General features: G+C 44.0%; 6 protein-coding genes and 2 non-coding genes across 10 annotated transcripts; 3 read left to right on the top strand and 5 right to left on the bottom strand.

The window, feature by feature from the left end:
* The first annotated feature begins 30158 nt into the window (after window positions 1-30158).
* parp16 (poly (ADP-ribose) polymerase family, member 16) lies at window positions 30159-37728 on the top strand. Of its 2 annotated transcripts, none has more exons than XM_088641035.1 (7): window positions 30159-30249; window positions 31323-31518; window positions 32948-33085; window positions 34057-34263; window positions 34740-34911; window positions 35428-35572; window positions 36533-37728. In XM_088641035.1, exons 2-7 carry the CDS (start codon window positions 31330-31332, stop codon window positions 36675-36677), a joined length of 996 nt encoding a protein of 331 aa, XP_088497161.1. In that variant the 5' UTR covers window positions 30159-30249; window positions 31323-31329; the 3' UTR covers window positions 36678-37728. The 2 variants fall into 2 exon arrangements, with proteins under 2 accessions (XP_088497161.1, XP_088497160.1); XM_088641034.1 differs by having other exon boundaries at window positions 30166-30249; window positions 31186-31518.
* A 4150-nt stretch (window positions 37729-41878) lies between these two features.
* Window positions 41879-41985, top strand: LOC148659113 (U6 spliceosomal RNA). Its single transcript, XR_015940599.1, has one exon. It is a non-coding gene; the product is annotated as a U6 spliceosomal RNA (small nuclear RNA).
* A 2160-nt stretch (window positions 41986-44145) lies between these two features.
* Window positions 44146-48066, bottom strand: LOC148659112 (insulin-like growth factor-binding protein 4). The gene is made up of 4 exons (XM_088641033.1): window positions 47664-48066; window positions 45692-45788; window positions 45203-45398; window positions 44146-44530 (listed from the first exon to the last, which is right to left on the bottom strand). Exons 1-4 carry the CDS (start codon window positions 48010-48012, stop codon window positions 44474-44476), a joined length of 699 nt encoding a protein of 232 aa, XP_088497159.1. The 5' UTR covers window positions 48013-48066; the 3' UTR covers window positions 44146-44473.
* Window positions 48067-67680: 19614 nt separating this feature from the next.
* Window positions 67681-78565, top strand: cilp (cartilage intermediate layer protein, nucleotide pyrophosphohydrolase). Its single transcript, XM_088641024.1, has 10 exons — window positions 67681-67743; window positions 68603-68755; window positions 69780-69939; window positions 71277-71372; window positions 72223-72492; window positions 72775-72963; window positions 73862-74176; window positions 74301-74409; window positions 74959-75116; window positions 75410-78565. Exons 3-10 carry the CDS (start codon window positions 69819-69821, stop codon window positions 77752-77754), a joined length of 3603 nt encoding a protein of 1200 aa, XP_088497150.1. The 5' UTR covers window positions 67681-67743; window positions 68603-68755; window positions 69780-69818; the 3' UTR covers window positions 77755-78565.
* A 552-nt stretch (window positions 78566-79117) lies between these two features.
* Window positions 79118-85507, bottom strand: eif3jb (eukaryotic translation initiation factor 3, subunit Jb). The gene is made up of 8 exons (XM_088641030.1): window positions 85358-85507; window positions 85154-85242; window positions 82746-82809; window positions 82494-82585; window positions 81879-81993; window positions 81207-81365; window positions 80851-80924; window positions 79118-80407 (listed from the first exon to the last, which is right to left on the bottom strand). The coding sequence occupies exons 1-8, from the start codon at window positions 85377-85379 to the stop codon at window positions 80276-80278; spliced, it is 747 nt and encodes a 248-aa protein (XP_088497156.1). The 5' UTR covers window positions 85380-85507; the 3' UTR covers window positions 79118-80275.
* Window positions 83201-83336, bottom strand: LOC148659110 (small nucleolar RNA SNORA57). The gene has a single exon (XR_015940661.1). It is a non-coding gene; the product is annotated as a small nucleolar RNA SNORA57 (small nucleolar RNA).
* A 691-nt stretch (window positions 85508-86198) lies between the features above and the next one.
* Window positions 86199-111390, bottom strand: strc1 (stereocilin 1). The gene is made up of 29 exons (XM_088641012.1): window positions 111209-111390; window positions 108496-108660; window positions 107204-108031; window positions 106771-106795; window positions 104168-106187; window positions 103141-103206; window positions 102887-102997; window positions 102133-102287; window positions 101594-101780; window positions 101221-101336; window positions 100406-100535; window positions 99982-100167; window positions 98979-99017; window positions 98424-98594; window positions 98071-98211; window positions 97147-97208; window positions 96221-96356; window positions 95966-96054; window positions 95635-95770; window positions 94886-95082; window positions 94400-94490; window positions 94122-94308; window positions 93685-93860; window positions 93252-93407; window positions 92612-92754; window positions 91712-91860; window positions 90483-90580; window positions 89932-90082; window positions 86199-88892 (listed from the first exon to the last, which is right to left on the bottom strand). Exons 2-29 carry the CDS (start codon window positions 108650-108652, stop codon window positions 88798-88800), a joined length of 6198 nt encoding a protein of 2065 aa, XP_088497138.1. The 5' UTR covers window positions 108653-108660; window positions 111209-111390; the 3' UTR covers window positions 86199-88797.
* Window positions 111391-111454: 64 nt separating this feature from the next.
* On the bottom strand, window positions 111455-134469 carry ctdspl2b (CTD (carboxy-terminal domain, RNA polymerase II, polypeptide A) small phosphatase like 2b). 2 transcript variants are annotated; one of them, XM_088641026.1, is made up of 13 exons: window positions 134215-134469; window positions 124710-124924; window positions 123874-124012; window positions 119702-119851; window positions 119079-119276; window positions 118495-118585; window positions 117766-117877; window positions 116903-116989; window positions 116352-116414; window positions 115777-115856; window positions 115504-115630; window positions 115282-115377; window positions 111455-114757 (listed from the first exon to the last, which is right to left on the bottom strand). In XM_088641026.1, exons 2-13 carry the CDS (start codon window positions 124899-124901, stop codon window positions 114692-114694), a joined length of 1401 nt encoding a protein of 466 aa, XP_088497152.1. In that variant the 5' UTR covers window positions 124902-124924; window positions 134215-134469; the 3' UTR covers window positions 111455-114691. The 2 variants fall into 2 exon arrangements, with proteins under 2 accessions (XP_088497152.1, XP_088497151.1); XM_088641025.1 differs by having other exon boundaries at window positions 134211-134468.
* Window positions 134470-137780: the final 3311 nt, after the last annotated feature.

Raw genomic sequence — 137780 nt, 5'->3', positions numbered from 1 at the left:
CCTTGAATTGGGACAAATCTCAAAGCAATGATCTCGTTGTGGGTACTGCAGCCTAAGACTCAGCCCTGGCACCAGGTCCTATGTAGGGATCACTTGGCACCACAGATCACCCAGCATGCCTTGCTCAAGCACTACAGACACACAAGTGTGCTTCTGCAGCCAGCCTTTATGCTTGGCTATATTCATAGACCATGTGGCAGGGGAAAAGTTTTGTTCTGAATTTTTATTAAACACAGCACTTCTGTTAACAAGTGGACAGAGGAAGAAATGAAACTGCATGCTGCACTGCACAGTAGATTGTGGGACTTAGCCAAAACAAAATGCCAAAAACAGTCACAGCTGTCCAGTTGCCTAAAAGCCTGAAGCCATCATTGTTGCCACATGGAGTAATAATGGAATCAAAAGCCCTACTTTTTAATGTGCAGTAAAAAGATCAGTTGCAGCAACCTGGTGTTTAAAAAGTGATTTGAAGAAAGCACAAAATTTATTCAGGTCAGATCTGCATTGGTAGTGTAGAACATCTCAATCTGTACATCTTGCTCAGTCCTTATTCTTTCCCCAGTCCTAACTTATAATTCAGGTAAAGGGAAGTTTTCAGAAAAAAAAATCTGTCTGGAAGCACTTTTTTTTCCTGCTCAGTTGTACTCTCCATCTCTGTTACCTGTCTGGGTATTTAAAAACCCTGATGGTCCTATGATTGTTGGTCATGTGAAAATCTAGGCGATTTTTGTAGTTTGTATTGTTTTAGAGCTCATTGTGCAACTATTGATTAAATAAAACAATAGTAATAAAATAGTTGTAGTTATAAAAAAAATCTGGATTTGTGGTGGTAGTTTTTTGTTCCGGTCTGCGTGTGTGATGTGTTGTAACTGGGAAATAAAGACCCTGTTGCGGATCTCTACAGAGTGATGTCCTGCAATGGAGGAAATGAGCTACTTTGGGAATTTCCAACACCCATCAGCAACAGACGGCTGGTGAACTTACTGTATATGGACAATATAAAACATGCAATGAGACTAGCAAGTATATTTACAGCCACACTACAGTACCTACAGAGGGTGCAGAAGTAGTTATCACAACCACTATAAAGAGGATAAAGGAGAATGTGTTAAAATGCTACAGTACATGGTGCCATGGACAATATCTTGCAACTTACATTCCATGTACAGTATGACTACCAGATGGCCTCAGCTCGTTTGAAACTCTTCTTATGTTCTTATGCATGTCCTGGGGTATCACTGATCAGATCAGTTTTAAATCCACTATCCTCCATCTGAAATAGTAATACCAAAGCTAACAGTAGAAGCTGGTGGCAGTAATTAGGTGTTCACTAGCCCAATATAAATAGGATCTGGACAAAGACTAGGTGAAAATAAATGACTATTCTTACTACTGTACATGGTCAGTCATTTTACAGATCAAATTTTGTATTTTAATAGAGGAACTACATTTAGATTCCAAGGTATTTATCACAGATGGTACAAGTCATTATGTTCCTCTCAGAAAATCTGAAGCCAAACAAATTTCAATCTGGCACCAAATCCAAAAGCATTTTTATGGTTTGTCATGTAGGCTTCTATGCTCAGAGACTTTCTACAATCCTTAATTTAGTTTGTCTCAAATAGGCAGCTATAATTCTAGGTATTAAAAAAAATAGCATCCACAAATCAAGGATTTGTTTGTGCATGTTGGGAAAAGAAAACATAATATTCCCGGGCTTTTCTCTGCTTTTTTAACAGCTGGTATTCAGAACTGTGCACACATTTGAGCTGTGCAGCCAAGGTCAGTAAACACGGACCGATGGAGGAAGGCCGCAAGACATTTTAATGACAATATAACTTGGCAGCTTCTGACCAGCGCTTGCGTTTGCTCATTGGACATAACTCATGTCATTAGTGTCTCCTCGGTTTTATAGATGCAGTGTGGGTGTGACAGTGTAAGTTTATAGTGAGATAAAAGGAATGGGGCTTAATCGCAGGCCAGAATCAACAGTGGCCGGCGGGCAGCGATTCACGCTGTAGAGAATGTGCCGAGATGGGGGTTTTACAACAACAATAATCAGAAAAATAGCATTCTCTTAAATCCACCAAGCATGCGAAATAGAGTTTAACACATCTGACGGGCACAAGATGAAACAGGAAATAAAATGTAAAAATGACTGATCGGAGGTTATGAAAAAATTAGTTGAAAGCGCAGACGCGTTTGAATTGGCTTTAATGGCCGGAAATTTTCTCAGCACACGGGCGGCCTCTCTCCTCTTTTTACTTAACGTTTTAATTTGAAACTTTAAATTAAAAAAAAAAAACAGGTTCGGGCTACAGAATTGTCTTTCGTCTGTAATACTCTTCCTCGGAAGAGTGAATGAGTTTAAAATTCACCGAGGGGTCCGCTCGCACAGGTCAGGCAAATAAGCGTTGCTCGGGGAACCAGGCATCAGGTAACAGGTGTTGATTTCCCGTGAGACCGCGGGAAGTTTGGCTTCACCGTGCGTGCAAACTACTTAATATCCTATCAAGTTTTTCTATTTTTTTATTTGCAAATATTTTTTATGTTCTAAAAATACTTTAAAATAAAATTTCTGTGCGCTACCGTAAGAGAATGCGGCAGATATTGGAAAGGTAAAGTCGTTTAATGATTGTTGAAGAATTCTTCTAATTAAAAAAAAAACATGCACTGTGGTTACTCTGCCTTGTTTGGTTTTGAATATGATTTTTACGATATGGCTAAAACATTTTGATTACTAAATGTAAAAATAATTTTAACGCAAAGGGAATTAAGTTTCACTCGCGCTCAAAAGGTTCGACATGCACGTTTAATTTACTTTGGATAGAGAAAGCCCAGCTCCATCGCCTCTTCTGTCGTAATTTATTAGGAGCCTGCTGCCGTATCTGTATGCCAAAAATGTAAACCCTACTTGTAAGTGTTTTAAAATATTTAAATCCACACGATGCTGCGGCCTGCTCCACCAAAATACAACCGAGTTCTCAAGGTGTTTTTTTAAACCCTCTAGGAAAGCTAGGACAGCTGCTGTATTACGCAAGCCGTACCTTAATTGCAGCGATCACTACAGCAGCTCTGAACTGTATGTAGGACGAGCGTATTTCACGCCATAATTTTCAGCTCTTAATAAATGAAAAGGGCGTTTCGCACTCGCCACTAGCAGATTCCAGTCTGCTGCCTTCCATCCATAAACACGGCTTTGGTAAACTACTGTAGTTTGCTAATCTGTATGTGTGACAATCTCTTTTACTTCCTCACTTGCTGAAAAATTCCCTGGTATAGTAGTGAGACAGGAAGAACATGTCAGAGGAGTGAGGATCAAAGACCTCTCCATACTAGTAGTTCCCCATTTTATTTCTCCCAGCGAGAATGATTACCCTGACCTTTCTGTCTGCGTCCTTTCACAGGGATTCCCGGCCTCCTATTCCAGAAGGACATTAAAAGCCAAGATTGCCCTTATATTTGGATCACACCTTCCCCTTTATCACAATGATAGACTTCTTTCTTTGTAGACCTTCCTCATTCATTTCCAGAATTCTGCTTTTCACACTACAAAACTACATGTTTTTTTTTTTACATACTGTACCGTAGAAGAATTCTGCAACCGTCTTTCAACGACTGTACCTTTCCATCATCTCCCGCAGATCCAGTCATCTCTACACTCTTTCTCTCCTGCTCTGCCCTCTGTTCTCCTGTGCTGCCGGCGTCTCTCTCCCTCACACTCGGGGAAAGCTTAACAGCCAAAAACCTTTCTTTTTTCATTTCAGCGTGGAATTAACTTACTTGTTCCTTTTGCAGCCAACACAAGCTGACACCACTGGCCTCTCAGACATCCATAGTTTAGCCTAGGGTAGGTTGCAGATCTTCATTCTTACTGGGCTGTGCTATTATGACCGGATCAATAGGGCTGTTTATCATCATCATCATGGGCTGCTCTCAAGGCATAATAAGGTATGAAATACATGTTAATACTTCGGCAATCTCAAGCCCTCTGCACTCATTGTCTCCGCTGAGAAACCAGAGGCCGGAGGGAAGAGACGCCGTTTGAGCTGTGCAGTTTAGTCCATGGTCTGCCCGTTGTCACGACTGGCACACAAGACCGTTCTTCGGTTGATAGCTTTTCATGTCTGATGGAGGGAATATGTTTAAGCATGGGGAAATCTGTCATGCGCCACGATACTTTGCGTTAACTCTTGAACAGAAACTGGGATGCTGGTTATGTTGGTTCTAACATCTGACCTTTCTCTCTGGTTTTGGGTGCAAATTAACACCCCCTCCACACACGCCCAAGGCCTGTTTTGCACACTGTCTTTGAAGACTGGAGGCCATAAATCTGAGAATAGGGGGGAGACGGTCACCCTGGAGCCCCAGAGAGGCTGGGGCTCACCGTAAAAGCTGTGAAACGCGATCCTGGGTAGGACCACCGCAACGAGTCTATCCACAGGCCTCCCTGCCCCGCCGGTGATAGAGGCTGGGCTGAGCCCGGGCCCCCTGCTCTCTCTGGGCCCACATGTTTGAAACGCAGCAGAAGAGCCCAGCTGGCTTTTGACTTTTTGCTGCACATGCTTTTTAACAGCTCAAAGGAACTGGAGCGAAGAGGTCAGATGTCAAGCAGGCCCACTTTCATGCCGCCTAGTTCTAAAGTTTTACTGCTTCCAGACTTCCCAGCCATGACACGCATCCCAGGTGACTGCAAGCCTCCCGCTCCCTCACGTTTGATAATGGAAACCATCTTCTCAGCCGGAGCTTTGATTTTTTTTCTTTCTTTTTTTGGGGGGGATTATGAAAAGTCCACCTTCGTCACAAATACACAAACACGATTCAATTTGTGCAGCTCGCTGAAGAGTCCCTGTTGAACCCTAAACACTTAGAAAGTGCACAGCCTAATTTAATGTTTTGTGAGGTATTAGCATGCATAAGGGAGGTAATGAATCATAGGCTTTCGGATTATGTTCTTGTTCAACGTGACAGGATTGAATTGCACTCAGCGAATGATTATGGAGAGCTGATGCAGTTAGAATCCATGATTCAACGTGTGGAGCTCTGCAGAAAGCACTGATTTATTCGGTCATTGGCTTGTTTTGTGTGACCGTGATCTTCTTTGAGAAAATGGGAGCTCAGCGGCGGCTTCACAGGAGGGAGAGCAGTGGTGACTCTGGAGCAGACTGGGGATTCTGTGAGTGCCTAGTGAGGTCAGGGTGGGGAGCTGGGGGATCGAGAGACAGAAATCGGGGAGACACATTCCAGGGTGAGGTTCTGAAGGCAGCAATTTGTTAACCAACAGCGAGATTAGAAAGAAATCAGTTGAGCTTTGCGTGCAGGAGAATGTGAATCCCGTGTAACAGTTTGGTCTCTGATGGCTTTCTAGAAACAAGAGTCTTCGAATTGCTGTGGAAGGACTCGGACAGAGAGATCAGTGTTCACAGTCAGAATGGGAGTAAGGGGGGTCAGCTGGCCATGTCAGCCAGTCTTCATGTCTCCTGTTTTGCAGATGTGAAAAGACACTTTCTTCATGAAGTGAGATCTCTGGACATGCATGATGCTCTCTGGGTGATCTCAATGGGTGACCCGGGGGGACCATGTATGTACTGTATGTGCTGTTGGATGTGTGTTTGCATGAAATATAGCATCCTGAACTGCCTGGTGTGCATGGCAGAAGCCTTCTCCTGGGTTTTGTCAGGTTCCCGTCTCTTTACGATCCTTTCCACTTTCTCCCACCTCGTTCTCATCTCTCCTTTCTTTTGTTTTCCCCGCCTCTTTCTTGTATGTCTCTGCTCTCTCTCCGCCACACACCTGAAGAGGCTCCAGAGCTGATGCTTACTTTTAATCTTCGTATTTACTATTCAGCATGGAATTAACCTCTGCTTGTCCCTAGCGGTTCAGTCTTGTCCTGAAGTACCCCTGTGTCTGCTGTTTCTTGTTCCCCTTGGTGCCTGTAACCAGTCGATTAATGGTTTGGACTTTCTTCTAGACTTAGTGCTTGATTATCTTAAAGTGAACTGTTTCCAGCAATTTTAGTACACAAATCTTTAAGCTGTCTCCTCTGAAATTGCTCATTAAAAATGCGCTCTTCTATTTCTGATTAAAAAGCTCTTAATAGGTGATTAAATTGATGATCAACAGATACAGGTAGGGATGACACTGTGTCAAACAACTCCCACATTGCGTGTTTTTCCTTGGCACAGGATTCATACCACTTACAAATCTAACAATGCAAAATAAAAAGAAGACGATAGACCACAATGGTCCTCCTTTAGCTCTTTTCTTTTAATGGCTTGGCTATTCTTTCTTTTGTGCTGCAAGAGGACATTTTAAAATCTTTTTTCATTGTCATTTTGAAGTAAGAAAAGTGTGCATTGATTTCATCATGTATTTGTTTTCTGAATACACTTCACCTTCTTCAGCTGGTATTCAGACAAAAGACACAGATGGTTTTCTGCTCCATTTCTAGCTGTCTTCAAGGTCAAGGAACCACTTCACTGAGACCTGAGCCACAGTGTCCCTGGAAGAGTCCATGGATCTTACACTGTTGAGACTTCTTTTGTCTCGTGAGGCTTTGCACTGAAGGTAATACACATATACACAAAGCATTGTTTAGCATTGTCTTCTTACTTTGAATGCAGTGAACACTGGGAGAATGAATGGACGTAATTTCCTTTGTTGCAGTGTCAACATTAATGAACTCATAGGGGTGCTTAACTCAAGACCATCCGTTAAGATATAGACCTGCATGAGAATTCACTGGCTGCAGTACCTAATACCGAGGCTGAATCCAGAGTTGAAAGAGGTTCTGTGTGAGACTTTATTTGCCTTGGTTTCAATGGGGGTTTTGCAGGTTTAACTTCCCAGGAAGTGATTACAAAGCTGGGAATTCTGTCCCGAGTACTTCAAGAAGTGCATCCCAGTGAGTCTCGTCTGTCTTTCAGTGAATTGTACTTCCATTCTTAATATCATCATCACTCTTATTACGCACGCTGTCATTTGTAAATCGTCTAAGCCATGTTTTGTATCTAGAATTATAGGAGGAGAGGGGGAATCTCAAAGCAAACCTGTCTGCCAGCATATCAGTGCACTTTCCTTACTGAAACCCTCCGGCATTCTGTCATGCCCCCAGCTGGGCACCAAGGAGAGGCCTGGCGATTGGAGGGTTTGGAAGCACAGAGTGAAAAGTTACTGGCAGATCGCCCCTGTCCTAGCGGAGGGCTGCACGCAGAGAGAGCAGAACAAGGGCGCTCCTTGAAGACGTTCGCTCTCATTGACATTGTTCCCGTGCTCCTGTACCCAGCGCTGACGGAGCGGCAGCGCGCGAGAGCGTACAGTAAATCTTCAGCTGGCTGTAGGCCGCGGGAGCTGTTTCACTGTGTGCACAGCGCCATTCTAATGAAAATGATCCATTCTCTTGCTCCCTGGGGAACTTAACTCACTAATCTTTTACGTATTATCCCTGAACATATTAAACACCAAAGAGCAAGCAGGCACACAAACAAAGAAACAATTGTGCAATCTATCTATTTATCTGTCCCCCATGTCTCTCTATGCCAGGGTTATCTGTCTACCCGTCTATGGGTCTAATCTATCCCTTCACCATTCAGTATTCATATTTATATTCAAATTCCGCTACTGTTCAGTTTCATCTTGTTTTGGCTTTAGAGCGAAAACTCCTTTCTTTTGCATTCAAAGACCTCCTCCAGCACCTGGGTTGTGGGTGGGCCGCTGCACGCCAGTTGCTAGGCTGGTGAGGTGTCTTCTCAGGCCCTGGGAAGAGAGTGGCTCGGCTCGCTGTTTACCCAGCTGCCTGTCATCGAGCATGTGGTGGAGAGCCCCCTGACATTGGGGATAAATCACCCTGGAGAGGCGAGAGGCCGAGCCTCCCCGTTTTCCTCCGAGACTCCTGCCACTTCAGAACTTGTTGGGCGGGAAGGCGGGGTGGGGGGTCTGGTCAGTGGTCGGCCGAACTGAAGTGGAGGAGGCATGTATATCAGTTTCAAAAGGAACCGTTTTACTGTCTTGAGCACAACCACTGATCATTCCCTTCTCTCCCCTGTGTCTTCCCCATCTGAGGCAGGGTAATCCCTCACTAAAAACCAGGGGGTGTCAGGGGTCAGAGCAGGACTGGAGCTTTGAAATGTTCCCAGCATGATATAATGTGCTGTTTCTTAAAGCTGTGGCACTCTGTGGCCATTCTGCACACTGCACTTCCTTTGCTTAATGCTTAATTGCTTAATGACCAAAAGATAGGTTGATACTACAATATCTAAGTTTATATTTGTGTCATAAATGTTTTTTTTTACAATATTTCTTCCTTTTTACATTTTGCCTCAAGGCTACTATTTGTTCTAATTATCCCGATCAAATCGGTTATGTTGATCAATTGTTAATTATTCCTGCCTCTGGCCAAAAGAATTCAATGACATCCTGTCTGTTTGTCGGTCTGATTTGTTCTGGTCTGCACTTGTACTGGTACACTGCCGTTGTTTAAATAATCAACCTTTCACCCAAATATTCTGCATGGTTGTGATCACAAGGATGCATGGTTGTGGTCACAAGGTCACAGCCTTGTGCTTGAGGAGTGTAGTTATCTCTGCATTCCTGGCAAAACCCATTACTGGATAGTAGCTGCACCTCTAAGCCAGTAGGAAAAACAAAATGCCAAGAATGTAAAGTGCAAAAAATAGATATTGCTCATACGAGAGAAACTTCAAATGTGCTGTCATTTATAAATGAACAGGACAATACTGTGACCCTAACAGTGTGTTGATTGCTCTGCAGCAATGCCTGCATTCTTATTTAATCCCAGCATGCTCCGCAGAGCTTCCTGCTCTCCGGGCCAGCAAAACAGAGGTACGTCTCAGCATGTGATTCCAAGCGCCTCAGGCTCGTCTCTCCATTATCCTGCCCAAGGTTACAGCCAAGATCCCCCTCCAATGTGCAGTGTTGCTTTGTGGTGGCTTCCCGCCATTAATCCATTACAGGAGTGGTGTCGTGTCATGCATGTTTCGATGTACGTTTTTCAGCCAAGTTCCATTCGGCTCTGAGATGGGATCTAGTTTGTGTGTTTCATTAACCTCATTCACCATAAGCAATCATTATTGTGTCAAATCTCATGGTTCAACCCACGCCATGTTTGTTAGGCTATCAGACTTTTTAATTTGCTGTGAACCAAATAAATAATCAATTTAAATCAATTCAGTGCCCTGAAACCTGTTTCAGTGGTGAGGCCTATTTTTCTTGGGGAACAAGAAAACTGCCCAGCCTTTTTAATCCGTCTCTTTCCATGCAGTGGCACTTGTTCTGTCTCTCTGGAGTGTTCTGGAGCAATTGTCACCCTTGGGCCTCTGCGGACGCCCTAGTGGCTGAGGATTGCTGCCTCCAGTGACAACAAATGCTGCAGCATCCTTCAGTCCCATTAGGGTAACTGTGATGGCAGTCTCACTCTCAATTAATATAACACCAGCAACACGACGCACAGCGTTTTCACGTGATGAGAAACAAAAGCTTTCGACAGGAGCAAGCATGGAGTTTTCTTCAACTCCAAGGTGACATGACATGTAGAGAGGATTCTGCAGGCAGTGTCTCCAACAAGGACCATTGGAGCGAACAAAGGAGTGATGCTGTAATTGTGAACCTTGTTTATTCAGACAGTTTGGGGTATACATTTGGATATTTCTCCTGAACGTTTCTGATCCAGCACAGTTAACAGACAACGTATGTGAGCTTGGACTTGAAGGGGGGAGGGGGAGGAAATGAATCAACGTGGATCAACAATCACTCTTAAGTTTTATTTCAAGCCCAGAAAATTTTCCATGACAGGGAGACCCATCCTACTGCATAATTCAAAATTCTGCTGGGAACAAAGATATCTCACCATGGCTTTGTAAGAGAGGAGTGTAGTTTTCTCTGCATTTCTGAGAAGGATGCTCTTGCTGGATAATAGCTGCAGCTCATTCTGTCCACATCAATGTATGTTCACACATCAATTCATAAGCCTCCAAAAATTTCTTAACCCTTTTGACTTAATTAAACTTGCCATCCCATATGCCTTTTCTGGAACTACAGAAAACATGATGCAACTCACACAGGAATCAGTCAATCCCTGAATCAGAATAGGATCTGCATTTATAGAGGTAAGAAACTTTCATACAATTTCTACTCCTCTTCAAAGCATTGGTGCATGAAAACATCTGTTCTATCAGTAGGACAGAGAAGCTCCAAAAGTGTGAGCTGCAAAAATAATAAAACTCCACAAAAAGCATCATTCCCTCATGCAGGTTCAGAGAGCAAGGATGATATTTAGTCACCAATTAAGTTTCTAAATATCATCCTCGAAAATAACACTAGAAGCAAGTTCTTTGTTTTTTAATGGGTTGCAGAAGGTCCTCCAATGTCCCCCGATCTCACTTCCTTCCTCAGCTGCAAAGCTTGGAAATGGCCTTGCTGACTCTCTGCCAGAGTATTCTGATCTTCCAGGGAGTAAGGTCAGCCTGTACCAGCAAACCTGATCTTGCTGTTCCAATAGGCCACATTCCTCCTTTTTCTCTTGCAGTCAGGGCCAGGGAGTGAGCTTCTTACTGTGAACCATAAATCTCAGGCATGTAATATCCGCGACACCTCCAGTAAACCAAAAACAACATCACCCAAGGCAGAGGCACTCAAACGCTGCTAATAAATAAATTATGCAACTGATTTACAGTTTCACGCTGTTTTCATATCAGTTAATGACTGCACTGAAGGCTCCACCATTCCTTCTGCATATTTAATCCTTCGGTGTGAGAAGAGTGAAGTTACTCGTGACTCGGAGGCAAAGCTTAAAAACAAACCACTGACACGCCCACCTCTGCCCTTTCCTGTAAAATGACTTCGGTGGTGCTTAATCTACATCTTCACAATAACGAAAGTATGTGCAATTAAGAAAAAACAAAATATGGAAGTCTATCTTAGAGCTTTAACACTTATCCCCTCTTCGGGAGATCCCTGTGAGTGCACTACATGGCAGATAATGCAAACGTTTGAAATCTTCTTAGCTTCCTTTATCTGTCCATTTTAATAAACTGAATCAATGCTTTTTGTAGTTTCTCTGGTGGGCCAGTTAGCAAACCGAACCAAAAGTCATATTGCACTTGTATAATTGCTCATGCTGACACAGCTTGCAAATGCATAATCATCAACAACATCTAATGACAGAAGCAATGCAAAACAAAAAGGAATGCATCATTCTAACACCTCCATTGAAACTGCACTCCTGTGCCAGTGCTCATGTTAAAGCGTTCACACTCTCTGCCCCTTACACAAGAGTGCAGGGTTCTGGACACTTTCTTGCACAATACATCACAGCTCTGCAGTGATGGCCAGTGTAAATCTCTGCTCTCTCTGCTCCTCAGGGTGCTGAAAGAGGCGCCCTCTATCTAGTGAATATGGGGGAGACACCCAAACTCTTCTTCTGTCAGGCACAGTAGACTCATTGGAGTACTTCTGTTTCGATGGAAACTAGATTTTAATTTAACCACAGTGAAATAACAAACCAGTGACTCCAGTGCTCAGCGTTGTGATGTTTTGCATCTCTTGCTTAGTGCAAAATTACAAAGTTGCAGGATTCACAGAAAGTGGTAATATTAGAACAGCGTTACAATGAGTGCACTGCAAGGAATTGAAAAAAAAAAGCTTTACATGCAAATGTCATTCATAGAATATATTTTAGCTTTTCACCATAGTTTTCTCAACAACATTAAAAGCAAGCGCAATAAGTACAAGCCCAGAAGCGGTTAATCTAAGTCTAGCGATGAATGTATCGTAGGGATTGAGTCTCGTAGCCCAGTGGACTGTGTCACTATATCAAAAGTAAGATCCCTTTGAGAGGAAACACTGGGGGCCTGATTCCAGATTAACAGAAGGTCTGAAGCTCCACATGCAGCTCGCCGGACAAGCTTTGAGAAATACAAGGGAACTTGTAAACCGTCCAACGTTGTTGTGTATCTTTAGAAAAAGTTACTGAATTTCTCTACAGGGTGGCCCTTGTGTGCACATAATTATAGCCCCTCGGCAGTGAAAGGAAGATTATTCCCTATCGCTGTGTCCTCTGTGTCTCTGGCAACAGAATTCCGGGGCTACAGGTCGGATTCCTTTAATCAGGATAGGGTAGAGACCGCCATCTGCTGCCTAACTGGGGGTAATGCACAACTGCTCTGAACGTGGCAGGAGCTGGATGAGGGGACCCACAGCTCAAATTGTTTGTCGTGTCTGTGTCGTGAGAATATTTAGTTGCTTAGGGACCAAGGCAATGGCCATGGCCAGAGGTCAATGGTCAATCCAGGGTTGCTATCCGTGTTTGGTTTCAGAGCCTAAGGAGTTCTCTGATCACCACTGCTAAATGTGCAGTAAGTGTGGCTCTGCAGCCCCATCGTTCTGCTGACCAGCAGCTGCAACTTGAAACTCACTGGGAGAATCCATTTTGTAGTTAATAATTCAGATTTGTTTCCATCTGCCTCATTGCATTTAGAGGTCAGGGCAGGTATGAGTGGGCGGTTTCACGACCAAGTTCATTATGACTTCCTAACATAGATGGAGTGACCCAGTGAAACGTCTGTCCTGCAGCACATTTCAGCTCCTCTCCTTGGTTTCATATTGCTGCAATTTTTATTTTCCTTCACACGAACTCCAGAGCTCTGTGGACACTCCACATGAAACCCATTTCACAATCACTAAGGTCTGTGGGCAGCTGAACGACAATGTGTTAATGTTGACAAGCCAGAGACAGTCATCTCGGAATCACAAATCCCAGCACTGTACTCCTGTTGCTAGTGTAACGAATGTGCCCCTGCGTATAACAGGGATCTTAGCCGCCCAGGCTGAGGGAGGTCTCCTTTAGCTCAGCTCGCAAGTTCCCTGTTGCATGATGCTGAGACCCGGGTTCGCACCCAGACAGTGAGGGATGAACTGGCAGGACAGGAGTGGCAAGAGTGGAAACCCCAAGAACCGATACACTAGCACAGCTGGCTCAATCCCCACTATCACCATCATTGACCCTGCTTGTGTACAGAGTTGCTACAGGACACTGGAGTCCTCCTGCGCCCAAGAGGAACAACTCTTTAACAGCATCACTATTCCAATGTGAGAAACCTGCCAACCCCTGTTAAAGCGAACATGCATTTCTTCCAAAAGATGTTTTGTCTTCTAATTATTCAAATAAAAAGCAAGCAGACTTGAAGCTGGACACATAGCCTGGGGTGTTGTGAGGACAAAGTGATATTCGATCTGTGATGAGCTGTTAGTGTCGTGAAGCTTAAGCATGCACAGTAAAGAAATGGGTTTTCATTCTCTTAACAACAAATATGAGGGAACAGTAACTGAATTCATTATTCCCTAAATGCATCCACTGGGAAAGCATGTTTCCGACAGCCAATCTGCAATCACATGAATATTTTAGAGCTCAGCTTCTCCCTGGAGCTGCTCTCCTATCTCTGGGGCTTGGATACAATTTTCTGGTCCTCAGCCTTTTGGGCATGTTGAAGAAAATGTCATTATTTAGAGCCCCCTGGATTACTACTGACTTTAGTAAGCCAATTTGTATTGGCAAGCTGTTTTTTTTTACTTCCAAGTTTCATTCCTGTACAATTCACTGATAAGATACCACAGCTCTCCATGTGTTCTGCTAACGACTTTAGATAATATTACAACCAATTATATCTTGCTAATACCCCGAATCAATTGTACCTTAAAAAGGTTGAACTGAAGGACTATTTGACTTTCCCACGGTTAGTTATTCTTCACAGATGCACAGCTACCCCACAAGAGATACATGCTCTGAAATAAAATGCTTCAGCCGCTTGCCACACAAGTGTGCAGGAGAGCAATGCACAGCACGTCAGATAAAAACATACGTCAGCTGCGTTGTTTTTTTTATTGTGTCCTTCTCTGCAGTATTGCTTTTTAATGTGCATCAATAGTGTAATATTCAAGTTAGTTAGCTTATCACTGCAAAACGGAGCTCTGATGTGCTGGCTGGCTGTCACAGATGCTCAGCCGTGTTGTCAATCATTTGGAAGGAGCCGGAGTGAAGAGGCAGCCTGATTAATCACATTTTTTCTAGTCTTCTCCACAGGACGCAAAGCCCGGTCGCAGTCAATTACTCCACGCCGCAGCCAACCTAAGATTAAATAGGCAATTCGGAGCAGACAGAGCTGCCTCTTGTGAGCCTAAAACACACCGCTTCACGCGGGACTCTGCTTCGGGATGTCTGATGTCCACATGTGTGCACGAGAGCCTGAGGTCTGGGGTTTGGGTCAAGGTTGTGGGCTTGGCGCGTGTAGTTTGGCCCCAGTGACGCTGACTGTGTGCTGGATTGATGGCCTTCCATCTGAGGAGACAACTGAATTTCGAAGACGCCCAACAAATTCGATTGCTGCACAGGCTTACCGAATTACGATCCATGGAAACAGGCTGACGTGTTATTCGTTATTCGGTTTTGTCAGCCCTGAATTTGGTTTCCACCACGGGGTCTGGCTGGCTGGAACATTAGATGTTCTGAATTGACAATAGATAGTGGGCCAGAGCAAAGGAGGTGTTAGAACCCAGTGAGGATGTGTTTACACAGTAACTAGTGTTCCCCGTGATGTGTCATCCTATATGAGAGGCAAACGTGGCATTCCTCACCCTCAGCTGGGCTCTTCCCTGCCATGCCTTTTTTAGCTTCAGAAAGAGAGGAATGTCCCTCTCCATGAATGGCATTCTCGGGCTGTACTGTCAGAGTACGCAGTAATTGCTATCGCAGTGTGGACCAGTGCTTTCATGTGACAGGTCGCTGGTCTGATGCACGCTGGAGCTGCAGTCCTCGCAATCAAAGCACAGCTGTCTTCCCCCATTGTCTCAGAAAACCTGGAGCAGTAAGACTGCGAGAATTAATTTGCAAAATGGTTCCTTTGAGGAGTCTGATTTGAATAATGAAAAGATGAATATGGCGGGATGTGCTATAAAAATCATTTTCCATCCCACACAGTTCCTATCACAATGGAAGTCCTGCACATTTATTTAATTATTATAACCATCTACTATAAATTATAGCCTGATAAAGCAGCTATCCTGAATTATTCATTTCTGCATAACTTAAAACGGAGCTCTTGGAGGACAAGAAACAATCAGTACTTTCACTGCCTGATGTGGCAGCTGATACACAAAGCACATCAGGAATATTCAAGAGGCTGCTACTCTCTTAGTTATTCAAAGGCTGAAATTTGCAATTTGTGTCCTCACTAGGAAATTGTCCATTACTTCTTATTAATATTTATTCAGCATAATTTTCCTTTAATCTGTTCAATTATAGGTACGAGCGACCTGGAATAAGCTGGATCTTCATCAGTCCGTCTTGTTTGTTTCTTTAATTAGCCCTCTCAAGATTTCCTGTGTGACCTGCTATAAGAAAAACTCACAGAGGGCTGCAAATTCTGTTTGGTTTTAACAGGGGACATGGAGCTCAGGATATCTAGTGCTACTGGGGATGAGATGGATTTCTTTATGGTTTATAAATATTTACCATCTTCAAAGGAAATGATCTATACCGCAGTTGTTGTTTTTATTTATTAATACAGTAATTCGAGCAGTGTGTAGTTGATAGTGTCTCACATTCTTCAAGGCAGTCCCTCAGGAAGGTCAAGTGCAGTATATTGCTGAAGCAGTGTGTCGTGGCAGTGGTTTAATTTTTTGAGGTTAATGATATCTGACTCTGTAACATTCTGCCACGAAGGCATAATCCTAAACACGCAGAGTTCTCCCCCCCTTTGCATGAATAAACAACGTTTATCAATTCAGCTGTGAGGAAATGAAAGGAAAACAATCATTTGGCGATTAAAAAATAGCCTATTATTAAGGCTTCAGATTCTGGGATTCATTTGTATTAACAGGACAGCATTCTGCATGCTGTTTTACAGTATCTATCTTAACGTCCATTTTAAGTAGTGTACAACACACTACACAACAGTGGGAAAATGTCAATAGTCTTCACGTCTCTAAACTGGAATGAAGACTGAAGGTTCCCAGATGAATGTGCATATCTTCTTACAGGTTTTTGCACTATAGTTCTGTCTGAAGATGGGTAAATATCACACAGTGATTCATCTTAAGGCAAATGCAACTTCACCAAAGATAACTTCACTGTACAGCCTTCCAAGAAATAAAAAAGGTAAAGAATTTCACTTTGTTGTCTTTGTCACAATTTGTGTAACTAGAATTTACTGATAAAATCTAAGGATGCCTGATTTTCTCCACTACTATGTGTTTCACTTGACTGAGTCGTTTTTTGGTCGAGAAAATTGAGGGGAGTTCAGGGAACTGTGATGGGGGTGGCGTCCATTCCTGTAGCATTATATAGACGACAGCGTGTGAGGCTTTTGTATGTTGAGTTCTCAGAGGTTTACTGCATTTAGAAAAGAGCTGTGGTGCAGTGAGCTTCGTCGCGATTCGTGCTTTGACCTCTGACACACACACTTGACCTTTTCAGATATCCTTAGCCCCGACACAAAATTGCACATGGTTCACTCCTCTCCCCACTCGCACTTGAGCTGTAAATGTGCAGCAGGGCAGATGAGAGGGAAAACTGCAGTGATTCCGGAAATCTTAATGAGTTTATCTCAAGCACTAGCGCTGGGCCCCAAGGTCAGGAGCATGAAGGTGAGGTTCAGCCGTTACCCCCAGACAGGCTGGCCAGAACCACCTCATGTCCTTTTCAATCCCATGTCGGTCGCGAAATCGTATTGGTCATGCCACTGGTCTCTAGCTCCACCCTAGGCTGTACTGCAGGCCCCTCTTCTTTCGTGTTTTCTCGAACACCAGAACAGGGAATAGAGGCCTTCTATAGTTATCAAACACCAGCCTGACTGCCTGCCCACAGCTATAGACACACATTAGGAATTGAGGGAATGTACTGTATTTGGCTCTGCTGCAGAAAATAGAATTATATGTAAGGGTAACAATGCCTCTCAGCAGCACTGCAATTCAACTGTCAGGTGTCAGCTGAAAGCAGTTCAAGAAGTCCTAGTGCTCAAGGTTTGTATTTCTTTTTTTAGTGCAGAAAATGAAAAAAAAACAACAACAAAAGACTAATCTGTTTATATTATTGTGGAATACAATATCTTTTCCAGTAGTCGGTTGGGTTCAAAGTTCACCATCTCCTGTTGACATGAATATTCAGTTTTTGGCAAAACGTAAATGACTGTGATTCTTTGATTCTCCTGCCCAACAGTTTTGCTCTTTTATAATGAATTGGGAACAGTGCCAGCCGTCATTATGAGATGCAGCCTGTCAGATGAATGAATCCGGAGTGTGTAAGATAAATATAATTAGATTCAAGGGAAATGCTGTCAGGTCCTTTACCGAGTGTTTGTCTTTTTTGTGGATGCACATTTAACCTGTGAGAGGAGAGCGGGCTTTGTGGCCTATTTAGGAACCAACATTAACAGAGTTATTAGTTTTGGTGACCATTAACCCTGGACCTTGTCACTCTAACATCAGTAATTGCAGTCTTTCTAGAACGCCAGCACTTCCAGTGAGTAGAGGACAGTCAGCAGTCAGTTCCCATTAGTTCCAGAAATCCGATTTCTCCCTTGGAGAGCTCTGCTCTCTTGCCACAGAGCCCTGTATTTAATCACCTGAGTTAACAATGAGCTGTGCCACCGAGCAGCATCAGGTGTATGTGTGCAGGGGGCTATTTCTCCCACCAGTTTTATTTTTAGATTTGTAATGGTGATCTAAGATTAACGTGTGTATCATTCCCGTGAATTCCAGCTCACATTCTGCTATAATACACCAGGGTCAGAGTGTCCTTATGCCAGCAATAAGTCATGAAGGAAGAGGCCATTACTCAGTAAGGACTCTGGGGTAGATAGCTGAGCAATGACATTTTGAATTCTCTTATTTAGTTATTGCAGGTTCAAGAATTTCTTCTAGAGTTCCTGTTAGTCTATGCAGTTAATGGAAGGTGAGGCTCCGAGGTCTCTCAAACGAAGCAGGTATTGTGAGGGCCTGATAAACCTTTAATATTTTAATGGCTGTCGGTTGTTGAAGGCCTTATTCACTGAAGTCTTTTATTTCATGTTCACACAATCTTTGCTTCAGTTTGGCCCATTTTGTAAGTGTGATTTGGCTAATACTGTAATGTGCGGAGAACGGGGAATGGTATCCACTGCTGAGTTTCTCTGGTAGTTAGTTTTTTTTCCTCAGGGAATTCTCACCATCTGGGTCACTCAGAAAGGTGGGGGAGTATACAAAGAATATAAGAAAAGTATACAATAGCATAAAGTTGTGAGCTGTGTGCACCAAAAACACTTTCTGCAATGTCAACCAATGTTTTTCGTATGCTTTTAAACTTCTGCACATTATATCTGTTGTTAAGTTTATTCACTTAAAACAACTGTATGTGAAGATGAACATTGTTTTGGTCCAGATCTGAACAATAGGTCATTTCCCATGTTCTATTTCTGCTGTGTTTTTCTCTGGTACTGCTCTAATCATTTCAAATTGCAGTATTATATCAATTAGGAATCCGGAACAGTGAAATACGCCGAATGAGAAAGAGCAAATATTACCAGTTCAAAGTGAAGGGCACAGTAGGAACAGCAGAAACAGCTCTCCTAATTGGAATGGCAGTGTAATTAATTGATCTTTCTGCTGATCAATAATCGACAGGGGAATAACCTTGTTGTAGAATCAATTGACCTGCATCAGGGACACTAAAGGGAATCGACAGAGCTTATTTTAGCAAGTGAACTTGCTGATTTGCAAAACAGTACTGAAATCAGTCTTCTTTAACAAAAAATAAAACAATCCAGCAAATAAAAATGGTGTGCTGTTGTTTGCTATTAATTGAGCACGTGCTACCAAACAGTGATTCATATTCACTTCAAAGAGAATCAGCTCATTATAAATTAATTTTATACATAATTAGATGCTAATATATTAATGACATTTTTAAGTGGAGATGCTAGAAAATCCCCCTGTATTTACATCCATGATGTATTTTTCATGAAGGAAGAACTGGTTTGGTCAACAGTTAGCTGTAACTTTCTTTCTACTCCGATTCCAATCCTGTGCCACTATATCCTCTGTGAAATCTTCCCTTATTGTTTTTGGTTCACAGGGATCAAGTCCAGCTCTCATTTACGTTAAAGGTTTTTTTTGTGTCTTCTCAAAGGTGCCTTTGTGAAGTCTGAGAAGATTGTTTAATTAAGACAATTAAGCATATACAGTAATTAGCCATCTTAAATGCTCAGTTTGATAGAAACCCCGAAGATTCTGTGGCCCTGGTGCACTGCAGTTGACCACCTTTGTCTTAGATCGTTTTAGTTATTTCAGTGACGCACAAAAAATGATTACCAAGAAGCTTTTCATCTCTGCGCAAGAGTAATGTGTTCCTCCTCAGACACGTCCCACAGATCTACCAAAGGAATAATAGATATTAATAAAATCAATTTAATTAACAAAGAAAGAACAAAGCTTGCTGTTTAAAGAGAGATAAGGATCCATTTTGATTTCAGACACAACTGCAGGACAAATGTTTATTTTGTGTTATTAGAAACCACATGTATGATAGCAGACTACACTTCAAGCAAAACCTTCCCATTTGTCTGTTATTAATGACAATAATTAGAAGTGCAATCAAAGAACGCAACACATTACACCACATTCTGTGATGAGTAAAGCCTTATCTGTGTGTACTGTGTGTGTCTGTGTGTGTGTGTGTGAGTGAGTGAGGGGAAGACTCCACTTTTCCATCACAGCAGAAGCTTCTAAAAGGCGGAATGGGACTGTTACTTCTTCATCTTGCCAAAATAAATGAAAATGAAAAGAATGGATTTGCCCTGTGGGTGAAAGTTGTATTCCAACATCCGGGAGCTACAGTCCACTCTAATGGGTCCCTTCGAGATTGCCAGACCCCGTAGGAGCTCTGCTTGCTCGGCAGCCTATCATGCCTCTTACTGTGTTCTCGGCCTTGGATGGAGGCCGGGAGTCCGCGCGCTGCGCGTGCGGCAGCAGGTGGTGAAGGAGCACAAAAGGATGATGTGTTTAGGCGACGCGAGTCTTTCATCTGTGAACTCTGGACCCAGCACCTTCCTCCCGGACACGGCTGGATATGGCGTGAGGAGGGCCGCAGGCGGGATGGAAACACACGAGGCTTCTTGCACAAGCGCCTGGGTCTTTGAACTCGTGCTCCTCTCTTGTCTCTCCGGGTGTGTGAGTAACAGGCGAGAGGCTGCGAGCTCTCTGCGAGCAGGAAGCTGGGTAGAAGCAATAGATCTGAGCGCTCAGACTCAGCGGACCTCTGTTCCCCCATGTGGCTTTTCAAAGTGCGTGGGTTCATGGAAGACAGTGTTCAGTTCGGACAAGTTCTACTACAGGATATTGTTGGTGTCCAACTTAGGAAGGGCGTAGAGGCTGGGGACGCAGAAGGGCGTAGGGCTGGCGTTAGGGGATAGAGTGAGGTTTTATAGCTGGCAGAAGGAAGTTTTCCTGCTTGAATGGTGAGGTCCCTATTCCAGAGGAGTCCTAGGCCTTCAACGATAGAGGACGTCAGCAGCCAGGCGTGAAGTGAGGAGGAAGATCAAGGTCACAGGTGCAATGTCAAGGACTCTTTGACACACAGCAGGCGCTCTCCAGTCTTCCCAGGAGGTTTTAAAGATGCTGCGGGTTTTCTGCATGCTCAATATTCCAATATTACTTTTGTCACTTCTTCCCGGGATTAAATTAAATAAGCAGCTCGAGCCGCAGCGTATGGATTTCAGTTTTAATCACGTTAAATAAGATTCGGCTGATGCGGCTAATGAAAAAGAAATTGTTTATGTTGAAAAAAACCACAACAGCAAGCAAGCAGAATGCTGCTGAGCATGAGCCGAAGAGCCTGCCTTGTGTGCTGAAGGAAGACTTCGCCCTGCATGGGGAGAGGAAATGTGCCCAGACTCCTGTTTGTTTTCCACAGGCTTGAAAACCATGTGGTGCATGTCTTACATTTTCCAGGGAACAAGAGGCGTGCTATTTATTACCTTCATCAACGGGATAATGCCTGGATAGTGATTGTTGTAAAAAAGCTATTAGCACTGAGCATTGGTGATTATTTAAATGGGATTAGATGTCCAAAACAGGATAATAAAATGCCTGAGGGTTAGGCGACAGGATTGAGAAACAAGATGAATCAAACTCACACACTGTTACCATCTTCAGGCAAGCAATGCAATTAAGCACTCTGATTGTTCCTTGGAACTGTAATGGGCCATGCTTCTACTGTACTTGAGCCCAGCCCCTTCTGTGCTACTTAACGTGCTGATAAACTGAGCCACTTTCATCCGTGAAATATCGCATGGCCGTCAAACAAACAGTGTGTCCCCTGTCTCGGAGACCAGACGAATGTCCTTTGTGAGAAAGGCAGGGCTCTCCTCTCCCCTCACGAGCTGAAAACCTGGGCTGCTCCCCTCCCCTCTCAGACAGGCTTGACCTTTAAACAGACGCGCATTCCCTGTCACACTGGCGACGCTGCGGAAGGGAAGAAGGGCAGACACTTGAAAGCAGGGGCCCACCCGCGACCCGACACAAGCGGCGCCGGGCGGCGAGGGCTGGCGAGTCTCACGGCGGGAGAGAGGCTTGTTGGGAAGAGGGTGCTCTTCCACCTTGCCCTCGCTGTCTGAAGCTCCTGCTCTCCTGCACTTTGAGCCCGAACACTTCGCAGGCGCGGGTAACAATAGGAGACCCTGTTCCTTCTCCTCTCAGTCTTGGGGACCCTCCATAGTGAGCTGAGTTGGGGGGAGGCCCTCGAGAAGGATCGAGTGGGCCTTCCTTTCTGCCTCCTCTGTGCGTCTCCCCCATGAGTGACGTGAGAAGGGATGGAGAACAGTGTGGCCCCCTGAGCAGGCTGCCCAGTCAAATGCAAATGACGGCAGTATGGTTCTGGAGAAGTGGGCCAGGAGAGCATGCTTGCGCAGAGCCCCGGGACTGCGGCTGGAGTAGGAGGCACAGATGAGGCAACGCAAGAGCATTGAAAAATAGCTCAAGTCATGCAGTGGCTTTCATCACCAAGCAAACACAAAGAACAAGCAGAGAAACAAAGGAAAATGAACTGAGAGTTGTCCAACATAGTTCTCATAAAACGGTCATGAGTTGAGTTCCAAAAGAATGATTTAAATGCAGTTATTTTGATTTAAGAATAAGTAAAGGTTTCTTCCACGCTGAGAAGAGCAGAAAAGAAACACAATGTTTCAGCTGTGGAGCCTTCTTCGGGTGTCAGTTATTCTGATTACGTTTTCTCTTAGCTTTAGTTTAGTTTTTTAGATTTTTGTACATTGCCGTTTGTACTAAACCACGCTTTGGGAAAATAAGAGTGTTCACTGTGTATTTTTAGGAAATTTCCACACAGCTTTCTTTGCCATTGTGCCCTGTTGGGCCATCTGGAATCTCTTTCAAACCTGAAAATGCTCTTCTGAGCATCCCCAACTACTACTAAAGCATCATGTTTCCTTTGAAATGGGCAGAGCCTGTGGTGAAAACATACCCAAAATCCTCCCAGTGAAAAGAAAATGGAGAATGCACCGACCCGTGTTGTCTCATGGGATGTAAGCGAGCTGTTTTACACGTTCTTAAGTTTCGCAGATGTATTGATTGGAACAGCCTCTGGATATCCCCGTTCTGTGCGTGTATGAAAAGGGAAGGAGTGCTTCTCAGAGTCTGGCTGCTGACCTTCCGTATCACTGCCAATGTACACAGAGCCAGTGGGACCCCCGGAACACTGATGTAGCCTCAATTAGTGGGGGCCTGCAGGTGAGAGGGATGAAGGCGTCTCAGCTCTTCTACCCAGAGGTCTTTACCATCCCGTTATCTCTGACAAACATGCCGAGCCCTTCTCCAGCGCCGTGCTCTGGGCCGAAGGGGAGGGCACTGCTGAGCTCTGCCCGCAGTCAGAGCCCCATCGACCTGCTCCTCTCTCACGCCTCCCAAGCGCACAGGCCCCCTGCTCGAAGCACACTGGTTAATTATGTGCACATATTGTGTCTGTATGTGCTGTCCTGCTTTGCTGTGCGTCACATCGTCCTTTGGAAAAGATCTGAATCACGCGAGATTTGGAATCACGCGTTTTTTGGAAACAAACACAAATGAGGGCAACATCTACTCTTTGGTTATCATATATAAACACCAAAGCTGCTACCCAGCGAGTCTGAACGACAGAGTAACAAGAGTGTGCACTGTTCCCCGTCATGTTCTTAATTAGTTCGAAAGCTCTTTGAAAGAGGCCTAGAAGGAGCTTACCCTCTTGTACAATTTGAATGTGGAGTTTTTCTTCTAAAGTTTGAATTGTGATGTGGCGGCATTCCCTTTCTGGAGCAACAGAGCGCTCCTCCAGCTACAAGAGCATCACTGCCTTTGACAGGAAGAGTGAGTTAGACAGCACCGGTACAACTCTTTCATACATCTGAGAAAACTGGAAAAGTGGTGCATTTTCAAACAGCTGCACTTCATTAAAATGATCATTTTCATAGCGGGATGTTCCATTTTTGAAAGTGCTATATTTAGCTGTATTCTGTTCTGCATGCAGAAAGTTGATTAGACTGCTCATGCTATGAAGTGACTCCAAAGAGAATATGCAATTATGCTAATAGACCACAGATTTTAGCATTTGGCTTACGTTTGCCCATTTATTTTTTTTAAACGTGCATATTGCTTATCGTAAGAGAAAAGAGATAATTACAATAGTTGATTTTTATCCCCCCCCCAGGTCTGAGTTAGAAGATGGCTAAGGTAAAAATAATGGAGACAATTCTGATGGCTAATTGAATATTAAAGACAATCAGTGAGTCTTCGCTTCCCTGGAAATCTGAATAGAGCAGTTAAGCAGTTACCATGCTGTTAGTCCCCAGAAAAAGGAAAGAAACAAATCTGCAAAATAAGCTTTAATTGGGTAATTAGGCAGCATGGATATCAGCCATTTAGAGCAGGAAATGGAAAGCTTATTGCCCATTATTCCCTGGTTGTATTGTGTGAGGCTATTACATGTGAAGAGAGGCTCTACTGTTCATTGTCACACTGGTCCTGGACCGCTGCCAGTAGATTAGATTAATTACTGAAAGCAGTATTGCACCTGTAAATGCTCTTTAAAATTTATGGGGATATTGGCTACGGTGCACTAAGAAACGTCTGGGGGTCTTTGACAAGCTGGACCAGGTTTTTATTTCTGCAGCTCTGTTGCTCAGCGGTCAGCCTGCGCGCGGGCAGCGGTCCACAATGGGGCGGCCGGGGCTGGCAGACAAAAGCCTCCCCTCTCCGGCCGCCAGCTCCACAGGGCCCGCCCGCCGCCGGCCGCGCTCGGAAAGCACAGGAGCTGCGGACCGTCCTCCCGGCTCTCGGCTCATTTCCTATGCATTGCTGGCGAAGGCTGAAGCCAAGGGTCTCCCTTTGTTTCCTCTTTAGACGCCTCAGAGGCCTCGGGAGACGCCTCTCTTCAAATCTTATTAATCACAGAGATGGGGAGAATGTGCCTGAAAGAATTTCATTGGGCTTGAATGAACGGCTGTCATGTGTAACAAAATGAAAACGTATACGTATATACTGTATATATTTTCAAAGGGCAAATTGTATTTACAGCTACTAGTGTCATTCCTCAGGAATGCCACTGTACAGAAACATGATTGCTAATCTAAGAAAGACTACATTTTAATTCATCTGAGAACAAGGTTTCTAGCTAATGGCACTAAGTGTTGTAGCAGTCATTGGGTGCATACTGTATGTATATATGTATAATTCGGTTATACATTAGTATGTGGACTATATTAGAATATAGTATTACAATGGGAACATTAATCTGAACTGTGTGTGCTATGATATTGCCCAGATTAAATCTAAACTTCAGGCCAATGCTAATTACACATTTCTATCTCAGTGCTGTTTTCCACTGGGGAGACAAGACGAATCCTCTGGCGCACTAAAATCTGCCTTCAGGTCCTGAGTTTGGTATTTGCACCTGTCAACAGGGTTAAAGTTTGGTTATCTCTTTCACCTGAAGCGATCAGGTTTATTGATACTGCTGGAACACTGTCCTGCCTCGTACAGCATTGCTTACAGCTCTGGGATCTTATTACTGTTTCAGATGAAGATAAAAAGATGAACTGTATTTGTCCAGAACCTACATATGAGTCAAATAATATGTGAGACAACATACAACTTATATTTCATTGGTGTAAGACAATGATGTGCACATTTTCTTACACAGTTGGTATCGTCAGTTATTTACTGTATGTATGCGCTGAATGTCGTTGATACGAGAAAATGGCACCGATATTTAAAACACACTCTCACTGAGGTTATAAGCACAAACAAGTATTTTCATTCACAGCAATGTCTACAGCTCTGGTGACCCTCAAATTCTGAAACAGTTTAACGGTTCTGCTCCTTTGATGGGGACATTTATTCAAAAAGGACACATGTTAATCTCTGCCTTTCCCTAGATATAAAATCATAGATACTAGTAATAACCTACAAGACACAGTGTAGATCTCTTTAAAAAAGTAAAATGCATCGATTGCATTTGATCCTGCTTAAAAATGGCAGTCTAAAGCCATCTTATTGTTCATCTGGGCAGGGTTCTGATTAGGATCTGATGCCTCTGTGTTCAGTGTAAAAGCTTCCAGGATCATTCTCAGGAATTGTGAGGCAGTGAGTTCTAATGTTTTGGTCAGGAAAATATTAAAACTGCAGCATCGATGGAAAAGATATGTGGCTTACCTACTTTTTAAAATGTATTTGTCAATTTGTTGAAAACGTAGCACATCTCTTCCACTGTACTGCATGAATTAAAAACAAATAAAAGGTGAGATTTCGAATTCAGCTTTGACTGCTCCGTATCTGAAAGAAGGGCTGGAGCAATGTGTAAATACAACCTTGTTGAGCAGGATCCAAAGATTTGGTTCTGAGAAAAAAAAATAATACTGTAAAACTAAACTTTGTTTTTTTTTTAAAAAAATTAACCGATGGGAGGGACCCAGTAGCAGTCTTTAGGAAGACGCTAAATATTTTCCCGTCATCCAAGGGGTGAAGAACAGGTACAGAGCCTTGGTGTTGGGACTTAGTGTGAACACACTGGAGTATCAGCTGCATGGAAATACAATAGCAACACAGATCATGTAATTTCAGTTTTTGTCCAAAGAGAAACATATACTGTATAAACAGAATAGCAGAGGACCCAGCATGGGGCCTTGCGGAGCACCAAGAAGTAACCAACCCTACGATCTGAACCCTCACAGTGCCTTCTCTCTCTATCAAAACTCAAACACACATTGAAATCTACCTCTACCTCACATGTCAAGAAGCTTCTATCCTTTATTTCATTCTGTTGATGTATGATTTTGCACATCTGATGTTGTTTTGCACATTACCTGTAACCTGTTGTTGTTTTGCACATTGCCTGTTGTCTCTGTCTTTCTTTTCTTATCCATTTGATTTTTTTGTACTGCTTACCGTCTGAAAGCTAGCTAAATACCATTTTGTTATACCATATACCTGTATATAAGTATAATGACAATAAACTTGAACTTGAACATCAGAACTGAAAACAAAAAGAGAGATGTAAAATGTATGTGAAATGCCAAACAAACTCTCAAGCCAGGAAAGCACCTGCATCATCTCCTGTGAGGAGATCATTAGCAAGTGCTACATAATTACCCAAGCCAGACTGGAAGGGTTTGAAAAATGTAGGTGCAGAGAGATTAATATTTAATATTTAGCAGCACATTCTAACATCTTCACAAGAAAATGAAAGTTAGGTACGGACCAAAAGTATTCCAATGTCCTAAACCTAGTTTTGACGGAGCTGTTAAAAGTTTATTGCCTGCTGAAAGGAAGTGAAACACAACACAAACACAACACAAACACAAACAGCATTTATACTGGCTGAATAAAAACTGGCACAAATACCATTAGCACCCACTGCATAGACCTCCCTGCTGGACTGTCCTCTTTTTGGAATGATCAGACATGGTCAACCTACTGTATGTTGTAGAGACATGAGGAGAGAATATTGGTCTGGGTGTTATCAGACTTAAAGAAAAGAGGTGAAGGTTGTTTCATAATGGTGATGGGGGAGGCAATGAGATGGGTTATGTAGGCTTTAGCTGTCTAATTAATAGCGGAAAAACGGGTCTCTAGGATTATTTTGATTGATTTAGACGTGGTAGTGTAAATTCATCTTGTGATAAATGTTAGTATAAGTCTTAAAATGTCCAGCATTTACCTGTTTTTTATTTTTTATTTTCGCGGTTTCGGGGAATCTCGGAGTTGTGTGTTTGTCGTATGATTTTTTATTGCACGCTGATGTGTGGAGGTGGGAGGAAATGACTCCTGCAACTCGTCAACATTGACATAATTGTTTCGGATGCAAGAGACTGGCAGGAAATTTGATATCTGGGAATAATTCCTACTTGGGAAACGGAATATTCGCTGTCAATGTATATTAATTCCACCAGCTGTTTTTGTTTTAGATATGGAACTTGGGTTTCGGCATAGACGGTCCATTCACCCATTTTTCGTCGAAGAGCATTAGAAGACACTGCCCCCCAACGGACAAAGGGGGGAAATGCATGTTATCTGTCATTGCCTCCCCCCACCGGTTCTTTCGTTATTTTTAGCGTTAAAAATAGTGACGCTTCTCGCGCTTCCTTGAATCGCACAGCTGAACTTACTTAAGCGGTATATGTCACCCCGATGAAATGTTAGCCTTCTACAAAACGTCAGGCTCGATTTAGCTGGAAAGTTTACTCGAAAGGTAAAATGACATCGCGACTCGCCTCTTTGCGAGCTCCGTGTCCAGGAGACAGCACTTCAGTGCGAGGCTGCGCTCCCCTCAGCTGCTGCAGACCTCTGTTTCCACTGACGTGCCGCTTTGAAACGGATACAGCTCGGCCATCACCTCCGAGCTGTTTTCAAACAAAATGCTATTTTTCTTCATTATGAGGACGCTGTCGCCTTCTGCAACTGTCAGCTTCCTTCGGCTCCTCAATGCATTAGGAGAGCTGGAGAGAAAACACGCTGTGCGGTAAAGGGATCGATTCCCAACCGGGGAGACTATCTGGGGGGAGTTTGCATGTTCCCTACCTTTTCATACGCGTTTTCTTCCAGTGATGCCGTTTCCTCCCACCTCCAGTGACATATAGATTTGGCCAGACCTGTTGTGTTTTGAGGTCGGTGGCTGCGTCAGCATGCGTAGGCTGCAAAGGAACAAGTTAAAGGTTTATTCCATGCTGAAAAGAGAAGAAAGGAAACACAACGTTTCGGCTGTGGAGCCTTCTTCGGGTGTGAGCACCGGTCGTGCCCTTTCTCTTTGATGCCCTACGAGGGATTGGCTGCAAGAACACCCCGGGCTTCTGGGATAGGTGTCTTCTTACCAGGACAAGTGGGTTACAGATAATGTTATGGTATGTGTCGTCAGGATTAATGGCTTATGCCGTCAGAGGTCAAGTTGTGGTATGTTATACTGGGGATTTGTGTTCTGAAGATACTGTTCATTTAAGTACAGCGGGCATTCCCAGGTTCCAATGTCTTTCTCTCACCAAAACCTTGTATCTTCTTACTCTTGTCTTTCTTTCTCGCTTCACCTCTATTTTTTGCCGTATTAAAATGCGGTCCCAAAATGTATCTAGATATTTTTTTTTATTCAGCAAAATAAGAAGAAAATGAAAATGTTGCACTTCATGGGAATTGCGCAAATCCCGTCTGGCTTCGATAGCTAACGGGTTTATCAGCGCGCCAGAGATAACACATCTGAAGACGACACAGAAGACGCTCACGTCCTTGTCGGATTTGCGGCGCTCTGTTTGAACGCGTGTTGTCGCGGCCTGAAGTGTAAGTAAGGCCAACAGTTGGAGATGAAGGCGAAGAGTAATACATTACAATCGTCAGCGTGTCCCTGCAGGCTACAGACCAATGATAAATAATGTTCTGCATGCATGTGCAGCCGGTTATAAAGACTGCTGCCCTACTGTAATAGTGTTCTGCATGATGACTCATGCTGATGAATGCATCGTAATTCTGGTGTGAATTTGAAAAATGGCTTTGTTCTCCTGGGCTTATCCACCTCCAGAATAATAATAATAATAATAATAATAATAATAATAATAATAATAATAATAATAATAATAATAGCATTTTCTGGACACTCCACTCAAAGCGCTTTACAGGTAATGGGGACTCCCCTCCACCACCACCAATGTGCAGCATCCACCTGGATGATGCGACGGCAGCCATAGTGCACCAGTACTCTCACCACACACCAGCTATCAGAGTGATGATGCCAATTCATTAAAGGGGATTATTAGGACAATTTGGCCATGGCACCAGGGTAACACCTTTACTCATTTAAAGAAATGCCCTATTATTTTTAATGACCACAGAGAGTCAGGACCTCAGTTTTACTGTAGGTCTCATCCAAGGACACACTATCCTATACTATGGTATTAGGACCCACAGACAGAGCCCTCTACTGGTCCCACTAACACCTCTTCTAGCAGCAAACCTGCTGGAGGTCTGCATCTAGGTGCTGGCCAGGGTCACACTTGCTTAGCGTCAGTGGGCTGCCAGTAGGGAGTTACAGTGTGATATAGCTACTGGCAAATTCCCCTGCTTGGTTCCAGTAGAAATGAGCAAATAGTGTCTAATGGTATCACCTCCAAGGGCCATGAGACATTCTGAACTGGAAGATATTGGTCACCAGTAGAATACCAGCTGAACATTTTAACTGGAATTTCTAACAGGGAGATGCAACATGCACTCTTTTGTCTGTAGTAACCAACACTAGTAGTGGTATAATTAGCCATAGTATTCGTACGGAACTGATATTTGGCCATTGCAATGTAAAAAGGCAACAAAACCTGACATGTGAAAAGGGGGCTACAGGACATGCAAATCCTGAGAACAATTGAGGCCTTTTATCGGACTTATGAAAAGTACCCGCGGAATATTTATAATTTATATTTATTTTGCTCGAAATACCGTAAAACACATCAACGCAGCCATTATCTTACAGGCCCAGGAGTTACAGGACTTTTCATCTCTCTAACTCTTCAGTGTGTCTGGGGTGGTGGGGCGATGTGAGCAGGCGATAAGGTTTTGAACCGCCAGGTGGCAGTCTTTTTTTATCTGTCTGTGTCACGTCAAACACAGGCACCTCCTCGGGCAACCGGCTGTGGGTCTTGCTCGCAATGTGTTGTCCCGGATAGGTTGTGGCGTTTTGTTATGCTGCAGGTAGGTGTTAAGAAAGCAGATTTATTTATGGTAGGCTGTTTTGGAAGAAAGCACATAATATAAAATGTTTGGTGTTGTTTCCGTATTTGATTTTTATTTCTGCATGCGGTGATACACTTGCCGGTTAAGATTGAGCGCGTGCGAGAGAAAACAAAATCATCTTTCTCACCCATTTTTAAATAACTTGAGTATTATTTTCGTTGTCGTTCCCAACATACAGTTTAAAACCAATAAAAAAAATAAGGACATACAGTCATTCTTTACGAACTTCTTTTAATCACGGAAGGCGTTGCTTTACAAATTACTTCTAGGTGTAATCGGTAGCTGCAGTACAAAATAACGAGGCCTTGGTAATATATCATTTTCAGTGAGTGAGCTAATTTAACAGCTGTTCTCAGTGGCTTGATTTCTTATTGGGCAGGTCAGGGGCCATGAGCACGCAGTCGCCTTCAAAATGAAATAAGTTACTTTCACTCTGCAGACGCATCGCACTTCATGTGTTCAATAGACCTGTGTATTAATTTACTAGTCATTATTGGCCACCAGTTGATGTATCTCTCACGTTTTAGATATGTATTTATGACTCCATGTGTGCTGTCATTCCTATTTTATACAAATTCGAAAAAAAGGTCAGCCATAGGTCAGGCAGGTATTTCAGGTGTACTGTTATAGGCATATGAGTGCATACACCTAACATACTAGACGCCATGAATAGTACATGTGTAGGATGACAGCACTTTTGATACTCATAAAGGAATAATGTATTTTTAAAGTGTCATCTTTATTTTAGACTTCTTTCCCCTGTTAAGTACAAAATTAAAACCCAGTTACTAGACAGTGGCTTTCCTTTGGGGAAAAGTGCAAGAAAGCAGAAATCCACTGGCGGCTTTTAGCTTTGTCGTCTGTGAGGCGTTCGCAAATGTTGATGCTCTGCAGGTGCAAAGCGTCCACTTAGCCCCGAGCCTAGCTGTGAAGCAGCCAGGGATTTCAAAACGTCCGCGGACCGGGGAGCCCTGCAGTTGACTGTGACGCCCGGCTCTCTGGTGCTTCGTTTTCCGGGGGGGGCCTGGCAGCGTGGGGATGCAGCAGCCCGGCCAGTCTCCCGCTGTCAGAGAGGCGGTCCGAGCGAGCCTGCAGAGCGACCCCGTGGCTGCGGACCTCCGCTGCAGCCTCTTCGTCTCCGCGGCTCAGAGCTACAAGCGCGACTCGGTCCTCAGGCCTTTCCCACCCCGGTACGTCAGCGGAGAGAACAAAGACTTCGACGCGCTGGTGAGTGAAGGCCGCGGGTTGTTCAGGATCGTTCTTGTAACACCATAGCCAGGTTCTTCAAACGGCCGAACTAGGCAGACGTAATGGCCCGTTTTCATCTGTGCATGACTCGCATGGACATGGTATGACTATACTGTGTTATAGTTCTCGAAAAGAGTAGGGGTATACCCCGGCGTCTTGGCCAAATTTCCCATCAGCCTTTATCAATCATGGCCTCCTAACAATCCCCCTCTATGAATTGGCTACATTACTCTGCTCTCCTCCCCACTGATAGCTGATGTGTGGTGAGCGTTCTGGCGCACTATGGCTGCCGTCGCATCATCCAGGTGGATGCTGCACATTGGTGGTGGTGGAGGGGAGTCCCCATTACCTGTAAAGCGCTTTGAGCGGAGTGTCCAGAAAAGCACTATATAAGTGTAAGCAATTATTATTATTATTACTTCTGTAGTCCAGCGTTTGGCTTAATAAGTTTAATGTGACTGGGAACTTTAAGGCTTTTATACCTCATTGTAAGCTGGTGGGAACTAAAACATCAAAACCTGATCTTTTTTGTTGTTGTTGTTGTTGACAGCATACTGTTTGGAAAGGGCTTTAGTAAATTCTACTCTGAATTTGCTCTCTTTTCATATTTTATAATCTCTTGCACTAATTTAGTACTCTAGATAATTTTTTTGCCCTCCTTCTTAATGTTGTAGCCAGTGGCTATATCGCCCTGCAACTGACTACTGGCAACCCACTGAAGCTCAGCAGCCGTGAGCCTGGTCAGTACCTGGATGGGAGACCTCCTGGGAAAAACTAAGGTTGCTGCTGGAAGAGGTGTTAGTGGGGCCAGTAGGGGGCGCTCACCCCGCGGTCTGTGAGGGTCCTAATGCCCCCGAATAGTGACAGAGACACTATACTGTAAAAGGCGACGTCCTTCAGATGAGATATAAAACGAAGATTCCTGACTCTGTGGTCATTAAAAATCCCAGACCATTTCACAGAAATACCCCATTGTCCTGGACAAATTTCCCCCTGCCATTTACTAATTAGAGCCTCTTAATAATCCCCACCTATGACGTGGCTTCATCGCTCTGTTCTCCTCCCCACTGTGGCTGCCGGCGCATCATCCAGGTGGGGCTGCACACTGGTGGTGGTGGAGGGGAGTCCAGCGCTTCGTGTTGAGTGTCCAGAAAAGCACTGTGTAAGGGTTATTAGTTATAATGAGAAAACCTGCAATAACCTTAGTAAAAGCTTTGGTTGACGGGCTTTGAAAAACATTTTTTGCAAGTCATGTTCCCGCACTTCTGTCTCTTTCCTTGGACATTTTGTGGCACACCGGTGAATTGGACTGTGCCCCTGTACTGTATGTGACTGCCTGTAACGGTAGACATGACAGTCAACAGCCAGTCTGACAGCACGGCGATATACTCCTGTCGTTGTCCCACAGCTGGCAGACGTGAGTTCCATCCCGAGTGTCAGAGACGTGGCGCGTCTGGGACCAGGGGAAGGCGAGGCCCAGCTTGGCCTGGTCCACTGGGTTTTATCCTCCAAGAACTTCACTGTGAAGACGCTGCAGAGGGAAGAGGTAGGTTTGCTCCTCGTTTTCGCTAAAACAAACATCAAGCGTAAACTGTATTAAACCGCTGTTCAGGAAAAAAAACGGTTATTTTACAAAAACTGTACTCGAAAACGTCTCCATAATGGCACACCACTAATCTGGAAATTCAGAGTTGATGATTGCAAAGTGACCCATGCGTTTGAGACATACACTACACAAATCTCATCAGTGACTCATAAGCTTCAGGAGAATACATATGAATGATCTTGGATATTTTATGTAGAGTCCTCACCAAGACAGTGGGCAAGCTAACAGGATACTTGGGATATAGAATATAAAATTGAAATCAAGGTAAAAATTATGCTCATATTTTATCATGCTGTAGTAAGACCTTGTTCTATGATTAGATTAGATTGTTGATCTATGTTGTTCACTCCACCAGAAGAATGCTGGAACATTACGATTAATATAGATTTGTCACCTACAGGCAGGTTAAAGGAATGATATTTCTTCAGTGCAGACCAGTTTATGTGATATGTGAGCTTCTAAGGAATGTATATAGGGACTGTTTTACATTTGCTAGCAAAACAAGGGCACAGGGTCATAACCAAAAGTAAAAGGGGAATGCCTTCAAGATAGAAAATAGAAAGCCATTCTTTGCACTGAGGGATCTGGCTGTCGAGAACAAACTTCGCCGACACATGGAGGCCAGAACTCAGGGCTCCATCAGGAAAGTGGCTGAATGAAAGTTTAGATTCAACAGCAAAGATGCGCGGAATAGGCTCTTCACATGCTCTGTCTTTCCAGTGTTCTACTGTTTATCTTCAAGGTCCTTTTTTTTTTTAGTTTGGCTGCTAAATGCATAATCCTGTCGAGGGTGAGCATAAAGAATCACTTGACCTTGGGCACCTCTGAAGGATAAATGTTCTTTTCGTCCGTCGAGTCTTGCTTCACTGTTCTCTTTCTCTCTGCGGCTCTCCCTGCTGCGGTACCCCCAGTTCGTGAGAATCCAGGAACTGGCGGAGCCCGAAGGACGGTGCGTTCCTGCCCCAGACTTCCTGTTTGAGCTGCAGTATTGTGACCAAGTGAACGCCAGGTTCCAGGAGACCAGAGGAGACCGGGACCTCATCTACGCGTTTCACGGGAGCCGCCTGGAAAATTTCCACTCGATCCTCCACAACGGTTTACACTGTCACCTGAACAAGGCGCGTGTTGAATTTCTTCGCTTCATTCGTTTGGGCAAAGGATTTTAAACTTTTTGATGTTTTGTGATATGGAGTCCATAATGCATTGTTAGTGAGTTTTATTTCTGTGATAGTCACACAGGGTATTCAGTTAACTGTTGAGCAATATTCAGGGATGTCAGTTTCCACTTCTAGGATTGCTCCTGTGAATGCTAGGATTACCCAGCCTCTTGAACGTTTCTCTGCTTATGTTTGCTGTTCATTTTCAGCTGCAGTTTTTTGAGATTTTCAAGGCTACAGTTTCATACTGTCAGAGATGTACATTTAGTTCGGCAGCCTCCGACAGGCTCTCTCGTACTCTCATGCCTTAGGTTTAGACAAAAGTCTCAACCACTATACACAAGAAGGAGCTGGGTGGGGGTGAACAGTGCTGAAAGGTACAGCCTGCCTGTGTGAACTTCAGGGATATTAATGGGACCGATGGTTGCCCTTTGCAGACCTCGCTGTTTGGTGAAGGCACTTACCTCACCAGTGACCTCAGCTTGGCCCTGCTCTACAGCCCCCATGGCAACGGCTGGCACGAGAGTCTTTTGGGACCCGTGCTGAGCTGCATCGCCGTGTGTGAGATCATCGACCACCCCGATGTCAAGTGTCAGGTGAAGAAGAAAGGTAAAGTGAGGTCTCGGTCTCTCCCTAGAGAGGCTTTGTGGAGCAGGGGCCTTAGTACCATGTGCCGTTCAGCGTGCTGCCTTTTCTTCCATGTCATGTTCCTTCTGCTCACTTTGTTGCCAGCAGACATTTTTCCCCGATGTGAGTTGTGAATGCAGGTTGTGAGTGGTATCAAATTTGTGATTGTTTTGGTTCAGCGTTGTGCAATATGTTCGTTTCTTTGGGCCATTTTCAAGCGGAGCCATGGCGTTACAGTGCCATCTGGTGGCGAATGAAAACCCCCACGCTCCGAAGGATTTTCACAATTTCTCATTTTTTCTTCAGATGCCATGTTAAGTTTCAAATAAATAAGGTGTCTTTAATGAGAATGTGGAGGGAACAGTCGTGTGGTGTCTTGCGTGAAGGGAGGCTGTGATCTCTGTAGTTTGCTGTAGTGCTTGAACAGGTGTCCGCATTGATTAGCACAGAAGGGGGAGTTTCCAGCCCCGAGACTGAGACTGCCTGTGGTTTTGTCAGACTCGGAGAGAATTGACAGGCGTCGGGCCCGGGTGAGGAACAGCGAGGGCGGAGATGTGCCTCAGAAGTATTTTGTGGTGACCAATAACCAGCTGTTGAGGGTGAAGTACCTGCTGGTCTACTCGGAGAAACAGCACCGGAGGAGGTGAGTGTCTGTACTGGACACTGCGGGCAGTGCTTACCAAAGGACAGGTTTTAGACTGAGCATGTCCTGATTCATTTCTGTGCATACTCGTCCCTCCTTGAGTTATCACAGTAATCATATATCCCTTATTGAGTCTTATTGCAGTGAGTCACTATTTTCTGGCCCGTTAGCTCTTTGCAACAGTAATTTCACTTTAATTTGCTTATTAAGTAGATCTCCAACCCCAAGCCTCGATCCAAGTTATTTTATAGGTCACCATAAATCGCCTGGTATCTGAAGAAAGAACGCTAAGCATTTGTTCGGTTTAGAAAGCAACGTTTCAATGAAGCAACTGCTAATCCTTGAGGCATGAAGGATATTCTGATTTTTGTTTGTTGATTTTTGATCCCCTCATTACTTAATTGAACGGTTCAATTGATCATAGTTAAATTGTTGTGGGCCTTTAGAAACTGATGATTTAAAGGCCACCTGTAATGCCAGCTGGACTGGAGCTCTCCAGAATAGGGGCTGGTGATCTCTGGTTTCAACAGAATGCTTAGTAGTATGCGTTTGCTAAGCATTCTGAAGAAGAGCTGTTTTAAAGTAAGAAAGTAGCAAAACAAGACAGGTGATACCTAGCCACACCGTAAAAAGTCTGTGCCAAGGATTGTTCCTAGTATAGTCACTGTCCCGCTAACAGTATGTCTGGTGATGCACATGTGCAGAGCCCTTCCATGTTGACATAAATATCACTGGCATTGAAATACATAAAGAGCTGCAGCAGGACACCAGGTTTGAAGTGTCCTGCTGCAGTGAGTAGATACAAGTACATTGGTCTTGTGCATCATGTGAAGGCTTGATGCAGAAAGTTGTTAATTATTCCCATGGGCAGCTGTGGGAAAATATTTTTGTGTGGGGTGGGGGATTCTCATTCTAACATGCCAAGGCTTTGTTTAACTCTGTGTTTTTGTATGATTCCAGGCACACAAGGCAAGTATCATGGCTGGCCAGGCACCACTTTGCTATCACGATGTGTCTGTATTTGTTGTTGCTGATAGTCATCGGCGTGTTTAATTCACCAGCATTCCAGTCTTTTTGGAACAGACTTTTCAACGAAAGAAAATGAGAAGTACTTTCGTATATCAGCAACTCTTATGAGTGCCTTAATACATCGTAACCAAGACAATCTTGTTGGGAGCTGTAGTACCATAGTCTGCTTCATAAGCCTTGTTCCACATGCTGTTTTGTTATTATTGTTTGCACAACAAATAGTTTTTTTTTTAATGTTCTGCTTTCTCCCTCACGATGAGAGAGTTGTTTTTTTTCCTTGCTGCTAGACAGATGTCCTGTAATTTGTTTTTATTTTAGTTCTGTTTTTGGATTGTACCTTTCTCAGTTCAAGCCTTAAAACAAGTAATTTACTAAATGGGTCAGAATATCACAGGCAACAACACTTGGCATGCTTTTAAACAGGCAAAAGTAAAGTTTTTGCATAGTTGTTGCTTGCATATAGTGGTCCCCAAAGCGTCTAAAGATGGTCCTCCAGCATCACAATAGATGTACTGTATAACTAGGATTCTATATCAGGAAGTCTCTTTTACTGCGGGAAGACCGGTTGCAGTCGATGTGGGTCCATATTGCACTATCACTGGCGGAGAGCTGTGGGGTGCCAGTCTAGAAAATGCTGGGTTTTCATGACACGGGACGTGTACATTGTATTTGTAATCATAGCATTCCAAAACTTGCCAAAGTGTATCCTGGTAGTTAGAACAAACAAGGCTTTGGTGATGTATTTGGTGAGTTTTTGTTCAGTTTGCACTGTGATGGTTTCTGTTTCCTGGCTCCAGAAGAATGTGCTTGGTGTTCAAAGCCATGCTGCACATGAAGCCTTACTGCATTTCCTGTTGTCATGTTCTCTAGTTTTGCCTTATGTATAGTCAGAGGATGAGATGAATACAACATAATTACTTCTGAATGTGGGACTTTTAACATGGGTTTTTAAATCTAAAAACCTGTTATGATCTGTACTTGATTTGTGTTTTTTATACTTTAGAAAATGCATAGTACAAGCAGCCATGTTTTCTTTACTATTTAAAGAAGTTTTTTTTGGGGGGGAGCATTATGTTTGGATAATGTGTTATTCCCTGTCATACTTTCGATAAAGAAAATATTTGTTACCAGTGTGATATTTTTGTGTTTTTTACATTACAGTTCTAGGCCTTAAAACCATATTTGATTTTTCTGCATTTGATACTTAAACGTGGTCATAAAAAATATATTTTCTCGTCATACTGTTATTTCTGATGGCACATTAATTTCTTTTGAGATCTGGGTAAAAAACACTTTGTTTGAACAAGCTTTATTCCAAGAGCAGGGAACGCAAAGCTGTATTTTTCACAATGCAGAGATTGCGCACAAAATAATGCAGCCTGGATCCTCAATTTTTAAAATTAATTTCAGGAGCCAGTTCGGCAGGATGATTTTACTTTTACATGTGAAATACGTTATGTATCCCTTTATTGTGCAAAAATAAAGGATACGGCTTGTATGTCTTCATGAAGTCTTTCCAAGTATCTGAAACTCCATCCATCCATCCGTTTTCTAAACGCTTATTCCAATTCAGGTCACACACAGACACATGCACACTCACACCAGGTCCAGTTTTCCCGGAAGCCAGTTTACCTTCCAGAATGTCTCTGCACTCTAGGAGGAAAACCCTGGAGAAAACCCACATGGATACAGGGAGAACATACAAATACCACAAATTCAGCATCCCGGGTCCACAGTTAAACCCAGGGCCCCGACACTGCCACACCTGAAATGGACAGGAGCCCATCCAGAGTGTATCCTCCCTTAGGCTGGTTGCTTGTCGGGGGAGACTGGGCCACCTACGACCCTGCTTTGGATGAAGCGGTTAGAAAATGGGTGGATGTAAGTTCTTCAGCAGAGCTATACAATGAAGGCAGGAAAAAAGTGCATAGAAGTGCAGGATCCTGGAAATACAGGGCGTAGATAATTTATAATCATATTTTAAAATAGGAACAAGTCAAGGTTTATTCCATGCAGAAAACAAACAACATTTCGGCTGTGGAGCCTTCTTCAATGGGTGTCACAGGTTCTTTTGCAGCCTGTGCATGCTGATGCAGCTCCATTCTTTAACTATATTTTAAAATATATAATCATAAACCCGTTTGTCATGTTCCTCTTTTTGCTCTGTAGCTTCAGTGCTATGGGGCTGTGTATTTGTGACACATAGGGGTAAAAATAATTGTTTTCCTATAAAGATTGCTTAGTGATATTTGAGCCTTTCTTATGATAGAATTCCATCAATGCAGGAGAGCAAGACTGCCATGAATGGGCTAAAACATACTATTGACCTGAACGTGGAGGAAGCCAGCAACAAGGATTCACAGCTCTAGTCTGGAGATCCTTCTACCTCTGCTTTTAAGGCCCTCATTGAGCTCACCTTTGGCTTAGCTGGACCAATTCAATAGCCATTGACTTAAAGAGACCTAGAAAGCTTGCACCCATGGTTGTGAATAATGCATTAGGAAAACTTGTTCAAAAGGTCCAGTTTTTCCAAAAGATGTGCTGAACAGCAGACTCGAGAACAATCTCGTACATGGGAAATGAAACAAGTTGTACAGGTGTTGAAGCTCAGAGGGTAAGGTTTTAAATAGCAGTCGTGCCATTTCCTTCTTAAAGAAAGCCTATATTATCCACTCAAAAAATCAGCATTTTACTTCCATTTCTGTTTATGTTGGCATCTAGTATTCTGTAGTTGTGAGGCTTTGTTGGAACCTGGTAGAATAGTTCTGATGTCTTTTGACAGCGTTTATTTTCATTGAAAATGTTATTAGACAACTGTTACAATACAACTGCTACGAAAAAGCCAGCATCATTTTCTGGGTAAAGGGGTTATTTGCTGTTTTATATGCATGTCCTTGTTACTTCTAGTGTTTGTGCAAAAAAATCTCTGATGATAGTATGTTCTTCTCAGCGAATGGAGAAATGGTTTTGGAACAATAAGGGCTTCTGTACACCTTTTATTACCTGGTTCAGTTTCGTATAACGTTTACTAAATCTTTGTGAGAGGGTGGCCATTTGACTGGCTATAAATGACATTTTACAATGGGACTCTATAAAATAAAGAATCTCTCACAGCATTTCCATCTTGGTGGATATGAAACGATGCTTTGTTATTCTGCTGGATGGCCTTGCTCCTCATAGGTTTTTTTGAACATAGGCCAAAAGTAATTCACAGCTAATTATTACTGATGTGCGGCACACTTAATATTGCGACACAGCTTATTTTAATAACTGAGGCACAGAAATGGGAGTCTGTTCTTGTAAGATAAGTGGATGATCATAAAAAGCTGTGGTCGTCTTGGTTGTACAAACATCGCAATCTGGGCGACTTGTGTTATATATTATTGTATGTTATATGCGAGTCTTTGCATTCAGTGCGTTTCTGTGAGGTTTGTGTTTCAGGTCAAAAATGTTATTGATTTAATTTGTGCACTCTCAGGGATTTGGTGTTTATGGCTGGTGACAGACCTGGGACTGTGGTTATCTGATTCCTTTAATCATTAAGAATCACTATGGCTTATTGTAATTACAACAAAGGATTCTTTGTAGTAGTCTGTTGTAGCGTGTCTTGTGTCTGTTACTCTTTCGATTCTGTCCCACAGGGTTATTAGGTGTTGAAAGACACTAAAGGTTTTCGCTGCTGTCATTTGTTGAAATGAGCAGTGCTGCATGGTGTGGTGAAATTGGAGTAAAGCAGGACTCTACCATACTGGGGTCTATATGAGTATATATACTCTATGGTGAGTGGACTGACTTTCTAATCAGTAAGAGCTCTTGCCTCACCCATGGTTCAGTGAAAATGGCAGACTTAGTCTTTCTTTGTGTCAGCCACAGCTGTCCTCCCACTCCAGATGTTTTCTTCACGTTAGAGTCCGGTTCCGTTTCTACCATGTGCTGTTAAAATGCCTGAAATCCGGGGTGCTCTAAATCTCATCCAGCGTCTCCCATGGAACCCTCTGTGTGCTGGTCTGTGCTGCTTTGTGAAATGTAAAATGGGGATCTTGTAAAGAACATGCATGAGACTTGGGAAGCATGGGAACAGGCACAGTCCCCCGTAGGAAGGTTTTCCAAACAGCCACAGAAAGTCTTTAGTTCTCAGATGGGTGTTATTAAAATCCAGTTTGATACCTCTGAGCATTTTCAAGATCAAACTATGAAAGCACTGTTTTTTTTTAAATTCTGTTTCCCACAACAGTGTCTCCAAAGCTTTGTTTTTATATTTAGATGTGTGCATACGAGAATATTGCACTCTGACGTACAAGGTTGATTAGATCCCATATGCATGGAAAATTCTCAACAAGCAGCGGTTGACACATATGGTTTCTCTAATCCCTGAAATAAGTGTTAATAACTATTGCATTATGGTAATAACTGTCAAGAAACATTTCTTATTCTGAAATGGGTGTCTGAATGATTTTCCCGTATAATAATATTAACCCAATTACAGTAAAGTATAGGGTTAATATTAACCCCATGACAGTACACAGTGGTAAATGTTTTTTTCACACACATTTTGCTTGTGAGAAATAAGTCTTAGTAGAGCAGGGAAGCCACTGTTTCAGGCTCTGCTGATGTATTTTTATTGAAACGAAGCAGGAATAGAGATGATTTAGTTAAATGTCGGCCGTCACACACATTAGTGGGTATTGATTTCTAACCTGCAAGGGCAAGTTGTCTGTGCCACAGAATGAGAATGTGTAGTATGAACAGTTGCTAGATGCATTTTGAAACATGGGGAAATAAACACATAGCAGTCTCTTTATTGATCATGACATGATCTGAAACAGAATGGAAGAATAGGTTTTGATCTGAAACAGAAAGTATTACATTACTAATTAAGGGAAGATCATTCTGTCAACTGAAGCAGGATAGTATGTAGTTAATATTAACTGGAATGAATCTATCTTTCATTCATTTATAAAAAGCACAGTTGCCTGAACTCTATAAGGCAGCCATACTTTACTCTGGTGATAATTGATAGGTACTGTAATGAAGATACTTTCTTAAATGTTACTTTAGTGTTCACCGATTAGCAGAAGAGTTTATTTATACAGACATTAATATGAAGATCTCAGCAACGCATTCAGTTAGAGGTACAGTAAACATTCATTCTGTAACTCTATTCACGTATAAACATTTCGCTGTGGTCTGTCTAAATCTTGTTTGTGCTGCAAAAGAAGAAAGAGTAATTGTCTGTTGTTTGCAGATTCACTAATCGTTCTTGCTTAGGCAGCACATGTGCTTGCTTAGGCAGCACATATACTAAAATTGGAACGATACATAGAAGATTAGCATGGCCCCTGCGCAAGGATGACACGCAAATTCGTGAATTGTTCCATATTTTGGGCGAAGCGGTGGCTCTGTGGCTAAGGATCTGCGTCTGTGACTGGAAGGTTGCCGGTTCAAATCCCGCGGCCGGCAGAGGAATCCTACTCCGTTGGGCCCCTGAGCAAGGCCCTTAACCCTAACTGCTCCAGGGGCGCCGTACAATGGCAGACCCTGCGCTCTGACCCCAAGCTTCTCTCCCTTTCTGTGTGTCTGTGTCTCCTTGGAGAAAAGCTGGGGTATGCGAAAAGACGAATTCCTAATGCAAGAAATTGTATAGGGCTAATAAAGAAACATTATACACATTATTATACATTATAAAGAAAAGTTTCTTTTATTCCTCTGCTCTTCATTAGGGATCATAAGGTTAAAGCTGCCCATGCTTTCAGAAGGAGAACCACCCAGTAGCTTAAATTATGAAGCCACTGTCTTGGAAAATAGGGCGCACAGTGGTGTAGTGGTCAGCATTCCTGCTTTACAGCACAGGGGCCCCGGGTTCCGGTCCTGGGGTGCTATCTGTGTGGAGTTTGTATGTCCTCCCTGTGTTCGCGGGTGCTGTAGTTTCCTCCCGCAGTCCAGACACATACTTGTAGGATAATTGGCTTCTGGAAAATATAGCCCTGGTGCAAGTGTGTGTGCGCCCTGCAATGCACTGGCGTCCCCTCCAGGGGGTACCCCGCCTTACACCTATTGCTTGCCAGTATAGGCTCTGGTCCCCCGCGACCCTAAATTGGATGGAGCAGTTAGAAAATGGATGGATGTCTCGGAAAGCAATAATAAAGGCTGATCATCTCTTATCATGACAGTTCTCTTTGTCCCGGGGGACTGAGTTCTGCAGCAGAAAGGGGCTGTTTACAATATAACACTTCAGACTCACTCCACAGATGCCACAAGGCTCTGGTTTACACGAAGGCCACGGAAATAAATTGTGTCTTTACACAGGGGAAGATGTCCTAAGATGAATGGTGTGTTATGAATGGCACCACTTAAAAATCTGGAAACAATTCTGCACATTGGTTTTATTACACTGTGTCATGTCTGAGGAAGACAGTGACATAGTGTTGATGTTTTTCCACCCATAGACTCCTTGGTCACATTGCATGTAGCTCCAGACCTGTCTGTGCCTCCAGGAATGTGGAATCATGTGGAATGTTTCTTTCTGTTCCTGTTCTGAAGAAGATAAAGCCTGGAATCATTGTTGAGGCAAAGAAAATCTGTTGCAGTGAAAAAGATGCAGGTGTTCCAGATGGTATCTCCTGCAGGATCTCTCTTTAGCCAGAAAGAAATCCAAACTGTTTTAGTGGTTTGTCCGAGGAGGTTCTGTGACTATCTTTCATTGAAGGCAAGACGTTATAGTGAATGACACTTCTTTGAAAGGGTTCAGTGATTAAGTTTTCGTGTTTCACAAAATCCAATTCATTTTCTTATGTACATAAATTAAAGGGGACTTTTAACAAAACTGACCATTGTTTTCCAGGCCAAGGACATGTAATTTATGTGCTGGCAGCTCTGCAGTTACAGGATCATAAAGCTTTGTAGCTGTTATACAGTAACCAGTTGTGATGTCTAGTGCTGTCCTTGGGGAGTGTAGTGTCTGAATCACTAAATGAGCTGACAGTGGTGGGCAGGCCCCAGCCTCTCTTTCTCTTTTGACATCTCCTTTGTGAACTTAATCTGCAGGATCAGGAGTGTGTGATTAAAGACTTAATTAGAACACGTCAGGCTGCTATGTTAGCTGCCTGAATCAGTTGAGAAAATGTCATTTTAATTGTTCTTATAGAAGCCCATGTCCCAGTCTGTTTAAAACTGTGACCTTGTCATGTGCTTTTTTGTGGTTTTAAATCTGGTCTGCACTTAAGACTTTTCCATTGCCTAACCTTATTTATTACAGAATGAGCTTGAGTCTAGAAAATTAGCAATTTTGTAGAGCCCTGTGTCGTGCCATCCATTGAATCATGTAAGAAATATCTGCAATAATTTCTGCAGCAGTGGGAAGTATCCCAAAGCACGACACAGAAACTACATCTGCCACCAGGCTGGAATTTCCCAAACACATTGGTACTATTGGATCCAGGATTGGAGTAGAACACCTGGATGCTATTGGAAAACATGCACAGGGTGTGAGAACAAAGAAGTTTGTTTTTTGCAAATACTTCCAAATGTGAAACCATATTCATGAATTAAGGCAATCTGGCACATTGTGCAATCTTTATTTATCACATGTACTACTATAATTACAATATTTGACATAGCAAAGCCCATAGTTTTCCATTTTTACTTTCACCATTATACTTCCATTCAAACAATTAATGGACCTACCTATACAACAACATTTACATTTAACTATTTAAATTTAAATAGGGAAAGTAGGCCTTAGCAGAATCATTTGAAGTTGATTTCAGTTTTTCTTAATTGTTCTTGTTTGCTGAAGCATGCTACATTTCTGGCTGAACTGGGTTCTCATGATGAGGGCTGGTTTTCTCTGAAGAGTGGAATTATTCTAGTTTTTCAGGCTGTGCTGGAACAGCTAGGGACCAGGCAAACAAAAAAGCCCTCTGCATTAGTCTGTGAAAGAAAGAAAAGACAGTGTGATTGTGCTGCATTAAGATCGCTGCATTCGAATGCACAGCAGAAAATTTTGATTGGTTTAATACACGAGTGGACAATGAAATACAAGATCAAAAATAAAACTGTTTTAACAGTGGAATGGTACTGCTGCTAGGGAGGAAAAATACTTAGCTAAAAGCTCTAAGAAACAACAATTGAAAATTAAACTGTTCAGTCCCTCAGTGTAGCATCTTTCAAGAAAAAGGTTTGTGCTGCATCAGAATCACCCATTTTTATTTAAAAACGTAAATGAATCTACAGAGATTTCTCTTTCTTTATAACAAGAAACAGGACAGGCATCTTCTCCATTCAGAAGACCTTCAGAGCCGAGATGTAAAGTCCTGGGGCTGGAGGGCTGGTCAGTGTGTCTGCAGGCGGTTCAGGTTTCTTCAAAGCAGCAGCATCCGAACAGCCCAGAGAATCTAGTGAATTTGGTTTGAGTTGATGTGAAGAGCTGAGCTGGAATGAAAGCCTGCAGACACACCAGCTCTCCAGGACCAGGACTGGACACCCCTGCTTTAGGAGAAGGCTTATCTGACCAGCAGGCGACTCCAGCGCCACCTGCCTGATGAGGCCGCGTGAACCAGACAGTTTGTGCTCTGTGCTGCCCCCCCCGCGGCTGGCACTCACCTGCAGGCCCTGGTGGCAGGCGGGCTCCTGGCTCTGGCCGAGCCCGTGGTGCACGCACCTCCCGAAGCGGCGCAGGCAGGGCAGGTCGGAGGAGGGGCAGGCCTCGTGGCACCGCGGCTGCTGGATGACGAAGCAGCTGCTGCAGGAGGTGTGCTGGCACCGTCCCTGGCAGTCCCTGCTCTCCAGCACCACAGCCCTGCAGCCACAGACTGAGACGTGAGGCGCTCGGCCTTCGGCTCGTCACCCTTTCAACGACGGACACCTACAGGAAGTCTGAGCGCAGCCGGGGCGCCGCAGCAGCTTTAGCACCAAGAGCTCCAGAGGTGCAAAAATAGGCACAATTTTTAAACTCCGTAATTGTTCTCACATGGGACTTGAGTCGGTGAGTAAATGCTTTCATTAATCAGCATTGTGGAAGTGAAGGACTTGGTGTGTGACCGGAGAAAGATGCTGGAGGTTTTGAAGGAGTGGGAGATGCTGATCACCTACCTGGCTGAACATATTTCAGACGGGTTGTCTCTGCAGAATTCCCAGGTGCATTGCGGTCGGCAGACCTCCTCCTTCTCCTCCTCCCCCATCTGTAGCACTGTAATCCACAGCAAGACATGTCACCGCTGATCCTTTCTACACTACTGTTGTGGACCAATCTGCTTTTAATTTAAAAATATAATCTGAGGTTTTAAAAAGCCAACAAATGAGTACTGTAACGAATAGCATGTGAAGTATTTTTTAATGCCTCTTGGTACAGGTTTCTAAAAATCTATTGCAAAAACTGTTTTTACACTTGGAACATTTCTTACTTTACGTGCTCTACAGCTCTGCCGTTTTTGCTTACATTTCTGGATCTTAAGTAAGAAACGTTCCAAGGCCTTCCTTCTTCAGAGTATTAAACCTATTTACTGTTGGTTTTGTAGTTCAATCTAGTGTTACACTGTTGCAGCCTGGATGTTCTGTACCTCACAGTATGGAAAATAGTAAATGAAAAAGTGGCACTTGAATATGATTAATGTCAGCCACGTCGTCTATGTGGGCTTCTATGTGGATTATCACACCTCCTCAGGACTGTCACCTTATGAAAAAAATACTGTACGACCACGGGAATTTCACACTCTTCCAGAGAATAACGTTTTCCAAATCCCGTTCATATAATCCTCTGAGGCAATTGAATTATTAACTGTACAGATGCAATTAAGATAAGTCAGGCACTTTAGTGAAGTTCCGATGAGATTGGAGCAGTGATTATTGTTTTACTGGCACAACAGACTGCTTTCAAGTTGAAGGAAGCCTTGACTTGGTTAACCTTTTTCACGGCTTGTATATCAAAGCAGGTCTTACTGACAATAGGTCTAGCAAGTTAATAGAAAAAAGAAAAAAAAACAACATAACAAAACAGTGTAAAATTTGTATGCATATCTTTAAAGGCCAGTACCTGTACATCATTTCTTACAACCGTTGACAATATCAGAGCAGTCCTTTTCCCAAGAAAACCATAATACTGGCAATGGCACAAGCCACTTTAATTCATAGCAGCCCTGGGACTTCCTGCTGTAATTTTACAACAAGCACTGACAAGACCTTTCACTGCAGAGGTTTACAGCTTGCATAGGCCATTAGAATGTGATTTTCAATGCAGAGGTAGGTACCTCAACAGTTGCAAAAGAACATTTAGATTAAGATGCTTTAATGTTTTAACAGAGAAATGGCTTTTAAAGTCCCTTTGGTCATCACTCTTGGTAATTAACATTGTTTAAACTAGAATTGCTGGCCTTCATCAAAAACGTATGATTGTTTATTACATGAAAACATCACATGCATTCACACTCGAGCATTTAAACATAAATTGAAAACTGTTGCTACTCAAGCTTTAGTTGTGGATTCTAAAATTAGCTGATTCTTTGCACATCAAACAAAGATCCTATATGATTAGTGTTTGAATTTTCTTCTCATTTCTTGATCACCTCAGCATATTAATTATGACACATTTAATGGCAATTAATTACTGTCCTTTTATTGTGAGCAAGTGTGATTATGACAGTCAAGAAAAGTGAGGGGATATTATAACATTATAACATTTGTATAAAAGACATTGGGCATCTTTTTTAATAATGTTACCAATGTTACAAAAGCATTTATAACTCTTTAGCTTTTTTGTGCAGTTTCTTATAAAGAGAAAAAAGGGTGTTAAATTGCATTTTATGAATACTATCCATTGTTTTGTGACTTAGTTTTTACTCTAGAAAAAGCTTTAGAGTTTAAACTTGCATTGTCTCTGCTGAGGTTTGGAAGGTTCAGGAAATGAGAAACTGAAGTTTTCAAAGTCTGAAAAAGTTAGCTATAGGTTATTAGCATGTAGAAAAAAGTGAAGCCCATTCTACTTTAGAGATTACACTAAGAGCGTTTGGAAATCCTGTTTGTTGGCACATTGTCATTGTGTGATTAGTTATTCAGACAGTGGGCTTACCCTCTGTACAGATTCCCTTCAGCTCCCCGGTGGCCTCCTGCTCTCGGAGATCCTGGTAGACACAGCTCAGTCCCTCATCACACTTGCCCAGGTAGTCCCACTTTCCTCCACAGCTCTCCCCAGCAATCCGGGCACAGACTGGGCAGCACCCGCAGATACCAGTGGTGATCCCCCCTTTGCACTGCAGTTTCAGGGCCCTTTTTGGGGTACAGTGAATCCGCTCGCACTCGGGGCAGTGGAGAGCCTGCAATGTCACCCCTTCCCTGGGGCCCTGGGCCCCTGACAGCTCCAGGGTCCAGACAGCCAGCGCCAGCACCAGGGGTACCTTAAACCTGCTACATGGCATCATTGCTGCGGTCTTATTAATGCCTTTGAAACAAGTCCAGTCTGCTGGTTTTATACAGCACGCTGGGCTTATATGGTCAACAAGCCCTCTGCTTTATTGGCCTTGTAGCCAATGGACTTAAACAAAACAGCAACGCAGGGTTTACTGCAAGCACAGCCCATGGCTGTTGTTGATTACCGGTTAACGTTATCTTTACAATCTCTGTTTTTTCCATGTATTCCTTCTTTTGAACAATTTTAGATAAGTTCTTATAATATTGAAAGACTAAGCCTTTTGTGATTTGAGTCACGTGATGCAGAAGGGGGCAATTTAGTCTATCAGATCCAAAGATAATACTGTTTCTGGCAAGGACAAGATTAGGTCATTGGCGGGATATCTGAGAAGATCCATATGTGCTTGAAGTCAACATGGTTGCAATAAAATGTTACTGTCTGGTTACTCTGGGACACTAGTACAGACATAGATTGAGATCAGATAGCCTGAATAAATCAATCTGTTTTCTGTGCAGCAGAATAGTGAGACTGTTTACAAAGATAATGGATAAAACCTTATCCTTTGCCAATAAAATCCTGATTATCTGTTAAATTGGTTTTCCAAGAGTTTCTGCTTCCATGCAAAAATAGTTTAATGAAATGAAAGACAATTTGCAGAGGATAAATGTTAAACTTGACAGTTCGTCATTGGAGATGTGAGGAAGATTTTGCTAAAATAGGGTTTGAGCTGCTGTCCCATTGGGAGCAACGAAATCCCTGTGCCTGTGCCCAGAGAGCTCACCAGTCAGGATGTAATCCCTTACATTGAACCAAGACGATGAGCAAGGACAGCGTTCCAAACTCTTCGTTTTTAACCCCGACTCCAGCCTATGCCAGCCCAGGCACAGGTCCTCCCGAAGCGATGGAGTGTATACTGTAGCCTGTAGACAAATGGGTCCAACAACGTGTGCAGGAGGCCAGACAGGAAGAGGGCGTGGTTGACATGCTCTGGGATTTCTGTTTGAACCAGTACCACAAACCCAGCAGATAGTAGGGGGGTCCAACACACAATAACGGAGACAGTCATTTTCAGGGTTTTCATTCTTGCTTTGGAGATCATTCTTGCTTCCCATCAGAACCATAGAGCGGGCAGAAAAACGAGGGAGGGGGTGATAGAAGCAATCTTGAAAACTGAGCAGCATCTAGGAAGAACCCTTCCAAATCACAAGCCATCACAGGTTGTCTCTCAAAAAGGAGTTTGAGTTGCTCCAGGTGTTGGTTCACAAGCAATGGTAAAGGGAAGCCTGAGGTTGGATGGGGCATGCGTTGTACTATGGGCGTTGTAGGTCCATCTGTTCTGAAGCAGGACAATCTATGTCTTCAGTCATGGTCATAAACATTGGATAACGACTGAACGGAGACGATCACAGGTACAAATAGCTGAAATGAGTTTTGTCATCAGTATAGTTGGGCTCACCTTCTAGGACAAGGTGAATGGCTCAATAATCTACGAGCCAGCTGAGGTAGTTCATGCATCTGTTATGTAGCCTCCCGAGTAGCTTCCTTTGGAGATCTTGGTATGCCCCCCCACCACTGTATGGAGACCCTGTTGTTGGTTCAGTACACCTCCTGACTGGTTGGGGCACAAGTGGGGACCCCCCAGAAAATCCTTTCTAGAAGAGATTTGTGCAGCATGAGAGGGGAGAAGGGACCTTGCTGCCCACCTTCGTCACCCTGCTGATTCTCCGCAGGAGCAGCAGGTAACCATGACAGCCAGTGGGTTGACACAGCGAGTGAGGAAAGTGAACATCTTATACAGGGTCTCCTGTCAGTGCTGCTTAAAGTTGACAATTTTCGCACACTGGGTTTTAAACGGGGCTTTAAACTCCTACACTAATGTTTCTCAAATTGAAAAAAAAAACTCCAGTCTCCTCAAGGAGGGGGGAGGGGGTTCTGAGGTTGTCATGACAACCTCATGCCCTCTAGAATGGTTGGGTCTTGAAGCGGGAAACACAAAAATGAATTTGCTTGCTTGCTCTGCTGCTGCCCCCTTCCTCATGCGTTCTGCTGTCTCCCGTGCTGTTGCCTGTGTGTTCCTGTGGTGTGTGTTAGCACACAGGTTATGCGAATGCATTTCATTAGAAGCCGGTGCTTTCTTGGTTGTCTGGGAAGCATTGTAATGCAGCGGAGCATGAAAGCAGTAGAGTGCAGTCATGCTGCGACTGCTGCTTTTATAATGGAATGGCTTCATTTATCAGCTGGAAGAGTACATCACAACCCGTTTGTCCAGGCAGTGATTGGTGTTTATTCCTTGGGCTAAACAAGGCAGAAGAGCACAGCTACTGTATGTTTCCTGGAAAGCAGACCTCAGGTGTGGGCAGGTGTACGCAGGCCTGCTGTAGAAAAGCTGGGATGTGCACTAATTTCATAAATCAAGATTTCAGCCAGAAGGTAGAAGTGGAAATTACCAGGAAGTCCATTTAAAATCAAGGTCAGGAGGCACTTCTTAATCGAAAGGATTGTGGGAATGTGGAACAAGCTGCCGAGCCGTATTGTTGATGCTTATACCCTGATTTCTTTCAAGGAACAACTGGACTAGATGGGTGAATTAACTACTATCAAACGAGCTAGATGGGCACAAACCCTTCCTCTTATTGACAGTCCAGCGGTGCAAGAAGAGGTGCAAAACACAGAGCGGAAGTCAGTAACAATTGCAATATAAAACAGCTGGATGAGGCACAGAAATGGGAATTCACTTTAGTCACTTTAGTAACTGATCTATTGACTTCTGATCAATACTGATCTCACAAGTGCTATATTCCTGTGTCCCTCTTCCCAGACAGGAATTAATTTAAATGCTCTGCCTACTCTACTTACTGTAAACTCTATCGTTTCTTCATTCAGTGAAATGCTTTAAAACGCGGAGGTAGATTGGCACATACTGTACCAGAGCCACGCGGTCCCAGGTGAAGGGTGACTGTTCATTAGATGCTTGTCCTCTGCCTCAGTCTGGCATCATCTGTTGCTTGATGATTGGGTCTGCCACCTAATCACAGCAAGAGTCCACAGTCGCCAAGCAGCCAGTTACCTGCACTCGGTCACGGGATCATTTTTTAAAAAGGCCCTACAAGTTGGGAATTAGTAATGGATTGTGGGCTCATTAAAATGGGAAATGAAGTAAATTAAAATATTTGAATTGTTATTTTCTTAAATAGATTGGGCAGTCAGAACGTATTTCATAATTCATAACTTCTCACTTGCAGCCATGATGAGCAACATTTGTTAGAAATACATGCACTGATTTTGTTCATTGCAGTCATGAGAAAACACTCCAGTTCTTCAGCCTGGATTCAAAACATAAAAACGAAAGCAGCTGGGGCCGCTCACAGTGCTTTCTGTGAGAGTCTCTGTGACAGCCCTGGTCCCATCTTTTCTCCTCCCCCTCCGGGGGGATGCTGTTCCCATGGCAACCTGGCGAGCTCTGTGTTGAATGGCAGTTTTCTGAAGCACATAAGATGCTGAGTTATTTTCCTTGTAGTAACACATACTGCACCCCATCCATCACTGCAAACACCCAGCAGTTTGTTTTAGTAGCCTGAAAAAATTTCCCAAAAGTGTTTCTTCTGCTTTGAAGGCCTTTTATTAATAGTTTTTTTTCTTCATTAACTGAACCTTATTTTCCTTCAGTATATAATCGGACCCATTCTCGTTACTTTAAATAATCAATGTGCTATTTAAAATAATACATTTTAAACACCAGGATCTGTAATCAACACCAATTAATCATTAAAGACAATGATAGATAGATAATACTTTATTAATCCCATAGGGAAATTGATGTGTTACAGCAGTCCAGCCCAAGACAAGCAAAACAGACATCAGAATAGTTATAAAACAAAAGACAAACAAGATAAATAAATAAATAAATAAATAAATAGGTGTGTGCAAAATGTGCTGATCATAGTCACTGTAAAAATGTGCATAGGTTTATACAGACTGATTGTCCAAAAAGTACAATGGAGTAAACATGCTGTCCATAGAGGAGCAAATGAAGGGCTAAAAGTCCTAGCCTAGGGCAGCGTTATACACCCTGACAGCCGCTGGGAGGAAAGACCTGCGGAAACTTTCCCTTTGAACACCGTAGCTGGAGCAGTCTGTTGCTAAAAGTGCTCCGCTGCCCAGTAACAGTCCCATGAAGCGGATGAGAGGTGTTGTTCATGATGGCTGTGAGCTTGGTCAGCATTCTCCTCTCAGCCACCACCTCCATGGGGTCAAGGCTCATCCCCAGCACAGTGCCAGCCTTCTTGATGAGTTTATTGAGCCTATTTGCATCTTTTGTCATGATGCTGGTACCCCAGCACACCACAGCGTAGAAGATGGCCGCCGCCACCACTGATTCATAAAAAATGTGTAGCAGTGTTCCACACACACAAAAGGACCTGAGTCTCCTAAGAAAATAGAGTTGGCTCTGACCTTTCTTGTACAGGGCATCAGTGCTACCAGACCACTCCAGCTTATCATCCAGGTGTACCCCTAAGTACTTGTAGGAATGTACGCCCTCTATGTCCTCACCCTGGATGAAAACAGGGTTCAGCAGAGACTTATTCCTTCGAAAGTCAAAGATCATTTCTTTGGTCTTGCTGGTGTTAAGCTGGGTTAAGATGACACCACTCCACAAAATTGATAATCAAGCTCCTATATTCCTCCTCCCTCCCCTCTCTAATACACCCCACAATTGCAGAGTCATCTGAAAACTTCTGCAGATGACATGTCTCAGAGTTGTACCTGAAGTCAGAGGTGTAAAAGGTGAACAGGAATGGAGCAAGGACAGTCCCCTGTGGAGCCCCAGTACTGCTAACAACCTGTTCGGACACACAGCTCTGTAGCCGTACATACTGTGGCCTGAGGGTCAGATAGTCTATAATCCAGGACAGCAGGGGAGTGTCCACCTGCGCCGCCCTTACCTTATCTCTCAGTAAAGGTGGATGGATGGTGTTAAAGGCACTGGAGAAGTCAAAGAGTCTTCTCCAGGTGAGAGTTGGCTCTGTGTAGCAGATAAATGACTGCATCCTCCACTCCCAGGTGTGACCGGTAGGCAAACTGCAGGGGGTCCAGTGCTGTACTCACCAGGGTTCTGAGGTGGTCCAGTACAAGCCTTTCCAGAGTTTTCATTAGGTGTGATGTAAGTGCCACTGGTCTGTAGTCATTCAAGACTTTAGGGTACAGAGACATAGGACCTTGATTAACTGCCTGATTGCAAAATGCAAATCAGCCTCTTCTGATACTACTGTGAGCTTAATTACCTAGTATTTCAGCTATTAATTTGTGCTTGATTATCTTATTAATAGTACGGACTAACAGACATGTTCATAGTTACTTGTAACAACCACAGTCACTTGTAGATTGATAGATTTTATCCAGCTTTTGAATCACTTGGTTTGATTTTTTATTATTATTAGTTAAGCAGCCCACAAAGAGAAAATATTTTAACCAGGCTTTAAAATGTTTCAAACTGCATGAATCCTGCCTAGCTGTACAGCAAGGTAATTTAAGGTTCTGTACATGGATGATATTGTGAAATGCATGGATTATGTTTTGGTGTAGAGATCATTCAGGACCACTAGAGGGCAGCTTGCCGGTTTGATATCATGTCCTTAACTGGACAGTCACACAGACACAGAGAACTTAGTCTGTTCCTATAGACTGAACCTGCAGAAAAAATGCAAGATAATTTGAGTTAATCATCTTTTGTCTCGTTACCTTTTGAAAGATCTGTTTTTGCAGGTCTATCATATCGATATTGTCTGCTGTAATGGCCCAAAACATGATATTCAATGTCATCTTCCTCGATTGTAGCACGGGGAGCACATAACCAGAGTAGTATGGATTGCTGTAAAGCAGTGTGTTGGAAGTCCATGTGTGTCTAGGCTTGGTGAGAGCTAGAAGTCAGCTTGCACCAAAGCCACAGATGATAGTGCTAGAATCAGACGAGAGGCGAGTGTTTCAGACCTCTCTGTACTCTTAACAATGCAATGTCATTGCAGGCCAGGTGTGGAAACAATATTGTCTCCGAATGAAAAATACAGTATCCTTCTAATCCATCTGTCTGTAGTGGGATACAGTATGTCAGAGGTGTTTGTCATACAGGACAAAGGCGGCTAATTTTGCTTGTAGGTGTGATTTTGCATATCTGTGTCATATTTCAGCCTAATATCAGGATGGCATCTTTGAAGCTAAATGCGTTTGTGAAAGTGGTTTATGTGTCAGAGAATATTTTTAAATAAATGAAATCAGATAAAGTGTAACACATTCCTAACCTGATTGCATTCTGTTTTGGTTTGTTTTTAGTTGGTCATGACCTTAATGCTCAAATATGTTTAAGACACACGAAAATTGACACATGTCCACAGTTCACATACTGTATGAACATAAGAGAAGCTGCCTATTAGAGGAGCCCATTCAGCCTGACTTGGTTGATTTCTAGCAGTTACTTGACTGGGGCTAAGGGAAGGTCCTATACTGACGACTGAACCTTTTTTTGTCTTGAGCACAGAACATTGTGAAGCAAACTGATAGAAATATTCAAGATCCTCAAGGCAAAGTGACAGGCTCAACCCTGCTGTATTCTACAGAATGAACAGTGCAACATGATCTAGAGGACACAAGTGTTCTTGAATGAAAATCAGGCTATCCGCTTAAAACCACATGACTGGGTAGCTTGTTCCATACTGCCACAGCCTTTGTGAAAAGGCGTGCCTCTTGTTTTCAGTTTTTAATTGCACTTCACCACAGTTGCCACTCCTGTCCTTTGGTTTTAGTTTAGTTTTAGTTTGGTTTTGAATCCTTGAGTCAGATCCCCCCATAATCGTCTTTGTCTGCACTCAGAAGTTTCAGTTCTTTTGCCCTGGAAATGTGTTCTACTGACTTTAAGCTTGGGAATGTAGGCTGAACTTAGTTGAACTGATTCCAAAACTGTAATTTTGTAACACAATTGAATTGATAGCATATTTTTAACTTCAACATAGAAACTCTTGAAATAAACACAAATACAGATTTTTGACAAATACTTTTGGTTTTTAATGGTAACATAAATGTGATGCATAAGCTACATATTAAAATAATATTAGGGAACACATCAATTGTTGGTCCAATTGAGTTTTGTCTGAAAATAATTAATGAAATGAATAATACAGGACTCCAGTCACCTTCCCACGTCTTTCCCAAATCTTGCCTCACAAAAAGAAGAAACCTGAGGAGAAAAAGACAGACGACACAAAAAAGCATTGCTAAATGCCGATTAAACTAAACCATCTCAGGGAAGCAAAAAAAAAGTGGAAGGCCATTCCTATCAGGTATCCAATTCGCAGCAGATTAAGGTCTAGGGTACAGAAGGGAGGCTCAAATTCTCAAAATAGTTCAGAAATGGTTACCAAGCTGGAAATAAACTTAATGGTTGACCTGCTATCTCATTTTCTTAATCTTAAGAAGCCACATCATACAGTATCTCTGATCCATTGAACAAATGTGGGCAGCTGGCTTTCAATTATAGAGGATAAGATACCTTGAGCGTTACAAAAACCAGGCTGTCAGATTGTATTTTTAGTAAGATGAGGTTATCAGGTAACTCGCCAAAGATACCGATAAAGGGAGAGGTTCAATTTCAAGATGAGTAATGTGAGAGAAATTGTCAAAAATGGAGGACCAGAAATAAACCAGTTTAGGACAAGACCAAAATACCTGTATGAGAGTGGCAGGAGATTGTCCACTTTTGGCTCGTTGGGTACAAATTAGGAAAATGTTTAGCAAGTTTAGATTTGGACATATGTATGCAGTGTATAATTTAAAACTATGAGACTGTACCTGACACAGGTAGGAGAGGAGTGAACCCAGGCAAAACTGAACTCTCACTGGCCCCTTGAATAACTTCATTCAGCTCTTGTTCCCACAAAAAATTAACCACGGATAAGAATGGACTACGTCATGAAAGAAACTGAATAAGAAACTTTTTTCTATTTGCCCTTACATTATTTGCTTTTTTTAACTGCTTCTCCACATTGACAAGAAGGGAAAGCGCTACCTTACTCTTCAAACTGAAAATGATCTGCTGCTGTACAAGCAGTGTCTGCCTTTCTCAGGGTGTGTTGAAGAAGTTTTAAGGGTTGTTTACTTGAACAAGGCAGTACCCAGCTTTGTTCAAAAGTCGCCTGATTTGCATCCTTTCAATAGTGAGGTATTTCATGTCAAAATATTATGTGCACATTTATGAAAATAACTAGACACATTTAGTTTTCTTTTAAAGGAGCAGATCGAAAAATAACCTTCAGCATGCATTGCTAAATGCCAACAGAAATCCTAGCAAAATTGGTGATTTTTTGCGAACTCCTTGTTCATGATGCCTTCTGTGGTAGTGAATGGGTTAACACATGTGGCAGCCTGTGATGGTTTTTGGGCCTGTAGCTCATTTATTGTTCCAGTGGCTGGGCTCTTCGGAGAGATAAATCTGCTCAGACTGGGTGCCCAGGAGCTCTCCTAATGACTTTCACAGGCTCTTCCTGTCCAGAGGAAAGACTGACTTCCTGCCACAGCTGCCTGTGCTGTCCTGGCTGACAGGAACGCGACTGTAATACAGTACATACAGCACCTCTTGGAATAACACACTGCACTCACGCTGAAGACATCATCTTAAGACTGGTGAAAGCCCTGTGTGCCAATTGTAAGGCACATTTCAGGAAATGTCCACAAGGTAATTGAAAGTCCTAACGTGTGGGAGAAACTGTAGACAAAACAGTTAGCTTGTCTAAACCAGGAGCCCATAACACAGAGAAAGGGGAGGGAATACAGAAAGCTTTCCTCACTCCCTTCCTCAAGGGGACGGAGGCTGCAATCTTTTTGAAAAGATACTGGTGGAATTCAGTTTCAAGTTTTCCAGATGTTGCTCCATGTGAGCATGAAAAGGGATCAGTATTCCAAGAAAATTGCAGAAGCCACCAAGAACAATGAGCGTAAAGCTCACTGAGACAGAAACTGGAAATGGGATTTTCACTGTAACACTGTAATTGAGTTCTCAATTTAATAGCCTGTCTTTTAATTGAGAATGAAAAACACATGTTGTCTGGAAAATCACATTTACTCTTTTTATTAGCAGCTAGTGTTGATGTGTTAAAGACCTGGGGTACGCTTCTGAAAAAGACCAGGGTCTCTATCTTTAGCAGCCAGTGTTTAGAGTGAATGACAAATCATGGAGTTTTAAATATCTGTTGCCCACCGTGACGCACTGCAGCAGGTCAGGTCATTAAAGGTGGCAGGAGCTCGGGGAGCTAGAGTGATCATAAAGTTCTAGACAGTGATGTCATATGTTTCTGAAAACACATGGAAGAGATTGCAAAACCAACAGCAGTGAGGTCAAGAGGAGCCATATGGTTGATGTCTCCTAAAGCATAAGCAGACCTAAACTAGACTCTTAGTGCTCCTGTCAAGCTCTTCACGAGCTTCTCTCACTCGGTTGTGCAAGGCCATTGCAAAGGTGGACCTGGCTTCACTTGAATGGAGTCACACTGCCTCATTTTGTGTTGCAGCTGGTCTGTGCAACTAAATGCAAACATCATTTCAACAGTACGTAGTGTTTGGAGTTCTTGAATTAGCAGGCAGCTTAATTGTACCTAAATGATAAAAAAACAGGCTTCAATGTCAGTTATCTTTTCTAAAGATCTCAGAATCAGTTGCTTCCAAGACTGCAAGGACATCATCAATAGAAATCTACATTAACAGTATTAAACATCCAATTTTAGAGTTGTAATATGTTAGTTTTGTCGTGTTTCAATACCCATTGTGTTCTTGTACAAGAAAGAGGCATATCCTCTAATACTGCCATTGCCTTTGGCTGATGCATCCTTATGTGATAATATCACTTGTAGGAGAAGAGCATTTTCACACAAGGGGTCTATCTGTGCAATCCATGCTGAAATGAGACTGTATATGCCTGCGGGAACAAAAAGGCTGATTATCACTGTCCCTGTCACTTATCGTGGACTTTGAAAGCTTTGATGTGGGATGCCATTATTCTTTTGAAATTGTTTAATGGCCAAATGACCAGGCTGGTGCTATGAAGTGTTTCTGTTCCATGAGATGCAGTTGATTGTTTTCTCTTTAGACTACCTCTTTATCACTTTGGCTTGTACTGTAGAATTTTCAACCCAACAGCTGGATATTTAATCATGCTGAATGGAGAGGCACAGCTTGGCTGTTCTTTGCACAACTTCTGCACTGAGGATTGATAGATATTGGCTTGGCATGTTGCTCTGGACAACTCCAATATAATAGCATGTTTCCTGTTTCCTCTGGGCTTTTCATAAACAACAGGAATTGCTCTGAATAAAGAGTACTCGCAAAACATTGTGAGCTGTAAGGATTTTTAAGTGAAGTTAACTACTTACTGCTGTTTGTTTGTTGTCTTTCATTTCAGATTATCGACTGTAAAGGCAAAAGAAGAAGGGTAGGCACTTCTGCAGGCATGTCTGGTTACAGTGAATTTGTATTTCATCAGATGAACAGGATTATTTGTGCTTCACTTTGCACATGCAGTCTTGATTATGGATGACATGTTTGACGTAGAATTATACTGAACATAAACATCTATACAGTAGGTGTATGTTTTTAGAAGAATAAAGTATACATATCTTTGCATTAGTACTGTAACACATACGGCCGACATTGCAGGTTGTGTGAGCTGGCTTCCCTGGGAATAGCAGGGACCTCAGCCGCTGGGTTGAGGGGAGATTTCCCTTTAGCTCAACCGGCTGGGTCCTTGTTGAGTGATGCCGGAGGCCCAGGTTCGAGTCCCCAGCGGTGGGAGGCTGACCTGAGGTGGCAGCAGTGAGGGCGTATGCCCACGTGAACCCGAGAGCGCTACAGTACTTAATCACCTCAAAGGTGATGTTCACATTTTGTTACCTCAATTGCTGCCTTTCCTGTGAGCTCATCCTGATGTGACAGCATCCCAGCAGGACTACACATGTCCCCAGGATGCTTGTGCAACAACAAGTTTCTCACAAGATGAGAATGTTCTACTTATGCAGTGAATGGCCTAGCGTGGTACTAATGTGGCATCTACAGTAGACCAATGAAGACACACGTGTCTGCCTGGTCCCATGGGACAAGCCTCCCACAAGAGAGCACCTGCAACCTCGTGCACAGCATGTGATCGCACAAGCAGCTAGGCTGTGACTTTCTCACTAGAAACCTTATTGATCATCCTTGTTGATGAGAAATGTTAATCAATGTGATGAGTATACCTATGTCGTGTCTGATTAATAAAATGTGAGTGCACCTGCTATGGAAGAGACTGTCGTTTTCCTGATATGAAATCCCATGATAAGGAATATCTTTATGAATTTGTTTGCAGCAACTGTATATGTAATAAGTTGCTTTCAATATTTGTTTTAACCTTGACCCAATAGCTGCTGTAAAAAATTATGGAAGGTCGTGAAAGGGAAAATTAGACTAAATCAATATTTCTTTTTAAAATGCAGACTTTCCTAAAATGTTTTATAAATGAGTCACCTAACAGGGGAGCCACTGGCTAAATATTCATACCCTGGGATTCCTTTCTCACCATGGTCTCTATTGAAACACAGCTGCTTGCTAGGAGCTCCAAACTACAAAGTGCCTGTTCTTTGATATTTCCTTCAAGCAAATCCAAGCGTTCAAAGATTTTGGAATGGAGGCAAGCTGTTATTCTATTCAGAAGATTTTAATGTTGAAAATATCCATGTGCAACTACTTCCTCTGAATGATTCATGCTGCACACTACCGAAACAAGACTCCCAACTGTCCCACCAGCCCGATCAACCTTAGCAGATTACCAGTTATTAGAAAGAATATCCATTTTGCTTCATTTCAAGAATATCAACAGAGAAGGAGCCAGACAGGTATTTCTCTTTGTTTAAAAATCACAGGTGTCCCTTCTGGAAAAGAAAAAAAACAGGACGAACATATCAAAACCAGACAAATTAAGCTAGCACTTTTTTTTTCTCTCCTGAACCCTCCCTCAATAGAATACCTCATCAGACACAATATTTTTGAACGGAAGACATTGTAAAGCACGTCACTCAACACTATATTTTTGTTTCCTCCATCTCCATCTGTTCCTGACACCTAGGTCTGATGGACTGCAGGTTAACGCTGTGTCTGGACACACAGGGGACCCAGGGAGTGTCAGTCTAATCAATGCTGAGTGTCTCTGTGGGAATGTTTGCATCACAGTGAGCAGCACCTGGGCTAACAAGGTGGACATTTTGGCTTTGTGCCTTCAAACAGATGGAACAGCCCCTTTGGTCTCCACTCAGCCAACAAATAGGCAAGATTTTAACTTTCTGTCCATGCTGTTCTGCTTTTTATTTTCACAAGCATATAATAAACTCCACAAAACAAATCTCAATCCAGAAACACCCCTTAAGGAAGCTGCACATGGAAACGAACAGAACATTTAAAAAAAACAGCTGCTGAAACTAGAGAAGAAAAATTAATTCATCAGCTAGGAGAGATTTTAAAGAGCATTCTGATGGGTCTTTATGGTAAATATAGGGATCCAGCAAAGATTTTGTGTGCGGTCAGGTCTGAAATATACTTCTATACAGAGGTCTAAACTGTTACTGCCCAGCAACAGTTCCTGGAATATACAGTGCAGTCCGTCAGTATTTGGACAGTGACACAATTTTTGTTGCTTTGGCTCTGTACTCCAGCACATTGGATTTGAAATGAAACAATGACTATGAGGTTAAAGAGCAGAATGTCAGCTTTAATTGGAGGGTATTTATGTCTATATTGGGTGAACTTATAGGAATCACACCCTTTTTATACATCGTCCCCCTATTTCATGGGACCAGAAGTAATTGGACAATTGCCTGCTCAGTTGTTTCTTGGCCAGTAGTGTGTTGTTGCATCATTAGTTCATGCACAAGAGAGCTAACGAAAGGTCTAGAGTTGATTCTAGATGTGGCATTTGCATCTTGAGTCTGTTGCTGTTGTCTCTCAACATGAGGACCAAAGAAGTGTTAATGCCATTAAAGCTGGCCATCATGAGGCTGAAAAATCAGAATTAATCAACCAGAGACATAGCCAAAACATTAGGTGTCAAAATCAACTGTTTGGTACATTGTTAAGAAGCAAGAAGGCACCAGTGAGCTGAGCAATAGTAAACGAAGACCACAGTAGTGGATAATAATAATTAATAATAATAATTGCTTACACTTATATAGCGCTTTTCTGGACACTCCACTCAAAGCGCTTTACAGGTAATGGGGACTCCCCTCCACCACCACCAATGTGTAGCATCCACCTGGATGATGCGACGGCAGCCATAGTGCGCCAGAACGCTCACCACACATCAGCTATCAGTGGGGAGGAGAGCAGAGTAATGTAGCTAATTCATAGAGGGGGAGTATTAGGAGGCCATGATTGGTAAGGGCCAATTGGAAATTTGGCCAGGACACCGGGGTTACACCCCTACTCTTTTCGAGAAGCGCCCTGGGATTTTTAATGACCACAGAGAGTCAGGACCTCGGTTTTACGTCTCATCCGAAGGACGGCACCTGTTTACAGTATAGTGTCCCCATCACTATACTGGGGCATTAGGACCCACATGGACCACAGGGTGAGCGCCCCCTGCTGGCCCCACTAACACCTCTTCCAGCAGCAACCTTAGTTTTTCCCAGGAGGTCTCCCATCCAGGTACTGACCAGGCTCACACCTGCTTAGCTTCAGTGGGTTGCCAGTTGTGAGTTGCAGGGTGATATGGCTGCTGGATGAGCGAACAATACTTTGAATTATGAAGAAAAACCCCTTTTCGATTGCTGAACAGATCAGGAACACTCTCCAGGATGTTCTTCGCCATAAAGAGAAGAATACACCAGCATAACATCAGAGGGATCACTACAAGATGCAAACCACTGGTAAGAAAGGCCAGGTTACAGTTTGCTATAAAGTACATAAAAAACCCTCTAGAGTTTTGGGACAAAGCCCTATGGACAGATGAGATGAAAAATTAACCTGTACCAGAGTGATGGAAAGTGAAACGTATGGAGAAAAAATGGAACTGCTGATGATCCAAAGCATACCACCTCATCTGGGAAACATGGTGAAGGCAGTGTCATGGCTTGGGCATGCATGGCTGCCAGTGGAACTGGCTCACTTGTCTTTATTGATGATGTAACTGCAGCAGGATGAATTCAGAAGAGTACAGAAACATCTTATCTGCTTAGATCCAACCAAATGCTTCAAAACTCACCGCTTCACCTTGCAGCAGGACAATGACCCTAAAAATACTGCTAAAGCAACTATGGAGTTTTTCAGGGCCAAAAAGTGGAATTGTTTTTGACTGGCCAAGTCAATCACCTGACCCGAATACCATTGATCATGCATTTCACTTACTGAAGACAAGACTGAAAGCAAAAAGCCCAGGCCTGGCAGAGCATCACCAGGAGAGATACCCAACATCTGGTGATGTCTATGGGTCGCAGACAAACAGGCCAAATTTTATTTAAGATTTTGTTAATGTGTCCAATTACTTTTAGTCCCATGAAATGGGGGGACTATGTATAAAAAGGGCTGCGATTCCTATAAGTTCACCCAATATAGATGGAAACACCCTTGAATTAAAGCTGACATTCTGCTCTTTAACCTCATAGTCATTGTTTCATTTCTAATCCAATGTGCTGGAGTACAGCGGCAAAACAGAAAAAATTGTGTCACTGTCCAAAGACGTATGGACTGCACTGTAAATGTAGACAGCAAGCTTTTTTATTCTTTCTCTTTCACAGAAGCTTCAGAGAGCACATAGTGACTGGTGAGTTGTGTGGGATGAGTATTGGTCATCAGAGAGAGCTGGATTATATTGAGGGTAGTTTTCCAAAATACAATAGCTTTTCTGGAACCGATTGTCTTTTCCCTTAGTTCTCTTCTGTGTTCAGAACCTCTTAGAACATGTCTAGTGTCACCACAGCTGTTTCCACTTAATCAATTGTGCTGCTATAAGAAGTCCTGCAAGACAACGTAATACTTTGGGAATCCTACAGTGATGTCACTCAATTTTTGTGGTTAAAACAGTTCTGAATTAAGCAAATGTTTATGAAGGTCCTTAGAATGCAATGAGAAAACCTGTCTTAATGGAAGGAAAAACAGCTTTCTCTGAAATGAGTAATGTTTGAATAAGATTTTTTTATCAGCACATTCTATTGCAGCAAATGGGAAGGAAATGCCTTTCGGCTGGTAGGAATAGTTCAGATTAAAAAACCATTTAACCCCTATGTAATACAATCTGAAAATTACTGATGTCAAAGAATTTAACAATGGAAAAATGTGTCTACCTGGGGTGATTTTTGAAGGACTTGCTTTAGAAGTAGAATGGAACATTGAGAAACATTTCTGTTCTGTAAACCTCAGAGTAAAATCATTCTTGTGCTCTCTAAGGACCTGTCTTCTAATGATATTAACAGAAGTTCCACATTCTTGCCTCTGCTGCAGGAATCAGTAGATCATTCTTAGCATGTGATGCAGAGCTTCAGAGCATGGGACTGATTCTACCGGATAGACCTTTTTTTGCTCCCATTGTAAGGGAAGTGCTGTAAAGCAGTTTATGCTACTTGTCGGTCATTTGTGACTTTAACTTGCAGTTGCAAAGACCTAACTGTTTTTGTGTGATCATTCTCTTTAGTTGTCCAAATTCACTTTAGGTGTCCAAACATGGATGTTTTCTTCTTGAAAGTAGAGTAAGCCTCCCATTGAAGTTGAATAATCAGAGTCTGCTCATTGATTAGTAGAAACGTAGCCTACGTTTATCCAAGGATGAGCAGATTCCCGTCAAGCATCAATTAACTATTAAGCAATACTAAAAATACGTTTATTTTTTTCCACCTTTGATTTTTCCTAAAACTTTACAAACTGTACTGTGTGACCTAGGAGACACTCTTAACATCTCTAGTGGGAGGTCTGCTGCAGCCTGTTAATTCTGGACTTATCTGTCTGCAGAGTCTTATCTCTCAGCATAGCAGGCTTGTGTCTGACAAACTCCAGATGATGTAATCCTTGTGGTCGGCACGCTCACCCCCAGCCGTAAAGGGACCGGTGCCCAGGAACAGCCTGTGAGTGTGTTTGCCTGTTTTGATTTGTGTTTGTCTGCAATGCTCACTTAAAACAATGGTCTAGCTTTGTCTTTTCCAAATGAAATAATGTTACTCCATTTCAGTATAACTCACTGATGATATTGTAACAACACAAAATAGTTATTTTTAAACCCCAAAAAACTGGCTTAGCAGTAGCTTAAATGGAGTTTGTAACAAAAGTTTGGGAGGGATGACAACAGCCAAGTTCAATCAGACATGGCTGTCAGTAACTAGAAATCACTACTAATGTCATTTCCTCTCCTAAAACACTATAAATACTATACTAAATACACTAAATACCATACGTGATCCCCTTCTCTCCCTCACACATGTCTTTTTGCATCCCACCTCCACCTCTGCAGCTGCCCCTTGGTCACTGCTCACTCTGCAGAGGAGTCCCAGCCTCCTCGTCCTGTGGCCAGGAGGTCAGCCTTCATCCAAGTGGGTTAGCCAAATTTTGACTAAAATACTCCATAGTCCTTTCAGTACATTTTATTCTTGGGTGTTGTTATTCCTAGTGAACTGGGACTTATCAAAACCTCAGAATAGGACAGACGCATCTTGAAGCTGTGTCTATGGGAAATGGACAATGCATAGTTAAGGTTGTTCGGGACTGGAGCAGCTGTCAGACAAGAGTGTCCGCTGTGTTTGGTATGCTGACCAATGAAGTCCTGCAGGAGTAATAATATGGCGCTGTGTTTTGATCAATCTTACCAGGTTACACACTGACAGCCTAAAACTATTAGCAGAAATTTGAGATGTGTTCCAAAGGCAAAAAACCCATGTTTAAAAACCTAGCAATCGATTGGAAAGTTGTGAAAAGTGAGATTCTCCCTTGCTATTACAGGAAGCTGTTTTTGGCATTTATTTTAATAGAATTGACATGTGTGTCTTCTGCAGAGAAGTGACACCAGACCAATGAAAATGCAGTGCTTCCATAGAACATAAACACAACAATTAAACCACAAACTATTTCATTCTTTCGTTTGAACAAAGTGAACAAGCTGTTATTCCCAATACGTGCTTTCAGCTCATAAACAACTCTTTTTAAATCCACCTGAAGTGAAGGTTCAGCGCATGCTGTTCTGGCAATTAGTCGGGCACACTAACCACTTCCTAATTACCTCTAGTTTTATTATCTCATTGTAAACAAAAGCACAGGCTTGGAAATGGAATACTTATGCCTTGTAAAAACATAAGCAGTGATATGTTTATGAAACTGTGCTTTTCTGTTTAAGATACGTCAGGTTGTAGCATTCCTGGTTCTTCTGCTTCCAGGAGCATACTGTGGGTGTTGTTGCATGAAGCAGTTACAAACTCCACCGTAAGCTTTTTATTCCTGAATTCTTCCTTCATGACGATGGGTTTTTGACAAAACAAGTTGAAAGAAAATGATTGCTATGTTTCCAAACATGTTTTTTTTGCCTTTGGAGCACATCTCAAATTTCTGCTGGTCTTTACTGGAAGCAGTAAGTGACATGAAAGATGATGTGTGTTCTATTTCAAAATGCCGGTTATTTCAGTTGTGTTTTTTTGGTTATGAGAGCAGTGACGTATGCTGGGTAAGCCTTTGCACTCATGACTGACAGGCTGTGGGTTCGAGTCACTACTGCAGACACTGCTGTTGTACCTTGAGTGAAGTACTTTACCCCTGTGGCTCCAGGCCACCCTTCTGTATCAGAGGGGACCAGCATGACGGGGGTGATCCCTGTGGTGGAGTGGTGTCCTGTCTAGGGAGGAGTCACATGCTCTTTAGTCCTCTTAACCCAACAGAAACCAGGATGAGCTCTGGCCCTGTGAGCCAATGTGACACTGGTATGGACCTGTTCTCTGTTGATACATGCTGTATACCACACATACATTTGCACAGCAATTCCCTCCATTTCTTTCATTTATTTGTCTGGCACTTTTATCCAAAGCAACTTGCATCAAAACCGCTGTGTGTTGTACTGGAGCAATCTGGCTGAAGTATCCTGTTCAAGTGCACAACAGCAGTGTCCTATCTGGGACTTGAACCCACAACCTTCCAGTTACCACACCAGAGCCCTGACCACTGCTCCACTGTGATAAAGCAATGGGTGCTTTTTAATGGGGATCAAATGAAGACAATGAGGACAGAGATTTATGAAAATGCCCTGGATAAACCAATGCAATCCACAGTCATGATCTAGAGTATTGGTAGAAAACCAGCTCAATCCTTGAGCATTTGTCTTTTCAGAAATTCCGCCTACAGGCCTGGGGATGATCCATGATTTAACTAACTAAACAAACCATATGTCAGATACTTTCACCATTCTTCACTGACTAATGCAGAGACTGGCATTGCAGCATTATGACAGCATACTGTGTAAAATTAGCATGAAATGGCTATCATAGTGCCCAGTCACACATCATTAAACCTCCAAATTTAAATGGTTATTACATCATAACTAATTTTATAGTCTAGACTGCAATTATGGAAGCATACAGCACCTCGCTTTAGTCATCTTATACAGAGGAATGCCAAAGAGAGTTTGTTGTCTTCATTATTCGAATTGTTGGGCTCAGGAGAATGAGTCCTAGTCATGATGAGTTTTTCCCAGTACGATGGGCCAGCACACATCTTGTTTGCCACTGCTGTATTAACTGAGGCCTCTCCAGACTGGCAGTGACTGTGGAGTCACTGGGAGCTTTCATGTCTCCACACAGAGGTGAAAACTGTGTCAGAATGTAAGTGTCCCATTATAGACTGGTGGTAAGATCCAGCATCTTATCATGTTTCCAGCTCAATTCAGTCGCGGGCGTGTAAATGTCTGGTTTGGATTTTAAGGTGGGGATAAGATGAAATGGTTACAGCCTGGGAAAAGAATAGCATTTTGTTATGATGTGATTTAATCATTCAATGCAATCGGAGCGTGCAAGTGTCCTGTTCAAAAAAGTATTCTGTCAGAGTCGAGGCCGCTGTGTTAAGAGGCCAGAACAATGGCCTCCGCAATGTATTTCAAGCAGCAACAGTTCTCTAGCACTGGGCACTTTCAGCCTTGGCGGTAGAATAAGTGGAGCAGTTTAGCCAGTACTATTGAGTCATGAGTGTAAATCATACTGGTGCCAAGAGATCTATCAGCACAGGAAGGGTGACAGGCAGCCTGGGCATCTTGAGGATGGCATTTAATGACCAATGTGCCTGTCTGCACTCAGACTCCCCTCTCCTATTTCACCAGAGCCATGGTATTCTCTCTATGTAACCTTCACATTCACTCCCTGTGTTGTGAACCTCTGTGCATGCTATACTGTGCATTCCTGTCTTTTAACTGTTGTGAAACCAGTGCCACAGAGGCAGTGGTTTTAACATTATGCTGCTGTGTTACCTGCAGAACAGCCCCACAAACAGTATGTCTGCATGCCTGGAAGTGAAAGATGGCTTTATTCTGTGTTGTCAATACATTACTGTGCCTAGAAGCTAAGTGGTGAATGTAATATATTTCATCTTTTATAATCTGACCATGCATGAATTCACATGTTCATAATTACTTGTTATGGGTCTTTGTTTTTCAGGGAAGCCTCTAATTGGGTTCAGCTGTTCAGAAGCATCAGTCCAGCATTCCCAGAAATCACATCTTTCTCAGGTGATAAGTGACTGGTAATGACTGCTTGAGTTTGAATCTGCAACTCGAATTGCAGAGAAAAGTTAACATTTTAAACTGCAGAGCCACTGAGCAGTATATTACTGAACAGTGGGCTCCATGGAAGAGAGAATGGCTTTTTTTCACAGATGCATGAGAGAGAGTAATCTTGCACCTGTAATGAAAATAGATAAAGTACACAAAGATTTCACTTCATCCTGCTACCACCGACAAAACATTTTACTGGAATTCCTCCCTCGTACCTCGTGCGTCCCTCAGCATCGCTGATGACAAGCTTGGCTTCAGGGACTGGAAATGACTTATAAACAGTTTAGAACCTTCATGACATTAACAATCAGAGTGCTGTTATTGGCAAACTGTAATGAAAGTTTATTGCCATGCTTATAAACAGTGTGAAATGTTAAAGTAAATCATTGCTCGGGTGTGATTAGGTTTTAATTGCACAGTCACCGAGCATTGATAAATGGCTGTCTCAAAGGCATAAATTTAAATTACAATAATGAAGAACATTTTGGAATTTAGAAGAAGTGCCTGTTTTAAAATTAATGAAAATCAAGTGTGCTTTTGGCCACCACATAACGGCATGTGTATCCAATTACTTTAAATAAATGTGTAAACACAATACGTTTACCTCGATTCAGTGTTTTCAGTGACTCAGTGATATTAACTGTACAGTGTACAGTGTTAATGAGCACTGTACCTGGTGACTGCTATTGTCAGTTGTTACCTTGCTTCTGTTTTCTTTTGCCTCATGTTGATCTTGCGCTAATCAGCTTTCTAAAGAGCGTGTTCAGACAGTGGTTTCCTACTGCTCTCATCTAGCTTCCTCTGTGTGGCACAGAGCCGACCCCAGGGCTCCCGAGAGCGCTATATAAAGAGCACAAAGCCAGGCTCAGCACAGCCAGACTACACAGCAGACAGCACACAGCAGACAGCAAAGAACACTGAGCACTGAGCACTGAGCACTGAGCAGGGAGCGCAGCTGGATACTGGGGTAAGACAGCACACTCTCGCCCTCACACTTCTCAGGGAATGAGCCTCAGCACCTGCTCTCCTGCAGCTGTGAGTTATAAGAGTAAGACAGGAAAATGCTTGACAAAGTGAAATACCTTACATGAAACGGGCTACAAAAGATTCAAGAAGAGGTTTTCTTTTCATTGTTCTGACAGCTTGTGGACAGATATTAGTTTGCCGATATTCGTTTTTTTTTAAGAGTATGTAAAAATACATGAGTAGGAATTCATTTTGAAAAAAGGTATGAAATTTGGGAATTACTGAATAGATGTGCCAAGAATCCTTCTGTTAAGTGTGTGCGGGGGTGGCTGTGTGTGAGAAACAGTGTCTATGCCGAAACAGCACACAGCCCCTGGGTGCATGGTGATGGCTTTCACAGCTGTGCTGTTTGAGAGGGGCACTGTAAGACTCTTGCTACGCTCATCCGTAATGTTCTTTTCCATCCTGAATGTTTCAGTTTCCAATTAATTACTGTTTACCCCGCATTGTTAAGCCAGCTGGAAAGACCCTTTAGCACCTACAGTTTCTTTTTTGGGTCTGTCCAGCACGTTGTGTTTTTGCTGAAGTCAGTAGCTCTAGCTAATCATTGTGACTCATTCATTACTGTACAGTTACATAATAAACTGCATTTGCTCTTCTAAAGGGAATATACTGTATATGATTCCCTGTGAAAGAACATAGAGACATGATATATGTCACCCATAGCTCATACTCGGGGATCCTGCTCAGAAGACCATACCTTTGGTGTTGTATTAACAATAATCTTTTTTGCAGTCAATTTTGCAATAGTACAGCCAGCTAACACAGCAGTTGTTGAGGACTCCACCCACAGTTTATTTAATAAAAAAAGAAAAATGTTTATACAAGGTTTCTTGCAAAAAGTTGGAAACATTTTTAAAACTTGTGCTACTAGCTGCAGTTTTCCATTATTATTAAATAACATTATAGGTTATTTACAGATTTAGTAGCTGAAAATGTCTGTGATGTATATCATTGTTTTTCAGGAGATCTGTGCTATTGAGAGGGCAGTGGACTATAATTAGATGTGGATTGCTCTTGCCAAGGGTCAGAGGTCAGGGGCCACCAGCTGTAGCCTGAAAATGAGCTGCCTGTCAGCAAGGGTCATTCTGGCCCTGGGATTGTTCTCTTACGTCCTTGGTCAAGGTCTGTGATGGCTTCTCTCACTCCCTGCTCTGTGTCCTACATCCGCACGCAATCAGTGTGCTAGATAGAAATGCTGCATGGCTCAAATGCACCCAATAGTGGGGCATCCAACTGACCGTTTCTGACTGATGTAAACTCTCACGTCAAATTCATTCTCCCTCCTCTAGAACTTCTTTGCTTCACCCTGATCCTGAAAGCAAGGCATGATGGAGTCACTGAAGCCTCGTGCATGTTTTCTGTTTTTGGCATCTTCCACACCTTCCTTTCTTACCTCATGATTTCTACTAACAGTGGTGGTCAAACTCTTTAATCCTGTAGGGTGAAGCCTGGCATGGGTACTCCCTGCCTGGCTGTGCTTTCCACCCAGGTTTTAATGAATTGCTCTGAATTCACTGTAATTGTCTTAATTGTCAGCCTGTGTGGCAAACTCAGATTAGCAGCTCTGTTTAAACAAGGCGTGGGCAGCATCCTGGCACGTTTCACCTGGCACATGATTGTGGTGTGCATAATTTTCTACCTGCTTTATCCAGTACGGGCTCACGGAGGAGCCAGAACCTATCCCAGCAAACAACAGGCACAAGGAAGGGTACAGCCTGGGACTCCTGTCCATCGCAGGGCAGACACACAGAGACAGTCACACCACGGACGACTTTCCTAGAGGCTCACAAGCCAATTAGCTACTGTATACCAGGATGTCTTTAGGCTGTGGGAGTAAACCGGAGCATTCAGAGGAAACCCACACAAACCAAGGGAAAACATACAGACTCCGCGCAGACAGCACCCCAGGTCCAGAATTGAACCCAGGGCACCAGCGCTGCTCACTGCACCACCATGCTGCCAGAAAGCCCAGATCAGCCATGGAAATTTAAACACAAAGGACAGAGAAAATGCCGAAACCAAAGGAGAGTGCTTTATTGTAGTAGGGGATTTTCTGTGTGCTAATGACCAATGCCTGAGAATAGTTCACTTATTAAGTCCGGATTTCCTGATCATGCACAAGCAGTAGTTCTTAATTAATTAAGCTTAACTGATTGGCAACCATGATTCCCAAGCCTCTATTAAGCGCACGGTTTGCAATGTTTCATTTCCCAGCCTAAATACACGTTGTTGCACAGAATCACAAGATCTAATTGGCTTCGATCTCTCCCATAATCGGCGCCAGCCTCCCATAGAGTGATTCACAGACAAAGACATGGTAGAAACTGGCTGCTTGTTTTCTGTGATCACATGTGACAGTTCTCTCATTGTGAAACAGCAGCTACAGTTACCTTTGCCACCAGTAGCAGCTGGTGGAGGTGCAGAATTTCCTCGGACAACTGTGTGATTTATCCTGCCAGGAAACTGGAACCAGGGACTGGCTGTGAACAAGACACCTCTGAGAGGGCGAACTGGAATACAGAGGACAGCCGGCGTGGCCCAGCAAGCTAACGAAGGCAAGCCTAATTTACACTGTCACAACCGTTCTGTAGTCGGCCCCTTTTAAAGAACGTTTAGTAACTGTTGGCTAAAAAGGGTTAGAAAAACCAAGTAAAATCAATAGTAGTAGCTGTATAATTATTGGTCAGTGTTCTTAATAGTATGATGCTGATAGATTAAATAACAATAAATAAATAAACTTATACAGTGCTTTTCATCACATAATACTCTATATGAGGGACCCTCTTTACCCCCCACTGAACTGCAGTACATAACAGAGTAATGTGCTGCAGTTATTCTGCCCCAGCAACCCCACTGCACAGCAGACTAAAGGAGCAGTGAGAAATTGTTTTACTAATTACAATAAGGGGAAAAGTTTAGGTAGGCCATATTGTACAGGACCAAAGTGGAATTTAGCTAGGACAGCAGGGTGATACCCCTGCAATTACAATTAGAGCCTTGGGCACTTCATTGATTGAGCAGCCAAGACAGCAATTTAACATCTCATGTGAAGGATGGCACCTCCTGCAGCACTGTCTCCCCGTCCTGGGGCACTGGTCTGGAAATTCTAGTCCAGAAAGCTGAGCGCCACCTACTGGTCCACCAATACCATTTACAGCTGTTACCCGGTTTTCCTTGGAAATCTCGCATCCCAGGCCTGACCAGGCCAAACCTTGCTCAGCATCTGACATCTGACGGGATTTGCACACAGGGCGATGCCACTGCGGCCTTCGTGCCATTGCTTACAGTCACATCACAGTTACTTATCAAAAAGCGTACTTTATCCCTGCCCCCATATTTATTCTTATAGCAGGCGTCCAGCCCTCATCATTTTCCCCTGCTGTCCGCCATGCTGCTTCATTCTAGATGAGCTGGAGTGGAGCACCTGGTTCAACGTGGACCACCCCGGGGGCCGGGGCGACTACGAGCAGCTGGAGGCCATCCGCTTCTACTACCGCGAGCGCGTGTGCGACGAGCCGCGGGGCCTGGAGGCGCGCACCACGGACTGGGTCCCCGCGCAGCGCACGGGGGAGAGCGTGCACTCCGACCCCCGCCGGGGCTTCTGGTGTCTGCACGCGGAGCAGCCCGCCGGCAGGAACTGCTCCAACTACGCAGTGCGGTTCCTGTGCCCCAAAGGTCAGTGCCTCTGCGGAAGAAAATGTCTTTATTTCCATATATATATATACACACACACACACGATTTTATAGGTTTAAATCCCATTTATGGATTATTTGCGACAGTACCACCTGCTGTAAACATATGGAGATCTTCCTCCTCAAAATGAAGAACGTACAGTACCTTCTGTGTTGAAAGCTCTGCAGAAAACACACTTTAAATGCAGGGATGACATCCTTGTGAAGGTTAAAAAGATCGCCGTTCCTCACATCTTTGCCAAAGGCCCGGGTGTTCTCTCCTAGGCGCCCCCAGAAGCCTGTCTCCGGGGGCCTGGGGCCAGTGGTCGGAGTGGAGCCGCTGTCCTGCGCACTGCGGGCAGACGGCCGTGCAGATGCGCTCCAGAAGCTGCAATTCGCACTCTCACCACTGGGAGAAGCAGTGCCGCGGGCCCGCTGTGGAAGGCAGAGTGTGCAAAGGACCATCCTGCGCAGGTACAGTAGGAGAGGGTAATTGCTGAGTTTCCTCACTGAGACAAACACACCAGGCTTTTTTTCCCAAGGTGAGGAATAGCCTCAACAACATTATTGCAAAGAACAAACATATTGTTATGGATTCTAAATTGGTACCACATGAATGCACATATTCCTGTTGAGGGAATCTAATTCAGGGTCGTGGGAGAGCTGGAGTCTATCCCAGCAAGCAACGGGCATAAGGTGGGGTACAAGCTGGAGGTGATGCCAGTCCAGCACAGAGGCAGAGGCAAACACACTCACACCATGGTCGGTTTTCTCAGAAGCAAATTGACCTACCAGTGTGTCTTTGTATTGTGGGAGGAAAACCATGCAAACACAGGGAGAGCATGCAAACTCCACACAGATAGCACCCTAGCTGTGGAATTGAACCCAGGGCATCCCACTAGTATAGACCTGGGAATTTGACTGACATTGAAACATTGCCTTCTGCTTTTAAAACAGTGAAACGCGATTTTGATTTCTCAAAGCTCAAGTACTCGGTGATCTGTAATTAGGGGATGGCTGTTCTTCGGTTTATGAGCATGGGAGTTCTTTTCATTAGTAGTGGGGCGGAGCGGTGGCTAAAGATCTGCGCCTGTGACTGGAAGGTTGCCGGTTCAAATCCCACGGCTGGCAGAGGAATCCTACTCCGTTGGGCGCCTGAGCAAGGCCTTTAATCCTAACTGCTCCAGGGACGCCGTACAATGGCTGACCCTGCACTCTGACCCCAAGCTTCTCTCCCTGTCTGTGTGTCTGTGTCTCCATGGAGAAAAGCTGGGGTATGCGAAAAGACGAATTCCTAATGCAAGAAATTGTATAGGGCTAATAAAGAAACATAATTATTATTAAAGCATTGGCACCTTTTCCTCTGTTGCAGCTTGTAACCTGACCTGCCCGATGGGGCGCATCAATGCTGAGTGTGACGCGTGCATGTGTGAAGAGCACCTCCTACTGGGCACTGTGCACACTGTGGGTGGGCTGCCTGCCCCTGGGGCCACCTTGTACAGGACTGGCAGATCAGACAAGCCCCTCACCCTGACTGACCACAATGGCCACTTCAGAATACCTGGGGTGTGTCCTGACGGCAACAGCACGCTGAGAGTCACGCTGCAGGGTTACTCCCCCAAGACCCTCCCTGTGCCCTTCAGCAGGGACCGAATCTCCGTCATTCACATCAAGCTGGATAGAGCAGGTACAGGATGGAACACACGGACACCCACCGTCTTTGAAGACCTAATGCAGTGCAGTCTGTTTTTCTCTCCGCGAAGTCTCTTGGTGAAGTGTTGACGGGCTGTCTGGCACTGTGTCTCCTTCAGAGAAGCCCTTTGTGGTTAAGAACCCCGAGAACAGGGTGCGTCTGGAGGGAGAGACCGTGGCCTTCTGCTGTAAGGTCAAAGGACAGCCGGAGCCTCACAGCTACCTGTGGTAAGACTGGCAGGAGAACTGCGGGAGTCTGAGGGCTGTGGGCTGTTGCATGCCAAAGGAAGGATACAAATGTAAAAACCAGCTAACTTTCATGCACACATATTCAATGAATGCAAACATGGTTAGTGTTTACGCCAAAATGAGAAGTTTAGGGTCTCGTTGTCTTAGTCCAGTCTTGGATAGAATTTTAAACTTATTAAAAGACACAACATAAACAGTCATTCCTTTTTATTTGTATTGAACCACAGAAACCCATTTCCTTCCTAGCTACTTTACACAATGCTTTTTCTAAAATCAGAGGACTGCTTTGTAGCTCTTTATTTAATTCAGGCTGTTTCTGGCCATGTTACAAGTGCTGTAAATTCAATTATCCTTCTGGGTTTGCTATTGTCTAAAAAAGCTTTTTAAAAGGCAGTACTTCAAAGAGGGAAGTGATTTACTCCATGTAAAGAACTCACAGTGATAGTCTTGTTGCTTTAATGAGTTAGATAATGTGATCTTTATCTAATTTGGAGTAAACCGTGAACTGGTTACCCTGTTTTTTTTTAGGTATCATAATGGCAGCCTACTGGACAGGAGCCTGTTGAAATATGATAGCACTCTCGTGCTCAGAAACCTGAAGAGAAACCAGGCAGGGGAGTATTATTGCAAGGCAAGCAATGAAGCTGGCTCCATCAAGTCACAGCCCGCTACTCTCACTGTGCAAGGTGTGCATACCAAATCCTTCATTCCAAGAAGTTTTATAGCGTGCTCCTGTGACCTCCTGGGATTCACAGCCTTTTTTGCAATGTTTTTTCCATTTCACAAAATTCACAACTACATCTGGATATTAAACACTATCACACACATTTCTGTAAATGGGATATAAACTTTCTGAGTGAAATGGAGAAAACTTAGCAGCGTGCTTTACTGTGCAATTGATGATTTCACATTTGCTGTGCTGTCAAATGCTGTGCTGTGCATTTAGAATATAAAAGGTTTTTTCAAACTCTTTTAACAGGGTATGATGAACCTACATGCAACCCAGACCCTGAATCCTACTTGATCCAGCTGCCTCACGACTGCTTTCAAAATGCTACCGATTCCTTCTATTATGATGTAGGGAAGTGTCCCACAAGACCCTGCGCTGGGCAGCTGGATAACGGGATAAGGTGCAAAGACCCTGTTTCGTACTGCTGCGGAGTGCAAAGCATGGAAGAAAGGCAAATAGCCTGCAGGGGCTACACTCTGCCCATGAAGGTGGTCACTAGGTGTGGCTGCCAGAAGTGCGTCGAGACGAAAGCGATAGTACGAGGGCGGGCGGTGGCTGCAGACACAGGGGAGCCACTGCGATTCGGGCACATCTTCATGGGCGGCGTCAGAATCAGCCGGACGGGATACAAGGGAACCTTTTCCATCCAGGTGCCGACAGACACAGAGAGGCTGGTGCTTACATTCGTCGACCACTTGCAGAAGTTCGTGAACACCACCAAAGTGCTGCCCTTCAACAAAAAGGGGGGAGCGGTTTATCACGAGGTCAAGCTGCTGAGGAAGAAGCCACCCGTGACTTTGCTCGCCACCGAGACAAACGTGGTCGCGCTGGGGGAGAAAGAAGGGGAAGACCCAATCGCAGAGCTACAGATCCCTCCTTACACCTTTTACAGGGAAAACGGCGAAGTTTACGTGGGGAAGGTGAAAGCCAGCGTCACTTTCATGGACCCCAGGGACATCTCCACCGCCGCCGCTGCCCAGAGCGACCTCAACTTTGTGAGCAGCGAAGGGGACGTGCTGCCCCTGCGGACGTACGGGATGTTTTCCGTGGACTTCACGGACGAAGACGCCACTGAGTCCCTGAACGCGGGGGAGGTGAAGGTGCTCCTGGACGCAGCACAGGTCCAAGTGCCGGAACACCTGAGCACGATGAAACTGTGGTCCCTCAACCCAGAGACAGGCCTCTGGGAGGAGGAAGGAGACTTCCGCATGGAGAAGAAGAGGCGGGGGAAACGGGAGGAAAGAACCTTCCTCATCGGGAACATGGAGATCCGGGAGAGGCGCCTCTTTAACCTGGACGTCCCAGAGAACCGAAGGTGCTATGTGAAAGTCAGGGCCTTTCGCAGCGAGAGGTTTATGCCAAGCGAGCAGGTGGAAGGGGTGGTGATAACCCTGATTAATCTGGAGCCAACACCAGGTTTCTCGTCCAACCCTCGAGCATGGGGGCGTTTCGACAGTGTCATCACTGGCCCCAATGGCGCTTGTTTGCCGGCTTTTTGTGATGATCAAAAATCAGACGCCTACTCAGCCTACGTAATGGCCAACTTGGGAGGAGAGGAGCTTGAGGCTGTTGCTTCATCCCCTAAATTTAACCCAAACACTATTGGAGTCCCACAGCCATACCTCAATAAGCTGAACTACAGGAGGACAGACCATGAGGACCCCAAATTGAAGAAAACTGCCTTTAAGGTCAACATGGCAAAACCGAACTCCAATGTCGCTGAAGAAAGCAATGGTCCCATCTACTCTTACGAAAACCTTAAAGAATGTGAGGAAGCTCCCTTCAGTGCAGGTCAGTTCAGGTTTTACAGGGTTGAGGGCGACCGGTACGATTACAACACAGTTCCCTTCAATGAGGACGATCCCATGAGCTGGACAGAAGACTACCTGAGCTGGTGGCCAAAGCCCATGGAGTACAGGGCATGCTATATCAAAGTAAAAATAAACGGGCCCCAAGAAATTATGGTCAGGTCCCGAAACATGGGTGGCACTCACCCGCAGACAGTTGGAAAGTTTTATGGGATCCGGGACGCCCGCACGATCCGTGACATGGACCACCAAGGCGTCTCGGCTGTTTGCCTGGAGTTCAAGTGCAGCGGCATGCTGTACGACCAGGACCGCGTTGACCGAACCCTGGTCAAAATCATCCCCCAGGGGAGCTGCAGGCGGGAGAGAGTCAACAGCATGCTGCAGGAGTATCTGGTCAACCACCTCCCCCTGGCGGTCAACAATGACACCAACGAGTTCACCATGCTGGCCCCCTTAGACCCTCTCGGCCACAACTATGGCATTTATACGGTGACCGACCAGGACCCTAGAACCGCCAAGGAAATCGCGCTGGGCCGCTGCTTTGATGGCACCTCGGATGGCTCCTCGAGGGTCATGAAAACCAGCGTGGGGATGGCGTTGACCTTCACCTGCGGCACCAAGGAAGTCACGCAGCAGAGCGTGTTCCAGAGCCTACAGAGCAGCCCCAGCCAGTCCCTGGTGGGCGCTGTTCCAGGAGGGAGACGAAACAGGAGGCAGAGAGGGAACAGACGCTCTCGCAACTCTCTCACTTTGCGCCAGAGAATCGGGGCCACCAACGCCGGCTGAGACGGGTCATCGCCCGCTGCCGCAGCCGGGACAGAAACGAGAGCACGGTCGTGCCGCTCAAAATCCGTCGAGTTTGAACTCGACCAATTGGAAAAAAACAATTTTCTTGAAAATTAAAGCAAGAAACGTTACCTGTTTTTATCTTAAAACTCTATAGTCGTTCATTTTTTTAAAAAATAAACCTTTGTGTTATTTGGTAATACTGAACCATTCTGTACAGAATGTGAATACTAAATGTTATAAAAAGTCTTCCCGTCAACAAAAAAGCATAAATCAATGTTTACATGTAATCTCAGCATGTTTTAAAAGCTTATTTTTTAAACTGTGATAAATACCACATGTACTTGAAATTGTAAATAATGGGTAATTTATTACTTCATGGGAGGGTCAAAAAGGGACCAGTTCAGGGCTAGTTTGCAATATGCAAGTTTTTTCAGACCACTGCATGGCAGAATGACACATAATCCTTAATCTTAGCTGTGAGGGAAAGTGGGGTTTATTAATCTAGATAGAAAATACGGATTTAAACAACCAGAATCTCTGTGATGTTGTTAGGCTCAACGTTTTCCATAAACATTCTCTCTAAACATCCTCACACTTGTCTAGAGAAAATACGGTGAAAAACAAAATTACAACCGGTTCTTCATATCAAACATCCTTGAGATAAAAAGTCTCAAGGAAAAACAAACATGTTACTTTTAACTTGTGGTACCCCTTCAATGATGCTGTACTTTTAGGCTTCTCTGCCCTTAGGTTGTAAAACATTGTGCAGTATTTTACAATAAAGTCTCAATATAATTTTTGGCATCGCTTTCATTAAAATTGATTTAGCTATGCTTTAGTCTTTGCTTAGCATAGGTATGAGTATGTGTTGCCTTACTATATAGTAGACAACTTTAGACTGTAAAAATATTGGATGTTAAAGAAGTGACTGTTACTTTGCAACACTCATTATGATGCAAAAAAGCTGAATCAAAAGTATGAGGAAACTTTTAAAAATGTAAGACCCAAAATAACTCAAAAAGGTTATTTCTGCTATCCAGCAATGTTTTGCAATTCAGCATTTAAAAAAAATAACCCACTAAAAAACAACTCGCCTGAATTGCAGGAAGTCAAGGGAAAACAGCACTTCTTCATTCAAAAAAAAAAATGGAGAAACACCCCCTTAATATAATAATTTTTCATTTTTTCAAAACAATCACTGCCATACAAGTGCTGTGCATACAAGTGTCCTGAGTAAAATGACCTCTCAATACATTAATCCATGCCACAATACACAGGGTCAAGCAAAAGTTGCAGAAATGTCAAGCTTGAAAAATTAAACTGCATATCCATGCATTCTTTAATAAGTACACTGAACGCCTTTCAGAACAGTGATTTTATTAAATTAGATGCTCTATAAAACACTGCAGATGCTGCAATTTGCATTTCTGATGTCCAATGTTTGTAACACTTTACGCTAAGCAAATTTCTTAAATTGTTAGAAAAAAAGGCCTACAATATTTTGTTAATTACAGCCCATACAAAGGCCCCGGGTCCATTCTTTTAAATACGCCAAATTCCCAACCATACTTAGAACAAGGCTGCAGAAGCTGTCAAAGATACCAGCAATGAGGGAAAACTGCAAACCCTTGTACTTGCATTAGTAGTAAACAGAATATGAATACAAACTAAACTCTTTATGCACAAAAATATTGAGCTGATCTTCACCAAATTATGCACTTGCACTTATAAAGCAATTGTTTTAAACACTGCACCCTATACAGGGAGCACTCCATAATATTTTAACATTTGAAGAGGACCATGGTCACATAGGATAACTTTCCCATTTCTTTTGTCAGTGTAGTCCATACATTGTATTTTTACAGTCAGCTTTAAGTGCTACTGTTTAATTAAATCCTACCATAGGACTGCCATTTAGTTCCTGCTTATGCAGCTCTGCTGAACCACCTTCAAAAGCATTAACATAAACAGTAATATTTGGCAATCCAAACTATTATAAAGATGCAGTATCCTTTTCTGCAGATCTGCAAATGCTGTCCACATGAAAAGTAAAATACTCTTTTTTATTTGCATAGAAGATCGGATTTATTTTCATGTCAATGCAAGAGTTATCAAACAGTAATACTATTCATTCATTTTATCACAGGTCTTATTACCTTTTAAAAAAAAGTTAAAATTGTCTTGTCAAGTTTTTGGACGTTGATGTTTTTCCTCTTTAATACACATAATCCAATTACTGCAAGCATTTCTAACTCCAGTTCAGTCATTTTCTCCATTGAAAACTGAGCGTGTTTGGTTATTTTGAGGAGCAGGACGAATCGAATCAGGTCACAGCCAGCTATTTAAACTGAGAGACAAAACCACATGGAGGTCATGCTCTTTGTAAAGCCTTTATAACCTTCAAAGACTGAGCACAAACAAGGATACCACATCTTTAAGAATGGACAAAATGAGGAAGTTGTGCTGCATGTTTAAGGGACTGTGGAGAGCAGAGCAAGGTTGCTGGTATAGGCCTTTGTCACATGAAGTCTTCGAAGTCTTGTGCATAGCCTCCATCATATTCCCCGTAGTCTGCCAGGTCATCTTTCATCTTGGCCTTCAGACCCCCTCCTGGGACTACACCTTTCTTCTTTTTCTTCCCCTTATTTTGCTACAAAAGAAAAAGGGAATGTATACACCGTATCAAACAGCACATATAAATCCATACTTTCATATTTTCACTAGAAGGCAGTTCAATATATTTCCTCATTTTCCAAATGCAGCCTATTTCTGAACAATTCAACAACCAGAAATCATATTAACTGACAGTAAGATTGTTAAATGATCATCTACAGTGAACAGTTACAAAACATTGACTAGGAAAAATCTGAAAGCAAGGCACACATTCAGCAGTATTTATGCTCCCCCTAGTGTACAAAAGCAGAAATAAAATGTCAGGATTCAAGCTCATTTCCGATGGGAGTCTCAGACAGCTAACTCAGCACTGGTGCCAGTAATTCAACTGGAAACTTTAATGCTGCTTACTAGGATGACTCATTGTTCAATAAAGTTATCATTTTGAAATTAGTACGTCTAAAAATCACAAGTCTTTACCTTTTCTTGTTTCTGTTTTTCACTTAATAGAACTGTCAGTGAGTTGCTGATTTTTTTCAAGTCATCCACATCCACTGCAAATGAAAGAAAATTGTTAATGCTTCAATTGCCTTAATAAACGAATGAACAGTTTTCGGTTGTGCATATTTGGTTTGTCTTAGCAGAGAACGACTTTTCCCAATAAGGACTGGTAAATCCATTCCAGTCTTTGAGCAATTTTAAAGAGAGCAAGAAAGGCTATTTACAGAAGCCTGTCTGAAAAAAATAAATAACTTGCTCTTATTAAATTCAAACATGAGCACACAACTACTAAAGACCAATCAATGCCAAAACCAGAAAGGGAAGTATGAACTCACATGAAATACATAGATCACGGAACAATGATTCCAAAAAGCTGGAAAAATGCACTGACTTCTCATACTGAGATATTTTGTCTTTTAGCAACTTCTCAAATTCAGTAAATTCTTCTTTCGAAGATGGATTCATGGCATCAATTCCTGTTACATTATTTACACCTGCAAGGGGAAAAAGCAAAGTAGCATAAATTTACAGAACATCCCAATTCACAATACTCTCATTTATAAAAAAAAACAGGTTTAAAACCATACTTGCCTCTAAATATGCACAAGCTAAACCAATCGACACTGCGAATTCAAAATCTATTACAGCACCAACACGGCCAATTGTGTTTTTAACACAGAATATATTTTCAGAGACCAACTATTTTCATGTCATTTGAAACAACCAATACTAGGCCAGACTGTTTAAAAGTTGTTTTCTTTTTGTTACGTGAAATCAAGCAAATTCATATTCAGACTAATATTACACCTACAGAGTGACCACCTCCTGTCTTCAAAAGCCTCACTAAGTCGCCACCATTTTTCAGGTTCCAGGTTCTTACGCCCCTAAAGCATTAAGCCTGTAGGATCAGAGTTTCCAGAATTACGGCTGACCATCACTATCTCTTCCACGACACTGTTACTGCCCACACATTCTTCTGGAACTCCCCACGCTCCTACTGCCCTTACCAAATGCTTCTTTTGCTAGTTCAAGGTCCGACTCCTCCTGCATCTTTTTCACTCGAAGTTTCTCTGCTAACTGTTCTTCTGGCGTCAGCTCTGCAGGCTGTTCTGGTTCCTCTAACTTGTTATCAGAAACAGAGAAAAAGACAACATTCACTGAATAGATAGCACAAAACAGAAAATCCTCAACGGGGGATCAGATCAGGTGAAAGTGCCACTACACAGCAGCCTGAAGGGCTTCAGGACTGACAATATGCAGCACTTATTTAACACTTGGCACCCATATTATCCAAGTTACAAACACACAAACCCAAAACATGCCATGTTTACAGAACATAAGTAAAGGTTAATTCCACACTGAAAAACAAAAAGAAAAGCATTTCTGCTCTTCAGCCTTGTTCAGGTGTATCGATCTTTCTACTTTTCGGCGTGAAATCACTTTTACTTGTTCCTTTGCTGCCAACGCACGCCGACACAGCTCCCCACTCAATCCTCTGCGAGTTACCTCTGCTTCCCTACTAGACACGTGGGGAGCTTGAATGGCTTTTTATATGAAAACTATCCCTGTCACATGTGACTCAGGTATATAGTGCGCGGTTACCGAGCGGCTCCGATACTCACCCTCTGTTTAATTTCTTCCTGCTTCTTCTTTAGTCGACTCTCTTTCTCTTTGATCTTTTCAATTAATTTTTTCTTTTCTGAAACTTTTACTTCTGGATTATAAAGCAAAGCCAAAGAAGAAAAGCACTAGTAAATGATTTATTTTTGTTTATTACTGTGCAAAAAAACTGACAAAAATGACAATTTCATTCACTGTTATTAAACAGACTTAAATAAGACTATCTGCTAAATGCTGGCTTTCTCCTTTCTCACCTGTTTTTTTCTCCTCAACCTTTTTCCCCTCTTCCTCCTCCTCCTCATCGTCATCCCAATTGTCCTGCAGAAGGAAAGGAGCAGGTAAAGCTTTTTTCAAGACATCGCACTGCAGCTCACGGTCTAACTGAAGTCTCTACCTTCTCCTGTAGCTAATTAGACTGCCTGCTTTTGACTTCAACTGACTGGATGAACTTGTTAAAGTACTATTTTCTCTCTTCATAGAAAGCTCAAACCCTGGTCAATTTGCACGTCCAGTCAAAGGAATCTTCTCCCACAACCAAAACCAACATTAAACTTCACTGTCAACGTGATACCAATGAAGAAGGTGCCTTGGTCATTCAATGAAGACACTTCTGTTTTAAGCTTATGAATAACATGAACCACATGCATGTATGTTGTATTAGGGTCAAGGCTAACTATAAAGATCTCACTGGTCAGCAGTCAGCAGTTGACCTTGTGCCAGTGCTTGAGGATAGGACCAGGAGAGTTAGGCTCACTGGTACCGAAGACATTACACTGCCACCTGCTCTTCCTCCGAACATTACACACACAGGCACGGACAGCCATGTGTGTGCCAAGAACTGGAGGTTCACATTACACCGGCTGCTTCATCACTCCTGCTGCCCTGCGCAGTGTTCGTTTTTAAACAAATGAACAAATACTGAAGTTCGCAAACCTGAACCGTTTTAACTTTTCTGTTGCCATTTATACAATACATTACACAGCGCTTAACTTTACACACAAAGTGGTTTTAAACTGAACGGCACTTTCTGGACAAATCATTAGCAGTCTTAATGCTTGATTTCTTAGAAATAGATCACACCCTGTGACCTTATCCAACAACATCTGTGCCCTCTGTTAGCTAGCTCAGCTCATTTCAGGGTCAAAAATATCTTTATATCTGAAAGGAAAACCAGGAACTACTGTAAATTGTTTGAACAATACTTTCCCATAGTGAAAAGATAGTGCAATATATGAATCCTGGTACTCAACCAAACGAGCTGATCTGCGGGTGTAAGCTGTTGTACAGTAAGCACTAGACCTTTCTGTAGCATTATTGACTCCCTGCCAGGGAGGATTCTGGAAAAGACGGAACAAAGACTAGGGGGTCACAGAAATGGTTCTAGGAATACTCATTGTGTCTCTGATGTCACCAGTGTCTTGTTTCAGCTTCAATAACCAACAGAACCTGGGTTTAGCCTGGGCCTACTAACCTAACAGGAAACGTTCACATTTGATAGATGTATAAATGGATCCCACTGAGATCCCTCAGAGACAGCAAAGTCAAATGTGGAAAAAAAAGATGAACTATGGAAAGAAAACACTGTTATAGGTAAAGGATAAGATCCGGTTAGAAACAAATGTTAAAGCTTCCCAGTTCACGACCTATACCAAACATTCCAGGTTAGCCATTGCTGAAATACAGACATAGTGCAGAGGAAAGGTACTTTCACAACATAAACCATTAGAACTAAACATTCCTTATGTAACGATTAATGTAAAAGCCACATCCTCCATTTAATATTTCTAAGAGGTAACTGTGAGGTATGACTATTTAAACTTTTTAAAACTTCGCTTAAAAACCATCAAATCCCCCCAGAACTACAAACACACGTATTGCTCGTTGGTTACTGACATCAAGAGCAATAAGATGACTTAACTGGTGTCGTCATTTCTCTAAAATCAAGGTTAAAAAAAATGCACCGGCTGACTCAAACTAATGCAATCCAGTCCGTCATCCGATCAGGCCCAAAGACGGCATGACTGCTCACTCCTGCCATAGTGCGCCTCACTCCCCCGAGTACTCGCTCACTTTTAATCTGTACAGCTCCGTGTGTAACGACGGGAATCCAGCGTTATCTTTAGACGCAGGAGCACACGGTGCCATCACTTGAAAGGAGGGGTACTGTCACGCAGTCCCGCTAGCTCTTCTTCAGAGGCGAAACGCCGACCTGCCACGAGTAAAACATATGGGCACGATTCGCAGCGCGTCGCCCTCGTTCAAATCGACTCCCGACAACCCTGCCGATTCGCAGCACGTTGCTGAACACGGGCTACTATAAGAAGAAAATAAAAACACAGACGGGGGCTCCTGTGAAAACTGCCGAAGCGGAGCGAATACAGTCAGCCGCTCACTCGCTCTCACATGGCCTGTCAGTGCGTCTATACCGGCAGCCAGCGTTACAGTCTTTCCGCACAAACACAGCGCGGCGCTCGGAAAACTGCACAGGAGGAAGAGAGAGACAGCCACAGCATGGATAAAGCGGATCTGCAAACAAAACCCAGATCTTAAACTAGTAGTGTACCCTCTTGGTTGCTGACTATAGCGGCCAGACAGCAGCGCCCGGGCCCCCGCGGCCTGTGGCGGAGGTCCCGCTCCGGGCTGCCTGGACGCCCGTATCTACCTTCACATCTTCCTCCTCGTCTTCGCCTTCCCACCGATCTATCGCGGCCGCCTTGTTGATCGGCTCCTCCGGCTCGAAATAGTCCGCGTCTGTCGAAACACAGAGAACAGACTGTCAGCCGCGGGGAACAGCACCGCACGCATATCCCATTTCTGTATATTTTTTTTTCAAAGGAAACCAGTCACTCCCGTCGGAGAGTCTTACCCCAGGAGTCAACATCCGCCATCTTTGCTCGCTTTCGATGTGTGAGTGAGGCTAAGTCAACGAGCGAGCAGGTCCTACTGTGCTGGCGGCACCACCGCGCCCTGGGAATGATGGGATACAGGAAGACTGCCGCTAATATGTTCCATCTCACCCTCTACTGGGAGTGTTGTGCTATAGCAATCCAACCTCTTTTATCCAGTCAAATGTATTATTACACCGTCCGGCGCTTTCAAACTAACACCTGAAGAAGGCTCCGCAGCCGAAACGTTGTGTCTTTTCTTTTTCTTTTGGCATGGAATAAACCTTTACCTGTTCCTTTGCAGCCTACCCGTGCTGACGCTGCTACCTACTTGAACGCTTCAGAACTAATCCTAGTCGCCTAATGTTAATTCGAGCAGTTGTATGACTATTGACAGATTGTTTCATTGAGCCTTTTTACTATATAGTAAAAGACGCCGCTACCATTGTCTGAGGCTGAGCTCAGTGAACGCTTTACATGTGTTGAACTTCGGGTCGGTCGGTGTGCAGTAGAATATATATATACTGTGTGGCACCCGTGGTTGGTTTCCTGTGACGAATCCACTTCAAACGGACCTGATCGTTAAAGATCTCGCCTCCACCTCTGATTTATCAAATCTCCCGACCGATTGAGTGAAGTAAAGGACTCCGCTCAAATGCGAAAACCCGAAGATGACGAGTATAAACCGAGATACGTCCAAGAGCCTTTTCACATTCACAATATAGCATTTTGGTTTTTTGTATCCGTCTAGGAGAGTTTGTATTTTTGTGGTTGTGCAGCAGCGCTCCGGATCTGGAATACAATCGCAGGAGAGACCGTAGAGATGCTTGATTTCGTTTAATGAGCAATGTTTGAACATCCAGATGCACACAGGACGGACGATATCCTCTACTACACAGAAGTTTTATTATACCGTCCTTTTTATGATATTTACGAAAAATAAGTTCAATACAATAACCATATGAAATTCACACATCGGTTTTTGTCGTGTTATACTAGAAGCACACATCAGGCATTTAAATTAATCACCAAGCACAAAATTAGTAAAATATTGTGCAGTATCACTCCAAGTAGATTTAAAATTATTACAATAACAAAAATAAATCTTGAAAATATATAACAAGACGCTCTATTATATAATTGTACTTAATAGTTGAGATCAAGGAACTATATAAGTAGATTAATTGAATATACATTTAAAATAGCACAATTTAACATCTTCATTCAGTGAAAGCAGTAAAGCAGTATGACGATAATTACATGACGTTTTCATTTATAGTTTCATATGCGAAATACAAAAAGGAATCGAAATGTGAATGTATACAGTATATTCCGTACGAGCGGTACAAAGCCTGAAAAAGCAAAACAAAGATAATTAAAACAACATTCACAGCAGACTGAAAAATAACGAAAAGAATATAATGACCCAGCTCACTTTTTAAGAAATAGTCTCAGTTTTTACAAATATGTGAAGACATCAGCCATTTTTACGTTGCGTAAAAAGGGATATGTGTAAAACACGTTTTACTCCAGGACTGTCCAACCCCGGTTGGACAAAGGTCTCTGGAGCAGCATCACCTGCAGAGCTGACGGGAGCTGTTCAATCGGTCCAGTTAAACCAGTAACCAGCTGGTTTATCTCGTTCAGGGCGGAGCTGGAATGAAAACCCGCAGAGTCACCGGCCCTCTGGGTCCAGGGTTGGACAGTCGGTGTACACCACACTATTAATGTCCGCGACATTTCGAGACAAAGAAAAAAAAAGCCTTACAGAAAATTCCTTCTGATTCCGCAATAGCCGTGGAATAACAGGCGCTTGATAATAAGTGCTACAACTGACTTTATTATTCATCATTCGTGATTAACACCATCATTTGCTTTCAGTCTGTCCCACCTTAAAACACACCAAGAGGGCTGGTGTTTTGTGCTTTCCTACTACAGTATAAAACGTAGGCACCTGCCATTCAGTTTTAAACAATGTTCTCTAAAATCCTAGTTTTATCCACTTTCAACACTTTCAAAATAGGGAAGTCTCTGTATTGTGGACCATACTAATGATATTGGTTTACCAATACCAATAATGGTCAAATGTGGGTAACAGTAACTACATCATCTCAGTTGTAAACCCACACCCCTGTGACAGGACCGCATAAATGCGGAGTTGAAGCAGACTTTCCAACACAATCCTAAGAACACGCTGTTAGGCTCCAGATGCCTTTAGAGTTGAATCTGTTTATGGACACATATCTGACAGTTTGTATCTAAATATTTTTTCTTCATCCCAATATTTACTTGGGAAGTATGATATTTCTGCACCCGGGTAGCGTAATTCCAGTTCTTTTCCCACCCACGTTCTTAATGATGTAATTTAACTGATTGCTGTATTTAATTTGATGAGTTGAGTTCTTTTCCCCAAGTCTTACTCTCTTGATGATCTACAGAGAGCTGCAAGGCTGTGGGACTGTTGGACTCAAAGATTTATGCAACACTAATAGAGACAAAGGAAGAAGGCCAGTAAATTAGAAATTAACTACATTGCAGGTGGAGACGTTGAAAAGCAGGTAAGGAGTCCTCTGTGTGTGTATGAACATGTGTTTGTGTGTGCTTGTGTATTTGTATGTGTATCTACATGCACGTGTTTGTGTGCACGGTTGTGTATTTGCAAATTAGTGTGTGTGTGTGCTAGTTTGTGTACATGCACGAGAGTGTGCTAGTGTGAGTACAAGCTCATGAGTGTGTGTGTGCATGTACACGTTTGCGTGCATGCACAGGTGTGCTAGTGTGTGTACATTCACATGAGTGTGTGTGCTAGTGTGAATACATGAATTTGTGTGCATGTACATGTTTGTGCACATGCATGAGTGTGTGTGCTAGTGTGTGCGTATGCACATGAGTGTGTGCCAGTGTGTGTGTGTACATGCACATGAGTGTGTGTGCTAGTGTGTGTGTGTACATGCACATGAGTGTGTGTGCTAATGGTGTGTATTCACATGAGTGTGTGTGCTAGTGTGTGTGTACATGCACATGAGTGTGTGTGCTAGTGTGTGTGTACATGCACATGAGTGTGTGTGCTAGTGTGTGTGTGTACATGCACATGAGTGTGTGTGCACATGCACATGAGTGTGTGTGCTAGTGTGTGTGTGTGTGTGTACATGCACATGAGTGTGTGTGCTAGTGTGTGTGTGTACATGCACATGAGTGTGTGTGCTAGTGTGTGTGTGTACATGCACATGAGTGTGTGTGCTAGTGTGTGTGTGTACATGCACATGAGTGTGTGTGCTAGTGTGTGTGTGTACATGCACATGAGTGTATGTGCTAGTGTGTGTACAAGCACGTGAGTGTATGTGCTAGTGTGTGTGTGTACATGCACATGAGTGTATGTGCTAGTGTGTGTACAAGCACGTGAGTGCTGCGCAGGTCTGCCTCAATGAAGCAGGCTGTGTCCAGACAGGAAGAACGACAGCAGGCCCAGGAACAGCACGGAGGCGGCGGGTTGCAGCGACAGTCCAGTGGACCTTCCTGTCAACAAGAAGAGCAACACTGAGGAACTGCACTCTGGGTAGCAATCAACAGCAGCAGCAGCACCGCAGAGAGAGGAGCACGTCAGACACCGCCTTCTCCAGACATTTGTTTCTGTTATTGTTCACCTGCCAAACACGCTTCGTATTTCCAGAGATTTCATGTCAGTGTGAAAGATTTAAGTTACCACTCTAAGAAGTGCTCAGGTCTGGGAAGATGGAAAACACTTGCTGTCCTACAGTATAGCTGCCTTCATAGCTCTTTTCTCTTAGGCTCCATTACAACTCTGGAGCGACACACCAGTCCATCCTGTTCATATCACTGGGCTCTGGGCGTGACGATCTGTCTGGCTGTTTTACCAAGGTCTCTTTCATGGGAGAAGTGAGAAGAAGACAACCCACACACTGCCACACTAATGTGATTACTGAGCCACATGTTCTTTATTGAAATCAGCGACAAAAGCACAGCGTTCGGCTCCTTCATTGTGAACAAGTATCAGGTGAACATTCAGTGTTGATGAATATTATATGAGTATCAAGGTGCTGAGGATCATTATAAAGTGTGAATGCTTGTTCCAGGGGCATGTGCTCGTAGGTATTATAAATGAACTGCCCTGAGGATGGCTCTGTATCTGAGATATTTAGAGTATTTAACGTCTTCTTTGTGCTTTTCAGCCTGGAATGAACCTCTGCTCATTCCATTACACGAATCAGGCTCAGAGTAGTTCCGTCTGGCCATAGCGAGTTTCTCAGTGTAAAGCAGTATGATGTGAACGGTTATCTCTGCATCTGCTGTTGCTATATGCCAAGTTGACATTTCTAGCTATCCCCCTGCTCCTGGTTTCTGGAAAGCCATTGTCAAAGCAGATATTGACCAGGCCATGTCAACATGAGGACCATTGTGGGGGTTTTTTTCCCCATGGACTCAATTTTCGAGAACGACCAAGAGATTCAGTTTCTTCTTACAAGTTTGGCTGATAGCTGTGAGATACTAATTGTGGTGAGAGGCGCTATATAAAGCGTAAGGTAGTGTGTCGCACCCCTGAAGTCCACGGGCTTGTCCTCCCAGGGCGTCAGCACCATGGACAGCGCTGTGAGCTGCATGCTGCTCAGGGCCTGGCGCTGGCTGGAGGTCACAGCTGCAGCCTGGTCATAGGAGAACATCCGGATCTGGTCCGGACTGAACACCACCTGCTCAGGGGCAGGAGAGGGGGCAGGGTCATGAAACACAGGGACAACACTCATACAGGAAAGGACATTTTCTTAACCGCTGGTCAGATTTTTGGAAATCCCTAAAACATCAAAAGCTGAAGAACTTTTGAAAAAAGAGCAGGAAATGCTAAGCTGGCACAGTTAAGAAAATAACTAGTTTAATATTCTAATGAAGATCTTGGTTGGACAGAAAACTTAATTAGGCGGTGGACCTCCAGGCCTACAGATGAGAACCCCAGACAATAAGTGAGTTATCTGTATATACTTGTTTAAGTTTTAATTAACAAAAAGATGCAATCAGCTGGTACATGCAGGGTACCGGCATGCACCTTAGTTTTAAATACCCACCTCCCCAAAAAACACAGCCTAGAGGACTTACAGAGAACTTGGCCAGGGGGATGAGTGAGATGGCCAGCGGAGTCATTCCCTCTATCTGTTCCTTCACCAGTGAGGACAGGGACATGTCGGGAATACCTGCTACTCATTCACACCAGAGGGCAAGAGACAGCAGCTGAGAAACTCCACTGACCACAACAGACATTGTACATATCTTCTCAGTTTATCTGTAACACCGTGGAAAATTAATGGAATTTTTTAAGTGCTGAATGAATAGAACAACGTGTTTTTGTTTTAAGTTAGAATTGTTTAGAATTTTTTTTTGTTAGAAAATCAACTGCTTAGAATCTCCAGTTGTGTGTTTTTCACATCTCAGCTCACAACTGGCAGCCCACTGGAGCTCAGCAGGTGTGACCCCGGTCAGTACCTGGATGGGAGACCTCCTGGGAAAGCTAAGGTTGCTGCTGGAAGAGGTGTTAGTGGGGCCAGTAGGGGGCGCTCACCCCGAGGGTTGGGTGGATCCTAATGCCCCCGTATAGTGATGGGGACACTATACCGTAAAAAGGCACCGTCCTTCGAAACTGAATCTCTGTAATCATTAAAAATCCAGGGGCATTTCTGGCCAAGTTTTCCATTGGCTCTTAGAAATCATGGCCTCCTAATAATCTCCGTCTATAAACTGAACTCCCCACTGATAGCTGGTGTGTGGTGAGCGTCCTGACGCACTATGGTTGCGTCACATCATCCAGGTGGGGCTGCACACTGGTGGTGACGGAGGGGAGTCCCCATTACCTGTAGCGCACTTTGAGTGGAGTGTCCAGAAAAGCGCTATATAAGCGGTAAGGAAGTGTAGACAGACCCCTCTGACCCGCCAACCTCCAAACCACCTGTCTTCTTACACGTCACAGGCTTGGTAGCCCTGTGCCGAAGGTTCAGCGCCCACAGGAGGAGAGGCATGTCCCTCACAGGAAGTATCACATGTGTGCAAGTGCGCAGGAAGTCACAGGGGTCACGGGGTCACTAGCAGCCGGCACAGCCCCGGTTGACACTCCTGACCCTACATCCGGCCGTGCCCAGCCCACTGTGTCACATTGGCTAGTGACGTGACCCAGGCTGGAACTCGGGACGCAACGAGTTTTGGACACCGCCTTCAGACCCAAGGCCTCGCTCCATCTCCAGTGGCAAAGCCAACGAAGGAGCTCCTGTGCAGTGAGAGTGTGGGGGCTCCTTCGGGCCGGCCCGTGGGGGCTGCGTGAGGGAAGTAGCGGGTACCTGCAACCGAGCCGATCTCCATGAAGACCTCGGGGCCCCAGGAGCTGATGGGCCCGAACGTCGCCGCCTGAGACAGGAGGCCCACCAGTGAGCCCAGCTGCTGCTCTGAGCAGGGCAGGTTCATCCGGCCGATCCACAGCACTGCCTTACTGTCAGGGAGGGAGACAGACTCTTTAAGCTTGTAGCAGTGGCTTGAGCATGTCTTAAACAATGCATTTCACAGCCAAACCCTCTTCACTTTGGCTTCACCTACCATACCCTCAGCGTAACCCAGTCAATGACTCAAGTCAATGAAGCATGCATAGTTTTCAAAGCCACTTGCAAAATATTACATGAACTTGATGAAGTGTTTGGGCAATTGACTCAGCAGCATCCTCCATTGCAAGATGAAATCACGACATCATTCAGAGCTTTGGAGCATAAATCAGTTTTTTAGAAACTGAAACATGTTGAGTGTGGCTCCATACTGGCAATCAAATTGCAGCTTTTTCTATTCAGCTGGATGCTCCGATAGATCTTGTGGGGACAAGGCCTATTATTGCACTTAAAAGTAAGTGATATTAAAGATTTCTGATAATCTGTGTGTGTCTTGACCAAGCAACCTGTAGCCTGTCACAGGAATGAGCCCCTGATTGTGATCACAGCCTTGGGATGACCTGGTGGTCTTTTCATGTGGGAGATTCTGTGACAGATTACAGGCTGCTTGGTCAAGGCAAACAAAGATTATTTGAAATTTTTAATAACACTTAATTTTAGGTGACATAATAAGCCCTGTCCCTACAATGCTGTCATGTGGTCCCTAAGGAAATGAGGTTCTCCTGTGGTCTAATGGTGTGTTCTCATCATATACCCATCTGACATTCTTATTGCTTCTGTACTGAGCCGGTGCCTCAGCCCTACCTGAACTCCACTGGGTTGAGGGCCGTCATGTCAGCAGTTTTAATCCCACACACGATGTACCCCAGTGCCACCAGCGTGTTGGAGTCCAGCTTGCTGGCTGTTAGCTTGGTAGAATTGAGCACGGATCCGAAGAGCACTGAGAGCTGTGGGAGAGGGGGTGGAGCAGCCTCACTTTCCTGCACTCTCACAACACTGACGCTGTCCAGCTCTTCCTACATAAACTAGCAGGACACTGATGTCTTATGTCTACGACTTTCAACCAGGCAAGGCCAGCAAAGGAAAAACTTTATACTTTTAACTATAACTGTATAGTTAATTGAGAAGCAGAAAAAATTAGTAATATAGATTCCTTGTTAAACTAAGCCAGTACAAAAGAATATCCTATCATATCATATCAACAATAAGCATAATCAGAAAGGCAGAAGATTTCCAACTATGCAGTTTGTACTGCTTTCCAAAACCAAATATATATGCATAAAACCACAATCAGAGACAGAGAAGGAGAGAAGTAGAGACAGAAAAAAAGAAAATGACGAAGTGTGTCTGTTGTGCGTGTTGTTGTCTGTTGTACCAATACAGAAATGATCCAGCAAGGGTATGTACCCACACCCCAGCACTAACATGCCCGCGTGAGGTGTACCTGTCTGGGGCTCCAGGTGTCGACCTGGCCCAGGGCAGACACAGCGCGCAGGTCAGACAGGGCCAGGCGGCTCAGCTCGTCATCTGTCAGCCGGACCGCCAGGTAGCCCAGCTGGGCCACCACGCTGGGGGAGAAGGAGGAGGCAGGGCCGTAGATCTGCAGGGACATGGGACCAGAGGAGCTGCAGCGATGCTGTGGTACAGCTGAAAGTCTTAGGAGGAGCTAAAGTGAGCTTCTAAATGGACTGGCCTCACGAGAAAATCTTATTTGTAACAAGCAACCATTAATGAGATTTCTGCCCTGATTCTGAGAGACACTCCTCGACTTCCTGGTAGCTTTTAACTGAGAGGTTAGGTGAATTGTGTCTATTCCCTGCTGAGGAGCTCAATCGTGAGTGGGCTCTAGCTGTGTGACTGCTCACTCACTCCCTTACCTGTTTGACCTTGTTCAGGAGCAGCGTGAGCTCATAGGGCGTGAAGAAGGGTTCCTGGCCAATCAGCTCAAGGCAGTTGACAAATGCTTCAGCAGGCATGCTGGTCAGGCTGTCCACACTCCAGGCTGAGGGACGGGTGGCACGCAGACTCTCACAGCTGGGCACCAGAGTCGGAGCTGCCAGGGAGATAGACGTAGCTGACATTACACATGCAGGGGAGGGTGATCAGAGAGAGGTGCCACCCACTGGTATATTGGGTAAAAAGATCATGAAACCAAGGTTCAACCAGGAAGCTTTGGCATTAACAACATGTTCTAAACAACATACTGTAACTACTTTCTCCATTCAAAGGAAACACATATTTCAGAATTATTGAAAAATGCACTGAACTAAAAAAGAAGAGAAATAACCAATTGTTGCAGGCTATGTTGGCTTACTTATCCTAGAGAGCTTTCCAGGTCTCAGGAAGCCCAGAAAGTGCTGAAGTGTGAACTGCTGACTCTCGAAAACAGCTCGCAGATCCGATGCATCTGTGTTCTGCTGACAGAGGGCGCCAAACTCACTGCTCTCCCACTTCTGCTGGCCCAAAAACAACTTCTCTATCCTCTCTTGGGTCATCAGCATCTGAAACAAGGACACAGGAAGGTCAGCATGGCCCATTCACACATGTAAAAGGCTCTGATTCATATTTCCTCGGTGAGGGCTCTCTGCCTACCGGGGGCAACTGCTGGACAGTGGCTCTGGGAAGGAAGAAAACAAATCTGTCCACCTGATCCAGTGTCTGTGATGTCCAGCTCGGTACAGGCCTTAAAAGACAGAGAATAGTCAGTGGGACTTTCTTTCCAATACAAAAAAAACAAATCAAGAGAAGAAGGCAAATTACTGGTACCCAGTATTTATCCAATCAGGGCATGGTAATTACCTGTAGCCTTAATATAGGAATAAGACGATATTAACAGCAAAATGCAAATTAAAAAGAAAGAAGAAAAGCACAACATTTTGGCTGTGGAGCCTCTTCGGATGTGTGAACACAGTATGGAAATAACATCTGCTTGGTCCTCTGCAGCTCACGCGGACTCAGCTCCCCACGCAAACCTCTTATTAAAATGATGCTTTCGGAGTTTAGCTTGATGCTTCCTGCAGGCGAAGTCCAACCCTAAAAGCCCAAGGCTTTCTTTTTATTCATCGTGAGATTTCATACCCAAAAGTGGCATTTTCCTGCAGTATCCTCCCTACGATTTCTTTCTTGTTCTTATCGAAGCAGAAGCTCCTGATGTGCTCGATGTTTTCCACGAAATACTGCCGGTTGATTTGGACAAAGATTTCGTCCACCACAAAGGTTGCCATGGCGCCCAGGGATTCAAACTCGTCCTTGGAGAACTCCCCTGTGTGCATGCCCTGCAAGACAGCACACGTGCTCACAGCATCCCTGTATGACTCTGCCCAATCGCCTGCAACAGCACAGCGAAGAGCAGATGCAATAGAACACAGCCACACACTTACAAACCCATGGCATAGCACAGGCAATACACTGGGTCATTTTCATGACGTATGTTCATCACTGTTACTTTACTGCACCTTCTTCAAAAAAGGAAAAACACACATCACACATTTACAGAAAAGCAATTTGGAAACTTCAAGCACTCTTGAAGTTGGAATTCTGCCACCCTTAAGACATTTTCTGATTTTATAGTGGGAAGCTTTAGTTCTTATTAGGACACAATAGGAAATCAAAGTTAGTAAGGTAATCGCTTTCTTAAATACAAACAACAGTGACAATGAGTAAAAAAACAGTGACCAGCTTTTATCAAATAACTATCAGAAAGAAACAATCATGTATAAAAAGGTGAAACGGAATGTGCAAAACTGAAGATCACAAACCCCCCTGCAGTTAAAACAGTCCAGGACAGCGTCACTGAAACTAACAGGACAGCTTGATACTGCTCTTACCAGCCTCTGTACAATCTTGTCCACCAGCAGGACCTGTTTGATGTTGGGTAAACGGAGAAAGTACAGTGGGGCCTCCACTATCATCCTCTTCAGAGTATTCATCATGTCCACAGGGAAGTTCTTTATGGTGCTGACTCTACAGATGTCATCACAGGGGATATAAGGAGAGAGAGCAGGGGAGAAAGAGGAACAAGCTACCACACTGAAAGAGCCAATTAAAAACTGAAAACCGCAGCAAATAATCCAAATGGGGAAAACAGCACAGTCAAATGTCAAAAGCTATGAGTGTCACATAAAGCAAAATACAAAACAGACAAGAGATGAGACTCACGAAATCTCCAGAGCTATCTGACTGCCCAGTTTCCCCAGCAGCTCCGAGAAGAAGTTGAAACTGTACAGCTCCTCATTGATGCACTTTTTCTGATGGATAGGTGGCAGGGAGACAGGGATAAGTAACATGTTCTGTGATCAAAGATCATTGAAACCTGTTCTCAAGAATTAAAATACAAGTCTCACGCAGAGATGCCTGCTTGGGGATTTCCTACTTGAAAGACGGAGCCTAGGGCTCACATGTCATTGTACTTACCAGTGAGGTGTGAAGGTCGACAGGGAGATCTCTCAGAAAGGTCAGGATTGTGCTGATTGAGGAAGGGGAAGGCCGGGAGAGGAAGAGGTGTCTTAGAGATCCACAGTCAGTTCCCTGGACAACCGTCCCCAGAGGTCTGGACACACACAACAGACAGCCACAAATTACTTTCAACACAAAAAAACACTATAACTTGAATTTAACGACCCAGTTTCTGAAATAGGAAACCCAGCTTAAGATGCAGATTTCCAAAGCCTCATCTTTAAATTCTACATCACGCCTCCCACACGTGTGAAGAGGAATGTCCAAATCTGTTGAGACTGTGTTACACATGATCATGCTCTATTAAATGTGTGGCTAATTAGAAAACAAAAGCTATTAGCAGAACTGGATTTTTAATAAGAAGAAAGATTGTTAATGTGTGGAGAGCACAGTACGATTCGCAATTCTTAGATCACGAAGATTGATGCAGTTCATGAAACCGATGCACGTGATAAACGAGGAGCTATCCCACCAGCCCCACCAGTGAGAAGTGAGTGGTGACAAAAGGTCTTTATCATTCTTCGCTCAGCAGACTTCGCGTGTGACTGGACGGACAGAGTAGGGCACTATCTCAACAGGACATGACAGATGGGGTGCAGTCCACTCAGGGGTACCAGCTGGCCAGTGGCAGAACTATCAATGCATCTATTTTACAGACATCACATTTTCCTTGCTAATGAAAACCACACCTTCAATGTTCAGCCTAACTTATAGTTGTGCAAATTGTCTCCTGTAGGCCAGGCTGACAATTTCAGTTTGCTACAGTGGCTTCCTGCTTTGTCACTTCTTCCTACAGCGATATATGAGCTCACAGGGCTGAACAATGCAGACTAAAAAATTAATCTGTCTGTATTTTATCTTCTGCAGTGCAGTATTCAACTTACAAGAAATCATCTGTAGACATGTTCACCAGAGTCTTCAGGGCTTCTTTAAAAAGCACTTTGGCCTGGAAAAGAAGATTTTCTTATTAATATTTTTTTTAAAGAAGAAAAGACCCACCCATATTTAAGTGTGCGTTTACAGAGCACTCCACTTTTTGACAGCACCCATGGGATAATGTTTAGCTTTCAGCATGACTATCGGCATCAGGCCCTGCTCATTCATTCGCAATGTCGAGCTGCCCTGTCTATTTTAGGTCCATACGAGATTCGTTGGCGTGATTTGTTATGTTCATCTGATCAGTTTCCGCTTCACTGTCAGATGTCTGTAGGCTCGGAAGCTAAGGAGCACGCAAGGGGTTTAATTGCACAGACAGTCTAATATACAGATTAGGAGAGGATAAACCAGCTTCCCCAGCCAGCTTAGACGTACAGCTTGTTAAAGGGCTGACATGTTACAGCTGATGGAGCACGCTTTGTTAACTGCTGCTCCTCTGTGATCAGAGCGTGAGGAAACAGGCAGCGTACTGAGGCACTCCTGGCCCAGTCACCCTAAAGCAGCCCTGACCTGCTCGTTAATAATTCAACACTTAATTAAGGAAATGAAGACGGCACACAGCCCAGACCTCGCCCTGCCGAGATGAAAGAAACAGCAATCAGGTGGTTGCTGCAGTGACACGTCTCCTAGCAAAGACCCTCGTCCCTCCTGTCTCTCCCCACGGGAGGTTTAGCTTTGCGGGGCGTGTGAGTGGCTGTAAGTGGGAGGGTCCAGTGCACGGCCAACAGTGTGCAAGCACTTGTGCAGTGGAGTGCAATACACTTGAGGTATTGAGGTCTCAAAATGTGTAAGAACCCCAAATTGAACTTTAGAAGGCAGCTCGCCTGACAGACAGTCTCTGACTGGACACATGGGGTACCAGGGAACCAGACCTGCTGCGTGTTCCAGCTGCACTTCCGGGCAGTGGTCAGGTTGGCGAGAAGCAGGGAGGCGTGGGGTCTCACACTCAGGAGGGCTGTAAAAGGCAGCAGGGAATCCGCAGAGGCCAGCCGGCCCGAGATCTCCTGGGAGCCCTGGAGACACACAGACAGACATTCCAGAATGTAAAGAGTTCACTCTACCCGTCAGTCTAAATCCTTCCATTCCCAGTGCATGTCCTGTCCTTTATCACAAAGGATAAGAGTGCATTCTTTGCATATCTGGCTGTCGATCCTGGCCAGATTTTACTCGTCTTTTCTGAAGGCAGTGGGTGACTCACTGAGGGGTGGTTCGTCGCCAGTCTTACCCAGAGCTTGGCGGTGATGGCATTCGTCTGGGCGGGGCTGAGGAGGGCTGGGATGGCAGTGATGTTGGGCAGAGCGGCCAGGAACACGTCTCCTGGCAGAGACTGCAGTGTCTCCACCTGCACACCGCTTATCAGAGAGCCCAGCGCCGCCAGCTGCTCGGTCACCGCCGGCTGTGGAGAGACAGCACCCTCACTCGGACCCACTCCTGTGCTCAAACTCAACACATCTACTGCTGCGCGGGGACGGTGCCTTTCGTATGCAAACAAAAACCCAAGTGACGCAGCCGGAGAAGTCTTAAAGACATAACAAGATGCTTCTGTGGGCCTCTTCTTCCATTGAAGGACTGAAATGATTTGGTTACTGAACACCCTGCGCTCATCCTGTTTCAGATTGGAATCGACACCGGCATACACCGCACTTCCCAGACACAAGCCGAGCAGCTTGTCCAGGCCTTGTCCTTAAATAATCAGTCCTCTGGCACACTCTGCACGCAGCAGCCTGAGCTTCAGAGGGAGAGCACTAAAAAAATCCCCAAAAAGCCTTACGACACCTACACTGTTGCTCTGCGAGATCTTGTCAACAATTTCCCAGGCCTACAAAATAAAAAGAAACAAAATACAAAATCATTACTTTACACACGACAGGGTTTCAGTATTATTATAATCAAATGATAGACAACTAAGAGACCAAACACTGAATAAAGTTCAGGGAATGAGGATGATCGTAGTTTATTTTTGTGTTTTATGAAACAGAATCATTATATTTTATAGCAAAGTGAGCTGAGTCAGCTGTGTTGAGGTGTTGAGAGAAACAGCCGGGGTTCAGTCACGCTGTTTTAATCAAAGGCTTCAGAAGGAGGGACAGGAAACAAACAGCGACTGTGTGGGCCTTTCTCAGCAGTCAGCAGGGCGTGTCAGTCTCCATCCCACAGCTGTGTGGACAGCCCATCCGTCTCACGCTCACCGGGATATTGAATATAGAGTCACTTTCCCCCCCAGCATGTAGATAATCCCTTATGGACATTTAGCCTGGTGTGGTCACCAATACCATGGGTATTCACATTCATTGCCATTTACTTTCCTAAAGCTCTGTCTTGGTTTCGCTGGGTTTTACTAAAACACACTACGACAATATCATGAATTACCACAGCAAAATGTTTGCAAGTGCTGAGCACAACTATCCTTATTAATGCTTACCGCAGTATGAATTACTTTAGTCTACCACTGATCTTGCTGGACAAAACCGAGCTTGGTAATTCAATACCATTACAAGACATTGAATCTTCTCATAAACTAATTACACTGAATTGATCCTTAATTGCTTAATTATTCCAGATGTTAAAGATCACTTTGGTAATTAAGGCTTAGCTGCAGCAAAGACTTACAATGGAATTTAAGTGCCAGGTCTCCTTTCTGGATCTTGAGTATTATAAGACAGAAAACAGGAACAGGAGGCTAAAAACACAGAACAGGAGAGGGAAAGCAGTGAAGCAGACAGGAATGCAAGGGAAGAACTTTGCACAAGTGAAAGGCTATGATGAGGTGTGCATTGACTCACCTGCGCAGGTGTGAAGCGGCTGGTGTGGAGGGCGGGGAGGGCGGCCAGCAGCTGTGCTGAGGAGAGCTGGCGCAGGAACGGCAGGCCCAGCCAGGGCAGGAGCTCCGCCAGGTCCGAGAGCTGCTGCGCGCTGAGAGAGCTCGTGTTCTTCAGCAGCCCCCTGTCACTGAGGAACAGCCCCGAGATCTGCACAAGACACATCATCTCAAAGGAGAGCTCTCCACACGGACGAGATCACACAGCATGCTGTTCTTGAAACAGCCTGCCTTGACAACAGCAGACCTTGAGAGCACCCGTCAAGACAATGAAACAAAATGCAATCTGTAACTGATCGTTCTTATTTTTTTCCTCCTACTAGGTGAGAGGAATAAACCAGCGGGCTTCCAGTGCTACAGGGTAGGGATTCAGAGACTCCTAGTTTTACCATTTCACCGGGAACCGCCAGTCCCTGTTGGATACACTCCTTCACATTCTCCTGGATCGTGGCGAAGGCCTCCCTCTTTTTGTATGCCAGTAAATCGACAGTGCTCGCAAAACAGGTCAGGTTCCCCAGCCTTGTGGAAAGCAAAGAGCAGATCCAAAATGATAACAGGGCGAAAAACAAAACACCAATCTGACAGAAATGATCTCCCCCTTTTAAATGTTTTTTCTCTTTGTCCTCAGACTTTTCGCTGACAGCTTTGCATTCAGTATTTGACACAGTTGCTTGATGGGAAAGCTACACAAGTCCCAGTTGTGAATTAATGTAACACTACTCACGATGATGAAGTGCACAAGTTGGTAGATTAACAGAGATCGAGATCTTTTTGCTTCTATCACAGGGAGGGCTGGAGGGGTGTTCTTTTAAAATGGAATGATGGCTCAACCACTTTTGCACCCAACCGAGAGTCACAGGCCAGGAATCCCACTGCTGCCACCAAATGTCACAGGGAGGTAGCTGATAGGACCTCAGTGTGGTGGAACTCCTGGTCTATAACTCTTAGAGGAATTTTTTGTGTATTTTTGTTCTACTTGTTATTTTTGGACTATATATAATTGTTTGTTGGTTTGTGGGGAGCACTGTCCAAATAAACCACCACTTTTGCAAATGCTGTTGCGGCTGAGCCATCATTCCATTTTAAAAGAACTCACTTGGGCACCCCCGCCCTCCCTGTGACAGCTTCCTTCTCAGGACATAAAAATAACAGTACCTTGCTGTTTCTTTTTTTCCAGCATTGAATGTTGAATTTACACACTCACATCTTAATGTCAGAAGAAGACAGGTTTCTGTATGCTTTCAGAATGCTCTGAGCCACAAACTGACTCTGCAGGCTGCTCAGGGAGTTGTTCAGGAGAACGTCAAGACCATTGAAAATCTGAAACGGGAAAGAATCACACATTGCAACTGCAGCTTTAGTGATTTGGAGACCACTAAAAGCATCTGAGCAGCCATGGTTTCATGACCGAGCTCTTCCTTTACCTAGTGCACCTCTCTGGACATCAGCTCTTCATTTGCAGTGATAGTGAAGAGATCCACATAGCTGTAACATGCAGTGGTTTCTGAGCATGTTCAGTTCCATTCTGGTTTGTACTGTAAGTTTGCTTATTTCACAGCATGGCTGTTGTTAGTTACCTGCACAGATGAGAGACTCTGGAATTTGCTGAAGGGAAGGTACACTATCAGATCTCCGGTGTCCTGGATGAAAGTCGGGGGATTAGAAGACGTGTTTAAGAAGAGGCTGGAGGAGCTGAACCATTTCCCAAATGCCTTCTTCTGGTCGAGAGAAAGCTTCTGCAGGTTGGCATTTATGATATTCAGCCTGGAGTTGATAGAGAAATGAATGTCAACCCTTAGCCTTCATTTGAATAGCAGGCACTGCTTAAAAAAGCTCATCAGTAAGTACAAAACAAAAGGTCAAATCCTAACCTTAAGCACACCCTAACAATAACCCTAACACTAATCCCAGGTCCAACTGTAACTCTAACCCTAAACCCATCTCTTAGCACAACCATAAATGTCACTTTAGATATTTCTGTAATTTCTGTAATTCTAACACCACGCTATTTCCATCCTTAGTCCAACCCCAACCTGAGGTCTCCTGCAGTGCCTCGCCTGGCTAAAGTCTTGCAGAAAAGTGATGCAAGCAGCACACAGCAAACCGAAGTTCTTACACATCTGTATTGCCCTGTAGTGGGGGCAGCGATAAGATATCAGGCACAGTGGCATAGGGCAGCAGAGGGGCCAGGTCCACAAAGATGGTACTGTCAGCATAGAGGTGCTTCTGGAGAAACACGGAGACCAAGATCCTCAGGTAGTCCTGTGTGATCTAGGTCAGAACAAGAAGCGACAAGCAGTCATCCGTGGAACACTGAACAGGAATGAAGCTTAGACCAAAATCTTGACATTTGGAAATAAAGGAGGGATCCGTCTGAGCAGAGGTGTCCTGCTGGCACAGTGGCTAGCATTGCTGCCTCGCACTGCAGTGGCTCTGGGTTCAAATCGTTTCTGCAAGGGGTTTGTATCTTCTCCCCGTGGGAACGTGGGTTTAGTCCCAGTGCTCCGGTTTCGTCCCGCGGTCCAGAGCTATACTGGTAGGTTAATTGGCTGCTGGGAAAATCGGCCCTGGTGTGAGTGTGTGTGCCCTGTGATGGAGTGGCATCCTGTGCAGGGCGTCCTCTGCCTTGTGCCCACTCTTGCTGGGATAGGCTCCAGCTCCCCTATGGCCCTGAATGGGATGGCTGGCAGTTCAGAGTCCCACCGAGCTCAGTGTAAACTAGTCCTACATTTGTTCTGTATGGCACTGTGAGAGCACCTTTTGATGGCTGTGCACAGACACGTGCACACGAGCTCTTTCCAGGAGAGCCGCAGGACAACGGTGGGTGGAAGCTTCAGGGATGGTAGCCTCAGCAAGACAGGAGCACTCACCTGTACAGCCTCCATGTTCCTGGTGAGATACTGCAGTATCTGCCTGGCCGTCGTGCTGTCTGTCGCCGCCAGCACTGCTCGCAGGTTCTTCAGGGGGATCCGGAAGTACTCCTGCGGGCCAAGACGCACACCAAAATGAGGCACAGGAGGAAAGACAGAGCACAAACGGAAAAGGGGCGTTTCCACACGGGCCACACCGAGGGAGTCGCTTGTCTGTGGCGATGCCAGGATATTTTGAATCCCCGCGCTCTCACCTTGATGAGAAAGAAGCCGTCGTGTGAGACCTCGCGCGCCGTCTGCATCATGCTCGTCAGGACGTTCTGTTTGCAGAAGAACACAAACCAACAGTCATGCAGGAAACCGATTTGAAATGGATAATATGAATATATCTAACTTATTCAAGTAGGTAGCGGCGTCAGCGTGCGTAGGCTGCAAGGGAACAAGTAAAGGGTTTATTCCATGCCGAAATGAGAAGAAAGGAAACAATGTTTCGGCTGCAGAGCCTTCTTCGGGTGTGAAGAAGTAGGCTCCATACCTGAAAAAGGTTCTACAGCTATTGTGTTTCCTTTCTTCTCTTTTCAGCATGGAATAAACCTTTGACTCGTTCCCTTGCATATCTAAATTATGACTGTTACTTATGAATTTGGATGCTTTATGTACAGATAGATTTACATATACATGCAAATGCAGGGAAAAAATGTAGGTCAATTCAACTGTTTACATGTCCATCCATTTCCTATGCTCTTCATCCAACTGAGGGTCAAGGTCGCAGGGATGCTGGAGCCTATCCCAGCAAGGAATGAGCTCAAGGCAGGATACACCCTGGACAGGACACCATTCTTTCACTGGACACACACAGACACACTCACCCCAGGTTCAGTTTTCCCAAAAGCCAATGAACCTAGCAGCACGTCTTCAGACTTTAGGGAGGAAACCCACGCAGACATGGCAAAAACATTCAAACTACATGCAGAGAGTACCCCAGGATTTGAACCCTGGGCTTCAGCACTACGAGGCAAAAGTGCTAACCATTTTGCCAGTATGGGAACAAGTAATAGGTTTATTCCATGCTGAAAAAAAGAAGAAAGAGAACACAACATTTCGGCCATGGAGCCTTCTTCAGGTGTAAGCCTACACATGCTGACGCAGCTACCCACCTGAACTATTTTGCCAGTATGTCACCTGACACATTTACCATGTATTTTTGCTAAATAAGAACCACCTGTACAGGCTATTATAAGGTAGCCCAAATACAGAGTGTTGTGTCTGGGCTCTGCTTACCCCAAAGCACTGCAGAAGAACTCTCTTGTTCTCGAAGTTCTTCTCATACTCCAGGTAAGCCCTGACAGACTCCAGCACGCTGAGGTGAATGTTCGCCGACGCGTGGAATGAGATCAGGCGATTATCTTCCAGGACCACCAGGAGGATCACAACCTGATTGGCTGCCTGTGCGAATGCTGTGGACACCTGCTCGGTAATGAGGCTGTTTGTCTTCAGACCGATTGCCTCTATCCCACACTGAAGAAAGTGCTGGAGGCCCCGCAACTGGCTGGAGCTCTGCTGGCAGACAGCAGTGAAGTCTACACTGCAGGACCAGTTCAGCTGTCTCACCAGGTCTCTCACAAAGCACGGTTTGGGCTCTGTATTGTTGCCGCTACTCTGGTTGCTATAGATGTTGTACGTAGCACAGAGGGTACCAACCCAAAAGCTGGAAGGTTCCCGTGTCAGTAAGGAAAGCAGGAAAGAATTTTTGCAAACCAGGGACACAAATTTTGCGTGATCCAAGTCCCAGCACAAAGCCAGCAGGGACGAGTCTGGAAGTTCAACCGCCCAGGACTCGTAGAGGCACCGCTCTGCCGGTTTAAGCCTAGAGACACTCCCCGAACCGGAGAGGTTGGCGCAGAACTCCACGAGCCAGGTGTTGTCGAGGTTGGCCAGGAGGTTCTGGAGGAGCGTTTCGTTGGCGCAGACCCACTGCGTGAAGTTCGCCTTGTCGTAGTCGGCGCACACGGCCACGTCGGTCATGTCGATCACAGCCGGGAGGCTCCACTCGCTGTATCGGCACGCCTGCCCCACGGCCTCACTGGTCTCGTTCTCCCCGCAGGCGGAGAGCAGCCACTCATTCTGCAGCTCCAAACTGAGCTTCTCGAACAAGGCCATGTTGCAGCACACATTCTTACTGAAGGTCAGCTGGTCATTCTGCCAACACAGGGCTACAACAGAAGGATCCACAAACCCCTCCATCCACTGATCATACGTACACCAGGCAGCAGTGCTGAGATGGCTGTTATTAAACACACTTGAGTAGCTGGCACAGTAATCTTTAACCCAGACGTTTTCTTTGTCGCTCATCAGAACCTCAAGTATCTTCGCATCTGTGCAAACTATGCGATTAAAATTCTCGCCGTCATGCTGCGCGCAGATGGACACTGTGACCATGTCTACCGAGGCAGACTCCTTCCACTTACTGTAGCGGCACAGGTCAGCAATGTTTTCCGAAGCAGGAACCTCAGCGGGCGGCTCTGCAAGAGAGCAGTTGATTGACAGCCACACGTTACCGGGATTGGCAAATATTCTGAGGAACAGCTCCAGATCGTTGCAGAGCGCCTTCTCCAGACCAGCCTGATCCACGGTCCAGCAGAAACTCAGCACCGAAGGGTCCACTGTTTCGGGAACCCAGGTGGAGTACTTGCAGTAGTACCTTTTCGCATCTGCGTCAGAGAAGTTTGTGCAATAGGCCGACAGCCATGCATTGTTTGCATCCTGCATCAGCAGGGGCAAAAGCCTCCCATTATAGCAGACGCCCTGGAAGAAATTCTCCTTGTCGTTCTCACTGCAGAAGGACACGGAGGCCGGATCGACGCGGCCGGACTGGGTCCAGTTGGCGTACAGGCAGACCAGCTCCCTGAGGCTCAGGGTGGATCTGGCCCGCTGAGATGAAGACTGGCAGTCCATCCCACCATACAAGAGCGAGGAGATGGTGTGAACGCTCCTGCACCCGCTGTTCCACACCTGCCCGGCCTCGGGGGGAGACAGGTTGCTCAGAGCCTTGCACAAAGAAGAGACTGCAGCGGAGGGCTGCCCGTCCAGGCGCAGCCTGGAGCAGATGGCTCCCTGGACCTGAGTGAAGTTATATGGGTCACAGCTCCAGGCCTCCGGAGGGGAACTGGGCAGCAGCGACCGTGTGAACTGAACCGCCTGACACTCGGGGGCTGGGTAGCTGCACAGTGGAGGCTCCGATGGCAGGAAAATGTCCAGGATCAGATCACCGAAATTCCAGCTGACATTGTGGCTCATTCCCCTAGGCAAAACAGCACACGGTCCCATGAACTGGCCCAGGCAATGGCACAAATGCATGCGTGAAATCAATCAAACACTGCAGGGGAGTCTAAAATGAGCTACTAGGTCATTCAGTGCTGCAGAACTGTTTCAAGTAAGATATAGTTGTGGAAAGCAAAGTGTGGATCTATTCATTTACAACACTATGTATTATGATTGCTCAATACTACTAAGATTATTATTAGAAATATTAGTAATAATAAGCAAACCCAAAAGTATATACAATACACACACAATTCAGATTTTATATTTAATATATTTTGCCTGAAGACCATACTAAATTAAAATCCCTGCAATCCAAGCTCTGCCTGTTGTAAATTTCAACCATATCTACCCAAACTGTACCCATAGAGCACAGTGGTGGTGGGCGGGAGGGTAGTGTTCTGTTCTGGAAAAGTCGAAAACGATTATCCAGTGTTTCACTGTCCTAGTGCTTATGAAGTAAAGGTTTGCTTTAGGATCCGGTCAATATTGTTTACAGCTGTGAGGTACTGGCATGCTTCAACCGGAACCGTCAATTCAGAAACATGATATGGGAAACTTACCACATGAGCAGCTGTTTCAAATCCCCTAGACAGAAAAGAACAAGCAGGAAGGGCAATGATATAACTGCACTGGGAGTGACATCAATCCTGTACATGCACTTCAAAATTCAGCGTGGATTTTTAAAAATATGTAGGTCTTTCAATGCAGTGTGTGTCATTACACTATTTCTGTGCTGTGCTGCTTTCAATAACTTGTTAGAATTTTAACTTAAAATGAAAAGATCTATACAAAATTTCATTGGGCTGTACTTCTTGGGTTTTAAAGCTATTTTACGTTATTAGATTATTGGGAAATATCTCTCTAGAGAACTTTAATATCGTATGGAAATCTATAATAACTATATGAAACACCAGGTGATCCGGGTTCTAAAACATGGTACTAGTCTGCATTCACACAACTGGGCACAGCAGAACAAGGTAAGATTTCACGAACCTTGCTGGCACTGCTCATTTTGGTCCATAACAGGGACATCGACCAGGATCTCCAACCCAGTTTGCAAATAACCAGTTGGGGTCAAGATTAAATACGCCAGCACGTCGGCGACGTAATTAGCAAAAGTTGGAAAGATCACTTTAATGAACGCGTGCCAAGCGTCGCTCAGCCGCGCGGAGAAAAACCGGGGCAGGAGACCAGCCCAGGTGAGCAGGCGGTCCTGGAAATCGGCTAGGCGGTCTAACACTGGCGACTCCTGCGTGGGCGAAGGAAAGAGGCTCTGGAAACTCGTCACCAGCGAGCGCCCGAGGTTGCTGGCTTGCGTGGAGCGGCAGCTCTGTCTCTGCATGGAGTCGAGGAGCGACTGCAGATACCTGAATGCCTGGGCGGCTAGACCACTGGCTTCGCCGCCGCAGTCCTCCCTGTCTAGCAGAGCGCAAACGAGCGCACCGGGCAGCTCCTCCAGAGCCTGCTCGGCAAACAGCGGCTGGTAAATCGTATACATGAGTTTCAGGGCGTTGAGGTAGATCTCCATGTCGGTGTCCTCAAACACAGTCGTCAGGATGGCTTGCAAGCCCTCCTTGGTTGCTTCCAAAGAGGGATTACCCAGGACCGGGATCACTCTGCCCTTGTCTCCGTTCAGCTCTTGTCCTCCGCTGGCTCGCGCGTCGGGAGAATCCATCCTCTCCATCAGCCTCCGCAGACTCCGCTCCAGCGGACTCCCACCGCCCGCGTCCCCTCCGCCCTTTCTGGTCACAGTGTTGTGGTTCGCCAGTCCGGCGTGTCCCCGCTTTGTAAGCAGGTCTTCCGACTGGCCCCAAACACCTCCTGTAAGAATTAATTAAAAAAAACACACGTCCAAGGTGCTAACACGAAACCAGCTATCTTGGGTAATTGAATCCGTCATCTACAAAAACAGCACTGAGTGGTTGGTTTTCTGGGGATAAATGAATAATACGCGTGCGCAAAAATAGCCAGTTTACTGCATGATCTTAGTTGTACAGCAAATCTGTTACAAAGGGAAACATTTAATGCTTAAACACTTTCCGCACTTTCAGTTACTTGGATTTGTAACAGTGGCTCAAATTTTAAAGGGGAAACAAGAAAATGGCTAGGGATAGCAACTTGCAGTCTACGGAAAGTTAATAAGCATTAATAATTCACTACTTCCACATTCAGCTACATCAGACTAACATTTAGTAGATGTTGTTACATTTAGTATCATGCGAGAGTAACATCTTTTAGCAGATATTGTGGGGAAAAAAGCCCGTTCCATCTCCCCAGGAACCTACCTTGAAAGACACCCAGGACTAAGAGGATAAATACCATTCTCCTCGGCATCTGTGGAGAGTTTAGCGGAAGTCCAGCTACGTAAAAGCCCAGTAGACTCAGAAACAACCCGAAGTCGGTGCGCATCGCTCCAGTAGCAAAGGGTGGTGTAGGGTGCATTTTAGCTGCTGAATTAAAAAAAATATATATCAATACGAGACTAATATTCAGATAAGAAAATTATTTCCTGTCAAAATGTTAGCACCGTTATTCTGGTCATTTTTCCTTTTTGATTTAAAACGACATCGAAACTCCAAGAAGCGGTTAATAAACGCGCGGTCTCTGTGTTATCCCTTTTTAAAAGATTTGATTGCTACAGGGTGTTAGGGGAAAAAAAGGGACTCTTCCAGCATCTTCCAGTTCTCTCCACGACGACCCTGACGGACTGCCGCCTGCGCCAGCTCACCCGGGGCAATTTCATTTACACGCCACAATGGCTGAGGAATTGGCTATCCTTGTCCCCTCTCCTGCAACTTTATCCTCGGGTAATTAAAAGAGCGCAGAAAATAGGTGCGGCTAAGAGCTGTGAAATACACGTAAGTTCGCCAATAAAACGCAGAGGGCTTTGAAAAATTAATACGTCTTGTTGATACCCCGTCTCATTACGGCTTCTGTAACCGACACCCGTCGTGTTTGTAACAGATAACGGGAAAAGTATACCTGCCGGACAGAGAACGGTGCCGAAATGCCGCTTCGAGCCAAAATGAATTAACCTCGCAGCGCCACCCAAAGGGGCTATCGATTCTCTCCCAGCACGCCGTTTCGCTCCATTTCTCGCCGTCGCTCGCTGACAACTGATGGCCCCGAAATGCACCACAAGTGGAAAAACGGAGAGATCCTTCCGCCCCATGTTCTGCCTTATACATTCCTACTGTAGCCGAGTACACAGAGGCGCTCCAACTCATCGCTTTGAGCAATGAATACAGGTAAATGTTTAAAGGGGCTCCTGCTGGGTCGTACTATCAAGCATAATGTTTAGGATTTTATATAACCATACTGTAGATCCAGCTACCACTAATAATACATAGCCTGCAATGCGAAAGACCAATTCCTAATGCAAGAAATTGTTTATGGCTACTAATGGGATCCTATCTTATAAAAGAGAACGCAGCCAGAACATGCCGCTCACGTATTCACAGTCGGTTTTGCGTTAAAATCGTAAACGCGAACGCTCACTGCGTTTTCTAGAACCGCAAACTCACACAAAGCGCGGGGAAACAAAACGGTACTTTTCCGCGTTATGGCTGCTACCTATTTACACCGATGAGACGTTCAAGGTGATTAATGCTCAACTCGCACCGTGAATGACAACGACAGGGAGCCTTTACGGTCTATCGATGCTCTTGTATCGCTTCCTGGAGCACCATATTATTTGCTTAACACTAAGAAACAAAAACAGCCCCCTGGGTGTCGGTTAACACAATTCTGGTGGCGCTGAACACATTTCCATCAGTGTCCACGGTGTCGAGTGGCACAGCGTGACCGACGGTGGTAAAAATTTAACGTGACCGGGGACCAACACGCAACCAGCGAGCGCCAAGGTGTCAGGTGGTGGAGAGCAGAGAACGAGCGGGCATTCAGAGAGCCCCTCACAGGAAAAGCCGCCAACTTGCAAGTAAGGAACGAGTTAAATGTTTAAGCCATGCTGAAAAGAGCAACAGCGCTTCAGATGTGGAGCCTTCTTCAGCCCTCTTCACACCTAAAGAAGGGTCCACAGCAGAGTCGTTGTGGCCCTTTTCCTTTCAGCACGTAACAAACCTTTACTTGTTCCTTGACAGCCTACCTACTGAAACCTGAAGTGCGTACACGTAAAAGTGCCGTCCGAAATTTCCCGGGAGCAAGATAACAGATACCGTACATAGTTCATTTGAGACAGGTCTTTTGATTACGGAATTTCTTTTGATTACTATCAAGTCATTGCAGGTGCATTCCGGTCAATATTTTAAGAGTAGGCAAAAACCTATGTACAGGACAGTTTCATATCGCCCTATCTTGTAATAGGAACGGCGAAAACAACACACGGTTAAGCCAGGAATGCTCGCTGACCGGGTGTTGCACTTCATGTACACCTAAGACAGTACACGTGCGTCTTTACAATTCCGCCCCACACTAGAGGCGTGTGACAATGCTCTTATGTGGTTTAAGTAAGTGCTACGTTGCATGGAACGCTTTTATTGCATATGTAACGCAAGATATATTAATATTATAGGAGGCAATATTGTTCACAAATTAACTATTGCGTTTAAACGCAATACTATCTCGTACAAACACAATTACGGTCTCGCATAAACGCAGAAATTTTTCCTCAGAGGTGCTAATAAGCTTCCGTACTTTTGTGGTCTTTTTAGCGAAGATCTTTTAAATGGCTATTGCCTCGATCTGCCTAGCTGTTGAACCCACTGCCACTTGTGAAACACTATGAAGAACCAAGGTTACGCACAAGAGGCGAAAATTCGGCCCATCGAACAAGTTTAGCAGATCGTAGGTAATTAACTGAAGGCTCTCAACCAGCTGTTTCTTGAGAAGCCAGGTGATATTCTTGAACAACACGGCTGAACAGCTTGTCCTACGCTCGCACGTCCCTTGTGTAAAGAAGCGTCTCCTGTTCGCGGGCCGGAGGAAGCACAAACTGCACAGGGTGGAAAGAAACGTAACAAAATATGACATGGCGCTTACCAGCAGGCAAGTGGCATGCAATTGATGTGGAAGACGGTCCGTAATTAGCGATAGAGATGACAGAATGAGCAACAGCTTGACCAGGAGAATTCTTTCTCGACACCGTGCACTGTAAACCTCACTCGCAACACACGTTCTCAAGAGATTCCTCGGTCTCTCCCTCCAGCCCCGCCAACACGTCCACAAGCGATTCTCACATTCAGTCTTGTGTAGTGTAAGGAAAATAAAAACAATAAGAAAGCCAGGTGGTTTGCAAAGTTTCAAAACTTTGTTGAATACTTATTTTTTTCAAGGTAATGTTATGTACATTTTACAATAGACAGAATACCAACATCATAAAGATGCCCTAAAATGTATTTAAATACATCTAAAAAAGTTTCATTTTTTAGTAATTCCTGCAAGCAAAATACCTTTCTGAAAATACAAAAATCAGAATTCTGAAACGCAGTTGCTTTCTTTTCTGCAGAAAAACCTGCCATGATTAAAATTTAATGAAGGATTTTTCCCACAAAACAGGCTCATTTTCTACATGCTAGAATTTTTAAACAGTTCAGTGACACAATGTGCTAACTACATACACAGATAATATAGTAAGAAAACACTCAACCTGATGTAAAGTTAAAATCTTCATTAATACACTGAAAAAGTAGACATAACATGCCTCCTGAAATCAAAAATACAAAAATTAAATGTTTTTCTTAAAAAGTTCTTCCTTACTTTAAGGATTTTTTTTTAAATGAAGCTGCATGTTTTTGTACAATACCATTGTACAATAAAACTGGTAATATACATAAAAAATTAACTGGTGTACATCTGAAATACTCTTTTTCCATCTTTACCATAAAATCTCTATACTGCTCTTTAACAATCGTACAAAATAAGCTAGCTCTTCATTTAGAAAAGTGCCCGGATCCACTAAGGCAAGGGTGTCAGACTCAGTCTCTCCAGAGGTCATGTCAGTGTTTCACACCAGACTCTCCTGCTACTACACTAGGTTATCATTCTGCCTAACTGGAGGCTGTGGGGAACATTAACAACTAAATAAAACACGTCCAGCCTTTCACTTGGACGACTAAGCAATGCCTGGTCCCCGGAGAGAGATCAGACTTCAGTCACATAGAACCACCTTACGAACTGTGCACCCCGGTCCCTGGTGCACAGATGCACCCCGGTCCCTGGTGCACAGATGCACCCCGGTCCCTGGTGCACAGATGCACCCCGGTCCCTGGTGCACAGATGCACCCCGGTCCCTGGTGCACAGATGCACCCCGGTCCCTGGTGCACAGATGCACCCCGGTCCCTGGTGCACAGATGCACCCCGGTCCCTGGTGCACAGATGCACGAGACAACCCTGGCCCCATGCCAAACCAAGAACAGACTCAAGTTTGTCAGTTGGATGCAAAAGCGTTTATCTGCCCCCCCCCCCCTCACCGCGAGATCTGCCCAGACGGGAGGGAGGGGCTGGGAGCTGCTCTCCAGCAGAAATACAAAGAGGTTTGGGACAGACCTCGCCGGGCTGGGCGAAACCCGTCAGACTGGATCACTGATGACCTGACACCCCTGCTCTACATTCACTGGGGGACAGAGAGAGAAACAAAATAATCACATAACAGTCCAGGCCCTTAACTGTGTTAATGCAGTCAAAAGAGGCAAAGAATGAACAAATCACCTTTTTTTGTTGCGAACTTTTAAAACGATCCTGGAACCGTCAGGCAACACTGACAACCGAGTAGAGGCGTTCTAGGGACAGCGCAGTTTCTGATTTCGCTTCGTTCTGAACCAGGTGGAGACTTGCACATGATCGATAGGTCGCCACACAGAATTTCGACTGCATTGAATGAAGGCTTTTTAAATAAGCAAAACTGAAGACAGAACATATCCTCAGATGGTTTCAAACCACAGTGATGAAGCCTGGTATATGCTGGTGCTACAAGAACGCCGGCTTTGAGAGTAACAGCACCGCCGTCTTGCTTATGTGGCCAAAGGAGGGGGAAAGAGCTGGCAAATCCGTGCTACATTTTTAATACTTTATTTCAAAAGGCTTTAAAAACAGTATGGGTTGCCACTTTTTCCATTCACTCCCCAATTGCAATGGCTGTATGCAGAACATAGCTCCTGTAAACTCACAATAAAACCAAGGGACTGTCACCCACACACTGGAAGAGCATACAAATAGGCAGTATCTGCACAGAGCACAACGTAAGATCTAGCTGCACCGAAACATCTGGGTTCCGATTTAAAAAAAGAGGTGGGGGTGAACATTAAAATTGAATACCTTGCCTGTGGAGGCTTCATGTCCTGTATGCCACACTACAAATGAGTTGCAAGACATTTGATAAAACCAAACATTGCCAAATGGCCCATAACAGGGAGTGTATACAAATAATTCAGTGACTGACATAAAACACACAAGGACGAAAAATGATAAAGGAGCAGAAGACTGCAAAAAAAAGGACAAATGTGTAAAAATCTCACGGCGCGCGTACAATGCACGATTTCATGTTTGTTGACAGATACATAAATCAAAATGTGCTGCCTCAGTCAGTCTGATAAAAGAAATGCCACAATTTCATTCACACTGAAAAAGCAGAGGGCTAGGATATACCTATTCCGCCCCAGTAGACTGCAAGTCATCACTGTGGTTTAAACCATTCTTCACCCTCCTATCCCACTCTTGATCATAACACCCTGTCCATGATCATGATTTGTACAGAAGTTTAAAAACTACAGTGAAATATTTTTTACAGAAACAATATAAATTCAGGTCTTATGAACCGACTTAGACTAAATCTAGATTTTTTTTAACAAATATACAATATGCAGGCAGACAAAGCAGGAAAACAGCCATTAAAATACATATGGGGAAAAATATTAAAATGGACTATTACCAGAGTATCTATGAAGCGCCTCAACTAAAAAGGAATGCATAATGAAATTCTAGGCTAGAGTAAGTAAAAACTTTTAAAAACCTGAACCAGGGGGAAAAAAAAAAATCTAAAGATTTACTGGCCATTCCTGTTGAAACGAAAGCCTGACGTGAGCAAGTGGCTACAGTCCCATTTGGAGCACCAGAGTCGAGTAATTTTCATCTTTGCAACAACATCTTCAGTTTAATACGGGTTGAATCTGCTGCTGGCCGAAACGGAATACTTCGGAAACCAAGTCCATGCGAAGCGGAGGAAAAAAATTCCGAGAAAGCCCGTCAATGGTTCCTTCCTGGTCTTGCCTACAGTATGCATCGTGTGGATATATATTCATATATTTATAAATTCTATAATCAGAGATCAGTTGCTTCAAAGACCTTGGGCTTCGATGTTTTCCGGTTTTTAAAAGCAACGTGGGGTAAAAAGAAAATGCAGAATTTCAACAGTAATGGCAATGTTTTAGTTGTAACCCAAGGGTTCTTGCAGGTCTTTTCATTTCTGTGTGTTTTTTTGTTTTTTTTGCCTCTCCTTTCAGCCATTTCTGTCCCCACGCGGGGGTTCAGTCTGGAGGCAGCAGGTCGTGCAGGCGAAATCTCTCCCGGATGTGCGGTCGCACGTCCTCGTTCTGCAAGGCGAGAGCAGAGGAGATGCAAATAAATCCACAGGAAAAGGAACAGGGCACTTGAGGAACAAGGGGCAGCTTCTCCAAGCCTGAACTTTCTCTGCGTGTCGCTCACCATTAAACTCAGCTCATCTAACGACTGATTTATTCCCCTTTAAGAAAAAAAGGTGTAAATCCGGGATGACTCTGGCATAGAAACCAATCAGTCGCTCAACACACTTCCCCAAGACCAGACATACACCAATATATTCAAAGAACTGCAGATTACAGTGGCTGAGTGCTGTTGATAAATAACTGCACACGGCACTGAATTTTAATAACGTGCCTTGCTCTAAACAGCTATAGATCTCAGGCTTTGTGGAAACTGATGGCTGCATAAACACTACAGAAACAGATATGAAATTACACAAGTGCTATAGTGCAACCAGAACTTTTCCCATAGAGGCTATGGTGCATGCTAGATGCCCAGTGCTACTCTGCAAAGCATAAAAAATTAAAGCAAAACATCCAGGGTTTAACAACCATACCAGTTCAACAAGCTTCTCCAGGAAAGGAACCAATTTCAGGAGCTCATTGTCATTCTTATCCATGAACCAGCTCTCTATAGGAATCCCATTGGAAAGCTGTTGGGACAAGCACAACCAGTGTTTCTAAAACAATGTCTCACGAAACAAACCGTCAACCTCATCTTCTCACAAGTCAGCAGCGCGTCTGTCACAAGGTGATCGACAAACGTGTTTTGAGCTTACCTGGTATGCGAAGGCCTGTGGTGAATTGTCAATTATAATAGTCTTTGACAGATCCCTTCCGAGAATATTTAGGTCTTTGATATAATTTCCTTGTACACAAACACAGTGTTCACGAAAAAGTCTGTGCCTGCAAAAAAGAAATAAAAGTTCGTTAACTCAAACTTAAAACTTAAAAGCATGTTTTATACACGTCTGAAATCGTTTGCCACGAAATAAAAACCAAGTTAGGTGATGCAACACAACATGTGTTAGAAAACTAGTATGAAAACGTACCTAACCAACTGCTTTTTGGGGTCCAGGATGTTAAGCAGTTTATCTGCATAAACCTTCTTGGAGGCAGTGAAGAGAATTATCTGTGGATATTTAATTACTATTATTACACATACCATTTTTACATATTTCACATTCTCAAGCTCTATAGCATACATCAGAAATGTATAGCTGACAAGATGAATTTTATAAAGTTTTGCCCGAAGCTACAAAAGGCAAGACTTGTGGAGAATGACAAGAACACAATCCTGTCAAACAGGTCACTGAAGTTATCTTGCGTGTATTGCAATGGTGAAGCCCAATTATAGAAAAAAAAACATGATTTGGTGAGAAGGAGAGGTGAGAATAAAAAAAAAAACTCTCCTTTTGAGATGCCTATGCATAACTCATACTTTCAGTGTTTACGGTCACCAGGTCTAATTCTAATGTATTTTGATGTAACATCCATAGATGTTGGACAGGTGTTTGGGAGAGCAGCATCCAGGAGGCGCTGAGCTGCTGCGGGTCAACAGGTGAAGTGAGAACTCTCTTCTGAAAGGCATGGATTGGAAAGACTCAGTAACAGAAATGAGACTCACCTCATAAATCTGGGACATGCGCTCAAGGAATTCTCTGAAGAATGGCCTCAACCGTACATACACCTGAGGACAAAGGGGGCGTTTTACTTCTGCTCTACCAGAGAAAAACTGTATACACATGGTCTATTCTTTTTCAAAATGGTCTAAAACTTTGAAATGTGTTATGTTGATCCTTTAAGAGACATCCGGATGAAAAAGTATTTTAAGCCATCAGTTATACCAAGAATCTAAAGCAAACACTTAAAAACATTTAGAAACTGAATTATAAACTGCATGCATGCTTGACTGTTGCAGGTATGGCAAATGTTACGTTATTCTCCCCCCTAGTGGTGACCAACACTAAACCCTCTGACCAATTCTTAAAGCGCAGGTGATCAGGTGCAGTGAAAATTACAGTGAACAACTATTGTAATGGGGGAAAAAGATACAGCTTTAAAACCTTACAATTTCATAGTAACAATAGAAATTTTCCCGGACCCTTCTGTAAAACCCTTTACTCCTCTGTCGCTAAGGGCTCTCTTTTGATAAGACTATTAAAATAAAGTCTGTACCTGGTATATTACATCTTGAAAAAGGACTGGGAAGGTGAGTGCTGCATCTTCCAGCTCATTCAAGCTACAATGTACCAAAGTTTCATCCTGTGGGCAAGAAAATTAAATATCCATGAAGAATAGCTTTGCATCTTGTGTCTCACAGCATATCACATATCATAGGAGCTATATTCACCCTGCAAGTCACAACTGGCAACCCACTGAAGCTAGGCAGGTGTGAGCCTGGTCTGTACCTGGATGGGACATCTGGAAAAGCTAAGGTTGCTGCTGGATGAGGTATAAGAGGGGCCAGTAGAGGGCGCTTACCCTGCGGTCTGTGTGGGTCCTAATGCCCCAGTATGGTGACGCTATAGCATAAAAAGCCGCCATCCTTTGGATAAAGACGAGGTCCTGTGGTTATTACAAATCCCAGGGGATTTCTTGAAAAGAGTAGGGGTGTTATTTGGCATCCTGGCCAAATTTCCTATTGGCCTTTATCCATCATGGCCTCCTAATAATTCCCATCTAAGAACTGGCTTCATCACTCTGTTCTCCTCCCCACTGATAGCTGGTGTGTGGTGAGTGTACTGGCGCGCTATGGCTGCCGTTGCATCATCCAGGTAGGGCTGCACATTGGTGGAGGGGAGTCCCCATTACCTGTAAAGTGCTATATAAGTGTAAGGAATTATCAACATTTTCAATTTCTCAGCTTTATTCACATTTTACTGTTGTATTGCTTTCTTTAATCTCACGGGCTGGGAAAATGCACAAATGAGGAATATTAGTGTGGCTGAAATTGTATTTTGGCACAGGCTGACTGACAGTAGCACGATTAACACTGCTCGGCTTATAGCTCATTCAGTCACAGGTTCATATTCACTCACCAAGTCCAGAACTAAGGAGAACTCGGGTGTGCTTCTGGTCTTGAGAGGGAGAGCTGGTTTGCGGTTTAGCTGCTCATCTGTCAGAGGTGGCACATGCTTGATGAAATAATATCTGCAGGAAAGAGAGGGGAAAACCTTTGCTCGGTATGTACTCAGGTGAAACATCAGACAAAAATGCAAAAAGGGGATAAGCAGGTGATTAGAGAACTATGGACTTCAGTTGTATAATTGTTTTTTCTTTAAAATGACTATTTTCTAAAGGGAACTGCATTACCCATGATTTTGTTGCAATACTGAATCGTGATGTAACAGGTTCACGTGTTTCAACCACTATGACTTTTAAATCTTATATTAAAATATGAAGAGCGGTGCACTTTATTAAAAACTTCATAAATGCTCCAATGCAGCTATTGTCAAGGATGCGGAGTAAAGCCTGCTCAGTTCTTTGAACTGAAACTTGTGACTGTTGTGTCGCAAAGTGCTGTTGTCCAGGGAGAAGGATCTTGATTTAAAATTAAACATTTTGGAGACTTTAATCTGAAGTCTTGCTAGCTCTTTTAGCTGGATTATCTACACCTTTTAGAAAAACCTAAGTGTCTGTGCACACAGCTTAGCACTTAGAAGTAGTATGTCAAAACAGCCATTTACATATTACTATTGCATGATCTGGCCTTTAAAGGGGTAGGTTTCACAGATGGAAACGCTAGCTCAACAAGGGGTGTCACTCACGGGTCAAACACCTCCCAATCTTCTTCATACGTCCCTTCAGAGGGAGCTGTGGTGGCCTCAGAATAACCACTGTCTGGAGTTGACCCGGGGGCTGAAAAGACCAGATACAACAGGAAATAAACTGGACTTCAAATAGAAAGACTCAAAGATAAAAGAAAAGGAAAACCCCACTTCCTAAAAGGACAATGCTGCCTGAGCAACACTACTTCTTTCAGAACTGCTCCAAAGCAATCACTAAACCTGCAGTCAGGCCGGGGTAAAGTTCAAAGTAACCATGTAACAATTGTAAAAAAGGGCTAAATTTTACTAGATGCTTTTTTAAATATATATCCAAGGCTTTTGCTGTAAGTAGCTTGACGAATTTCCTTAGCTGCTCCTAGCATTTGCTCATCTACCCCTCTTGACATCCGCACACCTCGCTAGTTTACGGACTACACAAGATCCTAGACTGCGGTTATGCATTTGGGAAGGCAGTTGTTCTATTACAGATCCCGGCTTCACATGGCCCCTGTTCACAGCCATGCTCGTACTACACAAATGCTCCCTCCTCGCCTGATGGTCAGGGCCCGCAAGAAGAAACCGACCTGTGAGGGGAGGCAGGTCGGTGTCGGACACTATCTCCCCCTCCTCAGAGCCGCTGTCTGCTGCGGGGCTGGGGTACAGGATGCCCTCGGTGGAGGTGGCAGTGCTGGTGGGTATCTCCTCCACCTGCTCCATGTCCAGTTGCTTGACAATCTCCTCGGCCTCAACGGCCTGGCCAGGGGAGTCGGACCCGGACGTGCCTGGGGAACACGGCGAGGGAGCAGCGACAGTCAACACAACCGCCACACAACCCGCTGCCCAGCCTGGCTGGGAGAAGCTCGCTTCTCGTCCTTGATTTTGACTCGTCAGTTTGGTGCTCACCAGCCCTACGACTCGAACCGAACATTTGCCCACCTCCAAAAAAGATGAACAACTTCAGGTATAAAAATAAAGCCAGCATGCAGCATTTCCACTACAGCTTCCCAATTACCAACTTAATAATCCATCCAGTTTGAAGTACTTGTTTCAGACGGCCACCAATATAAACATCACCTTCGCAAGGAACTTATGACAGAACTTGGTTTTTTAAAGCAGAGGTGCTGTAACAAGTACATTTTTGTTATAAAAAACAGGACAGGCCAGGGGTGCCAACTGTCACACGACTGGGTGCAGCTGAAAGTCTTACCATTTTTATTTGCTGGTGAAAAGAAGTTGAAGACGGGAGAGAAGATGGTCCCCAGGAGAGTTGTCCGTGGAGGGCTGCCAACTGCATCAGGGGGCTCCTCTAACTTCCCATTGGGTTTCACAGGCTTGCTCGTGTTGTGATTTGTTGCATCTACATGAGGAAGAATGAAGAAGCCGTAGAAACTGAGAAAACAGTGACGAGGATAATCAGCTGCGAAAACAAATGCTTTCAAATAACATCCTCACGCTATTGGAAACCCATTTTCACTTAGTCCTCGGTAATTTAAGAAGGCTTCTGGGCTTCCAAGGACTCAAGGATGAGCTTTAAAAAAATCAACTTTGGACCACTGAATAATTTACTCTCCCAACAGCTACAGAACTGTAGTCGTGCACCAGTAGCGATACGGTTGGTCCAGCACACTATTTACAGCAGCATGTCTCAGTTGTGAATGCTGGTTTGTCAGAAACTACCAATGAAGCCCTTTTAATGGTCTTTCCAGCAGCTGCTCACTGCAATTGAACCTGGGGAATTACATAATGGCCAACGTCAAGAGGTGTAAGTGATGAAATCTCCAAGAGCTGTAATACATATTACAAGGGCTTCCACTCTTTACTAAGAAAGCAATCTCCAGGGCATTTCGGCTGTTTTACATCATGCCTTTTCGCCTTACCTAGTCCCCCTCATATCCACCACAGCCTTGCATTTGTTTAGCTGTTGAATGTGCAATAATATAGTTCAGGTATGAATGTGGAACAGCCGAAATTGCAGCGCGTCTTCCTTTTATGTGTAGAGCTAACCTTTACTTGTTCCTTAGCTGTTCAACATAACGTGAGCAGATAAGTGTCAACATTAATGATTGCAATATGCAATTATATTTATTAAGCTATACTGAACTAGACAAGTCAGGTGTTTTCACAGCCTCATTTACCACGTCTGCCTGTAGAGTATCCATTTGTGTAGCAGGGCAGTTTAAAAGCAAGTAAGAGTAAATTACTCTTAACAACAACTCCAGTATCCCACCTGGCTGAACCCACAACCTCACAGTGACCCAGAGTTCAGTTAAATAAAGAGCCCCAACCACTACTCAACAATGCTGACACTTGTACTGAAACACCTGAAAGGTTTTATTGCAGTGTTCACAAAAACAGATATGTCGGGCAAGGAAGAATAAACTGAGCCTCAAAGCATTCTCATCCTCCCACGTTAAAGGCACTGAGGCAAACATTAAATTGTTCAAAAATTCCTTTCATTCATGTAGAACGTTTCAGTCCAACAGACCCCATAGCCCTGTACACATGGCAGAGAACGTCGATGTGCAAGAGCCACAATCAACACAAGGTGAAGCAGGCGTGAGAATCTGCTTCACCAACTGAAATGAACTACAGGGAGGGGAACTGATCAAGGAAGACTAAGCCTCTGCTATTACAAACCACTTCAATGTCTAAGCAGTTCGAACCCCAGCTTCTAATGTCTCATCTGAAGACCAGCACGTCTTACACCACAGTATCCCTGGTTTCCACTGTGGCTCCAGTTTATGGAAAGGCTGGTCCTGAAAGAAGAGCGCCACCTATTGGTCCACTAACCAGGTGCTTGCTCTGAGTGGTGCTTTCTAGAAGAACTTCCTTTCATCCTAAATCCCAGTTAAAAACAAAGGGAAGGGTTCTGCCTTGTCCTTTAGCTCTGGCAGCTGTTAGTGATGCAGCAAAAACAAAGTCCCATTTTTCAGCCAACATCAACTTCGGCTGTTTGTGTCTTGGTCCTCTAAGAACTCACTTTGGCTGCTTTTTGGAGCAGCTGGGTTCTCTTTCATTTTTTTATGCCATAAATGAAACGGTTAAACAATTTAACTTCTTCCGATAAAAGCATGATCAGATAAAAGTCTTTGATTTTTTTATAATGGTGATAAGTACGTCATGCTCTGTTCAGTGCAAGAAGTCTTTTTCCGTAGATTTTCAATAAGCACCTCTTTACCAACATTATCCTCTGCTTATCTGTGGGAAAGCATCAAAATGAATTCGAAAACCCAGAGTTTCATGAAGAACATGCCAAGGAAACCACAATTTCCACAAAGTTTTGAACCATCTTGGTCAAAACTCTGGCACCGAGGTCCACATTTAAGTATCGCACGCAATATCTTGCCCAAAGGCCCATCATCAGAAGCTTGATAACTGCCTACAAATACGTCTTTTTTTACAAAGCAAGATAGAAAAATAATAAGTCCCACCTGAAGCTGCTCCGCAAGGAAAAGCACTACAGGTGCACGGGTCTGAAAGTTCTCTAAGAATCGTCCTCGTTGTCCGACAAGCAAAGCAAAAAGCGTCTTGATGAACAGGGTTAGCTGCTGCTTGTTTCATCAATCCACTCAAGAATTAGGCACTTTGCCAATGTGAACGTCCCTGTGGCTATCAATGAATCGAACTATGGTCAATCACAGTTCCAGTGCACACTTAATTACTACCAGGAATTTCTACCAAAGAAACCAAGTGTACACCTCTGCGCCACCCTGCTTTAAAGAGCTCTCCCAGCTTCCCTTTGGTGCTACGTAGGCAATATTGTGACTGAGGCTTCTCAAGGTAATGGGATTTGGAAGTAGCTTGGTAGTTGTCCTCCTTCCAATATTTCTCAGGATCATTTAGGAAGTTCCAGTTTATTCGGGGGTCAACCATGGGGAACTGCAATAATTTCTTTGGATCAAGCAGTTCAAACCGCAGCTCTCAAAAAGCTAGTGTACAGGAGCCTCTAAGGAATTCAGAATGCACTTTTTCCACATACAACACAGCAGCTGGACTTTCGACATCTTCTATCGGCCTTTCTTTGAAATAGGAGGTTAAACCAAAGCAACCTTAGTAAGCGTACTTTGTTGATTAAAAGAAAAGTGTTCAATTACATTAGAAGATGTGCTGGAGAACAGCTTTGACACTTCTTTCTTTTCAATGAATGAATAATGTTAGCTTTGTGATGCTTCAGCAATGTGTCCGCCATACAAGTTTGTTTAACTGTTGCTATCATAGCATCTAAAAACTGTCATGAATGCAGCAATGTAAAGAAAAAATACATACAGCATAAAAACATGTTGTATGTTGCAATATACAGTCTCTAATCATAATAATAGTATGAGAAATTCCTATACCATTCAACAGTACTAGCCCCTAACCCCTAAGAGAGAAGCAAAAACACCATTTCCCTGAACATGGATAGCAAAGAATAAGAAAAATTGTCTTAATATACAATTTGGTAAATGACATTAACCTTAGCATGTCATGGACGTTGTCTCTCTTTGAAGTAGAGGTTTACAGGTGTTTTAAGGCAACAATTTTCTATCAGTATAAGCTTTTAGTAAAATATTATAGATCGCGTGATGATCGCTTATGATATAGGTCTTTTAACTCAACTTCATGGTTGTCCTGGGCTTTAAATGATCAATTTATGTTTAAGAAAATCCGGTGAACATTCCAATTTTGTAAGGTCTACAGCTTTACTGGTTTTAATGTATCATGCAAAAATGTAGGAATAAGAGGATTTTGCCAGTATATGTTATAAGATCAAACAAATCTCAGACAATGATAAATTTTAATTTTAGCACTGCTATTTACCAAACACTGAACGCACTCCTGAACAAACTGCTGCAATGGTTAAAACACTGAATTCCTAATGCTGCTGAGGGAGAAGTGCAACATCCACCCGCTTGCTTTATCAAATACATTTATTAGAACTTGGCAAACAAAACTGTTAAGTTTTTTTATAATACCTAATATGCTATTATCCTATTATTTATAATACTATGCTACCATTTACTATAAAGCATCTGCTGTCCCAGTTATGGGATGAACTTCCCACACTTTCAACCTACAGCAACCTGTAACACACACCACACGGTTGTGCGCCAACAACCCAGCTACACAAAATCCCCATTATAATCATGATGCTGTGCTAGACAGTCTGCTTCGACCAGTCACGCCCTCTGCACCCAAGTGTATACTATAAGCATTCTGTTACCATACACTTAGTCCTGGAAATATCCTCCCCTCCCCCCAACACCACTTTCCATGACTTTTCCCAGACTGGATATGAAACTAGACATTTTCCAGGATGCATGGGGAAGCCGGATTCTGTTTTCCACTGGATCCTGGTAGACGACAGGGCCCGTGGCCACCCAGCACTGTGACACTCACCCCCGTTCACGGGACTTTTCCGTCGGACCCGGGAGATGGGCTTGCTGGGAAGGTCTCCTGTCTGCGGCGTGGATGATATCAAGTTATTGTCCAGGTCGCACTCGATACGGCTCCTCTTCGCAGGGTTCTCCTGCTCCACCTGCAGAGAGACGGGATCATTACAGAGGATGGGAGAGTAAACTAAGCAAACCTCCCATCCCCTTTCTCTCTGCACTTCTGCTTGCTGGCCTGTCCTACTTTGGAATTGATGCACAGCACGTTAACCGGTTAGGAAGGCTTGGGTGGCTTTTAAAACTTTCTATCGATACTCACTGTAACTGCAACATGCAATTACAGTGTGTTCTCAATTAGCATAACCTTCATAAGAGTTCCCCCCCCACTCGCACTGATGGCGATGTTACAGTAATCTTATTCTAAATAAAAACAAATGTAAAGACTATTTGGAGTGTGCGATTATCTTCCTTAATTTAGAAAGATACAAAGTGACTCATTAAAACAAAGAAAGCTAATATACTTTGTTTATTCTGTTTAAGCTAATTTATACATGAAATAATCTTGAAAGCGTTCACCTACGATATATCTCGCATCCATATTAATTCCCTTTCCACTCCAGAGTAAAACACCTCTGCTATTACCTGCAAACACCAGGGGAAGCAGGAATGTTAAAGCTGGGTTCCCCCACGGATGAAACATGCGAAGAGTTCAAGGAAATCTGCGTAACTCCACATGGGCACCACGACACACGGCACTACACCAGCCCGGCATACAGACTCACGCCCCGACACACACGTCGCCACACAGCGCGCTGGTCCATAAAGGGGGCTGACGCGGGCTACCTTGGCAGCGTTCCCTCGGATGAACTTCTTGATCGACGAGAGCAGGCCAGTCTCGTTCTTCTGCGGCTTCACGCCCGCGACCTGCGTGCAGTCCTCCACCTCCACCTCCGAGTGCTTCCTCTTGGTGCGGGAAGTGCGTGGCGCGAGCACGGGATTCGACTGCTGAGAAGCCTTGCGCATTCTCAGCCTCATCTTCCTAATGGTCACATGTAAAACTGAAATGGGCGGAAGGAAAGGGAGTGAAAACAGCCATTAGACACTTGCGTCTACTAAAATCACTCCCAGCTCTCGCTGGCGCACGCACACACACACACACAGTCTCCTCGCCTTAGAGGACAGCAGAGGGCTCCAGAGGAAACATCTATCAGTTAAGCAGTACAGGAAAACAGCCCCGCAATTACAAATCAGAAGCACATGGCTGAGAAAGCTGAACCGTACTGCGGTTTCTAGGAAATGCTTTTTTTTTCGGATTAAAAAAAAAAGGCGGTCTTGAAAGGAAACTGCTCCAAGGTTCAGGTTCAGCTAAAAAAAAAAGTTTCTACCCATCAACAGGAAACGTACAGCTTTTCTTTCACTGCTATGTGATGCTTTCTAAAGTATTACCAGCACTGGAGAGAAAATCATTTAACCTGAAAGTTATTAGGAAAAGTGTAGTTACAAATTAAACCCCATTTTCACAATTTTAGAAAGATTCTTCAAGAACTTAATTTAAACTGGAGCTTTTTGACATCTTATAAAGTCAAGGTGTTGTTTCTGCTCAGGAATAAATAAAAGTGAGTGGCCACAAGGTAGATTTCATGAACCCACAAGCTACCTTTGTTATCCTTTAAATAAAACTATATTCTTTATTTAGTCTTTGAGACAAATGCTGCATAAACCCTGCTTTCCCTCTCCACGGCTGAACAAATACTTTGGTACCCAAGCTGAATCCTACTGTACGAGCGCATCTGAAGGGACCTTATTCCCTTCCCTGATGACATAAGTGTGAGATGAGTAAGGCTGCCAGCGGGGGCTGGAAACAAGCTGGTCTGTGTGAAAGGGAGAAAATAACCTGGAGCTCCTCGCTTACAGGCTCTGGGATGGAAATCCCCCATAAAGGGCTGGACTGCGGACTAGAACAAGGAGACATAAAAACCAAACAAGGAAAATAAGTGTTACATTTATCACATTAAATATAGATTCCAGCCACTTAAAACAAGAGATGAGTACCTCCTTTATAGAGGTTCAAGTCCCAAAAAAACCTACAGTGCCTATACAAAGTCTACACACTCTTTGTGTCTTAGTCTGAAATCAAGACGTTAAATCAGACTGAGTGAATAACAAATATTCAAACATTCTGTAAAGTCATTCCAAATGGGTTGCATACACGTATGCGTTCCTGAGTTAGTACTTGGTGAAAGCACCTTGTGCTTGATTTATCGCCATAATTCTCTTTGGACAGGTGGGCACCAACGTAGCACACCAAGATCTGGCAAGGTTAGTCCATTCCTCCTTACAGAACAGATCAAGTTTAGTCAGACTGTGTGGGGACCGTGGATAGACTATGGCATTCAAGTCATTCCACAGATGTGCAACTGGGCTGAGGTCAGGGCTCTGACTGGGCCTGTCGAGAGCGTTTACCTTTGTGCTCCTTAGGAGCTTCACTGCTGTTGCTTTGGCTGTTGTCATGAAGAAAGGGGAAGTCTACCTTTCAACAAGAACCTGTGAGAACCTTCCACTTTCCTCTCTAGTTTGACCACTGCCCCAGTCCCTGCTGCACAGAAACACCCCCATAACACAATGCTGCCTCCACCATGCTTCACAGCAGGGATGGTGCTCTGTGGGCAATGTGCTGTACTGGTATCTAGGTCAAGAAGTTCTATCCTGGTTTCGTCAGACCACAAAACTTTTTTTCCCCCCACGTGGCTTCAAGATCTCCACAGTGTTGATTTGCAGATCTCAAAACAAGCGTTAGTGTGGGCTTTCTGAGCAGTGGCCTTCTTCCTTCCACCCTCCTGTACAGCCCAGACCTGTGGAGAGCTTGGGATATTGTTGTGGGATGTACACGCGAGATGTAGTTTTGACTGGTCCTTGACAGACCCGCAAGTCCTTCAAAGCTGCCGCTGGATTCTTGATGGCCCTCTCTACCGAGTCTCCTCCTTCTTGCTCAATTTGGAGGGAGGATGTGATCCAGGAAAGATCTTGGTGGCGCCATATGTACCAAGGGATATTTAAGGCCTTTGAAATTCTGAAGTTGTCAGAAACACTACAGCTGAACACAGGTGGAGGCAAATCCGCTTGCAGGCAATTCGTGATACAAGAGCCAATTTACAATTGCTGTTACTAAGGGATGAGTATACTTAATTAAACCATTTTTTCAAGGTTCGCTGATGTAATTCCTTTGCTGAACGACTGAACATTTGTTTGTTTTTCATTTACAGGTTGTTACGAAAGGTTAAATTCTGATTGAATATGTGTAACTTTGCAAAGTGTGTGTAATTTCTACAGGCACAGTATTATATGAAGGTCAGCCACCAACTTCACCCAGGCTATGGATAAACCAAGACGCTAGCACAGAACCAATTCAATTAGTTTTAGACACTGATTTTATAAGACTTTAAATAGTTACGGTCTTTATCCTGCTTTATGTGCACAACAGTGATTTTTAGAAATTGCCGAAATGTCACATTGAAAAACTGAAGCGTCTAACATGCCGTTCTTATTTTTTGTACGTAAAAACTCAGGTTACAACTTTCTTTGAATCTCAGTCCTTGAAAAATGCATACAAAACCACAGCTCAACATCTGGTTGCAGTCAAGATATAATTTCCTCTGCAACCACAATATGTCATTGTGGACTGTGAAAGCTGAGATTTCTCGATCTATCATATACGTTCTCTTTCAAATGTATTAAGCAAAAAAAAGGAACCTCCAGAATTGCCTCAGGCAAAAAACCTGTGGTCCTGTTCTGTGTTTGAACTAGATTTAAATAATGCAGCTCGGCTAGTCAAACTCCGCGTTCATAAACATCAGCCACACATCTGTGGGCCCTGGCAAGTGCAGTGGAAAACAGCCAGGTCAAAACCCGGACGAGACCAGCTCCACTCGGGTCGTGAGGAGACCTGCTCAAATTCTGCAACAGTGGATGAGCTTTCGCTGCAGAGCTGCATGCAAAGCTGCTAAGTAGAGCATAATGACTGAAAAGCCAAGAAATCAGAAAATTAGCTACTGCATCCAACAGGCAAATAATATCTACCAGCTGCAAAATGACAGAATGACGGTAAACATGAGAAATATTGCTGCGTTCATGAAACAGACCCTTGTGAATCAGTGTGTAGTATCCGCCTGACAGCCCTCTCTAACAGGCTGCTGCCCAGTATAGCAAGAATGCTGCAGAGCTAGTCTACAGACTTTGCTGAAAGTGTGCTAAGCTTAATGCCTGTTCTGAAACTTTACTATTAAATGGCTGATGTATTTATATCAAACAAACTGCAGTGATAAACATTACTTTTTTTTTTTACATATGACATGCAACTCAACCCAACAATACTGGGATGAGGGGAAAAGATCACTGGCACTGCTGATATGCAGCAAACTGAATGCCTTTCTGTCTGCGTCCCATGGTCACTCACAGGCAGGTTGCTGCTCCTTCAAACATCCTTCATCGGCGCTCATGATGCAGCCATTAATGTTGTGCATTACAGTCATTCAGTCCAACCATAAAAACATAGCAAGACCTAAAAAAACACCATCTAAAATATTACATTTTAACTAGAACCAGTTGGAATCATATGCATGCCCAGATTAGCAAAAAGAAAACATAATGACATATCCCACTGTTTTTCATAAAGCCTTGCAGTCAGACTTAGTGTCTGAAAATAAGCATTCCTAAAGAATACAATTCCCATTTCTCAGGGTTTTCCTCCACTGCCAAGAAATCCGTCCAGACTTGTCAAACTATTGTCAGCCTGCCAATTTCACAACTACTGTATATCACCTATTGACAGGGAAGGATGCACTACACAGGCATACTCCTAATTAATGTGTCCAGTACTAATTGAAATCATCTCCTTTAAACAGCAATGTCTCACATTAAGTCTACATGAAGCAAAAGCACTGTTCTTTCTCTGCTGGCTTTACGGGTATGATTGCGAAGTAGAAACGTTTCTAAATCTTCTGCCTCTGTTTGTTAATGGACAGGACAATTCATTTGTGCTGCCTACTGAACTGCAGTGCACATTTTGCTGCAATTTTAACAAGAAAATGTTATAAAAAGGTAGTGCAGATGTCCTTCTCTTCCGAAAAACAGCCGTCTCAAACGGATAAACTATCTGAACCTATATACCGGTGCAGTGAGAGGCTTTCAAAATGTTTAGAAAAGAAGGACTTTTTGGGAAGAAAAACTGTTCTGAATTCCAAAACATACATCTGTACCTAGAAGAGATCCTTGAGAATCACTTACACTACACCTCATTTTTTCATAAACCAAGTATATACCAGGTTAAAAAACAGACATTTTATAACAGACTTCACATATGAAAGGCATCCTAAGACACTGAAATGGATTTTCTAGTAGATCTCGTCCAAGTAAAATAAAAAGAAAACTGCTGCTTTCTCTAAAATTCATATAATACACTGTGGGAATACATAACTGATGCAATGTGCTCACCGCATTGAAAACTTGTTTCAATCTACCATTATTAGTTGCATACATTAACTTGACTTTTTTTGCTATATAGTTTTATACTAGCTATACCTATAATCTGGTCCACTTCAAGTAAAGAACCAGGCTTGTAAATTGAAATCAAAGGTTTTGTGCTTCCAAATCACAGAATAAATATTTGAAAGCATCTTGATGTTCTGATACACTGCCTATTCTCAGTTTCTTGGCGCAAGGAACATCTTTATTGAATCCAGCCCAGCAAAACACCAGATTACAAGGAGCATAGCAAAGTCAGCATGCATTGTTTTATCTACAACAATCCTAAAGCAAAACCAGATGAAACACCTCCAGTGTAGACGAGGCCTACACACGTGTTAAATTGCCAGTCAAACCCATGTCCAGCCAATACATTACAAAGCTCCTGATACAGAATCATTATCCCCTCCATTACCTCACTAACTCAGCCGTAGGTCTAATTAATTGATTACCGAACAGAATTCTTCTCTGCCCCCTGGCCATCAAGCACCAACTCCTACAGTGACTAGAGACTAAGAAAGTTTGGTTTTAAATTGCTTAATTCGTGGCAGAAAAATAATATGTAACAGAGAGTGCACATCAAGCTACCACTGCAGATATCTGCTTTCTACTACAGTGTCAAACAGAAATCACAGACGCCTGTTAGACGTACAATAGAGCGGTATACATCTCAGACCTGATTACATGTTGGCTGGAGACTGCGATATCCTTATGGCTTTGTCACACTCAGGAATGACAGCCCAAGGCACAGTGCTGCCAGCTGAAGTATGAACAATGGAGAAGCCAGGGGTGATGGGGGAATCAACGAGTCAGGAGCACTGACAGGCCTGGCCAGGACAAGGGAATAGCCCTGCCCACGACTCGGCTGATGCTGCATCCCGATCTGAAATACTGGAATAAAATGCAGCCAGAAACAACGCAAGCATCTGTCATCTTTCAGCTCATGCAGTAAGCATGCTCCAGATCTGGCTGCAGCAGAAACAGCTTTGTTGCTTCTCGAGTCTCCCTGCCTATTTTTACCAACACAAAGCATGACTCATCTGCAGTTTTCAGTGCAGCGCTGCCAAAAGCACGAGCAACATCTTTGCCACTTTCGTTTTCATTAAAAGAAAAAAAAAAGGCATGAAAAGTTTAAGTATTCTACATAAATTGAACCAGACAGTCAGTTCATCTTTCACTAGTAACTGTACACTTGATGTTTTTTAAATGAAAAACAGATGTTATAAATGCACAGAAGACATCCACCCCCCAATATCATTCCATCCAAGGAATAGCACTACTTCCACGTCTTCTGCATTTCTCCCCTGAGGCTAATTAAGGAGAAATGTTACTAAAAACGAGTGAGGATGCCACTTTCCCCCTACTTCCCCTTCATACTATATACATTTATGTTAGTGCACAACAATGATACTAACAGTTAAAGGAGATTCAGGATATGTGAAGAAAAATTTCCTCTTAAGACTAAAGCTATCTGCATGTATTTGTAGTTGTAGTTGCATTATGAGTTGCACTGTCACAAAATCACTCTAAAATGCTTCAGAATTCACACAAATACATTTCACTCCAGTTGCATATATTACAAATCATTTAACCATCTAGGAGGCAGGTTCAGAAGAGTAAGGAAAAATGAATAAGGCCTTCAGCTGAAACAGCTGCCTTTACTCCCCGAATAAAACAAAACCATGTCCTTCAAGCCAGTAAAAAAAACAACCTCTGTCCTATTCCCATGTGCAGTAAAGTTGAAAGCTCAGTCATGTTCATGTGCAGCTAAGCTCTGGTACAAAGATGACGGGACATGTTCCTACCTTACAGCCTGCAGAGCAAGCTGCCAGCTAACCAGGCCACCACAGCAGGGCAGACCCAGGCAGAGCTGGCACAGCCCGCACACTGGCATCACACCAGCACACGGCAACACCACACACTGGCATCACACCAGCACACGGCAACACCACACACTGGCATCACACCAGCACACGGCAACACCACACACTGGCATCACACCAGCACACGGCAACACCACCACTGGCATCTCCATGCTTACCCACACGGGACACCCTATCCTACACATGGCACAGTTGCTGAATCGCCAAAAAGAAAAGAGCTGGATAATCTGAGAATGGTTTTGTTTTTTTAAGACAAGGGATAATCTAATGAAACCAATTCATCAGAACAACTTGGTCATTCAAATGCCCACTGTGCTTCAGTAAAGGTTTGAGGTGCCCCCCCCCCCCCAAAGAAACTCCCAAAATATGGGTACAGTTAGTGTAATAATCGAATCAGTTAAATTTTTAGTGTTAATGAAGGACTCCGAGAATGTGCTTTTGTGTACTAAGCGAATGCGATTTGAGATTATTTCTAAAATACTTTACACCTGCTTTTTTATATGGAAACATTGTTGCTCAATCATCTGTAGTTCAGCAATTTGCATCTCCAGCAATTTAACTTTCAGATCTGCTTTTCAGGCACCACTTAAACACATCCCTGGGAACTGGCATTATGCTGAAGAAAGGTCAACACCACTAAAACACAGGGGGACCTTCACTCAGAATTGCTGGCTATCTATTGAGTCTGTTCAGAGAATTAGTCACATCTCTATCAACAGTGTATATGCCACAGCAGCTATTAATGTCAGTGGGTTCACCAACAGGAGAAATCTTGTTATGCGAAACTGCAGCAAGCTGTTTTCTAAGCAAGCACAACAAAATGTTTGTTCGTCCTGCTGCAGTGGTATTTATGTTCCTATTATTAATTTGTTCCTTTATAATGCCTGCATAAATTTTCAGGCATTATGAAAAAATGAGATACATTTTCAAAGCAAACCACGGGAAGAATCCCACTTTTTTTAAACGGGGACGAAGATTAAACTACCCAGCTGTAAAACTCTCTTGTGACAGAGCGCGTGTGAGCTACAAAACGACTGGCTCCAACATGCCCAGGCAAACATCACAGAATTGTGCCGGCAACTTTGACCAATCTCAGAGCCCTAGGAAGGACACTGAACTCTTGACGCGTCAAAAAAGGCTCAGTCAAACCCTCCATCCCCACCGTCCCCCAGTCTCAGAAGAGACTTGATGTATCCCTACTGCACGACTCCCCCCGCTGTAGCAGAGGAATGCCACTGCGACGCAGGCGGGGGATCATTACCGAATGCAGCAGGCTTGAAAGCCGCGCTTTACCTTACAGAAGTCCTCATTCCACTTCATTGCTGAGCGAGACAAGCCAGGCTACAAAACCTTCACCTTGAAAGGCACCATGCAAACGTACACTGTTGTACGACTTAGGTAACGGCACTTCCAGTTCATTCACTGGTTGTGACATGTTCCGATCAGGTACTGACACTTCAAAGGCAATCGGCTATCTCCTTAAGATAGAAAAACTACGAACATCCTACAGCTGCTGCTGGCGACTCCTGGGAGGAAAATGACAGGCTATAAATCTCTCTGCAAGTGTGAAGTGTTAGTAGTACAAAATAATTCGGAAAGAAAGGATATCTAGATGACATGACACTCAACGCGCTGCGCGATTTCCAACACTTGCGAAAACCTTTCCAAATAAAACTTAAAATACTGTTTTTAGGATTTGTAACACGGGGATTTAAAAATACTGGTAACTTTAAAATGCCTACCGCACATGACAGGAAAAAAAAATTAGAAACGTGTATCAGGGTTTAGAGGGATTGTAAAAGGACGCCGTTAAAAAAAAAACACTCAAGACGCTTATTTCCTCTGTCCACGGCGACTGGAAATACTCAGACTCTTTAGAAAAACTGCCGAAGTGCACCGACGGTCAAGTAAATCGTATTCTCCCACAATGTGCAGGAGCTTGGTAAAGCTACAAAACAGTATTAAACTTTCCCTCGCGCTGCATTTTTTTTTAAGAAAATAAAAAAAAAGTTAACGTGCTCTCCTGTCGCAAACGCAGCCCCGCTGGTAAACACGGGAGCGCGAGCTGAGACGGCGCCGAGCGGAGCGAGAAGGAGCACCGCGCCGCGCGCGAGCAACGCCCCCCGAGCCGCAGCTCGAGGAATGAAACCTGTGAATCCGAGCCCAGGCAACTCCAATGACAACAAACAAAGCCGCACTTTCTCCCGGCTGCAGAGCTTCAAACTTCAGCCGTGCACTGGCGAGAGCACTACATCGCAAACACATGGGCGTTTTTTCGGAGAGTAAACGTTTTTTTTTTTCGGGGGGTTTATTGTGTTGGTAAAAGGCACACGCGAGAACCCCCCGCCCCCCCCCTCCCTGCCAGAGAAGTGGGCGGGAAAGGGGAAGGGGAAAGCGGTAGGGCTTCATAATCAAGCCCGGGGCGGGAGATGGGAGACGAGGCCAAGGCCTAACACAAAAAAAAGCGCTCCGTTTTCTCACTCACCCGAGCAAGCGTTTAAATTGAGGCATGACTTTGGCTCCAGCGCTGCCGTAGCGCCACTACCTGTTTCTCTTTCAAGACCGACTCCCCCAAACAAAGTCTTCAACTACACATTAATGAGTAATTTAGCCCCCAGGTAGAAGCAACTTGTTCGCAGCAAGGCAAAAAAAATACATAAAAAGGCACCACTTAAGGTAGATGAACTAAAGTGGAAGGAAACAACCAGGTAGCGGTGCTGATGCAATTTATAAGAAAGCAAAACAAAGGGGCAAAAAATACCTCGGTCTGCCTAGTTGATCTGTGCTGCCCGGAAAATGTCATGTTTGAAATCCCCCGGTAGGCAGAAGAAGCCGAGATTTAAAAACACAGCGCCTCGGTGTGCAGCACGACAGAAGAGTCAATATTTATTTACAGACACACAAACCCCCCGGAAAGCCGCGGGAATAGCGCCCCACTCACTTGCCAGGTGTCGGAGTGTGTCGTTCCCGACGTGGCTGTCTGTGCCTGGCTGCTACTCGGCGCAGCGAGAGCTGCCTGCTGCCTGTGGCCGTCTCGGACTCGCTGTGTTTAGGGACAATCTCTCCGCTCCTGCGCTGCTCCTCCAGTCGCCATTTCCCGCCTCCTTACCGACCCGCAGCACCGACACTCTCAATGGCAGAGACCCGGATGAGCCGTGTCCCCGCTGCGCAGGCGCAGGCGCAAGCCGACCTCCGCTCCTCCCCTCCCCGCCACTTTGAACACAAACAAACTCCGCAGCGCCACCCAGCGAGCCCGTCGTCACAGGTGGCGACGCGCGTGTGCTGCCGCCGTCTCCACAGCGCCGTGCCCTTCTGCTGCTTCATATCGCTCATTAAATCAGTCATTAGTGTCATGAATGTATCAGCTTTTTATTTGTTTAATTCCTTCCAACTGGTCTTTCTGCTTCTTTTATTAAAAAAAAAACGTTTTGCACGAAAAGGCACTGTACAATCAAGCAAAAATAAAACCAATAACACATGACGGGTGTATACAATTTTAAACGCCAAATAAGAATTACAGGCTACAGCAGGAACGTGAGTCTTCGGACACGATTAAGAAGTGCCGATTGACATGTAAGATTTAATACTTCCTGGAGGAGAATTGAACGGGAACTGAAGGAATTCCACAGCCCGGAGGCACGTACACGACTCGTAGGTGTATGGAGACGCAGGCAGGGACGCATTGCTCAGACCCTTCAAGGAAGCACAGCCGTGTCCCGAACATCCTCCCGAAATCCCACAGAGACCCCGCGCATGGCGATCTGTGCTCATGCCTTTGAGTTCTGGTTGAATTCGACATCGAAACGCTGAGATGTGAATAACGCATCAGCTTGTTGAGAACACGTTCGGATACACCTGTCGGCGCTATATTACATTCATCAAGCCGGTAAAGGAGCGCTAGCTTTTCTGTATCACACGTGTAAAGTTAACGAAGGTTACAAAATGACACCTTCGCAAAGCCGCGGACGCGAGCTTCAGATGCTAAATTACGCTGGTCAAATCCTCTCCGAAGATTCCTCACTAGACAACGTGGGCTCCACGGCTAAGAAAATTATGTTTATTCCCCCTTGAGAAGCCCCACGTTTTTTGACAAGTTATTCGTGAACAAGAAAAGCTGCCGTGGCTCGGCGCCATAGGAATTTGGCACTCCGATGGGAACAACCGTGCAGTAATCACTAGAGTAAAAATGCGTTACTACAGCTCGCTCGGAATATCTGCATTTCTGACCAGGACCAGCATGAGGTCAGCTGGTTAATATCCGAATCACAATTGTCGGGTTAAACGCGACACCGCGTTTCTTGCTAAAAACGAAAAATCCGACATTTCCTCCAGTAGAGCACCAGTATAATCACTTTCCCGTGTAGTGAATTGGTTTAAAATTCAAATAATTTGTAAGGGATGAATGTGTACCTCCGCGATCTCATACTAATTCCGTCTGTCTCGTGTGTGAAATGGCACTGGTCACCTTTGAGAGAACACGCTTGTATGTTAAGATGACACACATGAAGCTGGCCGTCTCCGGCACGCCGAGGGAGCTCCGCGCGGAGGGATGCCTTTCCTCCAGAGGGGCAGACGGACTCGCCGGGTTTTTAATCGTCAAGGCAGGTAAAAGACAATAGGACAGCACGAGCAGGCTCTCGCGCGGGTCCTGCCAGAATCGACCGGGCTGGCTCACGCGAGGGATGTAAGGCGGAGCACCGCCACCTGGAGCGTGGGCTTTGTCCCCCACTCGCACCTTTAAAAAGCAACGGCTTATGACTGTGACGAGTTATTACTGCCGCGCCTATCACTCTGCGGCCGCACGGGGGAGACGCACCTTGAGTATTACCTAGCCGGATAAACAGCTGTCAAATTAAATTTGCATTAAAGCAGTATGTGGCGCCCCAGGAATTCTCACAACTGGGCCTCAGATATTTCAAAGCCTAAAGTAAATATGCAAATGTAAAAATGCAGTGCCACACGCTGGCCCCTCCTCAGCACACACACATGCAGCTGCCTTCAAAAAGCCGCGTTCACTGATGCTGTGATAGGAAGGCAGCGGTCGAAGAGTTTCCGATCAGCCACCCCAGTGCAGACTGAACAAAGACGCGTCCACTCGTAGCTCAGTAAAACGCGCCCGGAGGTCTTGCTATTGGAGTGAAGGTTAATGTTCAACAACGAAGATGTGCCGTTTTCCCTGGGCACAGACCGGGGCTAGAAAAGACCGCTTGTTCCAGGCGACACACAGCCCTGTATTTAGTGCAGTGATACGGATGACTCACAGTGCATTCGTGTTCGTGCTTGCGTTTTATTCCGTTTGTGCGTGGGGTGAGGGCTATGACTGTGTACGTGGGGACACTATGCAAGATAGTCATTCCGGACCTACAGACAGTAGTGAGACTTCCACACAGTGTGAAGGACGCTGCGTTCTAAACTACCTTATTTAAAATTTGACTAATTTAAATAATGACAATAATGACAAAATTTGTTTCGGGGGCCATCTTCAATCTGTACGGCATTTCGGTGCACTGGTGGGTGGATGACTGTCAACTTTGTATGTCCCCCAAATATAACGTTCGTGGTTCAATAGCTAGGACGTTCCTCGTTGGTCCACAAAATTAGAGAGAACGCGTTTGCCCTTTTTAAATACAATGTGGATTTTTTTCCAGTGGGAAGGGTCCCCTTTGGCCTAGACGTCTCACCTTAGGCCCGTTAGTGTCTCGGAGTTGTTTGTACGATCATTTGTAGTTCCAAAAAAGAACACGCCGTCACATTCTCGCTGACACCTTTCTTTCCCGTTCCGAAAATCTGCGATTACCTGGACGAGGCAGCTCGGTATCAGAAAGCTGTTAATTCCAGAAACTAATAGGATGAGAATGGATAAGTAGGAACGCGAGGGCAGTACCTTACAGCCCCAAACGAAAAGCCAGATCTCTCTGAGACACCACAAAATATAGCCGATCAGAATGATTATTTTTTGTTCCTAAACGTGTTTGCTGTCCTTCCATTTTAAAAACAGCGGCTGTGGCTCCGTATTTTGGAAGGAAACAGAACTGCGCTCTTGCGATGATATGCATGCATTTAAAAAAAAAATAACATTCGTGTGTTTCAATAAGAAAAGCAGATGAGAAGTTTCCACCTGGGACTGTGACGGCGCTGCTCGACGGCTTTCTGGCGAAGCCGCTAGCTGAAGCGCGCGCATGTGTTCACAATGGCAAAAACAGGCACTGGGGTGGAAATTCGCCGGGATTTTGAAAACATGCAAATGGTTGTCATGGCGATGTATTATGAAAGATACAGCTGGTGGTATCAGGGATGAGTGCTTCGGAACCCAAGTAGTGTATTAGAGAGCTTAAAGATATTTGGTGGAATGTCTTACTCTTTTGTGTACACATTCCTTAACAAAAAGAAACATATATCTTTCTGTACACTGTCGCCGGGTAATCCTTCGTTATCTTTCTGACTCCCCTGCTACGAACTGAAGGGATCAATTTAAAACCAAAGACATCCATAACCGGTTTGGTCACAATAT

The sequence above is a fragment of the Lepisosteus platostomus genome, chromosome 7 (assembly GCF_059453375.1).
Source record: "Lepisosteus platostomus isolate fLepPlt1 chromosome 7, fLepPlt1.hap1, whole genome shotgun sequence".
Lineage (NCBI taxonomy): Eukaryota > Metazoa > Chordata > Actinopteri > Semionotiformes > Lepisosteidae > Lepisosteus > Lepisosteus platostomus.
The sequence above is the reverse complement of the archived record's forward strand: the minus strand, read 5'-3'. Positions and strand labels throughout refer to the sequence as shown.

Coding starts and splice junctions, on each gene's coding strand:
- eif3jb (XM_088641030.1), bottom strand. CDS start 85,379: ATGGCGGATGTTGACTCCTGGG. Junction 82,810..85,153: donor ACGAGGAGGAAGATGTGAAG/GTAGATACGGGC, acceptor TTCCTTCTGCAG/GACAATTGGGATGACGATGA. Junction 80,925..81,206: donor CCGTGATCTATGTATTTCAT/GTGAGTTCATAC, acceptor TTTCATTTGCAG/TGGATGTGGATGACTTGAAA.
- strc1 (XM_088641012.1), bottom strand. CDS start 108,652: ATGCACCCTACACCACCCTTTGCTACTGGAGCGATGCGCACCGACTTC. Junction 102,998..103,140: donor ACGGCTTCTTTCTCATCAAG/GTGAGAGCGCGG, acceptor CTTGGCCCGCAG/GAGTACTTCCGGATCCCCCT. Junction 97,209..98,070: donor GCAGCTGGAACACGCAGCAG/GTCTGGTTCCCT, acceptor CTTCTTTTCCAG/GCCAAAGTGCTTTTTAAAGA.
- ctdspl2b (XM_088641026.1), bottom strand. CDS start 124,901: ATGAGGCTGAGAATGCGCAAGGCTTCTCAGCAGTCGAATCCCGTGCTC. Junction 124,013..124,709: donor TCCGAGGGAACGCTGCCAAG/GTAGCCCGCGTC, acceptor GTCTCTCTGCAG/GTGGAGCAGGAGAACCCTGC. Junction 116,990..117,765: donor TCTCCTTAGTTCTGGACTTG/GTGAGTGAATAT, acceptor TCTTGCCCACAG/GATGAAACTTTGGTACATTG.
- LOC148659112 (XM_088641033.1), bottom strand. CDS start 48,012: ATGATGCCATGTAGCAGGTTTAAGGTACCCCTGGTGCTGGCGCTGGCT. Junction 45,789..47,663: donor GAAGGGAATCTGTACAGAGG/GTAAGCCCACTG, acceptor TGTGGATTACAG/TGCTACAGATGGGGGAGGAG. Junction 45,399..45,691: donor TCTGAAATATGTTCAGCCAG/GTAGGTGATCAG, acceptor CTGTGGCTGCAG/GGCTGTGGTGCTGGAGAGCA.
- cilp (XM_088641024.1), top strand. CDS start 69,819: ATGTGGATTGCTCTTGCCAAGGGTCAGAGGTCAGGGGCCACCAGCTGT. Junction 72,493..72,774: donor GCGGTTCCTGTGCCCCAAAG/GTCAGTGCCTCT, acceptor GTTCTCTCCTAG/GCGCCCCCAGAAGCCTGTCT. Junction 74,410..74,958: donor GAGCCTCACAGCTACCTGTG/GTAAGACTGGCA, acceptor GTTTTTTTTTAG/GTATCATAATGGCAGCCTAC.
- parp16 (XM_088641035.1), top strand. CDS start 31,330: ATGCAGCAGCCCGGCCAGTCTCCCGCTGTCAGAGAGGCGGTCCGAGCG. Junction 33,086..34,056: donor AGACGCTGCAGAGGGAAGAG/GTAGGTTTGCTC, acceptor CGGTACCCCCAG/TTCGTGAGAATCCAGGAACT. Junction 34,912..35,427: donor GTGTCAGGTGAAGAAGAAAG/GTAAAGTGAGGT, acceptor TGGTTTTGTCAG/ACTCGGAGAGAATTGACAGG.